This window comes from Excalfactoria chinensis, chromosome 11 (genome assembly GCF_039878825.1).
Source record: "Excalfactoria chinensis isolate bCotChi1 chromosome 11, bCotChi1.hap2, whole genome shotgun sequence".
Classification (NCBI taxonomy): Eukaryota; Metazoa; Chordata; class Aves; order Galliformes; family Phasianidae; genus Excalfactoria; species Excalfactoria chinensis.
The window spans coordinates 4,785,866-4,930,044 of NC_092835.1; the positions used below are offsets into that span (position 1 = coordinate 4,785,866).

At 41.9% G+C, this 144,179-nt stretch overlaps 2 long non-coding RNA genes across 2 annotated transcripts in view; both read left to right on the forward strand.

Moving 5' to 3' along the window:
* Positions 1-10,835: 10,835 nt before the first annotated feature.
* Positions 10,836-112,817, forward strand: LOC140257465 (uncharacterized). The gene is made up of 6 exons (XR_011905022.1): positions 10,836-10,932; positions 14,525-14,616; positions 105,549-105,693; positions 107,609-107,695; positions 110,583-110,867; positions 112,543-112,817. It is a non-coding gene; the product is annotated as an uncharacterized lncRNA (long non-coding RNA).
* A 24,482-nt stretch (positions 112,818-137,299) lies between these two features.
* LOC140257466 (uncharacterized) overlaps positions 137,300-144,179 on the forward strand; it is a 9,824-nt gene continuing 2,944 nt past the window's right edge. Inside the window, exons 1-2 of the long non-coding RNA XR_011905023.1 lie at positions 137,300-137,486; positions 138,426-138,554. This is a non-coding gene — a long non-coding RNA (uncharacterized lncRNA). The remainder of the gene's footprint in view (positions 137,487-138,425; positions 138,555-144,179) is intronic.

Genomic DNA, 144,179 nt, shown 5'->3' on the forward strand with positions numbered 1-144,179 from the left:
GGAAGACTCCACCTTTTCTAAATAGTGTTTCCATTGTTGGTTTGTGTCTGCTTTGCACAGGAACACAGAAATTCACACTTCTTTTCCCAACCCTTTAAACACTTGGAGAAATTGAGGCCACAGGAGAGGTGCTCGTCTCCTTTCTGCCCTCAGTCTCTCCCATGATGCTCCCGTGAATCAAATTCACAATGGACATTCACAGCATTGCAACAGGTTGCCCAAGGAGGCTGTGGATGCCCCATCCCTGGAGGCATTCAAGGTCAGGCTGGATGTGGCTCTGGGGTGCCTGGTCTGGTGGTTGGTGACCCTGCACGTAGCAGGGAGTTGAAACCAGATGAATGCTGTGGTCATTTTCAACCCCAGGCCATTCCATGATTCTTTGCCTTGGATGGATAAACTTGAGGCTATGGCAGTTCTTCACATCATGTGCTGAAACACTTGGAGAGGCAGTTGAGAGGTGCATTCAGCCACCGTTTGCATCCAGTTTTGCCCTTCCACGAATCTGCTTTTATTAGCATGGCGATTACAAACTTTAATACTTGATTTGCATGGGATTAAGCTGCATGCTTGTAAAGTGCATTCTGTTGCTAAACAACATAATTCCCGAAAAAGGGTTAGAAGAGCACGAAAATAATGTTTCACACCAATTGAATTATTTGCTGTAATGCAGAAAATTGAAAGGTATTCTGTGCCGTTTGCTTCGCTACCCTGTTCATTATTTTTGGAGGAAACTGTCCTTAAAGATACAAGGCTTTCCACCTTTTATGCCAGAAAACAGAATAAATAGAAGGCACAGATTAATCAGGATGTCTTCACTCAATTTCATAAGGCTTTCAAGTCTTTTGGAGATCTGAATTGTGTTTGAGTCTTTGACCTGCTGCTGTTAATAGCCAATGCTGTTAAGCAACCAGATTTCTCAAAATTAAAAGAAGTCTTTCATTAGCAGGAATGTACTCTGCGGTTGTGCAGTTGAGCACCACGTGCAGTTTGGGGGAAACTAATCTAGGAAAAAGAAACAAACCAACCCACAAGTTCTCATCATTTTTGTAAGCAGCAAAATCAGTGTTAAGTTACTTTAGAATGCACCCCAAGTCACAGCAAGCTGCTGTGTATCAGGGCACACGGCCTCCTCCAGAATCATGCTTATCTTTAAATTTTCCTTTCATAAACAGTTGGCAAATGTGACATCCATTTAAGCTATAATGACCACATTTAATTTTCATTTTAAATTTATTCTGTTGCTATATATTGGTATCCTGGCTGATGCCAAGTCAGCCGGCCACAGGTCTGTTTTTCATTTATGCACTGAACTTCTTTAGGTTAGACATGCTCAAGAGTCCTGGTGTAATGCGTAACCCTAATTATAACTTAGAATTAAGCTACTGCTGACTGCAGCATTTTAGGCAGGGAAATCAAAGAATGTATCTGATGAAAAAAACACAACCCCACCCCTCAATGCTGCCTTATCTTTATGCATTTTTTATGGTTTTTTTTTTTGTTTGTTTGTTTTTTTTTAAAAAAGATTGAGTGCATAATACAGCTATAAAACAGCAGTTTAGATAATCCAGTCAGTCAGTTTATATACGTCTACTCCGAACTTAAAGGTTTTCTCTTTACTTTGAATCGGGCCTCTCTTCTTATTAAATGCTGCAAGCTTTTAAGAGATTGTAGTATCACAGTATCACAGACCAATGATAGCCCAACAGAGTAATCTATCATTACATAGGACCTATAGCTGTGCACTATAAAACTGCATTGCTGTTTACACTGGTTGAAATGTTTTTGAAGAATATTTGGCCCTGGATGAGAAATTCCTTTTCAATCATGTAGAACTTTGATGGGGAAATTCCTAGAATGTTTTGACAAAAATGGCTTTGTTTACTGTAGCAAAACATTAAAAATCCAATTCAGAACACAGCTTACTGTATTTAGGATACAAATCTTGGGCTTCCCCAGCATTCATATAGAAAAGTGTTTTTTAAGGATGAGCTCTTGTGATCATATCAAGTATGTCTGAGTATCATATATTGGGTTGACTTGTGGGTAACTCAGTGGAGAGGAACAGTAGGGTGGTATCGTCTGGGTCATTGCTCCCGGAACAACCCTGTTGCTGTTAATAGAAGCATGTTTTTAGAGAGGGGGATGATTAATTCAGAACTGATGAGCTTCATGGGTCAGAAGGAAATGTGGCCTGGGGAGATGCCACAGCCATGAAAAGAAGACGAAGACGAAGAGTGATGAGCTAGGAGGAGCAATGAGCTCCAGTGGGACTCTAGGACATTGTGCCTAAAGCTTGAGGCAGTAGCAGGGATCAGAGCAGCATCACACCCTGTAGTAATTTGCAGAAAGCCAAAACTTTGTGTGTGAAATAGAGAACAAGTGAAAGTCACTGTGAGATACCTCTGTGCACCTGAGTCTGTGCTCTCCCTTTGCTTACCTTTCCATGCGTTGCCACAAAGAAAAGGGATTGCTGTTCCCCTCTTCTTCAGGAAGACTTGCAGATAGTGCACCTTATGCCCAATCCTTGGTGACATTCAAGGTCAGGCTGGACAAGGCTCCCAGCAGCCTTATCTAGCTGTTGATGTCCCGGATCATTGCAGGGGAGTTGAACCAAATGGCCTTCAAGGGTCCCTTCCAACACAAATGATTCTATGATTTGAATCCTGCTCACAGAAGAGTAACAGCTCAGTTTCCTTAGAATTGGTCCAGACATTTGCTGGGTTGTATGGTTGGGAATGATGATCCCTTGCCACTGAAATACGAGACTGCGTACTTCAGTTTCTATAATGGTTCTTATGCTTGAGTGCCATCCGTAGGAGGCTAGTCAGTAAGAGTTATACTCTGTGTGATAAAATACTTATGTTTTTCTTCTTTGAGAACAAAAACATGAAAGAATTCTGGGCTTGTACTAGCATTCCACTTGTTCTGCGTGGGCATTCAGCAGGACTGCCAGGAGTTGGTGAGATTCACAGCCCTGGTGTAAATGAAAGGAGACAGAAGCAATGGAAAAATGGGGTGCGTGAGCCCAGGGGCTTGTCCACGCAGAACAGCAGCATCAGTTCAGCTGCAAAATCCAGTTAGCTAAACCAGCACGAGTCTCTGATTGGACACACTTAAATTGGTTTATAACCAGCTTACATCAAATTAGTTTAAATCAGGAGGTTACCGTAATAGCTGCATCAACCACTAATTGTCTAATTTTTGGATAAGATAGTTGCAAGCCAATAGCCTTTCCTCCACACATGCTTTTGTGCCACTTTAGATCAGTTTAAAGGTTGTTAAACTTGTGCAACTTTTGTATGCTGGCCAGCCCTGAAGCCCAAAGTTTGTGAGCTGGGGTGGGAAATGGGCTCTGGGACAGCTGGGTGCTGCAGCGCGTTTCCTGAAAGCCAGTGGAAAAGAAGACTCCAGACGCAATAAAGCAAGAATGAGACACAAGGCAGTAATTACTTGGAGCATTTATTGCTCCGTATGAGGAAAAATACTAGGTAAAGACGTTCTGAGCTTGGAGCTGCAGCCCAGGAGCTTTAACTAGCTGTGCTCACAGTGTGAACAGGTCACACACAGGCTGCCTGAGCCAGCGTGGCTCATGCTTTGGTGGCCTGAACTGGAGCAGCATTCAGCTTCTTCAAGTTTAATCAAAGGATAAGGACCCCCAGCAGGCGAGGAGGGGGCAGCAGGACTTGTTCCATCCTGTGAACCACTCAGGAATGAGCTGGAACAGGAAATATTGCTGAACTTTTAATATATATTCATGGCGTTTCAGAGCTTTTTGGAAAGGCAGAGAGACGAAAAAGGCAAGCGGCTTGAGAGCATGACTTTGTGGGAATGAAGTCAACAGGAAAGTGACACTGCACGTGGGGTTATCTCAACATTTCTGCAGCTAAAAATGGTCTAAATTGTTTTCTAAAATGTGCTTTTACAGAGCAGAGAGAAAGCCTCTGATTTCAAGGGCTCCTAAAATACTTTTGGAACGAAACTCTCTGAATGTTCTGTGGGTGTTGATCATGGAGTGCTCAGTAGTACTCGAGTTCTGAGTTCACACCATTAAAGCTTTGTCGACAGTATTGAAAGCAGTTCTCTAGCACTGAAGCAAGCTCAAGAGGCTGTATTTATGTTCCCAGGCTGACTTTAGGGCTGTTGCTGGCAAGCTGTCAATAATGAAACTTATTAGGCAGGGAGACAGCTTGGAATCAAGAGTTGTTTGAGCCGTTTGCTTATGAATGGGACACAAAGGTGAACAGAATGAACTTTCAGCTTGTTTAGCAAACGGCAACATGGTGAAGCATTTCTCTCAAGGTTCCTCTGTTCTGAGGGCCTGGCTGTGAATGCACCAGGTAGCTTTGTCATGCGAAATCCTCCTCAAGTCTACAAGTATATTTGCAGAAACTATTTCATAAGAGATAAAAGAGAAAATAAGGTTTCACTTCTTCCCTCTTACATTCCTTGAATGTTGGGGAGAACAGGGAAGTACTGTTTTCCCTGCAATAGGAAAAGTAACGATGCATTTCACATGAATGAGGCTTGTGGACATTTTCATACTTCACAAAAGTGGGTTAAGAGGCTTTGGTGTATTGTACCGGGTAATTACTGTGTTGTGTATTACCAACAGGTAATCCTAGCAGACTAGAGAGCAAGGAATTTTGTTATAATATTTCTGCTGAAGTGTAACTTGCAGAGAAATTAAAATAGCTTTCAGAAATTTGATGTCCAGAGGAAAACGGTCTACTTGTGTGAGAAGTATATTTCTTACAGCATACAAGCCATGCTTAAAGGTTGAAGTGGTCCAAGGGAAGAAAATGTGAAAAAGAAATGAATAGAAAATGAATGGACCCCCAAGGGGTCTGACTAAAAACTAAATCACAGTTTTTTTGGGAACATTTCCTTCTCTCCAGATGGCTGTGTGTTAGGCTAAGGGGAACTTGTTATTAAACAAAGATGAGCAACTGGCTTACCGTGTCTCATATTGTGATTCAAACCTCATATACAGTCACAGCACTTGATGTATAGCTGGTACCCTATTTATTAGAGATGGATTGCTTTCCAAAAGCCCTCTAAATGTAAGTTTTAGTCAGCCCTCAGAAGGGCAGCAGATCTGATTATAGACATACAGTTTCTGGATCACAGTTGTGGTGATTTGTTTTGTTTCAGATTTCACTAACTCCAGCGGGGAGCCTACCCTCCTCAGTTAATGCTAGGAATGGTCTTGGCCCCTTTTGTTTGCAGTGTGAGGGCTGGTTGCCAACGTGCAGTTCTAAAGTCACATTTTCACTTGCATTCTGGGCAATACCTCCCACATTTTGGACTCTGCAGTACTCAGCGTAAATGGTTCCTTAGAGCTACTTTGGCAGCCAAAAAGAGCAATATTGTATTTAATTTCTGGCACTGCCACTTACTGGATTGTCAACACAGCTGTAGCAGACCTCCAGGTCTGGTTATATCTGGCTAAAGCAGAAGATCACTACATTTCAAGATTGGACCCCATGTAATCCATGCCACTCAAGATCTGGTCTGGGGTAGCTGAGCAGAAATGTAGCTCCTTTCTGCCAAAGGTATTTCATCAATGAATTCAACATTGTTCTGGAGGAAAGCAGGAACAAAGCTGAATTCCTGGAGAAGTTAGCCTTTGTGAGGCATTACCTTCTTCCAGTAGGGTCTACCAGAAAGGTCTGCGGTGTACAACTCAAAACTTTATTTTCTTGAGAAAAGAGCAAAACCAACATTTGTTCTTTGGAGTCATTAGTGAATGTATTTGGGTCAGAAAAATCCCTTTCTCTGAAACAGTGTTGGAAAGATGTTTCTAGTGGGTAGTCTAGTGGACAGAGCTGTGATTACTCTAGAAGCATACTCGTGGTCTTCTACATTACCCATCATGATATCCCTGTTGCTTGCCAGCCTCTAGACTGATTAGTGACCAGCTACCCAGTTTGTATAATGACAAGTTTACTTCTTTGTCAAGTAATTTATCAGTGCAATTTATGAGACGGTTTAGATTATTTAAAAGGAGAATTTCCGATGGTAGCTTCAAGCTCAGGTAAGTGTGCTGTGCTCCTGAAGTGGTTCTATATGCCCACCAGCCCTGCTCCCAGCAACACATTTCTGCTTCCTCATTGGTGCAGATGCCGTTGTTCATGTGGCTGTGTAGTGTGATGTATCAGAGCACTGATGTGGTTGGGATCTAATTGCAGATTCTTTTTCTTTACGTTCACTCTGCACAAAGGTAGTGGTGTGAATATGTTGGAGGCCTGGGAACCACTCATTTTACCAGTAGTAACCCTTATTCACCTTGACTTGGATTGTGTCCCTACCACAACATTAATAACCTAGCACACTCAAAGAAAGAAAGTACAGAGCACGTTTGCTACCAAGCTTCCAGTAATGCTTTCCTAGTGGTGCCACCACAGGAGTAGGTCCGATTTATGTCCAAAATGAGCATTTCAGAATTCATTTTCTAGGCAAAAAATGCCACAGCTTTCAAAGATCACTTTCAGCCCCAAGAAGCCATTCAGGGTAATTTATGCTGGTCTTCAGTAAACTCGGAGACATGAGAAATCCCTTGAACACGGGAGTTTCCAGGAATGATGTCTCCCTTGGCTTAGCTTGGCATGGGTGGTGGCAAACTCTGTAATACGCTGATGCTGACACTGTTGAAAGTTCCTTAGGGGTCTGCTTTAAAGTACAATGCAGCACACGCAAGAACTTTGTTTGCTGGTTTAAAAAGTACTGCACTGTTGGCAGTAAGGAAAAATGAGCCCAACCAAGCTGAGCTCCATCATATTGCTGAGTAAAGAAAGAACCTGGGACTCTACTTCTTGCTGAGCTCCACTGCATATTCCTGATTTAGAGGTTGGCAACCCTGCCCATGGCAGGGGCCTTGGAACCAGATGAACCCAAGCCATTCTATGATTCCATGACTTCCAAATGCCTCTGTTTGTACAGTGAGCTGTTTCTCTGTGTACTGTCAGGATAAAATACCATTAAAGATCAAGCCATGCTGTCGTACAGAGATGCCACTGGGGTTGCAAATGCCTATGCACCCCAGCACTGGGGATTTGGGCCAACAGAGCTATCGGAACCGAAGCTTGCTGGATTTTCAGCAGTGATCTACATAGGTCTGCATGTCTGATACCAACCAGGAAAAACTTGCTTACTGTTACCAGAGATTATTTTTAACCTTGGGCCAACCTTTGGTGTATCAGAGTTTCTCTTTCCTGAGTCAAGAAGTGACACAGATGCGGAGTGTAAATTGCACTGCAGAACACTCTCTGCCTCATGAATCATCCGCTGTAATGCTTCAGGAATGGACAAGCCAGAAAAGTACTGCAAGGAACAGGCATTTCTTGTGCTGTTCCCATACTTCCTGGTGTACTCTGCCATGTGAATCTGCCCTCCTGAAATCCATAAAACCCACAAGCAGGCTCGCAAGCATTTAATTTGAAAGATCTCTGTTTAAATCATTTTTGACTTGTGCCAGGACAAGCCTGTCCTCATGTTAATTATGTTCTAAGCACACAAAGAGAGCTAGCGAAAACATCGCTTCATAACCATTTTTCTTTTTGTAAACACAACGCACTTAGATGTGCATCATTTAATCATAACAGAGCCGTATGCATGCAGCTTAGCTCTTGTGGAAACCAAAATTAGCTAGAAGACATTTTGGCCAATTGCTGAAATGTGTGTGTATGGGCAAAAGTGCTCCAAGCACTCCAGATGGGTACGAGCTCCCAGGCCTTGCAAAAGTAGAAGAAAGTTCATGGCAGCAGTGCTCCCTGTGCTGGCTACACTGCATCAGATACATCCTAGATGCAATTTGAAAGTGAAGCTCACTGCCTGGTGGGGTTGTTTGCTGGCTCTAGAAGCTAGTGGGTATAGGTCAAAGATGAATCTCATTTACAGGCAATTTTTGGGGTGTGTATAGCTTGTTCACAAAGAGCTGCTTCAGTTGTTTCAACATGACTCTTGAAATAAAGCAGAGGAGTGTTTCTTTATTAGACATTTTTGTATCTTGCAGATATTAAGAGCAAATATAATAATGAAATTTAAACCAATTCACCCAACCATGCTGTGCTTTAATTTGCATGCTGATCTCAGTATAACACTGGGTGCCTTGAAAGATCTGGATAAGGTACATGCTCAAGTCAGTGTCTTAGTAAGTGTTAGAGAACAGTCACAGCAGCTGTTACATCCAGAGGAGCTTGCTGTAGCATGCTCACCAGGAGCTCTAGGGCTGGATGCTGAGCTTGCAGTCATGTTTTGCCAGCAGGACTTTGCTGCAGTCAGAGGAGCTGTGTTCCAGTGGGAGTAGTGCCTGAACGAGTCCATCCCCTTTTGGTGCTCTTGGATACCCCGCTGCGCTTCTCTGCCAAAATCCAACTGATGGAGCATGGTGAAACCGTCGGGCATTCCAAGAAGTTCCTAAAAAGCTTTGGATAAGTTTAAGAGAACCGTGTGACAATCTCTGGGTAGATATCCTGCCACCATCCCACCTTCCTGTATTAAAGCTGTCAAAACCCGTTGAGAAAACTTTTAAGAAGTTACTGATACAGTTACAGTTTCCAAAATGCTCATTGCTAAAAGGGCAAATACACTCAGTGTTGCTTGGCTGAAACTATTAATTAATGGTCGGTTACAGAACTCTCAGTGGCTATAGAGTTGCAACACAGATTGGCAGAGGAAATAAACATTGAAGGCTGCAGCCCATCTTGCAGCCAGCTGTGGGCCACCAGCTGAATGCTCCCTCACAGGGATAATGCAGAACATACCTTGGTGAGATCAAAAGGTCTGCTTCCACGATCCCTTCCTTTGGGTGGGATTCTGCTGATTTTTACAGTAATTACTTGTCCCACAATCAGTTGGAGAGACTTAATATTTTTTTCCCTCTGGCTACTGTGGGTTTTTGTTATCCAAGCAGGCCTCATCCTGCAGGGCTGGGCGGGTACTGCCAGAAGCAGTGGTTTGTACATGATGCCAGATGCACGCAGCTCCAGCACTCACAGCTGGTAATGCTGAGGCTCCTGTGGACAAAGAACAGCAAAGCAGAGAGGGGAGGAGAGGAGGATGATAAGGAAGAGAAAAATGATGTGAGAGGAAATAGGGAAAAGCAATGAATGAAGCAGAAGAGGAAAATGAGGAAGAAGACATTGGTGAGAGAGAAAAGGAGAGTGCAGCTGGGGAAAGGAAAGCAAATGCTGATATCTTTATCCCTTCCCAGGAAGTTCAGTCTAGGAGCAGCTCCAGAAGGCAGTGCTGGTAACTGATGCTACCTGGCCTAGGTCTAGCTTGATGCTGTGCTGACACATATCAGGAAATTAAGCCTCCTCTCTCTTGCTAGCGTTCCTGAATATTGATTCCTAATCCCACAACCTGGCCATTATTTGAAACTCAAGCTCTACTCAGAGGGGAGTGTTAAAACACAGGTCAAGGACAAGCTTGTCCTCCGTGCCTGCAGCAACTTAGCAAGTGCTTTGTGAAAGCCATTTTGCAATGAATGGATAGAAAAAAAACGCATATATATAAAGCATATTCAGCATGAATAAAACATGACAGTAATGTGCTAGCAAACTGTGATCTATTTTGACTGTGGTAACAGTATAAACCTCAATGGGTGAAGACAAGATCACAGTGCACCGAAACTATGAAGTCAGCTTAACGTGACCATGGTCCAGTCGGACTTCTCTGTCACTCCTGCCAGTTCCCTGCAATCTGCTGTGACTGTGATGTGCGTGCAGTGAGAGCAAAGTGACACATGAGCATGGCGTGACAGCCATGCCAGAAAGGATTTGGTGCTCGCTGCTTGTGGCCAGTTAGCCATGTGAATGCAAAATGCATGGGGCAGTTTGTGAAGGGCTGGTAGTAATCATTTGTGTGAATGGTTCTGACTGAAGAGCGTTTGAATATACGATACAGATTTCTCCTGTAGCAAACCTCCATAAACATTCAGTTATCACAGCTGTTGGCTGGAGGATTCACATTATTTAAAGGGCTTTGTGATATTTGATGCTGTCTGTTTTTGTCTTGGCTCGATACCGTATATAACAGTGGCAGATTATTAACAGAGATACGTTTGAAGATCGATATAATATAAAGATCAACATGTCCTTGAGTTTAGTGCTCGTAATTTCATAGGGAAGTGTTTTTTCCCTTCTCCATTTAGCTTGATTATTCAAGAGTTCTTTAACCATTACAACAGAAGCCTTTTCAGAAGAAGAGCATTTTTCTTTCACCCGAGTTGCTATGAGAACATGAATCATCTCTTTAGCACAATAGCAACAACTGTAGTGCTTAAGTACATCCACTGATTTTTTACTGTTTGTTCTTAGCTCTCAACTAGATAAGCTGTTGTTATTTCTTTCTTCTTGAACAAGCATAACATGATTGCTGAAGTAGAAGGAATAATTGGACCAAATAGTGAGGCGGTTAATGTAAACAGAAAGAATTCATCTCTTTCAAGTACAGTAAATTGTCCTCCAAAAATATGGAAATCTTGTCTATTTCTTGTTGTGCCCTAGAGCAAATTTTGTTGAGTTTGTTGTCACATCATTATTTTCGGACTCTGTGAAATTGCTAATGAGGAACAGGCTGCTTTCACTGGAACAGTTGTATGTGTTTAAGGCTGCAATAAGATGTATATGGACCAGGCTAAACCACTGGCACAGGAAAGGTTAACGTTCTCCTTGCACTAACCATCTACCACAGGTGTTTGTGCTCACTGCATTTGTTACCAGGGAGCCCAGTTGGGTGAGGCTGGAGCCAGCTTCAGCTGCAGTGAATTAGCTCCTGAGCAAGAGATTATAAACCATGTAATCTGGCATGCAAGGCTCTTTTTGGTAGCTGAGGTAGAAACAACTGCTGTACTGGAGGAAGATAATGCCAAGAACTCTTTTGCTTGATCCTTGAGGCTATGAGCTGTTGCTTTAGATGACCTTGGGAATTGTAAGCATGACTTTACATTTCTTAATTGACCAGTAAAATTAGTTATTCAGCCTGTGAGACTGAAGGTAATTGAATGTTATTTATATATTAATTTTGGGGTTTGGTTTGCTTTGAGGTAAGTGGTTTCTCTAGAAAAAGCCCCTTGAAGAGCAAAGGTTGGTGGATATATTTTAGTAGTGTGTTGGGGTTTTCTAGCTATTGCCTTTCCTCCTAAAGCCTACCTGCTCCTGCTCTCTAACTATGGAAGGTGTTTGTTGAAATCAGTGTTTACTGTAGATGAGTGAGTCAGCAGAGATGAAATTTGTTCTAGATAGGAAGAGACAAGTTACTGGGAGATGTCTTTACAGCACTTAAATGATTTGAGGCTAGTGGCCCACACTAGGACTTGTGTGCTTCACTTTAAAGGGAGCTTCTGTTCCATCCTCGTTTGGCACCTGTGGTTTGTTAATCTGCTGCTTCTTTTAAAGACAGGAGTAAATGCTGTGTGAATATATTTAGGCAGGTGTACTGTCTAAAGATCAGCTGAGACAATTTTCCCAGCAGCGCTCTTAGGTGTTAATTACTTATGGATCTATAAGTATGTACATCTTCCTACATACTTCTGTAGCACAGAAGAATTAGAATTAGGAAAAAAAAAAGGCTTATATTCAAGAAGTATTTCTAACAGTGTCAAATTATTATGCCAATAAAACATGTAGAATCTCTTCAAGATCAAACAGGTGTACTCCTGGCTTTGAATGTATGAAAGTAACAGCTCTGACCCTGGCTAAAGTAAATTAATACAACTCCATTGACTCCAGGGAAGAAACATGGATTTATACATTGTGATGTATCTGTTCTTACTACTTGATGATAAAATCTAGAGATTAGGCTCCTTCATCAATTTTTGTCTAAGAATTAAAGAGAGAAAAGATAATAGGGCTATGAGTGGGGATATGATTCAGTATTATTCTGTTCTTAAACTTCTAACCTCAGGGAATAGAGGTCTGAATACTTGCCATGGATCTTCCTTAGGTTTGATGAAGTGCTTTACCATTGTATTTAATTGTTTGCACCTAGTATTATACTGAACAGAGATTATAAGCAATTAAACAACAGAAGAGCACTGCAATGACTTTTGTTTTGGGTGCCTCATTAACTTGTATTATGTTGTTAATGTAGGGTAATCCACTGACATTATTTAAACATAAAAATTTCTAGGTAATCTCATAGAACACACTAAGCTTCTAATCACCATTTTTTTGATACTTCCTGCTCATAACTGTGACCTGATGATGTTATTTTTATAATGAAATCTGATTTTGGAAAGCTTTGAGGGTCCTATTGCTTCAAGAGTAAGAAAGCAGAGGCGGTCAATTACCTTAACGGAAATAAAACCTTAAAAATCTAAGTTAAGAAATAGTGAGTATAGTATCACAGTATCATGCGAGTTGGAAGGGACCTTAGAGGGTAGTTAAGTTTTGGGGAATTAACTAGACTTTGATGGTTTAATCATAACTTGGGCAAGTTGATTTCAAATGCAGAATTACAATGAAATGTACAATGATTTAGTGATAATCTGACATTGCTGCTCTTGAACGATCATACACTGCAGTCAGAATTTTCTTTTGTTCTTTAATTTAGTGAGAACTCAGTTGTGGAAACTCGTTCTATTGCTGTGTGTGTGGGCCTTGTTGCATCTCAACAAAATGCTTGGCAAAGCTTGAGCCAGCTGTTGAGGAACTGGGACTGATCCTGATTGCCCTCTTTAGAAGCAAATTCCTTGGGGCAGGTCACACTTGTTGCAGCCATACATAAATTTGTCCTGGTAGCATATAGGTAAGGATGGTTTCACAAAGCTGTGATAACCTTTCCTTATGGCTCATAAATATCTGACTGCTCTAAGACGTGCTTTAGGAAACCAGTGGAATCCTCTGGTCACTGTTTTATAAATATATAGCATCTTCCATCATTTATGATCTTTTTAAGAAAAAAAATCTGTTTGAAATTAGGTATTAAGAACACTGCTTCAGGCCTGAGCCAGAATTGAATGACTATGAACTGCCAGTGATGACCAGTTTTCTTCAGGGATTATGGCTTTGATTATGGACATGATTTACCTAATGTGTAGTTTATATATACCCATGTATATATGTCATTAGCAAAGCTTGACTTTTGTTTGTGAAATCTGACATGCAATCTAAACTGTTTTGTCCCTCCTTATCAGTGTGTATAAACTCTTTTTATGTGAATGCTAGTAGCAATTATAGTATTCCTGAAGCCTGATAAAGACTTAAAGCAATGCTGAAATCCATAGAATGGCTTCCGTCTCAGTTCACCTTGGACGTAGCAGGGCTGGTGGAGCTTGTGGGATGCAATTTCAGGCTCCAAAACTAGGCTGATGCATGGCTTGAACCAGCTTTTCCCTAGGAGGACTGCCTGTTTTCTAGAAGTATTTTGTACATGAGCAAAAGGTGATGAGTCTCTGCCTCTGTGGTGCCCTCTGGGTGGGTGCAGAGCAGTGCAGCCCAGCCCTGTGATGCACCAGCACTTCTGCCCTCCAGCTGCATGGTGCTGAGCTCATTGCACGTGCTGCTCCTGTGAGATCCCTGCTGAGCTGGAGATACAGAATGTCTTAAAGGCTCCATTACAAAAATAAATCTTGCTGATTCCAATCCACGGAAACAAAAATTAACAAACTCACAAAAATTAACAAACTCATTGCCAGCAGGATCTTAATTTGATTTTTTTATTTTTTATTTTTTTGCTCTTCACGGGTTTAGAGACATGTTCATCTTTAAAATCTCTGCATAATAACAGAACTGTTTTTCCCACCCCTTGTACATAAAATGTTTCTGACCATCTGAGTGTAATAATGAGGCAGCTGTACAGCTCACTTTGTTTATACCTATTTGGGCTCAGACCTGTTGCAGTGTCCTCTGGATGAACCTTTCTCATCCCAGACCCTGCGATTTGATGTCTGCTCCAAGCATTGGTTGAAGACCAAGTTTCAGCAGTTCATTTACTCGATGTGAAATTCAGTGGATCTAAATCATCACCTTTTTGGTGAGACTTGGCAGTTTGGGGCTTGGAGGTCTTGTGGCTTTGTTTTAAGTAACGGCTGGGGCTGGGCTTCAGCCTTTGGCTTTCAGACCTGTCGGTACATTGTATGGACTTGCCAAGTAAATCACTACAATTTATGTTATCACAAACCATTGCACGTTTTTTTTTACAAGAACAAAGTAGGAGAACTATGTAGGTGTGTATTAAGCAGGCAAAAATTGGACAGAGGGTCTCAAATAGTTTGAACTGGTATTGGCTGATTTTAAAAAGCTTTCATGTACACTTCGGCTGGCTTTTGGTTTATTGTAATTGTCAGCAGGGGGTTGTTCTCCTCTAGCTCTTGTGCTCATGTTTGAGTGTGCGTTCTCTGTGGAAACCTTCAGCTGTAATTAGTGTTCGTGTAACAATTATTTTTGCTGTGAAACTGGCCCCACCAAACTATACTGTAATTTAATGAGGCTGTTTTTGTCTTTAAAATGGAAGGGTCAGCTTTAACTGTATGGAATCTGGTCTAGATACTCAGTCTTCTTTCTCTTTTTTTGTTTTTTAGTGTTCAGATGGATCAGCTTTTCCCCCTACTCAGGGTTACTATCAGCCAATGTGGATGACAGTCTAGGACCTCGGCCTGAGAGATGCATAGAGGTATGTGAAATTACAATGAGAATTACTGATGACCATGTTGCTTTGCATGCAGAAAAAGATAACACCCATTGTTCTGCTGAAATGAATGTGAACTTAGAGGTTGTTAGCCTGAGATGACTGTAGCTTTACTGTGGTAGTCTGGCTTGTAAATTTTTATCCTGCATATGAGCCCATGTATACACACATAACACAGCCTTAACCGGGTTATCACAAATACAAGCTAGTACTATAAAAATGAAACTGAATCTGAACTTAAATACGTGGTGTAAGTGTAATGCACTTAGCTTCCATAGCACAGTTGGGCTCCTATGGTAACGATACACTCTTAATTTAGCTTGAGAAATCAGCACACTCATTGTGTTGATGGTATGACCTAAACTAATCTTCTGTCCAGAGTTTAAAAGATGAAAATATTCAGAAAACTAATCTAGAGCAATGCTGATGGCATATGATGGTTGAGAGGCTGGAACGCTATTTAAAAATATTGTAATGTAGCTGATGTAGGATTTTCTGTATTGCAGCATCAGTCATCTGTTATTTGCTTCAGAGTGTATTTACATGAAAGAATAAGGCTTAAAAAAAAAGCAGGTTTGTCAGTAATCATGGTACAGGTTTTCATAAATGCTGGTGATAGTTTTCTGCTCCTGTTTTTTATTTTTTTTTCCTTGCTATTACTGGGTTTATGAAATATATAAGATGTATCTATGTGGAACATAATGAAACCTGGCATTTCCTTTGGTACTGCTTTTCACTTCTCTAAGTCAAGTCGGAGTGCTACGATGTGCCCAGGCCATTTAATATTATTGTGCACAGTAGCTCACATAAAGTGAGTAAAACTTAGAGCAGGCCCTGTGTGCATCTTCCATATACTCCGGTAACAGATTGATGCTCAAAGCACACAGAATACATCCAAATGTGCAAAAAAAATCTGAACAAGAGTTGTTTGCTTTCTTGAGTGTAATTTTTCTTGCTTTGAGATCCTGGGCTACAACTTCCATTTCCAAAAGATTTTACTGGTTGTTTTTTGTTTGTTGTTCAAAGAGCTAATAGACTGTTATGATCTACCCAGTATATCTAGCTAAATACTGTCTACTGTATAGAAAAGTTGCAGTTGTTCCAAACCTGGTGATCTTATGGTATTGATACAAAATGTAATCTACCTAAATTTGGTGGTGGGAAAATGAATGGAGATGGCAACAGCAATGACAGAGAATCCAAGTGTTGTCCCCTGCCTATAGATACCTTGCACAAGTTTCCAGTACTGAAATATCTACTGTCGTGGAAAACTTGGCCACAACTGATTGCTGTAGTTTGCAGAGTAATCCTGTGTGCATCATAGGAAACCAAACTACCAACTGATTTAAAATGATAGCGTAGCATTTGGAAAATTCCTAGTTTTCCCACATAGCATCTTGGGTGAACCACAAGAGATGCATCTTACAGGACCACAGTCTGCTGCAGCAAACCTGAGGAGAAACCCCACTGACTCGATGGAAAATTCAAAGGATCCAGAAACTTTGAATCTTTTCTTTTTTTCCTCTTAGAAAATTGCATTGAAATAGTGTGGGGGGGAATTCCAGCAATGTGCAGATTGGGAATGTTAGGGAAGGCTGAAATTAAATCTCAGTCCAACAGAACAATGAAATCATCTGAAAACATTCCACATCTTTGTGTCGAATCCACCTTTCCCCATGTAATAACAAATGATTATTCATATCTTTACGCACCAAGTTGGTAGCACACTTATACAAACATTGTTCCAAACAGAAAGAAGTTACTTAAATTCCTTGTCATCCAGCTTTAACTTCCATTTTCGTCTGGAAAAAAGCATTGGAGTAACACAGTTTCAAACCTGACAAACAAATGAGATAAGGATATGTCACACATACTACCATGACAGTGGAGTAGAAAAGTAGTGTTTTAAGAAAGCTTGCCCACATTAGGAGAAATTGACTATTTTGTGCTAAATTTCAAGCGTCCTTTTTTCACTTGGATCTTTGTAGTTTTGTTTCCTTCTGAGAAAGGCAGGAATTCAACAGTTTGCTCCCCCATCTTTGTTCTAAGATACTGGCAGCCTGAGAGATCTTTCATACAAAATTGCACTTGGGATGAGTGCAGCTAGGTTTAACTACATATTAGGTCTTACCAAAGTCTCATACGAACCAATTGTCATCTGGTGTACAGTTTTCCTGAGTGTAAAGATGGAGATTCAAAGGTGCTATTCCTGGCTTTCACAGATAAGAAGTTAAACTGCTGTTCTCAACTACAATAATGGGATCCAGGTTTTTTGATGTGGCTGTAAGGAGGTGTCAGGCTATCAACTTGGTGTTCTTTTGGAAAGTTTCTAATGTTTTCTTCCAAAATTGTTAGATGTTAAAGTTTCTAACAATACTCACTAAATATGGCTCCTATGCTGAGCCTAACTGAATCTGGTTATTATTATACAACATAAAATGTATTTATTAGATGGGATGTGTTCATGAATGTCTCCATTTACCATATGTTTTCAAAAGTGCTTTACGCAGTGCAAGTTGAAAAGATAAATCTTCACAGTGAAACCACCAAGGGTCAGGTAGTCAGTCCAGCCTGATTCTTCAGAGCCAACCCCAGCCTAATTCCTCCAAGGTGCCTCAGATGCTGCTTGCATTGGGCTGCCTTCTTCCTTTCTCCAAAACTCCCTTTTGCTGTTCCTGTTTATTTAGTCTCTGTAGTTCATGAAGTTTATCCACCCAGATTTTACTTTTGGTGAGTTTGATAATGTTTGTGGAATCACGGTGAACTTTTTTCAACTGAAGACCAAAATGTTGGTGGCCTGAAGTTTAATCATTTGCGAATTTCCTACTGTAATCTTGAATGGAATAACTGCTCAGTGCAGCTTCAGCTGGGCTGCTGACCTTGTACAGTTGTGTCAGATGAACTTCAGGTTGCAAAATCCATGTTTAATTTGTTTTGTTTCCAAGCTGCACAGCAACATTTCATTGACATAGTGGCTGTTGTTGGCTCACAGCTACTGTGGTATTGAGCAGTGGGGTTTTGGCCTCTGTGTACTGTGGTGAGCCTCTTCAGTTGCTGTTCAGAAAACAATTGTTCATCAAGGCAGAAAGGTCAGTTTTGACTCTATAACCTGAGTGGGAAAGGCATATGGCTTTGTCATGCTGTGCTGCTAAGCAAATACTTAGTCGACTTTGCCATGGGACTTGTGCTGTTGGGAGAATAATGCAGAGAATGTTCACGCATTCAATTTATAGAAAATTTATTGAAAACTTTAAAGTGAGTGCAGTAATATACTTGTTTCAATAAAACCTGTGTTAGATAAAGCCAAAACTGAAATATACTGCTACTTAAACAGAAACAGCAGTCAGTATCCCACACTGGGTTAACTTCAATATTACATTCAGATGTCCTGAAAATGACTAATAGAGCAGATGGGACTATGATGACCAATTCCTAATGAAATATAGAGAGATTACAGTTGTTTATCTTTCATTATTTAGAGCCATCAGGAGTGGCTGAGGAATATAGAGAAAACAATTTTCACTTTTGTTTCATAGAGTTAAGGTTATACACCTTATGCAGCCTCCCTTGGAACTTCTCTGGTTATGGTACTCAGGTACCTGTGTTAATGTTACTCATTGCTAATAAAAGCAATGCTCCTTACTTTTTGACAGGCTTAGGGAGGTAGAATTCCAGCCTACAGTTAAATTCTGTGCTTTTCCAGTTTGTAGAGACTTTTGGCAGTAGGGTGAGATACATGTATATACATGTTGCATCAACTATTAGGAAAGCTTTGTAAATACTCCATTACTTATTGATCAAACGTTTATACAAATAAGTTGTCATTTAAAGTGGCTGTAATTTTTTTTTTTCTTGAAGATAAAATAAGCATTTCCCAGATGCCCCTCATCGTTAATATTAGTCTTCTCTCCCATATAGCCACTAGAAGATAACCAACCATTCTCTTTATGCTTCTCAAGTTTCCCAGACTAATGAAATATCCTGAGGCAGCCACATCTGCAGTTCTACCTAATTGTGGAATTGCAGATGGGAATAACAGAACCAAATGAACAAAGAGCCATCATTAGTAAAGCCACTGGTGGTCAACCATAGTTGATACTGGTTTGTTTCTTAGGCATATGCTGGTGTTTCAGAAGCACTGTATCTGTGGTTTCTTCTCTTGCTGAAGGTTCACTTTTAAATTTACAAACATGGAAACACTTCATAATACCAAATGCAGTAAGGCAGATGGTGACAAAACCAATTTAGTGATGTAAGGAGATGATTAACAGAGGGCAAAACGGCACCCAGCAAAGTTGGATTTCTAGGCAAAACCACTATCTGGATGCAGAGGAAACAAAGTAAAAGCTTTTATCTGTAAAAGTGACAATGGACAATAAAGATCAGAAGGTAAAGATAAATCTGTTTTACTGCCTTTGTGAGGATAGAACGAAAAGCAAGTGAAAACGCTGTTGAAATGAATAATGCTTTGAGTGGTGGAGTAGCTGATAAACATTCAAGTGATGTGAATTTGAACAGAATGCAATTGTAAAGTGTGTTTGTTTACTAACCTGAAGTCAAATTGAAGACTGTGTAGATCTTCATAGCGAAGGGCATTCTTGTGTGGATTCGGAGACTTTAAAGACAGCATTGCCAGAAACCAAAGCACTTTATTAAGTTTTTGGTGGAGAGTTGGTGCTGGTTATGCCGCTTTGTGTCCTCTGTCAGTCAGAGGAATCTGCACATCAAGAAGTGCTGTTACTTGTCTAATTGGCACAGGCTGAAGTACCAGTGAGTGCTGAGCAGTCAGGAAAACTCTTGTTTGCTAATATAACATTATACTGGTTAAGATGTCAGTGTGTTTCTGATAGATGAGCATTTGAAGGAGGCTAGTTCTGGATGTCTCATGTAGTATGTGCATATTATGGTTGTCTTGGCTGTCTGTCAGATGTGCCTCTGCTGTTGAGGCAGAGCTCTACTAAGCACTTAAAATTAGGCAGTACAGATTTGGGACATGGTATTGAGTGTGAACGTGCGAAGAACAAGGTGACCATCTTTAATGATTTTACTCGTCTTTTAATTGGAAAACTCATTTATGCTGAGTATAGATGAGCTGAAGTTGAAAAGAGCCGAGCTGCTCCCTCACTGAGGAACATGTAAAGGCTTCCAACCATGCCATAAGAACTTTTCTGCAGTGCGTGGTTACCTTGAGCTATGACTTCAGTTTTGCCCTTCACCTGTTTCCTACTGTATATTGCACCTGCTTGAAAGTCCCCTTGTACTGGAAGTGGAGCTGCATTGCACTGGTGCCTGTTAATAGGTCTCTTAAAAGGCAGGTCTGTTCGCTGTGGAAGCACAATATTTTTGCCTTGTTCCTGCTATGCATTGAGTTGATAAAACAGTGTTTTAGTGGTTATTTGTAAAGATACAAATGTGTTCTGCTGGAAACAATTCCTAATTTGAAAGTCGTGAAGGTTATATATTTCTCCCTAATCCCAATTTTCTTTAAACAAATAACTTCCCCTTTTTGCCTCCGTCCTCATGTTGCAACTAAATGAAGGAAGTTCAGTCATTAGGACACTCTGGTCTTCAATATTCTTGGTACAAAGTTATAGGGAAAGTAATCAATAAACATTTTTGTTTCTTGTAGCCTCTGGGCTGCTGTGCAGCTGCAATGGAACTGAGAGCAGAGATCCATCTTTAATGCTACTGTTTTCCCCCCACCAGTGGAGCTTATTAGCCAATACACATTGTTTACTCAAGGGGCCACGTGTAGCTAATCTTTATGGAAATAAAAGATGAAAATATTCATATCTAGCAACATCTAGCTAAAACTTGTTTTTTCCCATCTAAGTAGGGCAGGTAAACACATCCCTGATACAGAGTAAATCAGTTGTTTGAAGGATTTCATTATTTTCCCAGTTCTTTTCTGCACGTCTTGAACTAAGAAAAATAAATCCATAAAAAGAATACATTAACCTAATATAGGTGCACTGAATATCTTCTGCTACATTCTTCACAGTGTAATTCTCATCTGATTTACTTCAAAACACTGTGATCCCAGCTGTAGAACAGCAATAAATGTGAACTAAAAATACTTAGTTACTGATTTAAAAAGATGACTCTTTTTAATAGCATGAAATCAGCTGGGACCAGATGGTGTAGTACCACCTCATCCACACCCTTCAGCAGGAGAGCAACTGATGTTCTTCAAATTTGGCTTTTTAAAGAGATCCTTAAAAGCCAAGTAAAGGCAGGAGCCTTAGGTAAAGGATTGTGGAACCAGAAAATCAGTCATCAAATAGAACAGGTAAACAAAGCGTGTCTTTGCCAGCTGTTTGCTTCCCTGTCTGCCCAAAAGAAAAGGTGACTCTATTTGTTGTACTGGGGAACTTCCCTCACGTGAGCTAAAAGCAAATGCTATTTCTGGAAGCAGTGACTCAATGTGTACTGAGTGGAGATGGTGTGACACTTGTGCAGTGTTGATGTCAGTAAAGGGTAAGGATGTTCAGAAGGAGCTACCTTTGGTCCAGACCTTTGGACTGAATGATCACCAAGTGATTTACTTGAATCTAAAAGGAAAGATAAGGCAGGTCTCTAAATAAAATGCTAGATTACCCATAAGCAAGCACTGATAAAGTAACAGCACCATTGAAGTCTGCTGTGTTTGAGCTCATGGGGTTGGAAGTGGAGAAAGCATGAAATTTGTTGCAAATGGACCATGTATCCCCAGAATATGAGGATGGGCTTCAGATCTGCCTGGAGCTATGACTGTTTCTTTATGGAGTTCCCTGCTTATTTCCCTGCTCTTTGCTCTAGGTTAAAGTGCTTTTCCTGGGTAAGACAAATGTTTAGAAAACAAAACCTAGATCAAAACTGCTTGCAAGTCAAATGGCAACGAGGAAAATTGGATTTAGCTGAAGGATGAGAATGGAGAGAATCCTGCCTGTAATGCTGTGGAAGGCAGTCTTGGTTTATTTTTTGTCTTTATCAGATCAATGACTATGAAATGTGTACTAATCTATCAGAAGGGTAGGAAATAGGTAAGTGGTTTTAAGACTTCATTTGGTTAATGAATTAAAATGCAGAAGAAAGGGAATCCATGTGGATATACCCCCTTGGTCATTTATCATTGCAAGCACTCCTAAAAACCATGCCAAATTCAGGCTTCAGTTTATTCACTAATAGCCATAGGCAAATGAAATTAGCATACTGGTGAATAAATTAATCCTAGTCCCAGAGGTAACGTGTGTCCCTATGAAGCACTGAAGTACAGTGTGAAAGTTTTTATTCATTTATTTCACAGGTTGTGGATAATGCATCAGAGGTGAAACTGGCCATGTAGAGTAAGCAGAATGCCATCCAGGTGGCACCAGTATGCTGGTAAAGGATACCCTGAGAGGAGAGTATGGGATTAGGAATGGCAAGGAAGATGCTCAGCAGCATTCCAGCATACAGCAAAGCAATTTTACCATACCTTAACTTAAAAAATAAATATAAGTAAAGGTACTTCACTTCAGAATGAAGGAATTAGGGAAGTAGAGTGGTAGTTTGTGTTACTTATTTCATGTTTGTCCTGTTTATCAGTACTGGGGGCCCACCACACGTGTGGACAAGAAAGGAGAATCGGTAAAGCTGTTTTTTCATTTGTCTTTCAGTGAAACAGTCCTGAAAAGAGCGGGGATTCTTTCCACAGAGAAATAATGCCTGGTATCTGGTCCCCCCAGTAGTTCTCATATAGTGGCATCTAATTGATAAGAGAAAGAGGGAAAGGAGAAGAGAGGGATAAAGCAATTAACTGGCACAGTTAACTCTGGCAAGAAGCCCTTGAAGACAATATTATTCAAAAATTGTAGTAAATGTTTGTGGGCATTAAGCTTTAAAAAAAAAAAAAAAAACAAAAAAAACAAAAAACAAAGAAAAATAACAAAATGGAGCACAATATAAAAAACACCCGACTCCAATTACTGTATCCTTTCTGTTGGGAAATGTTGCCAGCAAGTAGGGTTAGACAAGGTGCAATGTTTGACAGCTGTAATTCTTCAAACAGTCACTGGGGCATTACTCTGCCTACGCCTGGTATTCCCTTGACTTCAGAGGCCCTTCCTGCTCCTCGCTGCTGGCACTGGTCCCTGCTGGAGCCTCTGCTGTGGGGTCATAGGCTACGAAGCATAGATGTAAGGGATAGGCATCCTCCTTTTACTAGCTACTGGTTTGGGAGAACAAAACAAGCATGGTTGGGCTGCTTCTTTCTTCCTTAGTTGTCTGTACTGCATATTTGGTTGGCAATGTGGTTTTTTGTTGTTGTCCTTGGGTTTTCCTCTAGAAGCCAAAGGTTACTCTGGTATGATCCTGTGCATAACAGAATTTGTCTAGTCTGACATCTTTGAAATATCAGGTATCCAGGAAAATATTGCTGCAGTTACTTAGTGTGCCATGAAATATCGTTTTGCTCTTACACTGAAGGGCCCTGCAGGAAAAAAAAAGAGGGGGGAGTAGGGGGGGATGGGACAGGACTGGTGTAGTGCACTCTTCTGGTATGAGAGAGGATTACTGTGCCCTGAGCAAGTTTGATGTCGGGTAGGTATGAGGATTAAAATGATAAGACATTGGAGTTTTATTTATCCTTGCCTCACGGTATTCCCTTACTGGTCTTACCATCCTGTTAATATTGCTTCTAATTGGGGATAACTTGAGTTTTCATTTTGCCGGGCATGCAGTGACAGCTCTGCTGTAAAAGCAAACATTCCATGTTCAGTGCAGTCCATCACTGTAAGCCACTCAGCGCTCTTGTTGCAGTGATATAAATGGATCTCCATGCAATGAGATAGTGATTAATGGCAGGTAGAGCACAGTGTGCAAAGACGTGGTGCTGTATTCCCTCCCCCCCACCCTTAGCAGTTGTCATTTAATGCACTCTATCAGGAACAGTTTTATGTAATAGACATGGGAAGATCCATAAAAGTAACATCTGAGACTGCAGTAGGGCAAGTATTGATTTATTTGTTACAATAAAATTTTTGTCATTACTATGCAATTGCTCCATCTCTGGAAGAATTGATAAATGCTGTTGGAAGCCACAACCCACTGTGCAAAACTTTCTTTTTTTGTCTTCCATAATTTCCTGTAACTCTTCTAAAGAATCATTAGTCCTTATTACATAGGCCTGGCATGCCACCTATTTAGATAAATGCCTGAACAAGTGTGCAGTAAATATTCTCAGCAGCTCATGTTTCAACTATATATGCCACTAATTAGATAATTTAGTGGCTCAAATAAGTAAATACAAAAGTAGAAGCAGACTTGAGAAAACAGTGGAGCAAAATTTTCTGTCATCTTCATGCTGTGGACCAAGATACCAACTTCTATATCGGGTGACTCGTGCTGTAAATGGGAGAAATAAGAAACAATGAGATAAGGAAAAACACACTAATTTGCGCTGTTAAATAGGTAAAACAGCACATGATCAGGGAATATTCTCAGTGTTGCCTCCTTTACATGGCATCAGTTTACCTGGATGGCATTGGCACCGTTTTTTGCCAGGGGCTCAGGGGATGTACTGTGTTGAGGGTATCCAGAACTTCAATATCTGGAGTCCTTTGCAGTTCTCAGAGCTCTTGTCAGAGGGAGAGCACCACCATCCCTCGTTTGGCAGAGGACAAACAGCCCGTGACTCACCCGAGGTCATGGCTGAAAACCCTCATGCAAATAAGCTGCTGCTGTTTGTTTTTGCCACTCTTTGCCTTTTATGGGAGGTAATGCAGTGCTTGAAAGTGCTAGCAGAAGTCGTGACCTCCACGTGCCAGGGAATTCCACATGTGGAATGGATGCAAGAAATACAGCAAATATTTTTCCCTTACTGGAAAGTTCTTGTTTTTGTAGAATTTTCCTGCTGCTCGACAGCTTTCCTTCCATTTTCCTTTGTACTTCACTTAGCAGCTCTGTCGGAGCTTTAGATTGGATTCCCCTTAGATGAAACCCATAGATCCTGAAATGAAGTATTCAGATCCAGCAGGGTGGGGGCAATAAATGGAAGTTGTTTATGGCACCTCAGTACCAGCTGTCGAGATCAGCAGTGGTTGGTAACAGAGTGAAGGCCCCTTAGACCCTTGACACAGTCCAGTCTTGGTTATCATTTGAACATTGATGTAGCAGATCATTATCAGTTTTATATTCACTGTTGTTTTCTGAGCTTTGGAAGGTCAGTTTTTGCTCATGCAAAAACATTTTCACAGTCATCTCTGATAGCTTGTAAAGCTCCAAGCTTCCCTTTTAGGAAACCTGTTTATTCACCTGTTTATTATCTTTTGCACTGCTTATTCGGTGCAAAAGATACTAAGGTCTGTCAGTGACACTGGAAAGGCAGCGCTCACACTGCTCAGTGTAAGCATTGGGTTTAGGATGCTTCACTGAATGAGGGGGGATGAGAGCACTGGAGTTAGACTGGGAGAAGCCCTGATGGTGGGTGCCACAGTGTGGTGAGGGGGTGGTGGGAGCTGGAGAGCTGAGGTGCTGCGATGAGCAGATCTTACTGTGTGCTAATCTGTGGAGGAGCTCTTCCTGAAAGATCCCCAGGCTGAGCTAGTACCAATGGGGTACTTTAAGGACAATGTTCCAGGCTTGACTCTGTCTTTTGTCATCTTAAGGGGTTTAAGGTGGTTTCAACATTGATTTTTCATGTCTGAGTCTTTTCCATGCTGGATTCTCATTATTGCTCAGATAACACAAACTACAAATATTTGTGGTTACCAATTAGCTGATAGAAATATGAGGATTGCGTGACTTGGTAGCTGGTCCCATTTGAGGATATTCAGTATCAGCTAAGGTTAGTATCCAACAACAGCTAAATGAACGCTCGAGAGAGGTCAATGAACTGCAAATAAGATTTCTAGATTCTTTTTTCTAGCATCAAGCTGCTCGAAATGAATTTTTCATTGCATTTTACAAAGGCTCACTAGGACTTTGTTGTCATTTGTAAAGTGATCAAGTCTGAGGCATTTACCAGTCCATAGTGCCCATACCCGTGCTGCTTGATATCAACACAAAAATATGCCATAAATAAAAGACACTGTTTTGACTCTAATTTTCAGTATCCAAGAAACATCCTAGCCAGTAGTGAGATAATTTCTGCTTAGCTCTGAATAGCTGGAAATATCATCTCCCATTGCTAAACATCCGTGGTTTATACAAAAATATAGATTTCCTTTAAGTGCTTTGCTTAAGTTGTATTTACGTTATTATTGTTTATGTTCCGAGAAGTCAGTAGGAGGACAGCATTGTTGCAGTTTATGTGGTTTCATGATTCACACTTGATGAGGTAGCTATCAAATGAGGGGAAAGGAACCGCTGACAAGTCTATAGACATGCTGTGCCATAGGACACAGGGATGGAACAGTGCGGCCAGGTTGATGTGTTTCTTGAATAGGTCATTTTTCTGAACATGTTTTTGTTTTGATCTGGTAAAATCAGCCTGCCTAGGAGGACATAATTTTCACCTAAAATGTGATTTTGCCATGGCTTTAATATACTAATCTGGTTAACTATCATCACCTGACAGTTAATAGTGCTTGGGATTTGCAAGGTTCAGTGTTTTGCAGAAACTCCAGTTGAATCTTCAGCAGAACACAACCAACCCAAACTGAAATGCAAGTGGAAGGATACAGGACTGTAAAGTAATGGCTGTGAATAGAGTAAGCAGCGAGTATTTGCTTCTTATGACAACGTAGTTGGGCAGATATGAATTATGAGTTTTCTCTCTGACCATCCTGATGCGTTTTTTTTCCTTGTGAAGTCATGAGTTGATCATATTGTCAGCTTTGTCCATGTTTTCAGAAAGAGTTTGGTAATCGATAGAGGGACAGACAACACTGGTGTGGTAGATGTGGTCAAAACAGACAAATAACAGCACAATCACCTGTGGTTAATCTCTTTTTTTATCTGAATCTCTTTGTGTTGGGGTTGCTTAGTGTGATCCCCTGATGATGCTCACTACTTTTGATGTCTTGACTGGGCTGTGCTGCTCTACAGAAAAGACTTGTGGCGTGTCCAGCTGCTCTGTTCTATAGAATGTTCACTTGTATATCTCAAACCTGGCCTGTGAGGGTTTTTAAGTGCATGGAAGGGTCTCTATAGCTCCAGTCCTGCACTGTGAAACTCAGTTCATTGTTTGTTGCAGATTCATCTCCATGTGTGAGTGCTATTTTGAGCGTCTCCAGGGAGGATGGATGTGCATAGTTTCTTAAAACTTCTTTCTAAAAGAAAAAGTGTGTAGGTGTATTTGTGGCATTTCATGAGGCTGATACGTCAAAGCAAAAATGCTACAAAATTGATTTTAATCAAATGATCTAAAACTCTCTGAAGTTTGTTTTTACCAACTTCATTGAGTTTAGGTTTGAGCTATGTTAGAGATCTCAAGCAGTTCAGATTAGATCACATAATGCTGGTAGATGGAGCTGGGATTTGTTTCTAGACTGGTGAGCTATTGGGAAAGTGCACTGTAGGGTGAAGATCTTCTGTCCTGTTTCCACGTGAAAGAAAAGATGGCAAGGAGTATGATGATAACTGATAAAGGCAGGACCAGATTCTTCACTGCTTTACCTCCCTGTCCAACTTCAGACTTTTCAGGTAATATACACAGTGACAGGAAAGGCAAAGTAGTTAAATGCTGTCATAGGTCAGACTTAGTGCTGAACTGCAGGAAAGGAAAGAGGAGCGTTTGCTTGTCTATCTTTTGTAGTAGTGTTTGATAGAGGCAGGCAGGGTCATTGAGCCTTTCTTTGCTCAAGCAAAGCTTGAAGGGAAGTGAGAGCAAGCCAGTTCTTGAAAACATCTTCCTTTTGGCTCTTTCCAACAAGCTTCATCAATGTGTTTATTATTGTTTGGATGCTTAGGGATCACTGAGTGGGGAGTTTATATCTCAGAGTGAGTTCACAGGGCTTGGACTCTGCTCTCTGAAGCTGGTGTCAGAAGCACTGCAGAGCTGAAGTGAACCATGATCGTTTCAATATCTTTCAGCTTTCCTATTTGATATCTCTCTCTAAGTCTTTGAGGTTTTTTCCTCTGCTCCGTACAGAGCAAAACTTAAGTACATATTTTTCTAAGAGATTGCTGTCTGAATTTTCCTTAAGTTAAACCATGTGTTTTGTTGGAAACTTTAGATGTTTATCTGTTTTGCTGAATTTTCCCTTTCAAACTTTTTACCCTCTCCTTAGGGAGCAACAAAGCAAAACACTGAAGTCTCATCCAGACAACGTTAGAAGGACAAGAGATAAAGCAGGGTTATACAGAAACGTTTAAGACTCTTGCTCGTAGGGCTCAGCATCTTTGTGAAAAAGAAGGCTGGTAAATGCAGAACTTGTATGTTGGCTCTGTGGGCACCCTATAGCTTCTTCCTCCTGTAAGAAGAATGGACAAAGTGGATGTGGACAACACCAGAAGTAATTGCTTTCTTATATTTTCAAAAGTCTCATAGAATCTCTGCATAGTCCCACAGGGGCTCTGCTTCCCTGGGAAGAAAGTGCCAGGTCTCTGCTAGTGGAGATCCAACCCATCCATAGAAGGGCATTCAGAAGTCAAAAATGAAATCCCCTCTGTGTCTCAGCAGTGGGTGTCAGGAGGATTAAACAACGCTCCTTCCCCACCAGCACACATCATAGTCTTGGCTTTTAAGAAAATTCTTAATTTCAGGAGAACTTGTCTTTCTCCATCGTCTTTAGTCCTTTTGAGCACTGCTGTCTGGGGAAGCAACATGAAGACTGGGTGGAAAAAGAGAAGTATGGCGCCCTAATGGGAGATCAGAGAATCATTTGAGTTTGAAGGGTCCTTTAAAGGCCTAAACTATCAGAGTTGTCTCGAAGCCCTTGCTAGACTGGGCTCTGAGGTCTCTTGTTCAGAAAGCACACCCCCAAATCCTCAGGATTTGGAGGGATCACTGCAAAGGAAGCTCTCAGCCTTCTGGTCTCCTGACACACATGAACATCCCTTACACACAGGACTGGCATTTTGCTGTAGCATTTAAATGTGCTGTAAAACCTGCAGTGAATCTCTCTGGAGCATTGTAGGTGAAAATGTTTGCAAAGTGGGGATGCTGCAGATTTGTGTAACAGTGTGCTTCTTCCAACAGCTGCACAGCTGGTTGCATTGATCAAGGGTAAATGAGTGTCCAGTAACCTCAGTGCAGCTCTGATAAGCAGATATACGTGGATTTCCAGAACAAAACAACCATAAACCAAAGCAGTGCTGTTGCAGCAACAAACCAGCCCTGAGTTTAGACCATGGGTTGAAGGGTATCACTCAATTTGGTGGCATTTCACTGGATTGCATTGCACTGGAATATGAAAAGTCAACACATGAGAAATACATAACTCGCTGGTGGTGTAGTTCTCCTGGGGATTGTTAAGGAGAGTGCTGAATTTAGGAGCTTGGGACTTAAGTCAGGCAGTAGTCAGTCTCGTTTTCATCCTGTAGGATGCGTTTCCTACTCCTGAAAGCAGTATTGCAGTTGTCACTCAGATTATAGCTCTTGTGCAACACATTATCCTGTGGGCTGGGGGGAGCTTTCTTTTGGAAAGCAGAATTGGGAGGGTGAAACTGCGCCACAAGAAAGAAGGGGAGGAGGGCTGAATTAGTTGCACTTCACTGAAGCAAGTCATGCTACAGAGCTTTGTGCTGCCTGAGGAATGGACTTGTGCCGGGCTGAGATGGCTGTGCAAGTATTACCGTTCTGCCTGAAGCTGCTGTAAAAGACTTTTATTGTTGGGAATTTATGATGGTGTATAGGAGTGTTTACGTGAACAAGGGGAAGGAAAAAATGTATTCTGTAATATCCCAACCATGTGTGCTTTTGTCAGGCCTAGCTTAATTTTCCTTTGAATTAATCTTAATTTCATCCTGTTCCCCTCATGCTCCCACCTATAACTGTTTTGTTCTCTCTGGCTCTCACTGCTTGTGACTGTTCAGCATCATGATGTGTTGCAAGAAATGCACTTCTAGCTGGTCTGTCTGTGTAGGACTGAGTCTGAAAGAACAGTGCAAGTGATACACAGAGCATAAGGATGCCATGGAAATGGAAGGTGACGGGGCTGCGTGTATGAACAGAGATGTACATGTAGGAAGAAGGAACAGGGAAGTGCAGCAAAATGGTTTGAACTTCGTCCAGTTATGAGTACTGTCTCTGTAATGCTTTTTGAAGCTTTCTGCATCTGTATCTTCTTTTATTCCTTGTAATGAGTAATGTGCTTCTAATGGATTATTTCATCTCCCAGGGGACAGCCTGACCCTTCTCACCTCTCCTTATCATAGGCGTAAGCAGCCACATGGGAGACAAATGGTGTTTTGCCCTTCCCCAAAGGGTGTGTTGCAAAAGTCCCACCAAATTAGTTTTTATGGCCTTCCTTGCGGCTGTCAGGGATTTCATCTTGCTTATGAGGCTGTGTGTGAATGCTGCACCTTGCATGGAGCCTGGGCTGGGTAGGGAACGTGGCTGGAGGTGGAAAGCCATCCCCTGAAGACTGGAGCAAGGCAGTGTTAGCCATAGCACTTCTCATGTCCTGGAGTCCAGGCCATGAGGTACTTTACTGAAACACAGTCTTGCTACCAGATCCTTATATATACTTTACAGCCTTTCTTCCCTATGGTTTAAGAGTCCTGATAAATGTTTATTTAACCCAATGAAGTTTCAGTAGCTTATTTGGACGTCAGAAACAAAATCACCATTATTTTTGTGATTTTAATGTATCCTTATTTATACACATAGCTTTGGTTATTTTCATGTAGAACTTTTAAAGTGAAGGCAAAGCCTTTGATTGGAACGGTACTTGAATGTGAATGGTTACGTTGCTGATATCTGCCAGGGAATCTATAGAACAGAAATATGGATTTGGGAAAAGACATTTCTAACATTCTGTTGCAATTCTTTCTTCCCCTCACAATGAATTTAAAATACAGAGAGTTGGCATGTGGAAAAAATGCAAGTCCCTGCATCCTATCCAGATCTGTGCAATGAATATCTAAGAAGCAAACAATTTGTCAAGAGTTTTCAGACTTAGGGTGCTATCGCATGTGACTTGTAGGGAGCAGGGATTTACAGTTCCCTCTGAAAGCTTTTCTGGGTTGAAAAGCTAATAGATGATGTTGGCATATAAGTGCAGAGAGAATCCTTTCAACCCTCAAAGGTTAGGATCAAATAAGAAGATGCATCCCCCTGGAACACAGAAGAGAGGTTTTATCCTGAACTGATGTGCCCATGTTATCTGTTCAAATTAATTTAAAAATAAATGTTTTCTCCAATGGGGAAATACTTCATTTAGATACCGGGAGTCATTGAAAACGTACGTCTGGCTTGCAACAAAATTAGCTGTGAAGAAATAGATGCAACTTTGAGGAAGGATAAGAAAAATGATTTTGTAGGGAAGAAAGCCAACATAACGGCAGGACCCAAGGTGGGCTGGGGTATGGTGAGTTGGCTGAAACACCACTTCTGAAAAGCCACGAGACAGCAGAAAAAAATCCTCATCAGCTAATGAGCTGAGCTTCCCATCCAGGGAATTATCCCAAGTGCTGAGAAGCCCTAGAGAAGGAAATAAACAGGAATGATGATGCTTATGTTTATGTGTCTCTCTACTTCATGGTAAGTGACAGGGATTTGCTTTGTGCCTGGGCACACAGGTATGCAAAAGATCCTTGTGTTTAATGTTTGTGACTTCTAATGTTAAGATCTCTGGTTGGAGAGAATCCCTGTGATTTATCACCATCCACAGATGATGTTTTGCTCTTTCCCAGCAGAGAGTTTTTATACTTTCTACAGTGCTCATGTAAAGATATACATATGCTGCTAGTATGTGTCTGACTCTGTTAGCATTGAGGATCTCTGTACCAAGGATAATGGGGCCTGGTTTGGGTTTGCTTTGCTGAAAGTGCCTGTTATTTTAGACAGTGTCATGTCTGATGTGAGCTGTGCCTTTTTGCAACTGAAGGGGATTTGGATGTTGTGTTTCATGTACGCCCATATAGTGCAAATTGTGTAGGTCTGAGCTCGCACATGAAATCAAAATCTCTGCAGTAGGGCAGGCAGGGTGAGAGGATGTGAGGTAGATGCGGTTTGTTCTGCCTTGGGTCCTGTCCCAGTTCTTCTCCATTACTCCACAGTATCCTGTGCAGATATTTGAAATGAAACTACCACTTTCTTGAGGTAAACACTGCACAGACTCTGCTGCCTCCCTCTTTGCTCTCAGATCACACTTTGTTCCTCAGCGTTACAGTCCAGATGGCAATATTCACAGATTTAACTTATATTTTGTTAGGTAATAACACCCTTCCGCCACCCCTTCTCTCCTCCCTGTGTGCTTGTCCACCTGTCTGCCTCCTTTCTGCCTAATGAATAGGAAAAACTGTTGTTCCTCTGCTAATGGGGACTGGGTTGTGTCCATTTGTGCCTGTAAGTCCCCAGCACTGTATGTGCTGGGTGGTGAAGGCACAAACGTGGGCCTGTGGGTTGTTCATAGAGTAGAGGAGCACAGGTCTGTGCTGGGTTGGGAAGTGCCTTCGTTCACAAGTGAGCGTGCTGTTAGCAGGGGTGTGCTGCTCCCCACTCCTTCTCTTTGCAGGTCAGGCTGTGTTAAGCCCCAGCAAGAGAACATGAACTGTGTTTTTGGACTTGAGAAATGACTGAGATCTCCAGCGTGGGGTATACAGTGTAACTCCTGCCATTGGCTTTCTTTTCAGCAGTAGTGCAGTGTAGAGCTGAGCATTCAGCACAGCTCTGCAAGATATCCCATTAAAATGAGGTGAGGTGCATTTACTTGAGGAGTGGGTGCCAGTGGAGGAGGCAGGGGAGATGCTACTTGCTCTCTTATGGAGCTGTTTACTGACCAGCTATTATTTTCATCTTTTGTATTACTGAGAAATTCATACATTGTATTTGCCTTTTGTATAAGGCTCTCAACAAGTATCTCTTTGTCAGCCTTACAAAGGGCAATAAACTGCGCCTTGCAAATAAGCCTCAGTAACTGCTGGACATTATGACTAATTGTAATGCAGCATATATCCTTGAGGACTATAAACCTATATTAAAAGACAATGGTTGAGAGAAAAGCTATTGAATTGAGATAGTACTCATGTAACCCCATGGGGGCTCAACAGACAACAAGGAGACCATTGATAGGAGCTCTAACACAAAAAGCCACATAGACAGAGTCATCCAAACCAGTATGGTGTGTGGATGACCACATAGCTCAGTTTAATGCTGCTTTTGTTTTGTTCTCACTTAGAGGCAGACAACAGCACACTGGAACATCAGAATTAGTTCTGTTTAGGTTGCTGCTGAGAGAACAAAGAGGCAAAGGAGAAAATTAATGGAGCAGTGCCCCCCTCACCTTCTCTTGTTGTGTGCAAGTGCTTCTGAAATCTGTCCCAGGCCCAGGGTAAATTCTGCAATGCAAGTGAAGGAAAGGCTTCTCCCCCCTCCTCCCCCTTTATAAAGATTGAGCAATATTAAAGTTTCTTTTACTATCAGCTTTTAAAAAGTACTGTCACTGAGGGCAGAACTGAATCAGTTGCTGGGATGGATTTCAGGTTTAGGAATCATATTTTGGCTCCTGAGGCTTTTGTGTTTGGGGTGTGGGTGAATTTTGCACCCCAGCTTTGTATTAGCTGCTGAAAGAGTTGTATTAAAAATCAGTTCCATCTCTGGAGCAATATGTTTTTACCTTGGTTTGACTCTAATTGCTTGGATGGCAACTGGTGTCTGTGTGCACAAAGTCAGTTTTACATTGAGACTTTTCTGAGATGCATCTTGATTCTGTTATAATTTTAATCTTGCCTTTATTCCAACCTAAAAGAACAAAGGCATCCCTTTGTGACCAAACCTGTGTTTAGAGCCTATTTGATGAACTAATTAATGACAAACTCTGCCCGGAAGAATGGTTTTGCTAGCTTTTTAAGGAAAGTTTCCTGAACATTTGATCCTTAATCAGGAAAAGAGCAAGGAATGACCTTCCATTCTTCTTTGTGTTGCTTTAATTGCTGGTAATGTCCTCCACGAAGTGTTTGGTTTCTCTTTATTTCCTTTCTCTTAGAAATCCCACTGTGTGCTGCACTGAGAATGAAGGCTCTCAATATCCAGCACTTCTGCTAGCTGACTCTCATCTTCATTCACATCATTTCCTCATGGCCAGGTGCCTTTCTCAGACTTTTCTGCAGGCCATTCTCTTTAATTTTCCCCCCAATTTGATTTTATTTCTTCCCTCTTGTGATGCTTTTTTGCCTGGTCCTGATTTCTCGTTGATGCCTGTTTCCCAGCTCCATCAGACTTTGTTTTGTGAAGGAATTGGCTCCAAAGAAACACCCCAAGTGGGAGCTATACTCTTACTGGTGCCAATATCTTACCCAGTATCATCTTGTATCGAGAGGTTAAGTTTTGTAAGAGTTGAACCTAAAAACCGAAGCACCATATTTTCACATGAATCTCACTGCCATTTTTTTTTCTTTTAAATAATTTTGTTTCTTTTTTATCCAAGAAAAAAAATATCCTCCTATTTGTTAAATTAAAGCAAATACACCAAACTTCCTGATGGAGTCCACTGTAATTCATTATTCTGGTGCAGTATTCTTTTTTTTTTTCCTCCTTTCCATTGCCTGAATAATGTTCTTTGAAGACTGCATCATCAATAAACCTCTCTGGTGAGGTTTAGAGGGCCTAGAATAATGAATAACAATTAGGGGCATTTAAAAGGTAATATTTTTTTCCTGCAATTTGGGAATTGATTTATGAAGTTGGGGATCCTCCAATTTCATCAAATAAATGGTTTCTTAAACCAGTTCTTCTTACCGTCATGGTCACACCTTCAGATCTGGTGCGGTTAGTGGGCTTTCTTGCCAACTTGTTGTTTTTGATGTCAGTGCAACATCTCTCCACTTTTAATGTTTCTAGAGAAGAATCCTGTTTGTTGCATGAACTTGATATTTTTCAACCCAGTTTAACTAGTGCAATCTCAGCTTTATGGTGGGAACCATGCTGAGCTCCATTGGTGTGCGGTGGTGTATTTATTGATAAAATCAAAGCCAAGGACTTGTTTCCTTGTGGCATTTCTTCACAAAACATTGAGATTCAAAGACTTTATGATCACTCCTCACGAATGGAGCCATGTTGTTAGCTTAGATAAGCAAATAAAAGGTCAGAGTCCTGCTCAGCTTGGGTGAGGTGATCATATGTGGAAAAAGAGTGAAATCATTAAGTGGATGTGTGAAACTCATACTACAAACCAGAAAATTGGGTGTAGGATTTTCACAATGACTCAATTGACAAAAGTGCTGTTATCCTTAAAAATAGCTTCTGAAAGGCCTGACCTATATGGTCACTGCATGGCACGGTGCCTAACTGGCCCTCATCTCCAGCTCAGTCCCAGCTTTCTGATTCACTTAAACAACCAGCCCCTGGGACATCTCCAGTATCTTGCTGGTGGGTCTCCTAATGGAATTAAACTGCAATACCTTGCTCTCTGCTGGGGATGAACGCAGGGATAAAAAGGTGCTGAGGCAATAGTCTTTTTTCACAGATCCTTAACCCTCTTGAAAGGTACCAGCCAGAGTAATAACTTTCTGGGGGCTGTAGGTGTCAGAACTCTGTCAGTGCATCTTGGAGAAGAGCTTGGAGGAGCCCAGTAGGAGGGAGATGCAGACTTGTTAAACCAGCCTTTGCGATGTGGCACTAGATAGGTGGTCTGGACTTGGTGTCTCACACTGTTTTCACACATTCAAGCATGTGTTTTCAGAAAGATGAAAGAAAAATAGCTTAAAAACTAGTTTTTTTAATTTAGGAGGTTTAAATGCTGTCACATAAAGAAATGACTTAGCTGTAACTGTGTTTATGAATTAACTTTTTGTGGGACTTATATGAAAAACAGTTTATTTTTGCAGCTTGTAAGTTATACAGTTTGAAAACTGAAAGGTTTATGCTTTTCCCCATTGCAATTCTATAGTCTGAGTATCGCTCCTTTTCAGGAGATCAGCCTGGAGCTGCTAAGCCCTAATTCCCTCCACAGACAGCAGCCATGGTGTCAGTTAGGGATTGCCTGTGTTGGAGATTCCAGAAACACGAATCACCCCAGCGCTGTGCAGCGTTTTGTGCTTCGCTCCTGCAATTGCAACAGGAAAATAAAACTAATTAGGAAGCTCCATTTGGCACCAATGCTGCCACTTTGAAAGCGACCTACTAAGCTGCAAACCATTTCCCCCCGTCACCCCCCTCCCTCCTTTCTTCTCCAGCCTGCTCACAATCTACATCTACAATCTGGTCATCGCTAACATGATGCTGTTTGGAATTGAGCTGCTGCATTCCTGTTATGTTTAGAAACTGTTGATAAAGGATGTTGAAATATTTATGTTGGACATCTCTATGTATGTCAATACTGCCATGTCCTCCCTGTTGCCAAATTCTGTCTCTTTTTATTATTTTGATATATGGTGGGTTATTGTAGAGCACTTGCTTCTGTACTCCTTCAAATGCTTGAGTTATTCCATAGTTCCTCTCTGAGAGTCATTTACTGCAGCTGTGACATTACTCATGGTTATCCCTTAACCTAATTAGTTCAGTTTATTTACTCTGTGAGAAGGGAAGTGCAGGATAAAGAGAGTATTGTGATACGGCCCATCCTGCAAATTCAGCAGAGGTGAACCAGAAGAGTTTTTGTGAATCTGATATTAGAGGTCTTTGCTGTTGGAAGGGGAGGGAAGGGAAGGGATGCTTTGCTTTCTGCTCTTTAAAGGATTGTCAAACCATCCAGTTGATATATCGAGAGACACTAGGAGAGACAGAAGAGATGAACTAGCTGACTCAATGTTTGACTGATTGGACAACATAATGAAAGTTTTGCAATCCTTTGTAAGCAGGAGTAATGTCATCGCGAAGGAACACCATTAGATTTGCATACTAATAATCCATCCCAGTGATTAAATTAATTCAGTTGCATCTTATTGCATATTCCATATGATGCAGTAGTGCTAAAACTCATCTAAAATATGGATTCCTCAACATTTCAATGAAATTCTATTTAGTAGGTATGCAAAGCAGTTGGATATAGAGGTGATGCTTAAAGCACAACAAAACGAGGAATGGCATATTTCCTACAGAGAAGTAATTGTTTGATTTAAGACTGTCTGTTCAGCACAACAGTTCTTAAATGTAAAGACTGCGAGCTGTCTAAATATCCATTTTTAGGACCTAAATATTGATTTAGATGTCCAAGTATACCCACCTCCCCCAGTCAGGCTTCGGTGGGTTAGAATGGCATAAATTTTTTTCTAGCTATAATTACAGTATTTGTTTATTTTGAGGTAGATTTAATGTGCCATATAATTAACTGCTGCATGAAATTAAGCTATAAAGCATACTATTATCTCTCAGTTTTTTTTTTTTCAGGGCTGTATGAGATTGTCACATATGGCACTGGTTGTTGATAACCAACCTAATGAAATGATACCATCACGCAGAGACTGTTTCTCAGTACCCCTTCTAACTGATAAGGAGTTATCTGTCTTGATATTGATTTGACATCTATCTGCTCCGTGTGTGACTTTGGAAACTAATGACTGAGGTTGTACTGAATATTCAGAGATAAATTTTCAGATGAGCAGAGGGCCAGCCTTCCTATTTCTCAGAAGCTTTTTTTTTTCCTGCCTGCTAATGAACCGTGGGTACGAGCATTAGCTCCTAGACAGCTTTTTATGATTGAGGATCAGATCATCTAAGGGCTAATATTTGTGCTTGCAATGCATTGTATAGGAGGAAACCAGGAGTGTAAATATTGTTGTCATTCTGACAAAACGAAGGGTAGTTTTCTTGAAGTACCACTCGAAATACAGCTTCTATCCTCAAATTATGGTTTGATTTCAGCTGAGCAACTCACCAAGCTGAAAGTTAGGAGGGAAGCGCATTGCTGTCATTGACCGCACCTCTGGGGACCAGGAGGTTTTGGACAGGAAAGAACTATTTGGTTGCTGCAGGCCTATGGGCCGCTGCTGTAGAGATTTGGTTGTGTTGCCCAGATTAGTTTTGGAAACCATCAGAAGACTTGAAGGAATAAACATGAGGGTGACAGCTGATCTTTTCACTCCTCATAAGCAGTCATATCTTGAAGCTGATAAACCATCCAGGACATCTTTGATTCTGGCTCAGCATGTGTCAGGAGGGTGGGAGCTCCCACGAGGCAAAGCTTGAGAAGAAAACACCACGAACATCAAACCCCTGAGGTCAGTCAGTGGGATTTTATCCCATGTATTTGTGCTGCCTAACAGCTGGTGCTGACAGGGGAGTGGGAAAAGCCCAACTGAAAGCAGTATAGACTGCACAGCATCCCTGCTTGGGTGAGTTATCCTCCATAGTGACCTCTGTAACAGATCTTGAGGAGCAGCCTCCAACCTCAAGTACTTGAGGAGGATACATCCATGAAGCGAGGCGCACAATGCAGGAGCAGAGCACTTGCTGCCGAGTACCCAATGTCCACAGCACTCATTTAAAGGGGGGTTTAGTTTGGATTGCCCCAACTCGGTCTTTTTTGCCCAAGCACTGTGTGCTTCAGGTGTGTGTCTGCAGCATGTGCTGTGCTTCCATTTAACACAAAGGGGTTTCTGTGCTCCAAGGCTACCTGTGCTGTGAGCAAAGCATGCAATGTGAGGATGACTGGGAGACAGGCTTCCAAGTGCTCCTGGTGCAACCCAAACTGCTAATGAGGACGTGGTCAGCGTTGGGCAGAGGGATAGGAATGCTTTCCTTTGGGTTGCTATGTGGTGTCAATGAAATCCTGAGGGGTGAATGGGCAGTGAATGTTTGCATATGTCCATGGAGCTGATGCCACATTAGAAAGCTCTGTTCTTCAGTGCTCTCGTTAGCTCCTTAACCTTTGTTGAGTGAGTTGCCTTTGCACAGGCTGCTACACACTGCATTCTTTTCTCAGTCCATTGCATTTTGTTTCTGTATTACACCATTTTTTAGTGTTTCCATATTTATGAATTCATCCATCTACAATAACAATTACAGTTGGAATGTTTACTTTGCCTGATAACATTTACAGTTCATCTACTGGGCAAATACTTGCTATTCTTTGCTTATTTTTTAAAATATATATATTATTAGAAGAGCTTTTGTAAAAAAAAAAAAAATAAAAAATTAATTCATTCCTCAAATATGTTCCATTTCACACAATTGGCAGGAACAAAAAAAAAAAAAAAAAAAAAAAAAAAAAAAAACACAACAAAACCAAATCAGAACAAAACAAAGCAGCCCCATCTTCCCCACAGAAAAACTACATAAGGGAGTTGAGAAAGATAACGCATCGCCAAGGGTAAAGCTACAATGATAAGATTGTTTGAGTTGGAAGGGAATCTAAAGGGTCCTCTGGTCCAACTCTGCCGCACTGAGCAGGGACACCTACAGCTCTTTCAGGTGCTCAGAGCCCAGTCCAGCCTTTCCTTGAGTGTCTCCAGGATGGGGCTCTAACATTTTGTTTCAGATTGTGGTTTTTTTTTTCCTGGAAGTTTTATAACATTGGATGCAATTGTGGGTGACTGACAACCGTGTTTTGTTTTATGGGACACAGCACAGGGCTGACATTCCCCCCGTGTGCTGGACCGTGTGTTTGATACCTATGAGTAGCTCAGCAAAATGCTCATTATGGGGAGCTCCTGCCCCGGTGTGAGTTGCAGCAGCCCAAGAAGCTGCCCACCCTGCTGCATTACAGCACTTAATGCTCTGTGCAGTGCATGGGAGTTAATTCAGTGCAGATCACTGAGAGGCTTGATTTTATGTGCACTGGAAGGAAGCTGGCACTCATTTTTGGACTGCACAGTGCTTTCTGCCTTGATGAACTAAGCAGATACTATACCATGAAAGGGAAGAGGAAGCTGGAACTTGGAATAATGTGCCTGTTTGTCTCACAGCGTGCTGCTGCTCATGATGTTGAGTTGGCCGCAGTCCTGCTCCGCTTGGAGAAAGCAGCCATAGGCTCTGGTTGCAGGAGGATGAGCCCGTTGTTATCTGGCAGGGCTGGTGAGAAAGGAAAGAAGGCTGATTCTGGCCAGATGGGAGGTACGTCCTCAGTGTGAGAAAAGTGTGCGTGGAAGCAGATTGTGTTCTGACAAAAGGAACAAGGGAGAGCCCTATGGTGGATGTCAGAGCCAGGAGCAGCCAGGCAGGCAAGACAATAGGTATTGTCAGGAAACACCTGGCCCCAAAAGGAAGCTAATGCGACCTTTCAGAGAATGAAGGGGTTCATCATAAAGTGTGTGTATTGACAGGTTCTGCAAATGCATCTAGCACAGAGAATCCAATGCACTGTGTGGAGGCAGGGAAGTCCTTCAGCCAGAGCATGGTTCAGTTTCAGACAGTTTCACATATTTATTCTCTGGGATTAGATCTATCAGGATATTCTCCATGTGTTAATACTGAGGATCTGGGTGAACAGGCTCGCAGGGAGCAGCACAGGGCTGTGTATATGGAAGGAGTCTGCTCAGCACCTCAAGTGGGATTTGATTAATGGGAGAGGACAAGACCTGAATGTTCATTCTCCCTGAAATGTGACCAGATAGGTGGTAATGGATGAGTAACCTAATTAACACAGGCTCACAAGTGCTGCATTAAACTTGTACGGAATAGTAATAGTAGTGAAGAAAACCCCTTTAAAAGAAAAGATGTGAAAGAATGCAGATAAGAGAGTGTTAAAATAAGATAAAGAAAGTAAAGGTGCCAAGCAAAAGGAAGAGCTGCCCAAGAGGTTAAAATAATAGAAAAGCCTTCCAAGTACAGGCAGAACTGAAGTGTCCATTGAGAAGCCATCAGCTCTGAGAGCTACCAAGTGAACACAGCTTATAGAGAGGGAGGTGGGGGTCAGCGGGTGCTGTGGGGTGCAGCCCCTCAGCAGTGTGTTTAGCAGTGCAGGCCATCTTTTGGATTTCTTGAAGTTCTGTTTCTATTTAGTCTGAAGAAGAGACTCAGGGGAGACCTTATCACTCTTTACATTTACCTAAAAGGAGGTTGTGGCAAGATGGGAGTTGGCCTCTTCTCCTGCATAACTAGCGATAGGACATGAGGGAATGGACTCAAATTGTGCAGGGGGAGGTTCAGGTTGAACACTAGGAAAAATTTCTTCTCCGAAAGAGTGGTTGGGAACTGGAAAGGGCTGCCCAGGGTGGTGGAGGAGTCACTGTCCCTGGAGGTGCTCAAGAATGGGTTAGGTGTACTGAGTGAGGAACATGGTTTAGTGGGGAAGCACTGGTGGAAGGTTGGACTGGGTGGTCTTGAAAGTTTTCCAACCTTGGTGATTCTGTGATTTTGCTGAAAACAGCACTAACTCAGTGCTGGAGTTTGCCAGTCTGAGCTCCCATCTTTGCTGTCCATCACTGTGTTCATGGTGACGTGTCCTGAAGAGAACAGTCTTAGGCCACCAAGAGTCAGCTTAGCCCCATTATTATTGTTTTCTTCGGGTTTTTAAAAGGAAGAAATATTCCTCTACATTGTTCTTATAGCTACTGGTGGTTTATGTCCTGCTTTTAGGTGTAAATAAGCAAGGACATAATATGAGAAGCAGTTTTTGTGTTCCGTTGCATTTTGACAGAGCTATAGAAGGTTGCCTTGCTGTCTGTCTCATGGTTTTTCCTTTCAAACTGTAATAACTTTTCTCTGGTTAGGAGTATAATACCGATTTAATCCATGTGAAGACTGTAGGCAATGCAAATCCTATCCATCCCATCCAGGATAAATAAAGCCAGCTGTTCTGTACTGGATCTTCATTGGTGGGCACAAGCACAGCCCACACAGTTTTCATCACTGCTAAGGTGGATCTACCACATCTTTGCTGCGTCAAATAGTAAGAAATGCTTGAAGCGTGCACCTGTGAAAGCTATTTTTATGAGGCAAAAAGGCTTCCTGGTCCCTTGTTAGATCATTTATGTGATGGAAATAAGAAACACAGTATTGTTTTGCTGGGGGGGGAATAATTCCTTAATTACCTTAGGCATGTCTGGGTTATATTGGAAGGTTGTCATGAGCAGCACAGTATCAGGTCAGCAACTGTAAAGAACAAGAACCAATAATGTAACAACCCAATTTGTTCTAGCAAATAACAACCCAGGTCAGAGGGGTAGGGTGGAAGAAAATTGAAAACTTTGCCCAATGGCAAAGTGCTCAGACTTTCATTCTGATAATAGTTTCAGCAGCGCTTATGCTGAAGTGCTAGGGGTAATAAACAGGAGGAAGAAGCCATGGGGCTGGGGGCAGGAGCTGTGCAGAGGGTGGTGGCCCCAGCTGCAGGGAAGGCTCATTTTGGGCATTAGGAAACATTTCTTCTCATAAGGAGCAGTGATGCAGTGGCACAGCTGTGCAGGGAGGTGAGTGGGGAGGGATGGGAGTCACCATCCATGGAGGTGTTCAGGAACCATGAGGATGTGGCACTGAGGGATGTGGGCAGGTAGGGGTGGGTTGATGATAACTAGATGATCTTAGTGGTCTTTTCCAACCTTAATGTTCCGTGATTCTAATCAGTTGGATTTTTCTTCTGACCTGTGCACATTGTGCACCTTCTGCACTTGTTGCTTGTTGAGCTCTAGACAAAGGTGGGTTAAGGAGAGCTTGGCTGTGTCTCTTCAGCCTTTCTGGTGCTCGAGTAACAGGCATTCTGGTTTTGCCAAACAACTTTCTCCTCCCTATCTCTCATTACTTTTTCTACCTGTATTTCTTACTATATTTGTAATTCCAGTGTTATTTGTCCATTCAGGTGTTAGTTCACCATCAGCACAGAAAAACAGTGAAAAATAAAATCACCTTTGGATAATAAGTAAATAAAAGATTGTTTTCTCATGGGATGGTGTTTTGAAATTGCAGTAGAAGATAGTGGACAAAAGAGTTTGTTTCAAGTGTTTTCAGTGATATTATAACTGAAGATATATGCTTTTTTTTTTTTTTTTTTGAATTACAAAAATATGAATCTGTGATGAAAGGCTTGATGGCTTTATGAATAAGTGCTAGTTGATGCTATTTAAGTAGGATTCAATTAAATCTTCATAAAATGAACAGAGTGAAAAGGCTTGACGTGAACTGAGGCCCAGGAAGGCAAATTGCCATGTATGAACTATTCCATGGAAATCAGATTACTTTTCATAGCTGCAAAAATGTGCTTAGCTTAAACGTACTGGGCCAAATTCTGTTCTCATTTATGCATGTGTAATATGGAACTAAGCACAATATTTGGGTAAATCTATTTCAAATAATTAGTTGATAGTCTTGGAGGGAAAAGAAACCATTGCTAATTTAAATATTGGCATATTCTATTTTTCAAACAGATGTTCAGACTCTTATATTTTGGCATCCCAAGATGAAAAGATAGTGGAATTGTTCTAGAGGATTTTTATGGAGGCTGTCAAAGGAAATGAGAAAACTCTTGGGCCAAAATTCAAACAAGTTCTATACATAGTTTCCCACAATTTTCTGATCCTGAGAGTTGTGGGGAATCCCACTGACTTTAGAAATTCCCTTCTCCATTGTACCATTTGCAGAATTGGGGCCCTGTGGAACACAACAGAGTTGTCATGGCTCTGTGGAAGTAGATGGCAAAATGCCTTTGGCACAAACAAAGTCAGGCTTTCACTGTTATCTTTTTCAGATATGTAACTAAAGCTGCCTGCCCTTCTTTTTCTTCCCATGCTGGTGCAATTCCTTGCTATTTTACCGAAGTTTTAATTCAAAATCTGAAGTGTTGTGTTTTGTTTTTGTTTTGGTTTTTTACCTTGACATGCTTCTGTAGCTTTCAAATTTATAATAAAGTGGATGGGTACCTAAAACCCCTTACTTTTAATGCTACAGTGTTTGACTTCTCAGGTAGAGTGAGGATAAAAACTAAAGCATGCTTTACCAGGTCATCTTAATGTCTCAGTTTCCAGAGTTCTTAATGCATTTTCCCAGGCATTGCATTCATACACAGTGAAGTGTAGTTCACCTTCAGTCAAGGCAGCTGAGATTAAATCAAGACCCGTAACTCTGAGATTTTCATTTTCTCTTCTCTTTAGAGAATGTAGACCTTTTTGTTCTAGATTTCCAGCATTTCAGACTTCTCTATTTGTGTTCAGTGTTGTCTTGTTGTTGCTTATTTTTTTTTCATTGCCCACACAGTAAGTCATGCACATGTCTTCATTGTAAGATCTCAGCAAGACTAAAACAAAACAATAAATAATGCTCCAAACCCTCAGCTACTTTTGCATCTTCATGGCTCTTTGATTGCTAAGCCTTGTGATGCTGACCCTCCAGCAATTAGAGGAGGTCAGGCTCTCAGTGCCAGCCGCAAAGAAGTGTAGCAGCTCTCTCTGGTATGTCTGATGTCCTGCTGTGATGGAAGTGTAAGAATAGATTGCAGTGACCTAAAGCAGTTGAAGACTCCCCCATAGTGGGGGAATTCTCAGATACAGTTGTGGCCATCTTCCATCCCTTCACATGACTCAGGCAGCATACAAGGGCAGCTAGCTGCGGAAAGAAATCTGGCTCAAGATTGGTTTGGAGAAGAACCCTTGAGATGAGATGCTCATACAAAGTTAATCTGAACCATCCTCATTTCTTGGACCTATAAATCTGGGCAGTAAATTGTTCAAGAACAGGTTTCTTTATAGGATCTCCAGGGCTTATTACATCTCAGTGGGATGGAAATTGCATGAAAAACTGCTTTGTTTAGGTATCCTGGCACTCTTCCATCTTGTTTTAGAAAATATACTGGATAGAATTTAATGGAATTTTACTGATCTATAGTGTTCTGAGTTCCTTTTATGTTTTGGGCAGTGGCTTGGAGAAGTAGTGTTTGCTCCTGAAAACAATTTTCATGCCCCATGCTGCTTTCCTTTGTAGAGAGGTTGTGAGCATGGGGCACATATTCATAGGTGGGCATTCGAGAGGCACAACAACTACAGTTCTATAACTTTCAAAATGCTCCTGTTGTCCAGCAAGAGAGAAGTCTCTCCTGATTAGGATCAGGCTGCTCCATGACGAAGTTCATGAGTGGCCTCTCAGAGGGAAACTCTCAGTATAATGATAAAGCCCTCAGCATGGATAGTGGAGAAACTGTATTGTAGCAAATAGAAGTATTAAAAATTTTCCACGCTTTTGTAGACTGGATCATATTCCACCAATTTTCTATAGTCTACTTGGCTACTGCAGTCCTTCTAGTTCTGTGCCTTCCCTGCATCTCTGCTTCCCTATCTGCAGTGAGTGACAGGACAGTGATTTGCTGTCTCTGCAGTTTTAGGACCTCACGAATTCTTGGGTGAGTGCTGCTTAATACTCAGAACTAAGTAACTTGTTGGCACAATGGCATCTCTTGTGTTGTTACTCCACCTGCCAACTTTTTCCTAGCGCAGGCAAATTCTCACTCTCCTTCCATTATGTACCAAAAAAGACTTACAGAAGCTGCCAGAAGTCTCCTGTAGGACTGAAGGACTTGGATGTCACACATCATCCTCTCCAGCTGCCTGTGATCAACAGTAACCTTACTGTATTTCCCCACCTTGATGAGAGGCAGCTCACAAGATAGAAATAACAGGCTTCAGAAGCAACTGTGGTGTTATACCACATTAATCCTCTGACACAGAATTCATCTGAATGCCACAATGGCTGCGATACTCCTGTACAGGCATGTGATTCATTTACCAGCTTTTGCCATAATTATCCTGCTCAGAATTAGAAAGGATTAAATGCAACTTGGTGGTCCACGCACTGAAGAGAAGCGATGGGAATTTATTTATTTATTTTTAATAAGTGGTCCTAATCACCTTTGTGAAGTATTTTCCCATAATCACTGTTTTTTAACAACTTAGCGCAGTAAATGTTTGTTAGTAGCCATTTGTCATCAAGTATTTAAATATGCCTTTGATTTTCTCGTGATTTATCTTCACGTTTTGAAAGAATGGCCATGTGGTGAGTTGTGTACTAGAAATTATGATGGTTATAAAAACTGTAAATTACCTCCCTCTGTGATGTAAGCTACTGTTCAATAGAACTAATGGAGCCTGTTTATAATGAAGATGTTTGGACCAGATTCTGATCGCCATTAGTTTTGATGTAATCATATTGAACTAAAGAATTTAAGCTAGCCTTCTTCTGGTCCAGCTCATACACAAATGTGCACTGCTAATCAGAACTTGCACTTTTTCTTCTCTCTTCCACATTTCAGTGCTATTTTTTTTTTCTAAATAGTGTTTGGAAAACAATGGCAGCTGGGATGGATACAGTACATTTTGCTCATGAACTGGAGAGAGCAGAGGATTTGATTAATTTCCTGTGTCTTGATAACACCGTGGTAATAGTAAAAAGTGGAATAACTGTTCAAATGTGGAGATTAAAATATGGAGGTTTGAAGGCTACATTTAAATCTGTATTCTAGCGATAATATCCTTTTTGAGCCTATTTTTACGTCTAACACACAGTATGCAGTCTGCAAGGGAAGGGAAATGAATGGCAAATGGAAAGGAAAATGCTCTTGGTCACTGACAGGTCATTGCTAACACTAGGAAGGCTACCTAAGCAGTCTCACCTTTACTACTGAAATGCAGTACTATTTCCATTAGAATTCTGTGTTTGTTTTGTCTTTCTCTTTCATTATAGAAGGAAAAACACAAACAACCCTCATATTCTCTGAGATAACAGATATAATTTCCCTCCCCCCAAAAGTGCAGCATTTGCTAAGGGTAAATTAAATCAATGCAGTTTTTCAGTGGGGTTCTGTTGTCCCAGCTTGTGACATCTTTATAAAATGTTTTATGTGTTTGTGATCAAGGAGTCACCAGCATCATTAAGTTTTAAGTTATGTCTTGTAGTGACCTTAATAAAAGACAGTTAAGCTCACGAAACATCATAGTTATTCATGCTTCCACATGGCAACACCTCAGTTCTAGGAATAAGTTTATGACATCGTAGGAAGAGGTGTAAGGATGTCCTTTTCACAGCCCATTAACAAGTGGCTTCGTCATGACTTTTGTAGAGCACCAAATGCAGGGCTGATGATCAAATATTTGCCCCTCGTGGCTGGTGTTATATGCACACATGACATTGGAAAAAACAAAACCCACATCAATCAGCTGAACTGGAACAAGCACTGCAAAGCTGCACTGCACGCAATTGAAAGCACTCGCCTCAGATTTGGTGATGTAGTTTATGAACATACCTTAATTTACAGTGATCTGACCTCAAATTAGTTATATGAAGGAGTTTGGTATGATTGTGCTGCCTGCTCAAGGGGAATAAGTAAAGCTGAGCTCAGAAAATGATTGGGATCCCCCTGGTGAATAAATGCTTTGGCAACGTGCATATCTTTTGTTCGTATCATAGTGAATGTTTGCTTTTTATTTCTCAGCTCTGTTTTATGAATCAGACCATATTGATTAAGAAAGGGAAGCCTTAGTAGAGCAGCAAAGAAGCACTGTGAAGTCGGAAGCTAGGCATAATTAGTTTGCACAGGTTTTGTTGTTTCAGGTATCAAATCAATAGAGTAACATTAATTATTAAGGACTTGGATAAATATACCAAGTCCTAGATTAGAGCTTTGAGCTTGAAAATGGTCGCATAAAAGGTTTTTCTTAGGCTCTAAATGTTTTGAAGTGCTATAATGTGAGTTCTCAGCTACAGATACTGTTAAGAAATGCCAGGCTACTGTAGCAGGGAGAGATCTGGGTATCTCCAAGACTGAGGAGTACCTGCTGTATGTGCAAGGCAGAGTTGGCATCACTTCTGCATGGTTTGTCTTTCCTTGGCTGCAATTGAGAGGGAATAAAAATGGAAATAGATCGCATAATAACAGAGAACAGCGATGTTAGGAGTGTTCATAGGGCTAAGTGGAGAATGTTGCTCTATTTGTACTTTTTCCTCTGTGAGAATACTTTCAATGTGGCAGGACATGAGAGAGACACATGAAGGATCCTAAGAACAAACATTCCCTGCCACCTTGGCTTCCCAGCAGCCCGGTCCCTGTGCTGCTGCCATCCTGCAGCTGGCTCTAACAGGGCACAAAGTGCTCCTCCTTTGTCCTAACACAGCAACTTGTTGCTTTGCTGAGTTTCCTCTCTCTCTCTCTGTATCGTACGAAGATGGAAATATAATTAAAAAACGTAGGTATTATTTTTCTGCCATGACAGTCTGTAAGTCAAGAATAATGTTGATATTTCCTCTCCAAGTGGTTCGCTTTTCACCATGCTATTTTGTAGCAGATAATGTAAACCAGATGTTTCAGTTTTGGTGTAATTAAGTGGCTTTTGGGGTAATCTGGCTCACTTCAGATTATCCAAACATGTATCTTTTACTCCTTTTGAATCCCTTCTTTTCCAACTTCCATTTGGAAGCACATCCAAACCACTTTTGAGTAACTAACTCTAATTATTATTTAATTTAAGCTGTGCAGTAGAGCAGCTGATAATACCCTGACTGCCATCACTGGACCATTTTCCATTGGCATCACTTGTACAGAACACAGAGAATTTTCTGTAGGACTTGCCCAGGAGGAATATAGTGTTTCCAATTGCCTTAATGGTAGCTTTTTCTCTGTTAATGCAAATAGATAGGAAGATGATGACTGAGGGGACAAAGTATGTGTGATATACTATGACCTGCACAGCTATAATGACATAGCTCTCTGTGTGGGTAAGATAGAAAACAGTCTATTTTAGAAGACGTTGAACTAGGCTAGACTGTGGAAAGATTCATATGGTTGCTGCCCTGTCTATATCTGTACAAAGTGCAATTAGCTCAAATTGAGACCTTCAGTAATTTTTGCTGAGCTATTTGACTGCATCAGAGCAGCCAATGACAACCTGTGCCATTCCCCATGCTGGCTGGGGTAGATCTTCCACCTCAAGCATCTGGATCTGGATAAGACCATTGGTTGTACTTGGGCTGGTGTGTGTGCTGCTTCTAGGAGAAGCATAGTCTAAGCTACAGCAAGACCTGAAAGTGCGATTTATTCTGCTGAGTACCTGAAAACTGACTTACACTTATGCTGAGACTAACGTAGCAAGGCATTTAAACAGCTTGACGAAGGTGCCTGGAAATATGTCTAATGCGGAAGTAAAAAGCTGGTGTACCTTTCTGTGTGGAGGTATGGGGTGATTTTTCTTTAGCATCCCATTTAATATTTTGCAATATTTAGGATGCAGTTTCTCATTTCCCAGCAGAAATGGTCTTTAATTTGTACAAAATGATTTTGCTTTCTTTGAAAGAATAAGAGAGGCCAACTACCAAAGTCATTATTCTGGAGTGATTCACTCTGGTTTTGTTTATTATGAAAATTACAAGGAATTTATTTCTTTTGCTGTGTGTACTTGTTTGAAAGTTATCCATTGCAGGCATGGAGTTTGGCAGACATCTATCCCTCCCAGTAGCCCTTACTTCTCATTGCTGTGTGGGCAGAAGCACTGGCTCCTCAATAACATGACCTGGGTTGTGGAGAGCTGTGAAAGCACAACAGAGCTGTGCATTGCCCTGAACATGGCCCAGATACTGGCAGAAGTTCCCAGCTCAAGGTCTGGGAAAGACGTTTCAGAAGCTGGTTTCCTTTGGGCCGTGGCCCTCTGAGTGGTAGAAATGGACTAATTAGCTGTGTTGGTTTCACCAAATTCCTGAGGAGGCTTTACTAATTACTTGGGTTGTGATTACAGATGGAAAATATATTTCAGTAGAATTCTGTGTGACTGCAATCTGTTTGAAAAGATGGTCAGAAACCGAGAGCTATGTCTGCAGGACAGCCTCCTTAGTATCCAAATTGTGTAACTGCACAGAGTTAGGACGTGAGTAAGAGTGTGAGGGCTCAACTGGTAGCAGCTTTAATTCTGTGATCACAGAAACACCTTACAACCCCAAAATGAAGCTAGGATTCCCACCACCTATGCTGGCGAGCAAATATTCCTTGATCTCAGTGGCTCGTGGCCATCAGCTATATGAAAAATAGTAGGAAGCACGCCTTCGGCTATAGGAGTAGATCAAAATTAGAGGGATCAAAAACTGGGGCTCCTGGTAGGGTTTCAGCTTTGTGGGCTTGTGTGAGTAAGGCACACTTTTGCTTTTTCATTGTTATGTGGAGATATTTCACCACATTCTGCATGTAGAGTATGTGGAAAGCCAGATAGAAGTGACAGTTCCTACTGTTTCTCATGGGAATATCCCCTATAAGTGCAGCACCAAGTCAGAACATCAGAGGCTGTGAGGAAGGTAGGCATTGCCCCATCCTGTTTTCTCTGTATTTCCAGTAGGGTGTTGTAAACAAAAGTTCTTCGTGCAAGAAAAATATTTTCTTCATTGTCATAGTTACAAAACCTGAAAATCCTTCACCACGGCCACCCAGGCTCTGAGGGTTTTGAGCAAAGGAAAGAAAAAAGTGCTTAGAAAAGGCTCTGCACAAACTGCAAATGGATCACAAAAATCCCTGTCAGACTTCCAGGGTGCATGACAAGTCTGGCAAAACAGTGGCCGTTATCTGCAGAGTTAGGGCAGCACCGGGTAGTAGCTGTGAACGCTTGTGCAGGAGTAGATTTCTTCATGTCAGAGTCTGGGTTTTCCATGCATCTTTATTTCTCATCTGTCTGTGGTCAAGTTAGAAGTAATAAAACGTAATGGCCAGTTTAATTAAAACAATTTAGTGGAGACTCCTAGATGCCTTCTGATATAAAAGACAGTTTAAACAGCACAGAAGAAGCTGGTCATTACTATCTCAGCTTAAACGTAGGAGTCCTTGGTTATTCAGTGGGTCTAGGCTCAGCCAGTATACACTAGAAGTTTCCATTCGAAGCCTTTATTAATTATGTTTATGCAATTTACTTCCATTATCCATTTTTGACATCAGATTCTTTCACTTATTTGTACTGTGTATTTTTATTGTGGATTGTTGGCACAGCAATTCCATATATTATCCGAGTCTATAATTTTGGCCTGAATTAGTGTTTTATATACTGTATTTTAATGGCAAAACTTAATCATGAATCCACAGTGGACAGAGCTGGCACACTCAGCCTGCTTCTATCTTCAGCTCTATACTTTACATTAAGGACAGCAGGCCAAATGCTTAGTGGCACACAGTCGTGGTCTGTGTATGCATCTGCAATGGGGTGATGAGAGCTGGTTATTTGCCCCTGGTGCCGGGCTGTGGGACTGGGACCTGCCAAACCACTGCGGAGCTGAGCAGCATGCAATGCCAGCAATGAGGCAGAGATGGTGTGCTGCCTCCCGTGTGACAAAGATGGGAGAGAAGAAAGAAGTGGGCCCTTTATGAATAGCTGTTCAATCTCGTACAAAAATGACTTTCTTCCCATCTGGTTTAATTCTTTGAAGCTGTGGATGCCCCATCCCTGTCAGTGCCCAAGGCCAGGCTGGATGGAGCCTGGACAGCCTGGTCTGGTGAGTGGTAGCCAGTACAATACAGAAGGGTCGGAACTGGACGATCTTGCAGATCCCTTCCAACCCAAGACGTTCTATGATAATGCTTTCATGGAGTCACTTGTGATTCATGTTGGTATAAAGGAAGGATTAGACTATGATATGTTAAACTTGAAGGTCAGAAGCAGCCATAAGTCACACTTTTGGTGCCTCCTGTTTGTCCTGCAGGTGGCCTGGCCTAGCCCTATCTCACCCATTGATTTGACCTGGAGAAAAGACTGCGATACACACTCACGCTTTGACCTCTCATCTAAGCACTAATTCCTTTCTTCTTGCACCAGCTGAGTTCTTTCACATGTGTTTGACCAAGTCCTCTTTTACAAACGTAACTTTTGGTAAAACCACTCAGACTTTGCATATGGCATTGAGTGAACGGAATTTAGTGCAACTGTTTGAGTAAGGAGTTCTGTGAGCTTTGTACACCCTGAAGTATACGGATAAGCTGTGTGCTCTGGATGAAATACTTTGCAGCAGCTTGCTTAAGACAGTGTATTTGCAATTAACCCTTAGCTGATAGCTCCTGGTGCAAAATAGCCTGGTGGCAAAAGCCTGTTTTGTTGAAAAAGGCGTAACTGTTTGAGCACTGTCAATGAACTGCTCATCCATAACTGCCCACCTCTCAGAGTCTTACCAGATTGGTCAAAAATAACTTTGTCCAGATAATGACTTTGGCTGTGTTTGGTATCCTCCCTGGAGCTCGTTGTTGCAGTATCAGTGTATCAGATGAGTCGATGCTGTCGGTGCAATAATTTTAGGCAGAAGACAAAACCACTTCAAAGAGTATAATGACTTGAGAGTTTGTCAATAAGATGTCTTAATGTTTTTGACAACACCCATTTTGTTGACACAGTGGGTGAGGAAGCCTGACATCATTTATTGTGTCAAGTGAACAGATTTAGCTGCTGGTGAACCACATGGTAAATTACACTTTTCCCCCTTCCTGTTTGTTTGAGCTATCAATCCTGTTTTCCTTTTGGAAGCTGATGATTACTTCCCCCCCCCCCCCCCCCTCCATCAACTAAAAGACAATTTCATTATTTCTCAGGAAAGAAAAGGAGCATCATTTCTGAATCCCTCTGGAAAGCTTCTCCGAAGTGCCATTAATTCATGTTTGGCAAACTAGTTGAATGAGATATCCCATCCCATTGCGAAATGAAAAACCAAGCTAGGTTTATTAATAAATGTGGATCTTTTATAAGCTAAACTGTTTTACCATGCGTGGCAAGTTCCCAACTAATCTAAAACATTTAGAGAGATGCAGAACCACTTAGAGAGCTGAAAAATGTGTGAAGAGATATAAAGGCACTAAGTATCTTGTTTGCTGCTATAATAGCAGAAAAATCAAAACCATGTTTTGACTTGGGATTTTATCATTAGAGCTCTTTGCAGAGAGTTTTGTTGGTACCTGTGTGTGTGGGTTTAGATTCTTCAAATGTTTTCCCTTCTTGCCTACTTAATCCTTGTAAACTTTGATAGTCTTTCATAACGATTAATATTATTCATATAGGGAAGTTCATAAAGATTGTTGTTCATCAGTATTTGCCTTGGCGCTTTGAAGTCTCCTAATTGCACAAAGATAGACACATTAAACAATTACCTAAATGCTCAAAAGAGAAAGAACAAAGGAAACGAGGAGTGACGCAATCCCCGAGGGATGGAGGGTTCTCTCTGCAAGAGGAAGCTGCTCTCATGAAGTTGGCACAACTATTGTGATGCTCCGCTGTCACTTTCTTCTCGCATTTATTCTGAATGAACACAATCCATCCATCAGCGCTTAAAGAGTTTTCTAACAGTACATTGACCTTGAATGCGGCACATTGATTTTCAGTAACGCATCGCAAATAGGGTCGTTACTGAGTCATCCAGCAGTGGATGTGATTGGGAGCAGATTTCTGAAATTCCGATACTGTGCCACCTGCCTCTGATGATGGATCGTTCTGCTGTTCCCCATCAATCCTCACCTCCCGCTACAAAAAAAAAATGAGACACCTGTATGAAATTTATCCTTATATACAACACAGGGTGAAAACAAACCGTGGGAGTGGGGGCTTTTCAGCAGCCTCCTGTTCCTCTTGCAAGGATGTGTTGCAGTGGCATTTATTTGCAGAGGTGCTTTCTCTAAAAGGGCTGGCTGGTGATGGTGACAGAGATGTAAGCACTATAGGGAATTAATGCTTCAACTGGGACAGCAATAGATAAAAACAGTCTGGGTCTTAAGCTGTTAGAGGTTAACACTGGATCAATTAGGGTGATTGTTCTGTAGATTGTAATGGACAAATATGCGTATACAGAAAGGGCATTAGTGAAATTGTGGAGGAAGAACAAACAGAAATTAACTGATGTTAAAGTAAAAATCAAACCAGGAAAGATTTTGTGTTATTCTAAAACACCTGATAGTCTCACCGAGGCAGGGAAAAGAATCTTTCCAAGTGGTTCTCCTAAAATCCAGCTGAAAGAAAGCAGCTTGTGTGGTTCCTGGCCTTTGTAAGGGTCAAGTAAGTGAATGGCTGTCCCCCCATTATGCATAAAGTGAAAGGGTGAGGATGAAGGCCTGGATCCTCAAAAGTTTTTAGGTTCCTGACTTCCACTGAGACCACAAAGGATTTTGCCACTCTTTAGATTTCAAGTTTATGACTTCTGAAGCAGCAAAGGAGCAAATAATCTTTCCTTTTCCTGAAGTTGGCATTTGTTTTGGGTTCTGTAACCAAACTGATGCATCACTCTTTCGTTATTCATTTAAAATGGTTAAGAATTAACTATGGCAGTGAGCAGGCTGGGAGGGTTAATAGCATAGTAGCTTGTATAGTGGCAAATGTTTTATTCCTGTTTATCTCACTCAATTGCAACTGAAGCAAAGAATTTTGAAAATAGACTATAAATTTATTCTCTCCCCACCTGTGGCGATACCTTCCAGGTTCCATATCAACAGGCTTTTCTTGACATTACTGCCAGTTTGCTGGTGTCAAAACCCTTGTAAGATCTTCTCTTTATTTCTTCCAGCCTACTAATGTTGCCTTTATCCCCCAGCTTTTATTTGTTGTTAATGTGATTGTTGCAGACAGCTGTGTGCTTTAGCTAAGTACCAGGCAGGCCTTCAAAGGTCTTGAGGTATCATGGGGCACATAGCTCCAAGGTACACATCTTCTTGAAGCACAGCAGCCCCCGGGTAAACAGGTAAGCTGACCTGAGCTCCTTGCGAAATCTCTCGATAAGCCACAACTATTTTAAGCATGAGAAGACAAAGAGAAAATAGAGTCCTCTTGGTAGACAGAGAAGAGGGGAGCCTGCAGTTCTGCTCCCAGCTCTGCTATAAATGTCATGTATAACCCTGGACATTTTACTTAGTCTCACTGTATCTCGGATTTCTCTTCAGTAGAACTAGTATCATAAAATGTGCTATTGTCAAGTAAGTCAATTGAGGTTTAACGCAGAGTAGTGAATCAAAGATAAAGCACAGCAAGGAAAGTAGACATCATCTAAGCAGAGCGCAAGCCGCAGAAATCTGATCTGCTTGAGGAAGAAGGAGGAGGAAAGTGGGGCTTCAGTTTGGGGGTTTGGACCAACCCAAGCTGTCCTGCAACCGGCTATTTTCTGTGGGGTTGCTGCTGAAGCCTGAACTCAGGTAGGCTGAGGCTGCAAAGAAGAGGGCATCAGCAAGGTTCAGAGTTGCATCTTGAGTTTTGCCAAAGTGTGAGGATGGCTCTGGGTGCTTGATTCTGGGTTTGTGCCCGCTGCCAGGTCGGTATGTTAGCATATGTACTTCTCACTGCAACCATTACCTTTGAATTCTACTGAAGATGTAATTACCTCAGCCTAGTTATAAGTTAATAGCCTGGGAGAACTCTCTTAGTCTGATCTGCATATTAAAACTTATGGTGTATTGAAATGAAGAAAACAAAGTATGTGCTGATGTCAGGCTTGACCGTCTGTAGATTGTGCTAGGGGCTGATATCTTGGTGAGCATTAAAGAACCACCTATGCTGTATTTTAGGTCTGCTCTAATTAGAAAGACCACCTGAAGCAAGTTCCTTTCAGCTCCAAAGTCATCTCAGATGTTCTTTTATCATTAGCAAAGTAAACTCCCATGTTAGAAGAGGAACGAACATTTCTGAGGTAGCAAGTAGTGATGCCTATTGCTGTGTTTAATCTGGGCTCATGCAGGCTGTGTAAAAAGGGTCTCATCTCACTGGCTTTTAAGGAATAAAAAATCAGGGAATATTTATTTGGAGCTAATGCTGCTCATTACAGCCTCCTGATGGTCTCTAACACCAAGGGCAGAACGAGGAAGGCCCTTTGGCAGATTTCTGCCTTCTCTACTATGGGAACTAAAAGAAAGGCTTCTCCCAGGAGCTGGCTTAATGTTAAAAGGAGAGGGACACCTCTCCTACAGGGACAGGCTCTGTAGTGAAAGGACAAGGGGAAATGGTTTCACACCAAAAGGGGAGAGATTTAGATTGGATATGAAGTAGTTTTCTACAGTAAGGGTGGTGAGGTGCTGGCACAGGTTGCCCAGAGAGGTGGTGGTGTCCCATCCCTGGAGACATTCAAGGTCAGGCTGGACGGGCTCTGAGCACCTGATGGAGCTGTAGGTGTTCCTGTTCATCGCAGGGGAGTTGGACCAGATGACCCTTAAGGGCCCCTTCCAACTCTATGATTTTTTCAGGGCTGTGTAAATCAAGCAGCTTAATTCCCTCAAGCCTAAAAAACAAACCAACAAACAAAAACCCCCCCAAAATCAACACATAAAAGTGCAAAAATTATTTAAAAGTTACATTTTATTTGTCTCTTCTGCTTGCCCATTCCTCTGTGTGCGTGCCAATGAAATGGCAGCTTCTTGTTTGTAGCACGAGAAAGCTTTTCATTTGAAGTGAATTCATAGATGGAAACACCAATTGAAAGATTGCTGTTTTCGTGTTAGTGCTCACTGCTGAGCAGCCTGAGATCTCCGGGTATGCCTCACCTCAGCCTTGTTGGCAATTAGGCCATCAATCCACAGAATTAACTTCAGCAAGACATCAGTCATTCTTAGAAATTACAGTGCTCATTTCTCTCTCTTTTGCTCTCTTTTGTATTTAAATGGTAGGGTTTTGAGTATATTTTTATGGACCTAATTAATGCATGTGACAAGCTTCTAATGGAAGGTGGAAGAAATGACAATTAGGCATCTTGGGATAAGCACATTCCAGAGGGTGCACAAGCAAAGGCTTTATGCAGGGCACTGTGGGAGAAAGTGCTCAGCAACAAAGCAGTGATGTGTTTTCATTTGAAACAGCGGTATTGGAGTGGGGGAAAAGAAAAAAGAAGAAGAAAACTATTCATTAGAATTTGTGAGGGAAGTTTGCAATAGCCTGGGTTGTTTTGTAACCCTGTGGTTTTGTAGTCCTCTACATGGTGACCGTTGTGCTATTAAAAACCCAAAGTTCCCACTTTGGACCCTGGAGATGAGGATAAGGTTAATCTTAGTGATGTGGGTTAGCCACCAGATTTTGTGTTGTGTCTGAGGATGTGCTGCATTGCTGATGTATCGATTTCAAGGTGGACTTGACTCTTTTTTACCATGTAAGATTAAGCTTAATTTCCATCTGCTTCTGATGTACCTTACTACGTGGCCATATTCTCTTCAGATCTCGTGGTGTAACCAGTTTATCATATAACCAGTTCACCATGCTGTGCAGGGCTCTGTTCAAAAAGGAAAATGGAAATGAAACCAGAGTTAACTTCAATGGAAGTATTTGTATTTCCGGACTCATTTCTGCAGACTAGCACTGGAGGAAAAAAAATGATAACACAGTACATAAGACTATGATAGATTATACCTTCTCCATCACAGATTTTTCTCCAAGCTGAGAAAAATAAATGGGAACAAAGTGTGATGTTTTAATAAAACAACCGCCTGCATTACAGAGCTCTGGTATGGTATGGCGTGACATAAAGAAGTACCAGGTGTTCTTTTATGTATTTTCCTGCCAGATAGCCTATCAGTTCAGGGCCTCTGCTTTTTGAGACATGAATCAGAGAATTGCTGGATACCACGGGATTGCTGTGAGGCTCCTATGAAAAAGGCAACAATTTTATCTTTGTGGTGTCTGATAGGATAAGAATTGCATCACCTAAGAGGTGATATACTTGCCCTCTTGAAGGCAGAGGGAGCATCAGCAGAGCACATATTATGTCCTCAGCTTAGTCCAGCTGAGGTGAACATCATCCCAGGCTGCCGTGGGCTGATAGGGGCCATAGCCAGGAAATGTTTGTCATCTGCCCATCTCGCTCGGGTATTTCTGCAACCCTCCTCATATCAGCTCAGCAATGAAGTTAGAACAGCCAGTGGTTAAACTGCATTATCTCCCCATGAGCCAGCAACCGCAGTACTCTAAAACTGTTTACACTGTGAGATAATTAATGGATTTAAGCAGAGGGAGCTGTGTGATACACGTGCTCTCTGGCCAGGGCCCAGCAGCAGGTTGGCTGTACCCTGAGCTCAGGGTACCCACCTTGCCTGGCCTTCCCCAAGGCATGGGGTGCTTGGGAGGGGCTGGGGCCATGCATGAGCCCAGCTTACCCCCTTGCTGGCTACACTGTGGTCAGGGAAGGAAGAGCTGCTCTTCTTGCAAGGGGTTTTACATGCTGCCAAGGTACATCTGATACCTGCAGATAATGAGCTCCATCTAGGATGAGGCCCCTAGAGCTCTGGGTAAGTGATATTTTAGGTTATTGTATTTGAAGGTTACATCAACAAGCAAAGTATGTACACAGAAAATGAAAGTAGCTCTTCATGGGGCTGTAAGATAAGTCTGCATACTGTTTAATGTCTGCACAGAGATGCAAGTGACGGTCTTTAACTTCTAGTATATGTATATACACACCAAGTTGTCACTTTCTTGGGATAAGATTGTGTCCATAAAATGATTAGTGTTCCACTGATTGTTTTAAAATAACTCAAGCAGCATCTGAATTTATTTACATACATGATACTGCCTTTCATAAACACAGCTGTATGCAGAATGCCAATTCAAGGATATTTTTGGAAGTTCATCCAACAGTTTAGCTGGGATAAAGGCAGCTCACTAACCCGATCTCTTCTCTTTCACAAAGGCTATGGAACTTGTAAGTAGCCACCTCCTCCTTTGTGGTTCTGCACCCTGAGCAGCTAGCAGAGATGTGGAGGAGCTGTGGGTTGCTGTCTGAGCCGATCGGCTTGTTGCTGCTGCTTCTGCTGCTGGAGGAACTGATTGCTCCTTCTGGGAGAGGTTAACATGTGCTGGACTATAATCACCATCCAGTACACCTCATCCCTTTCCTAAATGGCAGCCGCAGCCAGCCTGGGTGCCCAGGGCTGAAGGTAGAGGAGTAGGCAGTGGGAGGATCACACCTCCGTGCCCCCCAGGAGACCTGCAGCTGGAGGCAGCTCCCTGCTCCTCTGCCGTCTTCATGCTCTGAGAGCTGTGCTGAGTGACAGCAGAATTATGGATATGGGTCAAATTCCATTAAGACCACACCTTTAGCCGAACACATTCACCCTCTGGAATTTAATATTGCTCTTCGTTTAGCGATTTCCTTCTCCCCAGTTGTTTGCTTTTGAATTTAGGATAATATAAGTCATTATTTGAAGTAGGCTATTTAGAAAGCCCTGCACTGTTATTATTTAGTAAGCCAGAGTTACATTATCACTGGCTTCAATCTATGTTTGATGAAAAGATTTTTCCTATTTAAGAGGCAGAAAAAATAAGTAGAAGTCTTTAATGGTTTTTGTACCTATTCCAAGATCATCAGCATGCATTATAATTAGAAAGTTCTTGTCTCGTTTAAAATCTTTTCTTCTCTTATGGGACTTCAGCATTAAAAATGCACAATTTATGTATATCATATAATTATTTATTTGTAGTACAGCAGCACTTAGAGGTATCATACAATCTTGGGGTCCCCATTTATGTGAAACTCTGTGTTAGTAGTAGCTCTATGGAGTCAGACTAAGAAATCCCAAGCTGAACTTGTGCTTAGTATTGTACAAATATATTGCAGTGATCGCTGGCTGGAAGAATTGAAGCATATCGTGATCCAAGGCCAGACTTAAGAAGTTAGGAAGTTAAGTTAGAGGCCTGTTGATGCAGTAGGGTTGAAGCAGAGGAACTATGTGGCCTGACTCCTGCTGGAGTGCGGTTTGGTACCAGTTTGTATGGTTTTGATAATCCCAATAAGTGAGGGTTTTGGACACCTGAAAAGTTCCCATTTGACAGTTGATGTGCCTGATGTGCATGTGTAGAGTTGCTCAGTATCTTGGGAACTGAACCAAAGAGTCTCGGGGTCTTCTGCACTGCTTCCAACCAGAAAACCAGAGATAGAATTTTGTCGCCTGCTTTTGTTTACTGTGAATTTAGTAGATCTGTGGTCTGGCTGTCTAGAAAAAGATGATGAATTCCTGGCTAATCAAACCTGTACTAAACCTAGAAGGAATCCATGTCAGCAGGCAACCTTCCAGACCATTTTGAAAACTAAATACTAACAAGATTTATGATGCCCCTGTGCTTCATTCTCATTCTTGAGTACTGAGTGTAGCATGTGACTTTCTTTGATTATTCGGGCTATTTGCTCTTGGTATTTTACATTTCTGAGCTACGGTAATTCTTGGAAGACGGAAAAACCCAAAACATTTTCTTAAGGACTGCTATGCAAAAGGCAGCGCTTTGAACCACTGCTAAGAATGTGAAGGAATTAGCAAGTAGGAGAGGTTAATTTTCTGGCTAAATGACAAAATTGGAAGTAGACACTCGAGGACAAATAGTCCCCAGATATCTGTTCAAGATCTTCCCAAACAGCCAGTAACTGACCAAGAGTCAACAGACAGCTGCCTTCAGTTAAATGCGGGGTTTGGCCTGGTGGGTTCATGCACATGACAGAATGAGTTTAACTAGTCAGATGGGAAAGGGAAATGTTAACCGTTTTTGCTGGAAGTCTCTGGAGCTGAATAAAATCTGTATCCATGTGAAAGTAAGTTGTTCTTCACAAGAAAGCAGCTCCAAAACGTGGGCTGTGGGTTGGAAGAGTCTAACCGAATGTCCTTTTGCATTTTACAAACCTCCTTTTAAAGGTTTTAGGTCGGGTTTGACTCTTGAATGCTTGATTTTAGAAAGTTAAGTCCAAAAAGTTGGAGGAGTGAAAAGCAGATTGGGTCACTTTCCTTCTGATTCACATGGGGCTGGTGGAATGTAAAAGCAGACGTCTAAATTAATATACATATGTGTTCTTTGTATTAACAATCCCATTAAACTGTGCTGGCCTTCCCACCGCCCCCCTTTTCAGAAATATATCCTATCATTAGCTGCTATCTAGAATCGACAGTAGAGTAATTTGAACTCTGGCTCCCAAGGGCCTCCTCCTTTACTTCCTGCTCTAGGAATAAGGTGTGTATTGATTAGATATCAGGCTGTAATTGGGCTCCAATCTCTCTGCCTCAAGATATATGATGGAGATGACAGGAAACAGATACCCTGTTGCTACTTGTAAATAGTCTGGTTGAACAAAATGGTTTGTAACCACTTCAGTGCCATAGTCTTTTATTACCAGAATAGAGTTGCTTTATCGCTTGGTTTGACGGCTTTTCTAAGGGAAAATAATATCTTTCTTTCCAAAGGAGCTAAAATAATTTTAAACAAATGGAATTCCTCTTTTGAGGACCAAAAATAATTATCTAATGGTGCACAGCTTGGTATAATTATACAGTGAGCATGTCACAGACATAAAATTAATTAAGTCCATAACCCCAATCTGGCATCCATTGACTAATTTAAAAAAAGATGGTGTTCAGAATGAAGATGTGTAAAGAAGGTGCTTGTGGTAGTTGAGGATCTGGAATTATTCATGGCGTAGCTGTTCCAAGATGTTCTCTCTCATACATCAACTCTACCAGCCTGAATGCAGTCCTCTTGAGAACACAAGAGCAGAGCAGATACTTGGTGTTAGTAGGTCACGAAAGCAGCTTTGAAAATACTGGTTTGAGGACAGAGATACGGTCTGTCTGCGCCTCAAGTGTGTCTCAGACTTGTGACATTAGAAGCATGTTCTGACTGTGGGGTGATTTTCTCGCAGCTTCAGAGAAATGCAGCTTTTACTATTCACACAAAAGACTTGGGGGGGGGGGGGGGGGTTGGAAGTGTCTCTAAAATCATAGAGGGTGGAAGCCCAGGACCTTTTGAGAAGTAACAGCCTTGAGGTTGAACTTATCTTAACTTTTTTTTTTTTTTTTGTCTTTTTAATCTAACAAAAGCGAATCCGGAGCTGACAATCAGTTTATTCTGATCAGTGATTTATCTGTGAGATTTGCATAGAGCCCAGAGTGGAGGTTTGTGGACTGAAGTAACTAATGTGTTGCAATGACATATTTAGCACATGATAAGGCAAACCACAGCAAAAATAGAAGGGAAAAAGCACATTCCCTGGCTGAGAAGTTTTTGAATGTTTAAAGCTTGGTAACAGAGAGTTTAGGAAGAAATACATTTCAGTGACTTCCACTCTGTAGATAAGTTGTGAAATCTAATGCTCTGGTACTTCGTTTCTCTCTTCCAAGTGCATTTTGGATTGTATGTGTGTCACATTTATACCCCCAAAATAGTTTGATTTTGCATACAAGACCTTTATATTCTGCTGCTCTTCAGAGTGACCTTAATGTGTTTTATTGACAAAGGGAGCTAGAGCTATTCTATTTCTTTAGCAATGGCAGAAGGGTGAAGAAGAAACTACTTGTAGTTTTTAATAAGATCTACCATGTATACATATATTGCCAATGCTGCATATTGCACGCATTTCTATTGCTATAAGAGGCAGATTTTATATAATTTCTTTGTTTTGTTTTGTTTTTTGTAATGCTTAGTTTTCTTTGTACTTGGCCTAGTATTGCACTTCACTTGCTTTGTCTGACTCTCTTTCTTACTGGCTTCGTCGGGGAAGAGGTGTGGTCCTGTTGTCTCTTTCTTCAGTCCCATGTGCCTCAACTTCACTGCTGACACATTACATTCAAACCACACAGCCAACTTTTAATATTCCCCTTCTTTGTCTCATATGGATTCTTAAGCTGAAATGTAGTGAAGGTACATAAAGCAGCCTGTGCTTTTAAGTGAATTTGGGGTCCCAAGTCACACTTGCAAGTGAGCTGGTTGAGAGCCTGAAGTTGTTCCTGCCCCACATTGTCGCTGTCAACCCTATTAGCTCCAATCTCTTTATTTCTGCTCTATTGAGGTCTCATTTGTGCATCTCAGCCTGCACTCTCTGCCCTAGTCTCCCCCTTTCCCCTTAGAAATATGCACAGAAGTCTATCAGAGGAGAGTTTTACTTTTGTTTTTTGTTTTTTTTTCTCTATACTATGATATGTTTATAGCATCATCAAACAAAAATGAAGCAAGACAGCATCCACCTCATCACATTGCTACCCATAAAAGGCTGATGCTTCATACACACTCATGCTGTACTTAAGTGTGTGAAACAGAGACTTGGATGTGAAACATCTTATGGGCTTGTGTAGACCTGGTACCTTCTGCTTGTCAGGGTATGGATTGCTTTGTGAGAATCTCTCTTTTTCCTTTTTGTTTTAAGGACCAAGTGGAAGGGTCAATACTGTCATGTTAAACACACTCATGCGTGCAAACACACACACATGCATTTTTCAGAGACAGCAGGAAACAGTCACTGTGCTTTATCAGAGTGCTGCTATCAGCACAGTATCCTCAGAAATCCCATTTGGACCGCAGAAAGGGTGGGGCAGAAGATCTGTCAGGAGGATATATTAGGAAACTTGGAACATGGCAATTTATGGATGTCAAGGTTAATTTTCGGGATAATAAATTGCGGAAATCATGGCAAATAGTGAATTTGGTTTTAAAAAGAGCAAGTCCTTAATTTCTGGTCTGAGTTGTGGAATTTGAGATTCTCGCTCGCTCTCCTGTCTGACGCTAACAGTATTTCTAGATGGCAGACAAAACCGCATTACGTTTTGTTAATATAATTACTCTTAAAGTAATTTGTCCCATTTCATTTCTTTGTCTCCAGGCAATTTCATACAGTCAGCAGGCCAGTCAATTAGAGACCAGTAGAATACACATTTTATGATGAAGGATCAGCTAAATGCTGTCAGTATGGGATGTACTTAGCATATAGAACGCGTCTCCGCAGTCTGGTGCTGTCACCAACCAGTTCCCAGCTACTGGGGCACGAGCCAGCTTTGCTCAGGAAGTCATTTAGACACATTAGAGCGTGAATATATCTGCAGTATAAAGTTCTGCCTCCCAGGTGGATTTATCAGCATCCTCCCCAGCCTTGTGTTAATGTGGCCGTGTACCTTCCTGACCAGAGCTGATGATGATGTGTGCCTGTTTGTGCCCACCTGTAGGCACAACTGTTCTTCTCTTCCAAGCTCTATTCAGTGAGAGTAGGTCCCTTGGCTTCATTTCCTCTTGTCACACAAATCAAACTGAAATCAGCAGAATTAGGTAAATGTAGATGAGATGAGTAAACTTGCACTCTTCATCCATTAGGGCTGCTTAGTAAAGTTAGGGTGATAGGTGTTGTGAGCAAGGATTTGCAAGATAGTGCCTTTAATCACAAAAAGAAACCTACATGGAAAATCTGCTTCATTGGGAAGTCTCACAGGGACCTGGCTGAAAAGGCAATGATTTCTAAATAGCTTTGATTGATTCTTAGTGGGGACAATAATTCTGTTTAATGTGAATATCTTCAGATAATTTAATGTTGCTTTGGGCATTTAATATATCCTGGTCTTATGCTGGCCTTTTTTGCTTGCTTTTCTATCAAGAGTGTTTGATGGGTTCATTGCTATGACATACATAGAGGGAGCATGTGTACGGGCACCTCAGCAACTCCTGGCTGTTAGCTTGCTCCTTTCATATCAATTCCACGGGTCAGGATGGCCATGCTAAGTGCCACAAAGCTGTTGGTGGCCTTGGAAAGCAGAAGTTGACACTTTTTCATCAGTGCAATAGATACGGTAGCCCAGGGACCAGCCTGGGCAGCATCACAAGAGCATTGTCAGTGGGAATGTGGAGCAGGCAGGAAATCCCTGCCAGAGAGATGTGCTCAGCTCGGTCCTCAGTGTTTTGCTCTGTGAATTGTATGCTTCTTTATTCGTACCAAAAGCTGTTGATAAACCAATGAAAGGAAATTAAAAAGATGTTTTAATAATGTGCGTCCAGACTAAGGAAATGAGACAGCATCACAGAACAGTATCCAAAATTTTGGCCTTATTTTTTGACACATCACATGTATTCCTCATGTGATGAGTACTCTGAGTGTCTGCCAGAATCCAGCTGTGTCAGAGTAGACAGAAGGAAATAAACTGGTGCAAAGAGGTGTAAGCAGTCCAGGTAGATATGAAACTGAGCAGACTTAGCGTAAGAGAAGAAAGTCAATGTTCAGTGCATGTCCCTAGGACTCTGGAGATGTGCTTTCTGTCTGAAATTTGGCTGTGAGTTTTGCAGCTGCCCCAACCATTCTGAAGTACTGGCTAACGCAGAAGTCCAGAGAGGCTCTGATTTTGCAAATGCTTGGATCTGATCTGAAGCACAAAGCTAAACTTCCCTCCACAGTCACTGAGTTTCCTTAGTTTATCTTCTTATGGTACAAATGCTATGAAGAAAGCTGATGAAAGCATACCACCATGAAAGGAAAAGAGGTCCTCACCATTCATCATTCCCCTGCTGTCATTTTCTTAATTTAAGAGCTAGTCTTCATGTCCATTATTGCACTGTATTTCTTCAGGATGTAATGGCGAGAGGGAGGAGCCCAAGGAATAGGACACATTGATGAAGTTCTTCTGTCAGATGCCAGGTTTTGGCTGGATTGCTGGAAAATTTTGTTCTTTCTATTAACTGATGTGTAACTCCGAGTAGGGAGATATTGTGTGCTGGTTTCTGACCTTTGAAAACACTAAATCATGAAAATATCTAATTTATTGGATTTCTCCTCCCTCCCCATAATCTTGCCAAAGTGGTCATGACCACAATAAGTGAACTGAAGTGACTTTGGTATTTGTATCATATATAAAATGTTTATTTTGGAATGTAGTTTGTGAAAATATTAATGTAAGATAGTTTTGGCCAGAATGAAGCTTATAAAGAAGTAACGTTTAATCATTAGAGAATGAACTGCACTCAAGCTGAACAGTGGTGTTCAAGATGACTTCTTGAATCAATTTATTCTATTTCTGGTATTAAGCTTCAACCTGGCAGGGTCCTAGGGTTGTCCATAACTCTGTAGATAATACTATGTCAGTGTGCTCTTAAGTGCTGTCTGTAGCATTCTGTATTGGATTTATTAGAAAGTCACTGTCCTTAAAAAAAGTTGTTGTGTTTTTTTAAATTTCTTTTTCTTCTTTTTTTCTTTTTTTGTTCTCTTAGCTTGAATAGGCAATAACATTTCTTACAATAGAGACACCACAGACCTTTCTGTTCTGCACCAGACAAATGACGTGTTTTTTCAATACCAGTTACCTTCAAGAAAGTATAATCTGGAATGAAAATAATATGAAGTAACCTCTCTGTCAGATAAAGTCCCATACACACACTGTTTGGTCTTTGGTAACTCTTCTGATCACAACTGAGCCAATATATAAAAAGGGCTTAAACATGTGCATTTCCACTGACTGCTTGCAGGCTTGTTTTGCTAGGATAAGCATCCCAGGGGGGTAGCGAGTATCCTGTTCTTGGAGACATTCAAGGTCAGGCTAGAGTGGGCTGTAAGCACCCTGAATGAGCATTGGGTGTCCCTGTTTAATGCAGGGGAATTGGGTCAGACAAACTTTAGGAGTCCCTTCCAACTCAAACAATTCTGTGATATAGTTTTAATGTAGAAATTTGATTTTCCTCAAAAAGAAAAGATAAGCTGAGGTTGTCACCCCATCTCTTTAAAAACCCCTTAGGTGCATGCATACATATATATGTAAAGCATCTAGAGAGTGTATACAACTCAGAACTCTAGTAAATGAAGTGTGGAGGTATACACTGTTTAATTCCTTTTTGATAGCCAATGAATTCCAAAGGTCAACTTGGGACTTTGTTTTTTGTCTATCTTTTTTTTATGATCTGCTTCTAAAGTTGGTACCTTCTTGCAGTCCCTCTGAGCACGTGCATCTTTGCCATGGTGTACCTGCCTGTCTGCTGGCCTTCAGCAAGTGCTGTATTCTCAGTGCCAGCAGAGACAGGAGGAAATCACAGAATCATTTGAGTTGGAAGGGACTCTTAATGTCATCTAGTTCAACTCCCCAGCAGTGAACAGCTCAGTCAGGTGCCCAGAGCCCTATCCAACCTGACCTCAAAGAATGGGCATGAGAAGGTACTGTGAGAAGCCTGGCATTTCCTTGGGGGTCCAAGGTATAACAGTGGCTGCCTTACGTATTTTAGGGTAATTTTGGATTTGGTAACTAGAAGTTGTGTTGTGTGGGTAATATCTCTTCATAGGTCAGGTGAGGTTATGTGTTGCCTGGAGTGACTTTCTCTTGCACAAGCATTGGATCATCCACATTCTGAGGCTTAGTTCTTCTTCCTTACCCTAAAAAACCTCTCTCTGAGTCTTTTGGAAAATGATAACGTCAGTGAGCTCATTGTGGAATTAGATGTTGGGCAAACCACTGGATATTTTGTTAAATAAAATGGTCCTTGCCAATATTTTGCAATCAGTCCTTTAAGTTTTAACCACGTCTTAAAGTTAAAATGTGGCTCCGTCTATGAATGCATAGATAAATGGATTGTATGTGTACAGTGAGGCCCAAACCCCCATTACTTATAGTTCTTTTTTCATCACTGAGATCTTTAAAATAGATAAACAGCAGTTTTAACATCTGAGCTGGAGGATGAAAAACTTAATGTGTTTTTAAGATACTAAGAAGGAGTCATGTACAAGGAGATAGCTATTTCTTAGCAAGAAAAATGCCTTTGAAAATCTTTCCATAGTCCAGGTATCTTCTTCAAAACCCCATCTGATAGGGATCTAATCCCTGTGTTCAATAACATCATCATTAAACATTAGCGCATCACAAACATGTTTATCATTTTAACATTAGGATCAGGTTTAAATTATGGTCTGTAAACACAGCGTAGTTCCTGTCCCTTCTGTCTTCTTTTTTTTTGCTATTAAGAGAGATAGACTTGTCTTCTTATAAAGTGAGTATTGAATTCCAAGTGAAAAGATGAATTGCACATGTTCTCTGTTGGCTTTAACACCGCTGTCATCGCTAAGAGAAAAAAAGCTTCATCAGTGAAGGACGGATGTTAAAGATGCACAGAGTTGCCGCAGTTTGAAGTAGAGGTCAGATTAGTTGTTACTTATTGTGGGAAAGGAACAGGCTTTGGTTCACGTACCCTCTGCACAGTGAGACACTGAGTACATTGTCACACAACTTCTCACTGCAGATTTCCTGTGTGCTGTGCTTGCTTTGCTTGAAGCTCAGACTCTGTGGTGACTGTCAGTCAGTGGGGATGAAGGAATCTCAGCGATGCTCAGCTGGAAGCACTGTCCTCCACTAACTGACAGCTACCTGCCCTGTGACCTTCTTTGAATATGTAGTTTTGTTTTGTTTTGTTTTTTAATAATTCCCAGCCTCGAGGTTATTCTGCAGCAAGACTTCTAGACATTTCCCTGGTAATCAAAATGGCAACTGCCTTCCAGATCATGAAACCATGCCTTCTTAGAGGGCCTGCAGAAGGCAGACTGATGCCTTACTGAGGAGCACTGGAATAGTGCCTCCTCTGTCCATAGCTTAGCACAATACCTTTAATGGTTGGCCTAGATGATCTCAGTGATCTTTTACAACCTAAATGATTCCGTGATACAGGAGGACCAAGCAGTTGCACTATCTCAGCTTTCTTCTTAAAATGAGGAGGAAAACATTCGTGTTGTCTCAACTGAGAGGATATGAAACCACCTGAACTTTTCTTGAACTTGTTGTCTGCACTTTGCCTTCTCAGTAACGCATCCTTCTTTGTACCATACCTCATTGTCAAAAAAAAGCTTAAAAATGCATTTCTTTCCTTTTCTGATCACAGTACGCTGTATTAAATCTTGTATTGAAGCAAGCCTGTGCATGTTGGTAGGTGCTTCCCCCCGGCCCAGAGAAGGCACTTTGGGTGCCTTCACCTCCTTCTCAGTCCATATTTTTGTTATGTAATGTTCTGCAAAGGCAAACGCAACACAAAGCTATGCAGCCCTTCTAGGAATGAAGCACTGAGCCAATCTGTAGAAGTCGGTGTAAACAAGCATCCAGCAGTGCAGGGTGCTCCATAGGTAGGTGGGTTTGCAGCCGTTGCACATAGCTGGCCCACGCACATTCCCAAGCAGATCTCTGATTCGAGATGGTTGCAGGGACTTCACAAAACCTAAATATCTCTCTGCGAGAATCAGGCCTTGCAGCGTGTCTCGAATCCTAGTTTCAGAAACAGTGATTCATTTCTGGCAATTCCGGTTCCATATTTCTTCCTTCTTCAGGAAACCTTTCTGAAGAAGGTCTGAGGATCCTCAAGGTCTGGGCAAACGAGCTCTTGTCAAACATTTACAAACAAATGTTCTTACAATCGGATAGATTGTTTAGTGGCAAGAGCCATCATTTCCTTATCTCTGGTTGTTCCTTTCTTTCTTTACTGAGATATTGCTTTCCTGTGTACTATTAAATTCCTCATCCTGTTAGAAAAAAGAGAAAAGAAAAAAAAGAGAGAATTATTATACTAAACTGCATGGACATAATTGTCAGTGTGGTTTCGTATTAACTTTTTGCTGATTCCTGCTTACTTATCATGCACTTTAGTGCTCTGTTGCACTTTCCAGCAGCAGTGTGTCTCTAGTGCTTTATCTCCGAAGCACTGAAACTTATGTTCACTACTTTGCTGTGGTTGTCTCCATCATGTAAAAAAAGCCTCCTTAGGATCATAAGAACAACGGGGCAGTTATTTTAATCAAACAATATTTTTCAGGATCTGGAAAGGTTGCAATATCAGCCTCTGCTGTGACCCCTGAAACAAAATCACTTCCATTCACATTATCTTCAGCGTGTGGGAAACAGCCAAAGTCTGAATATTCTTTTTATCCTCCCCCCATCTTTTTTTTTCTCTTTTTTTTTCTCTTTTTTTCTTATACTTGCTTGGTTCCTGTTGAAAATGCATCTAACCTATAAACGAACAGCCTCCTCTGTGTTCATTCCCCAGCATTCTCCAAATATTCACATTCTTAAAATGCCACCTTCTTCCTTATTTTCTCAATTCTCTATTTGTTTACACTCAAAAGCTCTTTTGTAGCTGCCTACACTGAGCTGGGAAAACATATAGTCTAGTCCTCCTTAATTTAAATGTGCAGTAGATTGTTAGTGCCTTCGTTACCAGATACTAGCGAGCTTTATTGAGGACAAATCCATATGCCAGTGAAATTGTACAACATGAATGTTCCCAAATGTATGCAATGTTCTTCAGATTAATCGGATTCCATCGGGTATATTCTCATCACGATGTGTAGAGATTTTAAAAATATAACTCCCATTAATGTTAATGGGAGTCACATGCTTAAATTCCAGCTATCCTACATAGGAATATGCCTATATGTCATTGCTTTAAATGAAACCAGTGTCCACCTTACTGCAAACCATTGCAAATAATGAGTACAGTTCCTTTGCATGGAACCTCTTCAAAACACTGTATCGCCAACATTGCTAGCCAGAAATCCCAGTCTGAACTGCAAAAATAACTTGTTACTGAAAGTTTTGCTGTGTTCTGTTTCAAAGTGAAATATACCTGTTCAGCAGTCAACCTTAATAATAGCAGAAACAAGCATGAAACAACGTTCTCTTTAGTAGAAGAAAAGACTCAACTTGTTGGTAGTGCATCCAGTTTTCATGGAGTTTGAAACTGTATGTTCACAACCAGAACGCTGTTGGGAATCCTACTAACTTGTCGCTCTTGGCCATTTTTAATGATGCTTTTCCTAAACCAGGATGATAGCCTCAGTTGCAGTTATGTTTCCAGGCATTGCTGGTGGCAGTTAATGGCACTGCTTTTTCAGTGTTGGATGTTTTTAAAGCTGGTATTGCGTGGTGGAACTTAGAGAGAAAAAACAAACAGGAAAAAAGCTTCTTGTGAAATGGACAAAATGATTTACTGCAGATGATAAATAAATAACTATGGTGATTGCACGCTGACATCATTAAGGAAGCTTTGGATTATTTTACATCAGTCTTCTCAGAGTCGTTAATCATCATCTGTATGGCCATCAGTTAACTAGTCACTTGTAGACTAGTCATTAAGGGAATGAGTAACAATTGCTCATTTGCTGTTTGATCGTAGCCAACATAATTATAGCACTATTATGCGTCTGAACTTGAACTACCAGGAATTTAAGGTAGTTTGAGGGTCTCTCTGTCTAAAAAGATGTAACTGAACTGCTCTGTAAACACAGCTTGGTGCTTTCAGTATGCTGTTTTTTGATTGTTGTGACCACCATGTTATAATATAGGCTCTCATTGGTAACTTTGCTTTGAGTTAAGAGTACTGAATTTAGAGTTCTCTGATCAAACAAATAAACCTTCACTTTAAAGTTGTAGCTACATAATTTAAAAAAGGAAGCTGAACTACAGAGAAGAGAGAAAACTGTCACAAACACTTTAGATCTACCAGTGGTACATAAAGTTTGGTATTTGAATTATTGCCATCCCTGGCCACCACTCTAAATGTCAGAGTAAATTCTTGATGGACAACTGTGAACTCACTTGGTTCCCATTTCCTATCACTCAGTAAGGAGTTTCGTATTCTAAAGCCTGCAGGTTTTATGCCTTTTTGATTCCTCAGAGATAAAGAAGGGGTTTGTGTGTTCTTTTCAAATGGGTTATTTTTATGTCGATCTTGCCAAACTTATCATTTATGAGTATGCTGGCTTTTATTTCTTAATTGATTAAATATTTTAATGAACTGACTAAGTAGGACAGCTTAGTGTCCTAAGGCAGGTATTAATGACTTTGGACATGGATTCTTACAGGTAAGATGTTGGAAATATCAAAGGCTAAAGAGATCAATGTGACACTGCTGTCATAATCTCCACGTGCATAGTTTGTCCACCTTGAAGTCACATAGAGTTTGACTCTGATTATTGAATTATTTAACCCAACTCCTTTTGTATTTGGTGTCTGGTATGGCTATGCAAGGAAAGAATAGTAGCAGTGAAATAGTGGAAGTGAGTCTGAGGGCCTTGTCGAAGGATGTTTAAATCAGTGGTGAGCTGAAAGGGGACACTGGGAAAGGAGGATGGAGTCAAGCATAGGCAAACTCTTCGGGGATACAGTTTAAGTAGGTGGACTGTTTTTTAGGTGAAAAAAGTTGTGTCTTCCTGGAGTAAAGCACTGAATATTTCCACTACCTAAAGTTGCCCAGAGAATGGGATGCCTCATCCCTGGAATTGTTCAAGGCCAGCCTGGATGGGGTTTTGGACAGCCTGGTTCTGGTGGTGGGTGTCCCTGCCATGACAAGGATGCTGGAACTGTGTGTGATCTTTAAAGCCCTTTCCAACCTAAACCATTCTGTGATCCTGCTATGGAGTAATCAGAGCAGGTTTTTGACACAACATAGAGAGTCTGATTTTGTAGTTCCAAGAGTAGGATTATGTTTTGCTCACAACAAGATGCAGTGGCCTGGAAAGGAGAAATCACTTGTATAGCAAGAACAGACGTAACTGCTAATGAAAATTACAGCCTGTTTCTATATTCCTCGCTTGCTCCTGTAGGAAAATACTATTGTAATGTTATGTAATCATAGGATAGGGTTTCTGTTCCTAAAAGAACCAAGCCACAAACAGAAGGGACAGAAAAGGGATAATTCCTCGTGACATAACTAAATATGGCAATAGGCCAAACTGCTTGATTCTACTGGAAAGATCCCAAATACTGTGTGTGCACAGAGGATTATTGTAGTAGAGGGAGGCAACATCAGTGCTTGGTTTAAATGATGTACATGCTGAAGAATCTGAGGAACAGAGTACAGAATGCCTCTGGTCTTCAAGGATTGGTCCTCTGATGCCTGTCTCAAAAACCCCACAGGCTCCTAACTCTTTCATCTTTGCTTACAGGTATATGGAAAATGACTTATATAATACAGACAGAGGTTGTGGTTTTTGTGTGGGCAGTCTAAGGGAGGAGTCCTTTAATCTATAAAGATATTTCAGTGAACTGTTAGAATTTTAGCCTTTTCTGGTCAGTGGACTTTCCTCAGCTACTGCATGCCATCCTCCAGTAGCACATCTCTGTGTTCATCTCCTCTGGTGCTGACAGTCTCTTGTTCCTCAGAATGATACCATGAAGACAAGCATTAGATCAGCTGGTTTGTACAATCCTACTTGCAGAGAAGCATTTAGAGGTTGGGAGATGGCTATCACTGATCACATGTCAACATCTTCAAAACTCATCTAGGTATGAGCATACTGTTGCTCAAATAAAGCTCAGTTCCTTCCTGCTTATTCAGGGCTTTGCTTATTATACCAATTTGCAAGGTTTCTGTCTGCAGCATCGTCTTTCATATGCTGGCTTCCCTACAGTCTAGTGATTCATTTATGTCTCAAAACTGACATCTTTGTCATATGAGTTACCTGAGTATCAGAGAAACTAATTTAACCCTAAGCTCAATACTTGTGGAAACTGGAAATTTGATGTAGTCTTTGCCTTTCTTCTCCTACTCCTTCTATATCATCAGGCTTCTTACTCGCTTCTGCTTCTACAAGTTCCATGCTTGGAAGACTGCACATTTTTTCATCTTTTTCTCCCCCGTCTTTTTTCCTTGACACCTCTGCATCTTATCAACGATCAATTTGAGTCATGGCAAAAACCAAATGCCTCATCTTCCAAACCAACCAGCTCCACCTCTGCTTTCTGTCCTTTGTCTGTCCTGCCACGTGAGCATCATACTTGACTCATCTCATCTTCATGTTGCACACAAGTGGCCAGGAGTCCTGTTGACATGCTTATTTTGACTCAGGATTATGTTAGCAGATAAAGGGTTCACTGGTACTTTCCATTAGGTTGAACTGTTCCAAGAACTAGAACAGTTCTTCTTCAGCATCTTTGTCCATCAGATAGCGTATCTAGCTAGCGTTAAACTGGGAAGAGATTAATTGAGGTAGCTTGAATGATTTGCCCTTGGGCCAGAAAGGGCACTGCAAGGACTAGATTGTGCCAGAGCATTGTTTAAGTGGAAGGAAAGACACCAAATGATTTTTCATCCCTTCATTAGTTCGGTACACAGTGACCCTGAATGAGTGTGTCCTTGCAGTCCAGCCAGATACAGACTTTTTTCCCTCTGAGCATCGTTGTGCGGAATGCAAGCAAAGACTTTGGGAAGAGGAAGGATAAGTTTGCAGACAGTTGCCAGGAACCAATGGTGGTACAGTAGGTATAGTTCTCAGCAGTGTGATTTGTGCTTCTGGGTATTTTAAGGGTATTAGTCTAATTTATCAGCTGCATTATAAAGCTAGAGTTAGAAATGAATGGAGATAGATGAACATTAAGAGGTGAGTAAAGCCCAGACAAAAAGGCTGCATTCCTAGCCAAAAGTTAGTTTAAAAAATTATCTTTGTTTAAAAGCTGTTGAAAAATATTCTTCCTACTTAGTGGAAATTAGACCAGTTAGTCTTATTGCCCAAGGGGTCAGAGCAGGGGATGTGCAATGAGAGACTGGAGCGTGGAAGGAGGCAGATCTGCAGGCGATACATAGTGTTTTGTGGGGGAGAAAGAAAAGTACCACAGGGCCATTTCTGATGGTTGGAGATGCACAGAGAGGAGAAAGCAGGTGTAGGTCTTTCTCCTGGATGACTGTTGATGCGTTCTCCTCTCCGTACTAGGCTTGTTCTCATTTGATTCCCCTATTGATACAGATGTTTTAAATGGAAACTTTAACATACGTGTAAAATTACACAGGAAAGTTATGAAACACCTACCTAAGATGTTAATTTCTGAACATCCCTTCGAACACAGCTAAGAGAAATTAACATGAGAGCGGCCCAAGGCTGAGGATTGAGACTCACTGTTTATTTGAAGTGCCTCTTTAACACGGCTTTCAGACTTCCATAACCCCTCAACTGGAAAAGTTACTTGTAAAGAAGCATTGACCATCACAGCAAAGGATGCCTCATCTTTATTCCTTCTAATCTGCCTTTGGCTGGCTGCCTTCCTCTACGTTACAGCTCCCATTGCTAGGCATTGTACTTGGGAAAACTGCTTGCTTGTTTAAAAAAAATAAATGCAGGGAATAAAGAAAGAGAGAAACAGGGGAAAAAAAACCTTTATTTGTGAGCCTATGGTGAGCTTAATTAACATCCCTGGAGGGGCAGCAATAAAGTACTTAACAGGGCTACAGTAAACCGTGCAAGACATGAGCAAGTCAAGATATTATTGACGTATTCAATTATTTGCAGTTGTGGGGGTTTCATTTCTCTGACGACTCCTGAAAGTAACAAAGTGCTCCAGAGTTCCGCTCTCCCTTGGCTGGCCCAGCAGTGGGCTGCCCCAGGAGGAGCCATGTTGCAGGGTCTGAGTGGGGAGCAGCTCTCATTCAGCTCCAGGGGCTCTTCCTGCCTGGCCCATGTTATTCATTTTACTATTAGTAACATTCTTAAGACACCAGTCTCTATGGTAACTGGGTGCCCATAATAAGTGCTTCTATGGGATTCTTTTTGCCGATGGATTCTTCACTGTTCCTAATTACTTTAGCTCTCACACGTGGCCTGTTGCTTCCTCTAGGTTATTGGATCTGAGACTTTTAACAGATGGGAAGGCTGAGAGGTTGATGGGTGAGGCATCACAACTCTTGTGCCTGGACCTGCCTCCGCTCAGTAAACCTGCATTCAGCTTCCTAGAGGCATACTGCAGGAAAGACTAAAACCACCAGTGCCCCATAGGCTTCATAGAATCATAGAATGGACCAGGTTGGAGGGGACCTCCATGATCACTGAGTTCCAGCCCCTTGCCATGGGCTGGCTGCCACCCACCAGATCAGGCTGCCCAGGACCCCATACAGCCAGCCTGGCCTCAAATGCCTTGACTGAATAAACTCAATGCAAGCACTGAGGGACATGGTTAGTGGGTGTGAAGGGTGGGTTGACAGCTGGTCTAGATGATCTTAGAGGTCTTTTCTGGCCTTAATGATTCTATGATCGCAGGGAAGTCTTCTTCCTGCTTTCCCCCCCAGTTTTTAGCAGCAGGCAGAACTCAGTGATCGCAATCAACCTTTGCCTCGACAGCGTTGTTTTTAATCCTTTTGATCCATTTCTTTTTAAGATGCTCTCAGTGTGGGGGCCACATGGGAGACTGGCTAGCAGGGAGCCTGCAAGCTCTGGTGCTGTTCTGGGGGATGGCATGGCTTGCAGCAGTGCCACCATGCACATCACAGGAAGAATTATGGTGGATTTTCACATATATCCATAACATCTGTGTGGCTAATAAAATTGACAGAGTTTGTCATAATCAGCCTGTACTCTCCAGTAGGAGAATTATGTCTGAGCATTTGGAAATCTCATGCCCAGGCAGTTACTGAGGGAATACGCTGTGAAGATTGAGCTGTTTCTGCTCAGCTGTGGGTACTGCATCAGAGCACAGTGTTTCTGCTGCTGCAGAGCTCTTGGAGTCAGAGTGCTCTTAAATGGGACATGAGTATTAGTTAAAACTCCATAGATATATGTGTGGATGCCTACTGACAAACATACACTTGCATGCATGCAATTAATTGCATTAAGGTAAAATATTCTTTAGGTTTCAAACAGGGAAAAGGGCTTGAGGAAGCTGGAGGAGGACAAAGTGAACAGGGCAAAGCAGCATCAGACCTCTTAGTTCCGGAATGACAGGGAAGTGAGAAGTCAGCACATTTGGTAAAGTTGCTGCTTTGTAGGAAGTCATACAGCAGCACTGTGTTATTATTTGTTGTGGCACTTGGTGATTTCAGGTTTTTTTCTGCTCTGTTGAAAAGTTGGTAAAATCCACGCTGTGTTGCTGGATCTTATATAATCAGCTGATAGCTGTCAGATTCTCTGGGGGAAAAAAGCGGACAAGTAAAGCCGCAAAGACAAATCCTGATCACATTCATTTTATAAGCAGAGATAGATGAGGTTTTACTTGTGACAGGTTGAAAAACAGTGCTCAAGAGGGGTTCGTGCATTCTGTGTTTGTTTACTGCATTTTGTTGGTCATGGGTTAAACCAAGATAAGTCTCGTGTGTGTCCACAATGAAGTCTGAGTTCTGTGAGCACAAGAAGGCAGATAAGTGTGAAATGTGGGCTTCCATTTCCTCCCCATGGGCACATGGACGCTTTTTGAAATAGCAAGGCAGGCAGCGTTTAGCAGTTCCCATTTAGGCTCAGAAAGAATCTGACAAAGTTCTTCTCTCCTGTAAATGCCCTGTCTCTCTGGATGGCTGTTGTTATTCCTACTATACCTTTCGGGACACTTTGTATTTACACTTGGGGCCAAAGCACCTGATTCTTCCATGTTTCCGATCCAACCTGTGCTGCCTCAAGAAGCAAGCTCTGAGCTGCCGTCAAAAAGAGAGTTCAAGTCCTTTATTGTTTTAGATCCAATGATAATAAAGACAAATGCATTGGATTAATAATGCTCCTACCTTGAAATTTAATTTAAAATCCCTTGTAATGTAATCACATTTGGGTGTGCCATTACCCAGATGGAGAGAAATTTGTTTTGTTGAGAAATTACTTTAGCATAGGAATGACTTGAGTTTATTAACAGGGAAAAAAACATGACTCCCCTCCCCAGCCACTCCCCGTGCATTCCAAAAATAAGAAACTCATTTCAACATGGACATTACTGGTTAAAAAATAATTACACATAATGAAATGTCATATTTCACACATACTCCCTGCAAACCACGCTTCTTAGTCTTCCCCAAAACACTGCAGGGTGTAACCAGCTCTTTCTTCCTCCTTCATGAAAAGAATATTTCACAATGGAATTGTGTGATGACAAAAAAAAAAGCACAACAGTGTTGGAAAAGCATCGCTACCCAGAGAGACATAAGGAATTGCCACAGGCCACTGCGTATGATCCCACACAGTATTAAGTAGTCATTGTATCTCCTTCCAAGGCTTCATTCTTCTTTTGTGACCTACAGCCTCAATGAGAGTTTGTACAGAAATAGAGAGCCACGGAACAACAAATTTGGGAACCGTGTCATTTGACATAAAATGTATGGCTTAGAATGTTATTATTTTTTTCTTAATGTATCTTTCAGCCGCTGTCATTAAAATTGTTGAACAACATTAGGAACGTGTTTTGTCAATTACCTTGGGGACAAGAATGAAATATCGGGCTGTTAAATGCGTGCCACAAAAAATAAAGCAGCACGGAGCAAATGCTGCACGAGGAATTTTCTTGGGTTGGTGCTGCAGTGCTGCTCGTGCGTCAGCACACCTCAGCATGGAGCTTCCACCCGGGGACAGCCCCGATTAGCTGTGAGCAGATCATTGCAAATCAGAGAGATGCTTTCTATAAAAGTTTGCTTGTGCTTGAAAGCAGATTTTTGCAAGGATTCTGGTGCTGACAGTTTTTCTGCAGGACCTCCTGCAAAGTGCAGATGCTCCATCCACAAATGCGCTACGTGTGCAATCTGTGGTGTGCAGCGAGGCCCCTCCACCAGCTCAGATGTGCATTATTTCTTCAAGCAGGGCTTTGGTGGGCTCACTCATACCTAGTTTGTAAGATTTATTCAGCATATGAAGAAATGTGTACGTCGTTCCATTTGGAACTGAATCTCACATTAATTTTGTCCCTAAGAACAAGAATTTGACACCTGTACATTAACTGGATTCTAGCAGTGTATTTCATAAATGGGAAATGCTGCATATCTGTGCAGCTGGGTGTTGTGCTTTTATGAGCTTAGGTTTGGATGGACAAAGCAATTTTACTCAGGCAATATTCCTTGTAAAATGAATACGTAGAGATGAGGTGAGCCTGTGGCATGACTAAGAAAATAGACTACTGAAGATAATCTAAAGATTATCACTGCTGCAGTGGAGTGAGGTAATGGTGCTGAGTTGAAGTTTCTGTGTTGCTGGAGGTGTTTGGGAGTTACGGAGAGGTGGTGCTGAGGGACGTGGTTTGGTGGGTAGGTGGATGGTCGGACTAGATGATCTTAGAGGTCTTTTCCAACCACAATGATTCTGTTGCAAAAATTTTTGCCACTTCCAGGGATTTCCAAGGGGGAAACCAAAGATGTTTCAGTTTTCTTTGCTCCTTAAAACTCCACCCAAATAGGTGGAAGTGTTGGAAGGAATGGAAGGACTGAGTAGGCAAGTGAGGAACTGATTGGAAGCCACAGGAACAAAAAGGGGTTTTTTTAAGCAGGGAAGAAGATCTGATGAAATGTTTTCAACTTATCTCCTCAAACTGTGGGGAAAAAGAAATGCTGATTTGAATACTGAAGTTCCAAAAACACTGAAGGGATAAAATCCTCTTAGTTTAATGCCCACCCAAATCCTGCCTGTAATTAACAGTACCCAATGGCTGCTGCACTTATCAACCCTGGTCAACACTGCATTTAGGGAATTGTTCTGTAAAATTGCAGTCTGTATTTTTATTGCAGTGCTTTGTCTGGGGGAGGTTGTACAGCCACCCATAACACACTCCATCTTCGAATCCAGGCATGCTTCAGATTCAGAGGTTTGGCAAACAGCTAAATTTACACCCTGCTCACTCTGGAAATAAATCTGTTCATTTAGATGAGGTCTCGTTTGAAATGGCTTAGCCCAATAATTAATCATCTCATTCCCTTTATATATTTGTGGGTGTTTGAAAGAAGTTTGATTAGTTACCAGTGATTACACTTCCCAATACCCTGCAAAGGAAATAATAAAGTGAAACCCATCAGGCCTTTGGAAAGGATTGCTAGGGCTGAATTTGGGCTGAATTTAATAGAGACTTGCTAAGTGGCAATTATTTGTCTGCACTTAACAGGAATTCCAGAAAGAAATGGTTATTGTCCAGGAGTTGTACTGAGTTTTTAAACCCTGTGATGGGAAGATGCTTTATTGGTCTGGATGGGTACTGTACATGTGATACTGTGCATCCTTTCTTATTCATATTGTGGATACAGTGGTGGAATGCCAGAGTTCACCATAACCATGCTGTTTAACCTGGCCCTATTATCACAGTGACCTTAACCAGCTAGGTAGTTCACAGAGTAGGTACTAAACAGAGCATGAGATGAATTTAATGGATTACTAGGGAGTATGTTATTGCAAGGAAAAGCACCTGTGGAGCAACATATTTACCTCAGTTCCACTGAATGAGCATGTTGAAAGTGAATTGGCACAGCCTTCTGCTTTATGAAAGGAAGTATTTTGTCATTCTTCATGCTTTCATTAAGAGAATTTAAGGCAGAGGATGCTGAAATGGTTCGGTGTGGGCACAAAAAAAAAATATTACAGATTAATAGTGAAGCTTGAAAACGGTAAAGCATCTCATTTTTGCTTTTCCATCAACAAGCCTAATAAACCAGGATGAAACTATTAACATACAAATAGACAACCTTCTGATTAAAACAGCAGCAGCCAACGCAGCCTGAAAAAGACCTCTTCACGCAGAAAGCAATTACGATAGTGAACGTTGTCCAATTCACTTCCACCTGCAACAAAACTAGAAAATCAAAATTTAACCAATCATATATAATATTGCATGAAACTTTGGTGCTGTTTAAAAAATCAGATGCTTTAGGTTTTTGTGATTCTGACGGGTGTTCTAGAAGCCCCCACATCTACAATATGGTTTGCTCCTTTGAATTCCTGCATTATAAATAAGGAAAAGTTAGCTCACTGGAGCAAGTTGCATGATAAACCTCCCCAGAATAAAGGCAGGAATTATCCTGTATAATACTATACTTGCTTTCCTTCCTCCATCTCCTCTACAGTGCTGTTCAGCTCATCATCAGGAAGGGCTTATCCATAGTAGCCAGGATGTAGAATTCTGGGTTTTTACATTGATAACTTTGTAATGGTTATGTTTAGCTCTATAAAGGTGTTGTTTCCATTAGTGACACTTTACTTTGAAGAGGACATTTTGGAAGCACTCATTCTGTCATACTTAATAACCAAGTTTAATTTGACATTCTGCTCCCTGATGATGATCTGCTGGAAAGAAGTGTTCTCATTTTAGAGTCCATCCATGACAACTTATACCACTGGGCTATTTCAGCTTTTGCATAGAAGAAATTTGGTTTTGTCGTGAAACAAATCTCTGGCACAGGAGAATTTTCTCTTGTGGCAAAGCAAATCCTGTTTCCTGTTTGCATGGACAATGCATTCCTTGCACAAATGATCGTGAAAGCCTGTACAGAGGTTTGGTCACTTCCTTGAGCTGGGAGGCTTTCCAGCAATGCTGTGCTGCCTAATTCCACCTTAAGCAAGTGGAGTATGAATGGTTACCAAGCCCTTCTGAATTTCCTCTTGCCCGCATTCAGAGAGGGTGTAAATACGTGCCTAAATTCCTTCTCTCTCAGTGAAGCGCAGAGGCTCATCTGTTGTTTTAAGCATGTGTTTAAGTCTGCTTGATTTCCAAGGTGTACATATGCATATGGTGAGATATATTTTTTCCATGTCTTGAACCTTAATACATCCTGTTGCTGCTGGGGTCAAGCTGTGCTTTCTTCCAGCTGGAGGTAGGAGTGCTTGTAGAGTATCTGAAGGAATTGTTTCTCTCGAGAGAAGCAGTGCTCTTGGTTGTTTTAAAATGAAGTCTTGGTATGGTAACTCCAAAATGTGGAGACCTTTTGTTATCCACTCTAAATTTGATATTGAAACAAGTATGTATTTGACAGGAATTGTTGAGCTTCCAGTTTTCTCTTGATCTTGTCAAACTTATTTTGTGTACTCTTTTCTATCAGGGCATACAGTTGGTAACTTCTCATGGTCTAAAACTTGATCATCATACATTATGGAACATGGTGTCCTAGCTGGATGGCTAATGTAGCCTCCAAATGAGCAGATGCTCCCTTGTGCTATGAAATTAGTTGCATCAACCATCAATTTACTTGGTGGACAGATGACACAGGCAGGCAGCTGAGAGTTTTCACTTGTGAGTAATATTAATTGTGGGTGTAAAATGAAAGATATCAGCAGTGATGAAGGTATCACTCAGTACTTGTCTGAAATGTTTTCTGAATTAAACTCCAAAATTTCTTAAAGTCATTTGAGTGAGTGGTATAAAACAGTAATGGCAGAAAATGTTTGATAGGTCCCAGATCTGGTGGGTAATTGTGTATCCCATGAGTTCCACGATCAGCTGAGCACACTGGGAAGGAAAAGGAACTGAATCTGTAGCAAAGAGGGGTCTGCAAAGAATATTTCTGAGTAAATGTATTCAGTGGGGAGGTTGTGTGTTGTCTGTAGGTATTGCTTGAAATATTTTGTTTTTCATTTTCTTGCTTTGATTTTAATTACCAACAAGACACTTTTATAAGAAAATGAAATTTCAGCTCTGCGCTGCACACTGTATGTTCTTGAGAAAGAAAACTATGTAGAAGTGCCCACCGGTTACTGTTCTCCTTGATTTTGTTTTTCAAGCTCTGTCTTCTGGTTTGCTGTTCCTAAGTCTGGAGTAAATGGGCTGGGAGAGCTGCATTCAGATCTCAGTTCAATACACAAGGCCAATAAATTATGCAATTATCTGAAACAGTCACAGAGTAGCATCGTATGGAAACTAATGGTGGGTGCCAAATCAACCACATGTTCTTAAGAGGGCTATGAAGTTAAGTGATATGCAGCTAAATGTCATCTATTTGCAAAGAATTGAGGAATTTGAAAGAAATTCCTTAGAAGATTCTAGCAAATGTAGTAATTGCAAAAATACTGCCAGGATTTTTCTGTGGTTCATGTCAGGAAGTCTGAAATTCAAACAGAAAGGACTTCTTCTGAAATTCTTTCTGAATTCCTGATTGCCATTTGCAGGAGTCTGATGGTTTCCCCACGGAAGGCTGGCCTTCTCAATGGGTGATTCCAAGCAGTCTTTGACTCCACAAGTTTTGAGATAAATATCTAGCTTTTTGTTTTACAAATCTTTAAAAATGAGCCATTCTTTGGGATTTCAAATTAAAAATAATAATTAAAAAAAAAGTGTATTTATTGCATTTAATGCCCTGTGTTTGCAGTGCCTCAACAAAAGGCCTTCATTCTTTCTTTATCTAGGTCCTGAACAGATCTGTTCAGCTCATGTCTGTCACTGAGGCCTACATGTGCTTGCTGAGCCTCTGCTATCACATAGAAGGGTGGAGATGGGGTAGCAGTTTTCTCTGAGAGAGAGACAGACGATCATGCCAAGTTGCACAGAAGTATTGGCAATGGCTTTCTTGGGGAGAGATTGAGACAGCTCTTGACAGGAGCCAACACCCATTTTCAGATGAAAAATGTTCGTCCCGCCATCTAACTCCTTAGCCTCTTCCCCAGCAGATATTTCTCTGGGAAAACACCCACTGCTGCGTGTCTGGGGCCAGTGGAGATCCTGTGACTTGCTCTGCGGTTCCTAAATCCACAGTACCCACCCTGTTTCTGCTCAGACTCTCTTTTTATTACATTTTGCCTGCGTATCATACTACAAACAGCCAACTGACTGCGTTTAAATCTTAAGAATACAAGTGAAACAAGCTTCTGCCTCTGCTTGCTGTCTTCTTTCTAGAAATTTTATGAGTGTCATTGTTTCAATACCAGTGTGGTCTTTGCTGTTTGCCATGCCCCATGTTGCTGTTGTGCACTGCTGGTCCAGGCAAAACACAAAAGATGTACTTTGAGCTATATACAGGCCCAGAAGAACCGTGTTTGTCTTATGTTCTTCTCTCAACCATGTATTTAGACTAACTGTAGTTCTAAACTAGCTTGCGTAAGTCTCATCTCTGGTTGGGTTGGGTTTTGGTGCTGGGATGGGGTATATAAACCTATTTATAGAGTTTACTTAGTCAGCTGGCATCACAATTTGGGTAGGTTTCATATAGAGACCTGAAACAGTCATGAGGAGGTAATTCCCAAATTTTATTGACAGATGCAGCATACTTAAACATGAGAACTAGAATTTTGCATAGAGGATGCTAAAGATTTTTACAGCTAAGCCATTAAAACAGCTTTTAAGATTGAAAAAGAATGGGAAAGTATTTTTAAATGCTCGTTCCAAAATAGACATTACAGGATTGCCAGAATTTTCTGGAAACTGAAGAGATAGCAGTATCTCCCATTTAGATAGCATAGTAGAAAACAAATGGTGTAGGCTTTGGGAGGACCATGGAGCACAGGAATGAGGTTCATGAGGCAGAGGTGAGGGAAGGGAAGTTTGTAGGGTTTTTTGTGTCCCAAGACTGCATCCTATTTTCTGTGCTAAGGGAACATGCCGTATTCGTTTTCTGCAATAAGCAGGATATTGTTTAGGTTGTTTTCCAACAAAATATTATCAAAGGTTTTTTTGTTTTGTTTTGTTTTGCTTTTAATTGAGGGCAGCAGAAACAAAGTTCAGAGCTCCATATGCACATGTTACAGGGACATGCAAGTACAAGATAAGGTGCTTCCTACCACAGGAAAGCTATTTTAAATGGTAGTTTTTAAGTTGATATTTACGAAGGAAGGAAAGTCAAAGGCGACAATAATTAATGTCATCATTATGGTTCAGTTTTTGAAGGAACGCAGTGGGATTAGGGCCTCAATTCCTTCAGTTTTTCAGACTTTAGCAAAAGATCAGACAGCATTTGAAAGGCAATAAGTGCCAAAATCTGGGTATTTTGTCAGAATTTTTATTAAAGGATTCTATGTTCTGATCAAGTGTGTGGATTATAAATGAAAAAGAGCGCTAATAAAAAAGAAGGTAAATTCAGAGACCTCACCATCTTCCCTCATTAATGGTTCTCAGCGGAACATGCTGAGCTTTGTGACTTTTTATTTATCATTAAAACAATTTTTGTTATTTGCTGAATGGTTAAAATTTCTTTTCGTGGATAATTTAGGGAGTTTGCCATTCATCATGTGGAATGATTCAAAAAAAAAAAAAGCAGCAGCAAAAGTCTTTTCAAATGGGTTAGTTTGCAGCCCTGTAAGAGCTATGCTTCATGAGTTTATTTGCATCGTCAGTAGAATCTAAACTAATTTAATTCATGGTAGGGAGTGCATGTTAATGACTTCAGTCAGTGGTTAAAGGTAGCGTACACCTCCCTTCTTACTCAGTGGTTCTGGTCTGGAAGCGGGTCAAGGGATCAAAAATACACGCTGTTTCTTGGTTGGTAAAGACCCTATGGTGCCCATGTGATTATCTGTAGATACTTTTATATACATCAGAAAAGCAAATAGTATGTTTGCTACTGTATCAGATGATCCAAACGCTGAACTGGATGCAGGACTTAGCTGTACATCTACCCAGCAGAACAAGCTGCTGCTGGCCAGCAGGACAGGAAGGAAGGGAGATCTGTTGTCAACTGAGCAGCATTTATGCTTTCATAACTTCCTCCTTGTTGGCGTGTTCTGACTCCTAGCCTTCACAGGCATGAAAAACCATATAAAGGAAGCAAAAGAAAAGGTATTTCAAAGAATGAAATTAAGAATTGTAAAGATCTTTGAATAACTAGTGTTTTTGAACTAGGTTAAAGGAGACTTAAAGTAATCTGACATGATGTAATCCTAGTGAAATTGCAGGAAAGCAGAAATTAAGTATTTATTTGGGGTATTACTGTGTCTGGTATAAGATATTAAATACTGTCAGTAACTCATTATATATTTATTTAAAAAAAATAAGAACTTTAAAGAAAAAAAGAAACTTCAGATTAGAATACAGTTGCTGTACATGCATTATACATGCTTCTCCTTCTGTTCCACTAATGGATCCTGACTGCCAGAACAGTGGAACGAACCATTGAAATTAGCGGAACTAAGACCCAGATCTATTAGAAATTTTCATTTGCCTCCAGTGTAGAATTTCAGACAGATCCCTGATTTCTGTGAAGCATTTCCAAATGATCACAGCTATGCTGTAAAATGAGCTTTCTGTCAAAGGGAATGGGTAGAAGTCACCAAATCTTCTGCTTCCTAATGACCAGACACCAAAGATGTGAAAAATGAAGGGTGAAGCATCTCTTGTGGCACATCACTAGTGCTGATGGCAAACTGAGGAAGTACTGGGGAAGGAAACGTCAATAGTGAAGAGTCTGAGGTAAATGAAGCAGTAGTCATCAGCATGAGAATACTACCTTAGTTATATCAAATCTTAAAAAGAACTAAATCAAAGCATATTTATGGCACTGAAAGTTAAATCCAAGAAGCATGAGCCACCCGTCAAAGCTTCTCTACCAAGCAGAACAACATGAAGCGCAGTTCCCAAGTCTTTAAAGTGTGGGCTGTATTGCAGGCTACAGCTGGTAAATAATGCCTCTGGTCTTTCAGCTCTTGATGGTCTTGCCTTGCTGCAAGAATCAGCATTTCACAGATTAGCACGTTCTGAGCTAAGATCAGAGGTGTAATATTACTTCAGTTGGAAACTTCTTTATAGGTCATAGAACAGGCAAGAGAATTTGTTGGCTAAATCAGTTGCCCTCTTAAGGGGAAAAACGTTGGTGAAAATATCATGAAAATACACTGCAGAATGGTCAACAGTCAGATCTTCAGGACAGAGAAGTGTCAGAAAACTCTTCAGTATTAAGTAATGCTGCTTTTATAATGCTGCCCAAGCATGCTCTGCTTTTGCCAAAACAATGGAAGTCAAAGCCTTTACTGGGAATTTCCATACTTCTGTGGCTTTAAGTTATATCCCATCTTTTTATTATTATTATTTTTATTTTTATTTTTTTTGTAATGGGAAGTTTTAGTGCCTGGAAAATTTGAGACACTAAAAGAACCCCCCAAAAATGTATATTTAGGGTAAGGGTTTGGGTTTCTTTTGAATCCCAGTCAGACTCTGGAAGACAGAATCAAACCTCAGAACCAAAAATTCCTTCATGATTTTTCAACATTTCTGCTAATGCCGAGTTCCAGGGTCTGGTTTACATTGGGAAACCTTGACTCTTGGCTCCAAAGGGTTCAATTAGTCAAAATGGTTGGCAGATGGAAAAAATAATTAAGTTCCATCCACTGTTTTGTACAATAAAAATAGACTCAAGACACAATGGCCTTACCTTGACCTTTGTAGGCCTACGTCACACAATGATAAAGAGGGAGTCGTTTTTAAGACCTGGATTATCTACCAGCACGTGTAGAGAGTGCCAAGCTAGGCTGCAATGGGAAGAAGCACCATAAGCTAGCAGGCTGTGCACATGATTATTAATGTAATGATTTTAGCACAGATTGAAGATGTCAAGTTGTTTCTCGTTGCCAGAATTTACATGGACATTATGAGATTACCAAAACCTCACAGTAGTAGTAATAACGATAATCATCTGTTATTTGAAGAGATGCTGAAATCCATGGAAATTTTAAAATATTATTCTTAGAAGTCTTTCTCCTAGAGGTTTTGTCTTTTCTGAAAGAGATGGGAAGAGCAGATAGGTAACACTTTGGAAGGGTAACTTGTTTTTATTTTTCTTTAAGTACAGATTTAGATGCTCAACTTTAAGAACTCAAATTTGACGGTACAGTTACGGAGCAGAAGCATTACATGTGCTATTTATTTTGTATGAAAAAGTATGTGTGATGTTACACAGCTGATAGTTCTGAATAACAAATATGTTTGCAACGAGAGAGGGGTGTGCATAGAAAACTTGTAAATTGGGAAGTGTGACTCTTTATACAAATGATTTATTACAAAAGGAGTGAGAATGTCATGATCAAATCTACGTTCCAGTTAACTATATAACACACAGGATAAAAGTGAGAAGATTGTCCACTGTTGTCAGTCAGAGTACATGGACTGAATCTCTAAGTATAGAATGAAATTCCCAGTTAGGAATTACTAAAGCACAGTTGAGGTTCTAGATAGTATTATCTTCTTCAGGAAGTGGAAGAGCTCCATGTACCCTTGCTTGCACATCTGTAGTTTTACATCCATTCTTGGCTGTTGCTCCACTTCCAATGCCTCTGGATACTTGACATCTAAAGAGATGGAGAAATGAATTGTGTTGCTCTCAGTGCAAGTCTGATCAAGCTCTGAAAGGTGAGGTAATTTCTTCCTGTTGCTCACATCATTCCTTCTATTCCCTACTTCTCTTCCAGACACCCTTTGATTTCCATCTCTTTCCCCATTCCTTTTTCTCTCTGTATGCCTCCCTTGAGGCAGCTCTGTCCCATTGGGGCTCCAGCCCCCATTCCCATTGCAGATGCCTTCTCCATGCAGCACAGCTTTGCCTTATGCTTGAGTAGTGCTGCTGAGCCAGAGTGAGGATAGGCGTTCGTGGGTGGCTCCTGACATGATATCATGAAGTGTTCTGGCACTGCTCCTGTGGTTGAACCATGTGGCCGGTGCCGCAGTGCCAGCATTTTAGAGAAGCGATGTTCACATGTTTGTGATTGCTCTGATGGTTTGGACTCCTCTGAGTGTAGAGCAGATGGCCCCCACCTTTATCTTCAGGGAGTACCTCATCTTTATTCATGGTGATAGTCCAAAAAGCCACTGAATCTGTCCCAAACTGTATGATATTTAGAGGGATAACGATGTTCTGCTAAGCCTGGGAATCATTAGATGGCTGCCTTGAAGCCAAGGGTGTTTGGATAGGGCTCGCTTTCCCAGCTGGCAAAAGAAGGAGAATCTTTTTCTCCTTCAGCTGCTAAGGTTGTCATCAGCAGCCTTGCTGAACAACCTCATAGTTCATGAGGGTCGTGGGATGGTGGAGTGGATGTCCTGTTCTGTGAGCTCTAAAGATGTCTTCTGGGAATGCGAGGGTGTCTTTGTACAAATGTGGAGCCTGCTTTCTAGTGCTTTTTGTGGTTTGGGTCAAGCTTCGGATGTGTCTGACAATCAGCTTAGGGGATCCTAGCAATTAAAGCAGGAGGTGGCAGGAACAGATCAAGAGACAGAATTTTGCCTTTAAATCCTAATATGAATTCCCTCCACCTGAGCCTCCAAGTGAGCCTTCAGAGCCCAGATTGCTCTAACCTCTCAGGATCCAAGCTGCTGGGTTCAGCCTGTCCTCATGCACGTGCTTCTGACTTGACACAGCGGTCCTAGAGGCCAGGAAAAATCAATGTATATGTTGTGTTAACCCGGTGAGGATTAGCAGAAGGGATGTGCTAATAAATTCCATGCGAATACACTGCAGCACACCAGTCCTACAAAGAACATGGATATACAGAGATAATTTGGTAGAAAACCTGCCTGGTTTGCTTCTCACCTTGGCTGAGCAGGCTGTTACTCAGAGGAAGGGCTATTCCCTGAGCTGCTGCTAGCATCACTGTGCTGCCGGGAGGTGTGGTACCCAGCCCTGCACAGATCACAGCACGTCTTGATGTCTGCTCGACTCATCAGGTTGAGCTTTGATGCATGTCCAGGATCTGGCCACCGCAATGCAAGGTACACTGCAAAACCTGCTTTTCAGGCAGCACATCTGTAACCATGGGATCTTTGCAAACAAAATCTGGTGCATCAGGAAGCCTGGAGCAGTGATTGGTCCTTGGGTTTTCCTTAAAAGAAGTTCCTCATCCCAGATTTGAAGCTAGTGTCCTCCACCTTCTGAGAAGCTTGAAAACATCCCATGCTGTTACATGATGAATAATAAAGGCAAAGGCTTTTGGTTTCGTTTAAAAGCAGTTCAGTTCCAGCATCAGTGCTCCCATAGAAAAATCTGAAATGCCTTTTTGTGTGATGTTTTATAATTGAATTTAGTCGTAATGCCCCATTTACAAAACACACTGCACTGAAAGCCTCTAGTTTTTCACTAGCAGAGTAGCTATGCCAGCTGGCTGAGAGAAACTGTTTTGATAATTTTTCTACTTTTCTCACCCACTTCCCTGTAACTCACTATCCTCAGATGTATTTCTTTTCACTAGCTGTCTCCAGCTCTCTCCTTTGGCAGTGCTAGTGGTTGCTCTACCATCCCTATGTGCCTGCACACACACACGCAAGCTCAGGCAGATGCTTGTAACCTGACTTCATGGTTCTCCCTTGCTAATAGTGAGGGAAAAAGAGAAGGAGGAGTGCAAACAAAAGTGTTACATAGCGACGAGTGAGGCAGAAATAGAGATTCAAGGGTATAGAGGTTCAAGGGATGGCCCAAAATTTTCCTTCTGGAATGTGGAGTCTCTTTTTGTATTACTTCATGTTGCTGCTCTCCTTTCAGCTGTTCAGGCCAGGTTGCTTGGTAGACGTTTACTGCCAAAAGCTCTTACAACCAAGCTGCTCTGATCTGCATCCAAATCTTAGGAAAGAAGTGGGTGTGCTGCAGCACTGGTGAGCCACTGAGGGAACTCTTCAGTATGGCTGGCTTGGCCCACATGACTGTACAGATGAGAGCTGTTGTAGTGGGGCTACAGCACTAGCATGGGGAATAATTTCAGCTGCTACAAGCAGGGAAGAACAGCCTTGGGTGTCTGGAACGTATGACTGTGTCACCTACAGCAGCCCTGTTATCAGCACACATCATGGTTCTGCCTCTTTGGGTACCAGAGATGGTTGTTCTGGCTTTGCTGACTGTCCCCAGGCTGTGCTGACTCAGAGCAAATCCCAGGTGAGGCTGTGCTGAAACCTGTGCCCATGTTGCTCTGGGCAGGGATCCTGCAGCAAAGGGAGGGATCCTATCTGGATCTTGGGGCTGTGTCCTTGTCCTGGTGGACTTGATCTGGGCATTGTGGCTGTGCCCAGCCAGCTCTGTTTAAGGGCAGCAGGAAATGTGGGGATGGTGAAGTGAGGAAGGCAGAGGTGGGAGCACGGGGCTTTTCAAGTTACTCCTGCACATAGTGGAAGGCTGAGGAACTATTTAGACATAGCAATCTCTACAAAAGCTTGCTCCATTTTAATTTTTAAAGGCAGTGTCCAAACAGAAGAAAACAACAAGCATGCTGTTCACAGTGGCAGTGAGTTTGCTGGTTCCCAGATCTTACACTGACTCCACAACATACATCTGCAGTGAGAGTGGCTCTGTTTGCTTAGCAGATGCACTGAAGTCATATAGAGTTCAAATGTGCCGTCTCCATTAAGATGCAAATCCTAAATTTCATTTGCATTGTCCTGTTGTAAGGATGTTACATGCAGGTTGGGATTCTCTCTCCCCCCAAGCCCTTTTAAATGTGTTTATTCACGTTGTTTATTTTCATTTCCCAGTTTCCACATGTCGCTCAGTCAGATTTTCTGTTAACAAGACTGAGAGACGAATAACATATGTTACCCCACAACTGACCTTGAAGGGGAACTGAAGAAACCATCTTCCCTAGGGCTGAGATGTAATTCAGACATGAGCATGCTCGATAAAGGTCCTTTCCTGAAAAGATGTTGCCAACTGCACTGTGAGCCCTCAAAGCATTCCTGCCTCTATCAATAGCAAAAGCATGAAGTGCGTACCAGGGGGATGGTGAAGATTCAGCCTTCAGTGCCATCTCTCCCTCAGCTCTCATAAGCAAGACAAGGCAATTCTTTGTGTCTCAGAAGGATTGGAGAATTCAGCCAACTCCTTGCAGCCCTGGTTTTTCACCTGGGGGAGCAGGCGAGCTGATCCTGCCCAGGTTAAAACGACTGAAAATCAGTTCGGTTTGACAGCAGTGAAAAAGCAGGGGAAAAAAAGAAAGGAAAAAAAAAAAGGGAAAAAGGGTTGTACAAATTGTTGAGCAACAAAGGTTCATTGAGATGATACAACACGAGACAGGAAAAAAAACTGTTAGTTTATGATCGTTCTACAGGCTTTTGATTTGTGATGGTCTGGCCAGTTCCAGCCTAATTTGGAGAGCTGCTCTTTGGCTGAACATTCTACCTCTGAGAAAGCAAAATGTGGGTACCCTCATCCATGGAGAATGGCTCTGGAGGGGCTCTGTGAGGAAGTTCTGTTGATGTAGGCAAGCAAATTTTGTAGTTATTACCATAAAGGGCAGGATTTTTATTTGTTTATTTATTTATTAAGTCCAGTAATCTGTTGCAAGGAGCAAAACCACGTGCTGTATGCCAGCATAACCCCAGTCTAAGAATGGGAACAGAACGGAGGAGGTATGAGAGTAATGCCATGGCTGCTGCTTACACTGATGGCACTTACCATCCAGAGCAGTGCTCCAGGTCACGGACACAAGGTCTGGAGAAACAAACCTAGGTTTAACTTGGGGTCAGCTAGCTTGTTGCTTGGCTTCCATAGCTGCATGCTCAGAGGTAACCACATTTGGAGACTGTCCTGGAAGCTCCACCTTTTTTACCTGCCATCTGCCATGGCTGTCAGCCTTCCTGGTCCTGCCACTCTGCATTGACCCCACTTTTTTTTTCCCAATGTCTGCAGCCTGTGGTCACTCTCTATCCATGGTTCACTTTTTTTTTGCCTAGGGAACATGATAGCGCTGTTTCCTACAGTAATTCAGAACTGAATTATTTACTTGCCTCAAGGGATAGGTGGTTGGGAAAGGGGCTGTCTGTGTGAGCAGGTTTCATAGCCGTCCTTATTAGCTTTGTGTCACCAGCTTTGGAAACTTCAAATCAGCACAGAGCTACAACACAGAAAGGAGATAAGAGCCACATTCGATGTGACTTGCCAGTTCTGACGCATGGAAACACCAAACCCAGTACCCAGACGAATCCTAGAGTCATACAAATTGCAGTCCAAAAACCTGCCTCCCTGCTTATCGCTTAGTAACAACTTCATATATATTTTCCTGTATAATTAAAATTTCTTTCTTGAGCCAAAAATGATTTTTTCTTCATAGCAGGCAAGCCTTACTTAAAATTAGTTTTCAGTTTCTGTCAGTTGAATGTAGCTTTTTTTTCTTCTTTATTTGAAGAAACCTATTTGTGGAGGTAGTGGATTTCTTGACCTGGTACTTCATGTTAGTACAGAAGGGGAAAACTAAAATGTGTGCATGGATGGCATTTGGGGTCGGATGCAGTGGGTGTTTCCTTAGGTGTATGAGTACCACCTATTGCTGGCATTGTGTACACAGAGGCAAAACAAAAATTGCTAGGAAGGTCATCTCTCAGCTGTGCCAATGGGCTCACTGGTACTACAAGTCGTGACTTCTGTCAGCACCCCAAAAGTGGCCCTATTGGCACAGGAACAACGCTGAGAGTATAACGTCGTGAACCTGTCAAGTCTGATTTACAGGAAGCCTCCATGATCTAGAAGAGCAAAAAAGCAATGACTGCTTTCTATTCCACCCTAATTTTAATCATAAAATTGCTAGTATAGTCTTCCATTGGACATCCCTGTAACGGAAATCACTGGGTTTGGAGTAAATCTTCCAAATAAACATCTTTCTCAGACATAAACAGGGTAAATCTTTGCTTTTGAGAAAGATATAAAGAATGGTTAACTTAAAATATGCATATAATAACATCACCCACAGCTTCTCATGTTTAAAAAGATTCCATGTGCAGGGAAAACCCATAAAGTACAACCCAAGAAGTGCTGCATCCTCTTTCTATTAATTTGAAACAGTCACTTAATGGGAAAAAGAAAAGAAAAATAAGAAAAAAGATCATTGGTGGAGCAGAATTCTTATTTTCTTCTTTTTTTTCATAGAAAATCCCAAACAAATCAGTAACTCCAACATTCCGATCTCTTCATCCTGTTTTTAGTGGTGTATTAATATGTAAACTCAATACTTGTGTTGAAAAATAGCTTTGGGTAAGGAAAAATGGTAGCAAATTCCAGGGTGGCCTTGCTAGCATTTTTGATTGGAAATAAAAAAAAACAACTTGGAAAAATGTTGTTTTAGGATGATGAGAAGTGCTGCCATCTTTTGTGGTTTACCCAGGATTGTCCCAACTTTGACTGTTGTCTCTGGTTTGGTTTAAAACCTAATCAGGGGCCAGCAGCTGTGGCTCCCTGCTTCCCCAGCTCCTCCCCAGCTCTCTCCCCATGTTCATATGTGAGATTTACTTTGAAATAAGCTCATGGAAGCTCTGCTGGAGTGCCATGCATAATGCAGTATGCTTTTCTTTTTAGAGGAGTTTGTGCCTCCTAAAAGGTCTGGTCTGCGTGGCTGCAGACTGGGGTGTCCCAAGGCTGGACACTGGGCTGCTTTTGCTTTTGATTTGGTTTATGAATTGCAGCAAATCTGCCCCCTTGCTTTCCCTTCTGACCCCCCATGCTCCCTGATGGTATGTGCTATGTGCAGATGTTGATGGACACCCAAAGCCACTCCTCTGAGCAGTGAGCAGAGCTCAGGGCACACACCCTATACACAGTGCCCAATGGCAGTCAGGTGGGTGCATCCCCAGTCTGAACACCCCAGTTCCTCTTCGAGCTGCAATGCTGGGCAGGGGTTAAAGTGGGCTGAGCCGCAGGCTCCCAGCTGCGTGCACTGGCTGCCTGCACTGCCAGGGGAGCTGGGCTGGGCCAGCTGCGCTGAATTAAGTAATTCCCCCCAGTCAGCGAGAAAAGGGCTGTGTCTCTTGCACTGGGATTAGCACTGAGGGGAGATGGTATTTATGGTTGGGAAGGGGGTGGAAAAAAGTCCTGCCTTTGCTGTGCCTAGGGAGGGTTTGGGGTGTGCAAAGCTGTGCAGAGCACTCTCTTGGCAGCAGGGTGAGGAGAAGCTCAGCCCGCTGACTTCTCCGTTCCGCATCCAGGCTGGGAGATGCTCGCTGCGCCCAAACGTTTGGGTGAGGCAGTCAGCTGGAGTTCAAGATCCAGGGACTTAATGTCCCATGACTGAGCGTAGCTTGTTTGACCTGTAGTGCAGATCTCAAGCGTAAGGAGCAGAAGTATTCTTATGGTATGTGCTGAGCCTGCTCTCCCTGACTGAAACACCTCCTGGAGAATGAATAATTGAATATACATGTGACTATGTATAGCTCATTCTTCAAACGTGACCTGAAATGGGGCAGAATATACTCCAAGATCCTAGGCTTTTGCTCCTGCTAACTGCATGGGATTGGCTATAAAATCTGTAGGGACAACACTTCATAGCAAGGAGCAGTCGTTTCAGCCCACGCTCCTGAGCAGTGGCCTTCCATGGTGAACTGCTTAAGCTAAGTGATTTGCTGCATTTCTCCCTTCTAACTGAGTTGGAGTAGGAGGAAGAAAGAAATCAGTTCTGATTTTTCCCATTTACCAATCCATGCTGCTCCCTGCTCAAATCAAGAGATGTTAGGATTGGCGCAGCAGGCGTAAACTCACTACTGGGCTTTGCATCTTTTAATAAAGGGAGAAAGTGAATGAGATTGCCTATTGGTTACATTGGATCAGCAGTTCCTTCTTCGTAGTGATGCAACAGATTGTTTGATGGGTAATGGAATAAGAATAGGCTCAGCATGCGAAGCTCTGTAAACTGCCTGAGAAAAAGCTGTGGCCTTTTTTTTCCCACTTGCTTCCAAGCCAGTAGCTGCTTCTGATATTCCTGCATCCAAAACAAGCACAGTACTGTGCTTGGCACGCATCTAGTGCTTGTGAAGGGCTTTGATGGGTTGTTAGGAGAAAGAGTGGTTGGGAGACCAGAGTGGAAACAACACAGGAGGAGGGCTGGTCTTATGAGAACTCCATAGGCTGCATTTTGGGGCAGTTTGGTTAGTTTCCTGGTTCTACCATGTCCTTCCCATGTGGCATCTGAGAAGTCTGACCTGCAGTCTCAGTGTCTTGTGGCACCGTCTTGTCTCTTGTATGTAGTGTGTGTTAAGCAATACCTATAAGCTGTAGTAATACATACACATAGAGTAGGAAGTTGATAAAGCAAGAACAAGTTTTGTACACATGCGTGATGTGCAGGGCACGGGGTCCTTTTTTTCACAGCACATCAGTTGCAATATAGAACCAAAGTAAATTATGTCCGTCGAATTCTTGACAATTCATTAACTGAACACTGTCTGTTGGTAGGTGCTTATTTTTAGCTTGTGTGAGAGAATGAAAGGGGAAGATCTCCTGCACCAAGCATTTTGTTGTCTGCATGAGTGCCTATTGCAAAATACTACAGACGAGTGAAGGCTTCTTACTGCTCATCAGGTGCTATGGTAATCCTTTCCGGAGTCCTTTTAATGAATAAACCGGGGATGCTTCGTAAGTCGTTTATTAAGGGTTAATGATGTATCTTCTCTCTTTGGCATCATTCCCAGCCTAAATCAAGCCTGCTTCATCTCATATGGATATGAAAGACAAACTGTACAGATTGAAAACATCTGTATACTGAGTGAATGAACCACATGGCAGCAGTGTCATGCAGAGATTTACTTAAAACTGTCCCCTTTTGTTTGACTTTAGAGGAACAGCACAAATAAATACAGTAGGTTCTGTTTAAACAAAGAGGACTCTGATCAATAGAGGTTTGTATAGCTTACGACCTTCAACCATAAACAAAAAATCGGGGTAAACCCCACATGTCTCAGGTCAATTGCCATCTTATTTACTTTATTACACCACTAATGTTCTAATCTGTCTTGCATATGAAATGCTTTTCACAGGCAGCCTTCCTTTGCTTCACCATTTTTTTTTCCAGAAGGAAAAGGGAAGGCTGTGTAATTCAGCACAACCTGTGTGCGTGGCTGCAAGGCTGCTCTGAATGTTGAGTGTTGGTGCAAATGGAGTTCCAACAAATTAGTTCTGGCATATTTCAAACTCGGGTAGATTTTGGTTGAGATCTCCCATAGCTTCCTGTGCTTTGGGAGGGGGGCCCAAGCATCCACAAAGAAAATCAGAACAGTTTGTGGCTCACCATAACCAAAGCAGTGCACAAGAAACAGTGCCGGATAGAAAGTGGTAACACTCTCTGTCTGCAAGCTGAGGTTATCCCTTCTGCACGGACACTTGAAAACATTTAGACTGACCTTAACTGTGAGTCTATGATTATTTTTGTTACTGTCTCCCAGCAAGATTAAGTAATTCCAAATACTGAGGGGATGACACTCCTGCATGTGTTTTGTCCTCCTGTCTCCAAATAACTATCATAATTTGTAATCATTTTGCTTCCTGGCACATCTTCTAGTTTTCTAGAGAGGGGAGACTATCACCGTATCCTATTTCTGTCCATCTTTATCCTCCCTGCCTGACTTCTAATCCTTTTGTTCAACGTCACTAGAAGATACAAAAGCTGGGGAAGTATCCTGGGGAAGATGTGCCCGTACAATTTATGAAAACAGGCTGCAAGGTAGAAAAGGGCTCCAGTTATGCCTTTCCCAATGGTTAACACCCCAATGGCTGACAGAGGGGTCAGCAGAGGTATATAAGGCTATGAGAGGCCAGGTTTATTAGCACTGCTGCCCAGATGTTTTTCTTTGCTGGGGCTGTCCCCACTCTTGTTGTTTCCATCAGTTTCAACTCCAGTGTTATCTGCTGTGATCTAAGAAATGCTCCACTTCTGCTTCAAGTGCATTTTCTTGTAGAATTCACACACTTTGTTGGGTAACAGACAGGTGAGTCCCATTGGACACGTGTCTTTCTTCAGATCTTTGGGAGATCTGGGGAGAGATTTCTAGAGATTGCTTGGATTTGAGTTTTCTTTTATTTATTTACTTATTTATTTTAAGTTGAAAAGAGCACCCAGGCTGTTTGCCTATCTGAGATCTTGTTCCACTCGCCGGGTGGCTTTTGATCCATGAAGCAGTGTCTCAGCTGCATACCTCACTGGAAGAAAATCTTACAGACACTGAAGTTTTGCAATGGAACAGTTATGCACTTGTCTTACTTCCAGCATTTCCTCACAGCCCTTGGTTAGGCCCAGAAACTAGAGCAGCAACTTCTCAGCATTAGCGTCTGCCCCGTCATTAACTAATTGAGTTAGTCCTGCAATCTCCAACCCCAAAGTCAGAGACACTACCTCATAGCTGGTGGGTCGCTGGCAGCAAGGTTGACAAAACCCTTTGGGGATGGTGTGGAGGCTCTTTCCTGGCAGGTTCACACTTGGTTGGTTGGGTCAGTGGAGAGACAGACGGGGCGAACCGCGCTGTGCTCAAGCCAAGCCACGCTGGCCGGGGTTGGTTATGGTTTGGCTGTACCTCTCAGCACAGCCTTACAGACACAGGGGAAGAGCCCGTGGACCTTCGCTGAGTAACAGAAGCAAATTTAAGTTTTGGAGTTCTCTGGAGTTGCTGTTTTACTGCCCTCTAGGCAAAGATTAAAGCTTAAAATCTGGAAATGAAAGAAAATGCTTTCTGGAGCACACCGAAGCAAGGGGTTGAGAAGACTTTTTGTGGGACTTCATTAAGGTGTGTGTAAAATCTCTGGAAGATCTCTGGGCTCAGATAAGCAAGATCCAGTGGTGTACAACAAAGAATTATCAGGGAAGGCATCATAATTACAAAGTACTTTTATATTAAAATGATGTCATGTAATGGGTTGAAGAACAAGGAATATATAAGCCGTTCAGATCTTCTTTATCTAAATAATTGTTTTCTTATGCGTTATGCAGCAAACTTCTCATATAATTCCTATCCTTTAATGGTAGAAACTTATTAAATAAAGACTTTGAAACTATTTTAACATTTCAGTAGTATGTTTCATCTCGAGGCTGCATTACTGCAATGCTACAGGGAAGCATGGAAATACAGAACAGGTTATAGAATTAAGGCTTAATGGGGAACGTGCCATTACAGGACTTTATAGAAAATGCATAACCCCTTTTAAAACTTTATGAACTGTTGTACAGAGGATTAGATGTTAAAAAAAGAAAGAAAGAAAGAAGTATGTAATGGTATGATATTGAACTTTGAGAATTCTCTTGTAGGTCTTTGTTTTCCTGAGATCTGCTCCTTGAGGAGAGAAAAATCTGTATTTCTCTCATGTGTTGAATGGTACTGAGACTCACATTCTGTGAGCAGGAATCACAAAGAACCCTTGATTTTAGATTTTCCTTTAAGAAGTCGGTAACATAATAAGCAAAATGGAATGAGGTGTATCAACTTTTGGAAGATGAAGGGGATCGGGATTGAACCGGTGCTGGCAGTGGTTAGACCACAGGCTCTTATCAGAGCTTTATGATCAGTCTGTGAATCTCAGTAGTTCCTTGGAAGAAATGTTCGCAGGTCGTATGTTATGAAAACAAACAAACAAGAAAAGATCCAACTGGATTAAAACTGTAGTTGATCCAAAAGACTTCAGGTCTCATCTCCTAAACCAAAAGAGGTTCGTTGACTTTAGAAACAAGGGGCTCTTGTCTGCTGCCCACAGTCTGGAAAGCACCACGGAAGTGAAAAATGAGTTCCTCTTATTTGTGTACTAACACGCATCCCTGTATTGTGGATGAATGATCCTCTTTTGCCAAATCATCCTCTTGGTGTGTGAGAATGGGAGATGATTTGGAGAATACCACCAGATGGTGACTCGATGTTTTCAGCAGGGCTCCACTGTGTTCCTTGCTAGTCCGTGACACTGCCACAGCTGTGGAAGAGCTGAGAGTTGTGTGACCTTGCTCTGTTTACTCTATGGCAGCATGTCTCTATACTGTCGTTGGATCTTTTTATCTGCTTGTGCCATGGGTGACCATGACCTTTTCTTTGTCGTCTGGGCTTGAGACTGACCTGCCTGACTCCTGAGCTGGATTAGATCTCATTTGACTTGTATTTCTTTCACTGCCAGGATGAGGAATCCTTTTTATTCAGCCCTTCTTACCTTAGGCAACTGCCACTGAGCTTCTGTCTTTTCTCTGGAGATGTTATTTGCCCAGAAGAGCCATCTACATCAATTTCAGTATTTGCAAGATTTTCAGAGCTTTCCGTTTGTGCATAATCTCGAAATGCACTTCTCATTCCCTGCAGATTTCTGAAAATGGAAAATTAGAAACTGCTTTTTATAGATATCTGCTATGTTACGAGTGGATTCAAATGTACTTATGTTTAGTTTGTCCTGTGGTTTGGTCACTTTGTTCCAATGGGCAGTATAGATGTGTGAGTGTGGCCTGATGAACAAGAAGTGCATTTCCAGGGCAGGAATGGGTTTATTATATACTCTGTTTTTCACTGGAGAGAAGGTGTGTATTTACTGAATGCAAAGTTGTAAATGCATTTGTAGAGCAACCTTCTCTTTTCTAGCATCTGTTAGGATGTAGATGGCTTCTGGGGAGGGAATACAGGACCGGCCTCTAGGATGCTGGAATGAAATACAATTTCACAAAAGGTTTTCAGCCTAAATTTTCTTCTAAGCTGAGGTTTGAAGCCGTGAGTTACTTCCCAAGAGAAGAGTGGAAATAAACAAGGAAAGAAAAGTGTGTAGAGATTGCTGCTGGAAATGCAGCATAGTAAATAGCCACTCATTGCTCTCAGGCCTGTACTTTCCATTGAGAACGCATTTCCTCAAGCAATAAAGTCTCTTTGTTTTAATGGATCTGCTATACAGCCACAGTTTATATCAGGAGCATTTCCTCAAGGCACAAGGGTAGAGAGTTTGCCCTTGGAGGCTGAATTCTCTTCACCTGCACAGGTGTCAGTCCCTGTATGCATAGGAGCAGCTCTTTGGCTTCTTGAGATTCCTTAGATTTTCCCTCCAAGCTTTGCCTTACTGTGGTCTAGATCAGCATTTAGGGTGTTTCCATTGGTACCAGACTTAAGGTGTGCAAGAACTTTCTCCTGTATCCTTACACCAAACTCTCATGGGCTGATTTCATGGCTAACGATCCTAGTGAGATTAGACTTCGAATCCAGGGAAGGCCGAGTTTAAAAAAAAAAGCCACGAAAAAACAAAACAGTCAAGAAACTTACAGAAGTGGAACAGAAAGAGACAAGAATTAAGTGATTAGCCAGTTCAGTCCAAATGACAAAGAGCTGTTTGGAAGAGGACTCATCCATACTGCAAAGATTCCGTATGGCTGCTCTCAGGGTCTCCTTCCCCTCAACTGCTGGAACACGGAACTTTCCAGCTGCCTCTTACTGCACTTTGCTCAGAGCAGAGAAGATATTACAAATGAACGTTTCTAAATCCCTCATTCAGTGTACTGAGGGCCAGAGCCTGAAGTAAGACTCCTGATAAACATGGGGATCCAAATCTGGCCCTGGGAGAGCTATCATCTATTACACTCCAGCAAAAGAGTGAGCTGATGTTAAGATCTTACTGCTCATTGCAAAGCTTATTTTGTTACATCAGCAGGCCACAAGGTTCAATAAGTTATGTGGCCTTTATCTGTTCCATATGTACTGGCTGCCTCCTGTAGTTCGTATGCATTTACGCTGTATATGTGCTTTAATGAGGGACTCCAATGCCTTTAGACAGTAGAAAATGCAAATTGATGCTCCGGTCTGTAAAACTCTGTTTAAATTTGACTCTGCATCAAAAAATAATGCCAGTAATTGCAGATTTTGTTTTCTAGATACAGGCTTCCAGCAGCACTCATTCCTTGGGGGATTTTATAGGCATTGAAATTTGATAGATTAATTGTTAATAAAGGTTAGATTGAGTAAGTGCATACAAACAGCATAGCGAGTTTTGTGTTTACATTGGCTCCCAAACATTTTTAAAGGGCAGTTTTGGACTGAGATGCCAGACAGAATTTTTCAGTTTTGTGCCTAGAAAATTATTTAACTGTGGAACAATCCGTGCCATAAAGCCGGTTTTCTTTCTTTCCTTCTTTCTTTCTTTCTTTAGTTTGTTTTTTTTTCATCATGTTATCACTGTCTCCTATCAGGATCTTACTGTGCAATAGTGACCTCTGATGTAAAGGAATCAGGAGTGCCACTCGCAGGTCCTCCTGCACAGCCTTGCAGAGCAATTATAAGCCTATTCATCACCAGCCAAACAGCTTGCAAAGGGAGGGACGTGTGTGCATGTGCATACACACACACGTACATGAACAGACAACTGAAAAACTGGCAATAAAGAGAAATTGAGGAGCACAACACTGAAGGATCTGGAGCTGTTAATTTTTATAGCGGATACAGATCCTAATATTTTATGAGGTTTAGAACTATCAAGATAAAAAAAAAGTAATATCTGGCATTACCCTTTTTGTTTTAATACAGAGATAAAACTATCACTTGAATAAAGCAGCATTATGGTTAATAGACCTCTTCTTTATGGACAAACCTATCTTCCTGTTTCCTTTTGTCAATATTTATAAAAACAGATGGAAGTTTTTTGCTCAATCCTATGCAAAATCCACAAACTGTTTTTTAGAGGCACTTCCCCTGCTCACTTATCTCAAGGTGTATTTCAGTTTAATACTGGGGCTGGGCTGATACCAACCTGCTACCGTGTGTCATAGCTGGGGACCCAGCTCCCTTTAAATGCAGGCTGAGCTCACACCAGGGATTTGGATGAGTCTTAGAATGGTTTAGATTGGAAGAGACCTTAAAAATCACCTATTCCAACTTCTATGGGCTGGTTGCCACCCACCAGATGAGGCTGCTCGGGGCCCCATCCAGCCTGGCCTTGAATGCCTCCAGAGATGGGGCACCCACAGCTTTGGGCATCATGCCACAGCCTCACCGCCCTCTGAGTAAAGAATTTCTTCCTAACGTTGAACCCCAGTCTCCCTTCTTTTAGTTTCAAGCCATTTTCCCTTCTCCTATCACTGTCAGGCTATGTAAAAAGTCAGTCCCACTCCTGTTTATACGCTCCCTTCAATTACTGCTAGGCTAAAGTGAGGTTTCCCTGGATCCTTATCTTCTCCAGACTGAACAAGCTCAGCTCCCTCAAAATTTATTCACACGAGAGGTGCTCCAGCCCTCTGATCATCCTCATGACCCTCCTCTGGACCCACTCCAACAGCTCCGCATCCTTCCTGTACTGGGAGCCCCAGTCCTGGATGCAGTACTCCAGATGGAGCTTCTGCAGGGCAGAACATAGTGGGACAATCTCCAGAAGAACAGTAGGCTGAGAGGCTTCCCATTGCAGAACTAACGTGTGGGCAAATGATTGGGCCATGCACAGGTGCTGTCTGTGAGCAGTGTCACCCCTAAGTGCTCTCCCTTTGCTCAGCAGGTTATAGCTGCACTGGGGCTCTTAGGTGGGCCAGGCGGTGGCTTTGCAGAGGCCACGAGGTAATCCTTGAGGTCAGAGAAATAGATTGCAGTAGGGTGGAACAGAAACTGGGGAGAATGCTGGCTCCAGGCTGTGGGAGAAGTCTGTGTTCATGACCCTTTACAGTAAATAATACTACACCTTTAGGAATAATAACAGAAACATTTATTTCTAGCTTACTCAACAGAAGATGCCAAAGACATACTTTGAAGAAGCAGGGTATTTGGAGAAATGTGATATTATATTGGATGCAGCTTTGAGAAATATGTTAATGTAATGAGGCTGAGTAAGATGGGGGTTTGCTGTGCATGCAGAGTAAGGGCGATCTCAGAGGCAAGGCATGAAACGAGTGTTCAGGTGATCTGCTTTCCACTCTTATCAAACACAGGCTTCCTCTCTGCCTTTATTTACCTTTGTGATAGTTTGACAGCCCTGAAAGTACAAAAAAAACACACTTTTTTTTGTGCTCTACAAGAAAGCTGCGTGAAGAAACACAAGAATTTGCAAAGTTGTCAAGTCTTCAAGCAACAGAGGTCATATGAACCTACAGATAGATCAGATTCCTGGAAAATGCTAGTAGTTATGATCGTGTAGCAATACACCAGTGATTGCCTCAAACTGTAGTGAGCAGGAGGATGCGATACAGCCTAAGCACTAAACTGTCCTTTGGGTGTGAGCTTATTTTTTCTGTTTTCATTTGAGCTTTTATCAAAACTGTCAAAAGATTCCCTCCTCCCTTCCTCCCAAAATTATATATATATATACACACAAACACATATATATATACACACACGTATTATGGAACTGTTATGTCTTTAAAACAAACCTCAGTAGAGTAATTGCTGTTTTGTAGCTTCTGGGAAAGGAAGGCTGGATTTTTCCAGAGTCATTGCAATCCCAACGTAAACATTTTGGAGAACCACATGTGTTTAGGAAGTACTTTGATGATATGTAACATTCAGTGGATTCTTCAATATATTGAAAAAAAAAAAAGCTGTGTATGCTTTGTAATCTGAGCCCTGGCTGGGCATCAAGCTTCCCATAAGGCATTCTGTCCTAGCTGCAGCCAAGAGACCTGATACCAATAGTGGTCCAAGAATTCAAGGTGTTCGTTAATATTCAGCTATAATGAATGCAGCATGTGTTTTTGAATAAGCTGCACGCTTGAATGAGAACCTCTCATTCAAGAAGCTCAAGTGTATAGTATAGTGATTAGACTTGGCAAAAAGCAGTTGTTTTGTACAGGTGACACCAGCCTGTTAATAGCGATTGCGGGCAGTGCATGTCCTGTAGTGTCACTCACAGAAGCAAGACTCTGAGCTGCTGGGCTGTCATGGTGCAAATCCCAGGGGAGTGCCACGATGGCAGAGTCCCTTCAGGTTGGCACAAATGTGCTTTGCATTAGAACCCAGTTGTTTCAAGCTTGATATATGTTCGGCTGAATGCTCAGTCCCTTTCACTCTGGTTGATTTGTTATAAGTTTGCTCGCTTCCAGTAAACTAAAAATGGGCCTGCTTTCTAGAAACCATTTGTTTGAGCATCTATGGAGAATCAGTCCCACTTACACTGGGTCAGCCCAGTAACCCACACCAGCAGTGCAAGATTTTGAGTTTGTTATGGAAGGGTCGAAAAATAGAACTTGAGCGTTTATCTTTGTGATACCTAAAATTTCACCAATCTCAGAGCAGTCTTCAGTCTTCAAAGCAATCGTAACCTGTCTTTCAACAGTCACTTAGGTCCAGTGTATGGTATGTTATCACTAGTGGTGAACATGCTGGGGGGGTATTTTCATCCTAATATGTGCAGGATTGGGGCCAAAACATCTATTCAGTTGCATAATGGGGTATTAGGGTGGAGGCCCTCATTTCCATGCTGTTCAGATGATCTTTATACAGGGAAGCAAGATGTTCTAATACCCTTATCTTACCTTACATAACTACAGATGTTAATCATCAAAAAAATAAAATGATCCAGCCCTTTTTAATATTAGGGAATGAAATGATAAGGCCTGACTTAATTTTTCAGTGTTCACTTGATAAACTTGAGAGCTGGATTCAGTAGACTTCTCAGTAGCCTTCGGATGTAATTATATCAGCCTAGGTGTATATATTCATCTTTTCTCCTTATAAGAGGTATTTACATGAACTTTAGAGTGGAAATTCTTAAAGGGTTAACTGAAAGGAGGTATTTGGATTTCTTTCTAGGGAGAGGAAGGTAATATTTTTAAGAAATAGCAATCTGAAAAAATAATCAAAAGATATTTATAGCACATAGCAATTGTTTAATGAGTTTTCAGCATTTCCATTTCTAGGCAACAAAATTTGTCAGCCACCAGTATACTAAAAAGTGGTTTGAAGTGATTATTCGCTTTGGTGCTATTCCTCATTAAAGCAAAGCTTCTGAAACCAGCATGGAGAGGAGTTTCAAAGTGAAACCATTTTTTTTAAAGTATGACTGCATATCTCTCTAGAGTTGCTTATGGTTCCACTTTCCACACCCTATAAATAATAATAATGATTGAAAATAACAAAAGCTTCCCACTCAGACCAATTTACTGCAATTTTCCTTTCACCATCTTATTCAGTTTATTTAATCTTTAAGCTATCTCTGAATTGCCTCTGGATTTCAGACACATACATGCAGATAATTAGCATAGGTGCAGATATTACGCAAGATCAGCAGGCTTATCAGATACAGGCATTTCTAATGTGTCGGTCCTTTGCAGATCCTTTTTAGATTGCTACTTTCTAATAACCATGGACATTTTTGGGAGAATGAACCCCTGGTCTTCCTTCTCCAACTGAAGCAGACTCCTATGGATGGGACTTGAATGCAGAACCAGCTCTCAAAGGAAGGCTGCAATCTGCATGCCACACCTCTGCCCTCTCTTGTATACAACGGAAAGCCCATCAATGTTACTGTAAATTGTGGTGGCTCAGTCCAGGGAAACCATATTTTGCACCTCATCTGGTCTAAATATTGAGTTTATGAGTGAATGTTGCTTTGCATTATGTGTTATAGATGCTTTATGTTTATTTAAGAACTCAGTTTGCAGGAATGTTTTCCAGACATGCGGTTTACCGCAATAGACAGTTGTTGATATTCTGATCCCAAGAGCGTTAGAATATGTTTAGAAATTGCGACACTTTTAAAACCAGATGTTCTACATAAGCTACACAAAAAAAAAGGGGGGTGGGGGAACAAATAGAACTGTCATTTGGCATGAAAACAAGCCTGTGTTAAAGCAAAGGCAAACACATACCAAGTGAAATAAACGCGGTGAACTGCCCTCAACCCTTTCCTCCTTTTGTAAGTAACTGTTTTAACAAAAGATGGAAAATCCTAGCTCCCAGATGGTGTGGGAAGGGAGAAGGAAGGCTTTCAGGTCCAGGTTCCCATTGGAAGGAAGTTGTTGGATCTTACTCCTGCGATGGATCAAAACAGAGTGACAGAGCTGGGCAACTTCATGCAGGGAAAGAATGTAAATCTGGATTCAAAGCCCAGCATGGAAATGCATTTTCTTTTTCTTTCTAAAGGCAAATGGTCGCCACTGAGGAGGCAAAGAACATTGTGCCCGGCATGGTGAATCACCACAAAGAGGTTCCTCCCAGCAGCTACTGGATGGTGGCACGTACTACTCTGGTGTCCAGGATGATTTGATGGAGAAATGTCTGCAAACAGGTGGGGGATCCTGCACCAGGAACAGCCTGAGATGCTGAATTATCTCAAAATATCTCACCTAGAGGTATCTGAAATAAGAGCACAGTTGGGCAGCAGAAGAATGGGGACTCATCTGCTGATGACAGACCATCTCTTTCCATTTAATCTGTTGCTGTTTTTAAGTCTGACTTTAAATTCTTTGCCTTGTTCATATAAACAAAAGGTGAAAAAGCTTCACATAGACCAACCTCCAGCCTGTTAGGGTAATCAGTGACAGCAATCCAGGTCCTGACAGAAGAAAATAAGACCATGTGGCAGCCAAAAGAAAAAGAAACCAAGTCACTTTTGCTTTCCCTTACAACTGCATCCCACAGGGACAGAAACATATTACCAGCATGTCTGGGGACGTTTTCATGAAACTCTTAGTTTAAGCAACTACAACAATGCATGTATTTGCCCAAAGATTGAAAACCTTGCATTTGTGGTATAGAAGTGATGTAATGTCTGCCATGCAGCCTGGCTTGTAAACAGTTAAATCGGAACTGCAAAGAAAAGTGTTGTGCAAACATGACTTTGCCAGCAGGTCTCCTGAGCACGGAGTGTTGGCTCTGCTTGCACCCTCCAGTATCCCTTCAGAGCTGCAGCAAGCTTTCTCTGCACACTGCTGCTGCCTTTTTGCATTTTGGTAGGCTGCAAAGGAACAGGATCGCTTATAAGCTAGTGGTTTCACAGGAGGCAATTTACTGATGTTAGTAAAAGGAAAAAACTGCCCTACCAGCTTAGTCACTCTGCCTCCGCTGAGCAGAAGACTCCTCCTAGCATTGGACCAGTTTGTTCGTCCAGCTTCAAAGAATTAACGCAGTAGTAGAATCTGCCCACTGACTCATTCTGCTACTCATGAGTACCTGAAAAGCCAGCTCTGAAACTCTTACTAGGTCTGCCTCACTAAAGACAATTTATGACGGAAGTTCATGTACATATTTATTTTGTTGCTAAAGAGTTTGCTGGCATACTTCAAAGTGTGGGCTATTGCCTGTTCAGGTTTATTGCCTGCTTGAGTGAATTATTGCCTACCTGAACAGGCCTGCTGAGCAATAGTTCAAATTAAAACATGTCATTTATCATGTTCACACCAATCCAAAATGACCGCAAAACCCAAGGTGTAATTATTGCCAGCCTCTGACTGCAGAGCTATCACAGCAAGCTCTCAGCCAATGGGGAATACTGGTTCCTCTCTTCAAAGCAAATGTTCTGCTTTCTTCGTAATCAACAAATATGACCCTAGCATTAACAGTAATGCTGTCTCACATGCTGATATTCACCTCTGAAACCAACTTTTAAATATAGTGGAAGAGTGTGGCATGGATCTCATCCAAGGTGACTTTTTCTTCAAAATACAGTTTTAGACCAGAATTTTTTCATTCAAATTTCTTCTTTGAAAAACAAGTCTTGCAGTTTTCACCAATATCTGCAAAGTAGGTTGTCACATGTCCTGGAATGGTGGTGTTATTTTTATTGCTGATATTTTTTGTTGCTGCTACCAAAAGAAATCTCTGCATAAGCATCAGCTGTTGGACTCCTGTGTGCCTACAGCTGTAGTAAGTGAAGCCTGTACACCCATGTTCTGCTCCATCCTTTTCTATCCCTGTTGTTTATTGTGTCATCCTTCCATATTCCTTGATATATCCCAGGGCTGGTGTCATATTTTAACCTAAAACTTGTAGGGCTGCAGCTGCCTATGGTATGTATATGAAAGCAAGGAAAAGCAGCAATATATATAGCGTGCTGTTCCCTCACATCCCTCCCTAACCCTTCCTGGCTCATCCAGGGCTTTTGAGCTTTTTCTGGATAACATAAATCTTTTGAAGTAGGAGAGAAATGAACCTTTTTCTCTATGTCTTCACTGGGACACTTTTCTTTCTTTTATTGTTGTAAGGCCTGAAAGGAGAGAAGTATTCGAACAAGAACTGAAATATCAGACAACAAAAATCAGAAGTATCTGCTTTAATGGAAGAATTTTATGGTAGGTACAAAAGGTTAATGTTTTCTGTTTCCACACATAAGTGTAAATAGAGAGGGAAATTAAAAGTGGCTTGAATCTGTTCAGAAAAGTGTGTGGTGCAATTTACCTGCACTGGGGCTGAAGGTGGGCCAGGACTGCAGCACATGGTCAGGTTGGCTGCAGTTCATGCACAGCCCTGGTTCTGAGCATCTTTATTCCTGCCTCACTTCTCCACAAACCATATCAGGTCTCTGCAACTAAATACTTCTCAAATTATGGAGTTTGCATTCTGATCTGAATTTTGCAACTCGAGCCTACCTGTGGTTATGCAGTCAGACAGAAAAGCCAACAAGCCAAGAGCAACGCCTAGTCACCGACTTTGATCTAGAAATAGTTATTATCCTGCTATCTACATTACAAAACATCCAGTTTGCTAAACCTGGGTTATCTCCTGATTTGGCTTCATTTGATAGACAAGAGCACGTCCAGCAGGGAGAGCTTCAACGTCCTGAAATGATGCATCTTTCAAAAAACTGATAAGTGATAAACCTTGCAAAACCTGAGAGTGGAAAATGATATTTCCATCCACCTCCCAACTCCCTCTCTGCAGTTCCTCCTAAGCAGCACCGCTGGCAGCCTTTGCAGATGAAATGGAGACGTGTCTGAATGCTTCACCTTACTTGGGTAATGCAGCCAGGTCAGAGCTGAGATCCACCAGCAGGCAGCAAGAAGAAAATACACTTCTAATGAGAAGCGTATCAGTATGGAGAGAATTTGTTGGAAATGATTTATTTTCAAACAATCTCTTCAAATTGCTTTCTTCTTGGAAGCATAGTGGGAAGTTACTTGAAAAGGAAGTCGCTCTGAATTCTCTCCTGTTCATTCTGAATGGGAAGAAGCTCTTCTCTCTCTGAAGAGTGAATTTGGGTCACGGTGCGGTAGCGTTCAGTCCTCGCGCTGAATTACTTGCTGAACATGTGGTAGTGTTTTGCGACATGATCTGTGAACTGGGAAGTAAGCTGAGCTCACCCAACCCGTTTCACTTATAGCTTTACACAAGTAAATAAGTATGTTTTCAGCCACTCAACACAAGAATGGCTTGCAAATTGCAACCGCCATTGCCCAGGAGGTTAAAGGTTAAGCTTTTCAACAGGTCAGACTGCAGTGCTAATTCACCTCAGTAGTGAGTCCCAGGCAGCCTGTAACACATATTTGTGGTGGTTGTGTTTGTATAGCATACACGTAAAATGAAAACCGTATGACAGAGGTTAGTCCTCTTAAATGGCTGTCACATTGGCTTGGGTAACTTTCATACAGTTATCCATATGTTCGCCAAGATTCTGGTGGGATTTTTGTATAAATTTTATTGACGTGGTGAACTAAATTGGGTAATTTCATAGCTATTATAATCAGCCAGTGGCCCAAGCAATGCACTGCTCTGTTTATCGTGAGAATGTTACTAACTGGTCTGGCCAGGTTCAGCTTCCAATGGTGGCCTTCTTCCAAGTACAGAAAACCCATATTTCTGACACAGAGGGCTCAGACAGGCGGTCCCTGTGTGCGTATCCACAGAAGCACTGATGCTGCAGGCTGAGGGCTCAGCTCCTGTCTCCAGATGTCTTTCCTGAACGTTACACAAATAAGGAGCTTGCGAGAGCTTCCTGATTTCAGTTTGCAACTGCTAAAGCTTGGACTGAGATCTGGCTCAATGGAGTTGCCTGAGTTAAGAGGCTGAATCAGTCAGATAGGCACCCGTATGCATTCAGTTGAGAGATAGGTGCTCTCATAGATACCTTGGGGAAGTGCATTTGTCCTCTGTGTGTGCCTGATCTATCGGCTTCGTGTAGGGCTCCAGTTAACTAGTGGCTGAGCGCCTGTGTCTCAGTTGGACACCTGCAGTGCTATGCATGTAGGCCTAGATAGCTACAACACATCCAAAAGTCACCATCTCAGGTGGTTTCTCCAAGGGCTTGTTTTATTCTGTGACCTTGTGTACTACTTGGTGAACAGCCACAGCATGCAAGCGTGATCCTGAGGACAGTGAGGGTGTGTGTGTAGGTGACCAAAGGAAGCCATTTACTGCTTTTTGTTGGCAGAGAAGTATTAAAATTTCCTCCTCTGCAAGGCAGGAAGAGCAGACACAGCCCTGGACTTCCTCCCTGAGATCCTTCCTGACCAGGATGCCCTTCTGCAAGGGAGGAGCTGTGACCCTTGAAGGCCATGTCTTAGCTCATCAGGACATACTCGTGCGCAGCACATACTCATTGCCCCATTGCAAAGCAGGTGAACTTCAAAACTGAATATGCAGGCCATTTCGGAGAGGTTTCTGCTGAAAGGAGAAATATGTAGCAAATAAAAAGAGCAACCTGTGAGTGCACATGGCAGGAGAAAAGCAAGATGCTTTGAGAAACTCTGATTTCCAGCTCCCAGAGTCCCTCTGCATCCCTTGGAGAAGACGAGTGGTCCCCATCTTCAGTGAAATGCCTGATGGAGCCAACAACATCACTCTGGCTTAACACTGACTATAAACGATGCTTACATTTCAAAAGCATTTTTAATAATATTTTTCATAAGTGTAAGCTAAAGTGGTTACTTTCCACCAGGGTCACGGAGAGTTCACTAAATGCTGATAGACTGTATTCTGTATTAATGGCGTTAAGCTAACTGCCTCACAGAACTGCCAGAGCCCTTTATTTAAAGAAATAGCACTGTATTTCACAAGAAAATATTTCTAAGGCTTTCCTTACTGATAATTTGTCTAAAGAGAGACAGGTCTAATTATTTATATTGAATCTGGGAAACCCAGAATTGGATGTGTTCAATAAGGTACGTGCTTTATTTGAGTATACATTTAGAGCAGCGTGCAACTTGGATCATTAAAGCATTTTGTTTTCTTTTTATTTAACAGAATATCAGCAATTAGCTTCCTTAGCTAATTATTGGATTTTTCAGCTGATTCTTTGGCTACAAGGTTAGGTCGTGCCTTTATACATAGTTTTCTGCAGCAAGAGGAGAATCACAGCGCGGATTGCATTTCTTCTCTTCAGCAAGGGGAAGGGGTCTGCAGCTCATCTGCATCAGTTCATCTATAATACTGAGCCAGGTGACGGGGCTGGGACGTATCCCTGCACACAGGACCTGGTTCATCCATCCAGAAGCATATCAGGAGTGGAGGACTTGTTTCTGGCTGTAGGTAAGATTCTTACTCCCTTGCCTGAGAAATGAAAACCATAAACGAGTTCTTGCTGGTACTTATGTAAATTCCCTATTAGGGGTGGTTTGAAAAGTGTATTAGTTAGAAACCAGTTATTATAGTTGTGTATATGAAGCGACTTTACAGCACAATTAACTAGAAAAAATGTTGTAGATTGAATAGATTCTTTCCTTGGAGGCAGTGCAACCCATTGAAATCCATGTGACTGCACTGGGAATCCTCTGCATGGAGGGCTTGGTAATACAGCCCGTATCCTGCCAGCACTGAGACAAAGTCCAGAAACTGTGATATCTTGAGAAGGGCAGGTTCAGCTTCTTGAGTGATAAACTGTCCATAAATGTAGTGAGAGAAGTTGAAGGTCATATTTCGTGGGAAAACAGATCCTGAGGCACCCATTAGAGTCTCGGTGCATGCAAACGGGTTTCAGCCTATTGTTTTAGAGAAGCTGTACTCTTGCTTATCTGTGTAAGATGGCACTGAATGACCCCAAGCAAGCCTGAGTTAAAGTACATAGAGAGAGAATTAATTAGTCAGGCATTTAACCATGAGCTTAATGTTAGGCATTCAAATTGAGGGGAGATAGATAATTTTGTTAAAATTACGTCAGTGGCATTGTTTGTATGTTTAAAGTTAATCACTGAACTTATCTATTGCATTATGTCAGGGTCTAATAGCTTGTGCACTTATTAACGGATCTAAGATGTTTAATGCATTTATCATGAACTCTTGCTGCACGTGAAGAATTGATTGTTGCCCACTGATAAGTGGGGTAAGACCAGTGTAGCCCTGATCTTACAAATTGAGGGCTAACAGGGAGCTGAACATGAATAGGGAAGGTGCCCAAGGCAGGTAGGTCTTCAGCAGTTCACCATCAGCAGATAAGGTTTTCCAGAGCCCTCAAGGCTGAGCAAACATCTCTGGTTTTGGCATTATCCCCAGGGGGAACAGCATTAGGCCACTGCTGAGTGCTTTTGAAAACTTTTGCTCAGTGGGCTGGAGGTTGTAAGAGAAGAACGTTGTGGTCTCCATGCATGAAGATGAGTTCTGGTCTTTGTCACTCATGGATGTGCTGCCTATACTTGGGATGTCCTCTCACCTCATCATCAGTTGGACACAGTTGCCTTTTGCTCTCAGAGCTGAGTGTGGGTAAAGGTGACAGACCTCAAAACCCAGACAAATGGATCTTCTTTGCAAGAGAGACCTGTGATCTGGGCTACCCCATCTGGTTCCATCTTCACATATGTGGGAAGGGAGGTCTGGGGAGGTCTAGGCAAGAAACCAGTATTCCCACTCACTAGTAATCAAAAAAGATGTTCCTGAGCGATGTACTCAGCGCCTTCAGTTCTCACTGGGGTAGAGTTCCTTTGGGACTACTTTCCTGTGTCTTTAGGGGATGTAACCAAATTATACCACATGAGAGCTTGTAATTTTAATGCTATGCTGTAAGGGAAAACTATAAACATAACAGGAAAGACTGGATGTTTTCCATTCATATTTTTAGAAAGGTTGCTTCTCATCTGTACACATTAGTTTTCCAGCATCTTTGGCAAGATTTAAATGAATTATTTAACTGGAATTGAAAAGCAAGTCTTACTTCTAAATTAAGCCAATAAAAGCTCTTCTTTTTTCTTCTTTTTCCTCCTCCAATTCTTAGAATGTTACCACAGAAGATAAAGATCAAATCCAGATACAAGAGGCGATAAGGCTAACAAAATACCAAACCTCTGAGCTGATGGGCTGGAGGCTGTGCTTGGAGAGAAATGACTGGCTATGGTCAGAAGCATGGTCAGTACTGCTGAAGTGATAAGGCTTTAACCAGAAGTATTTCCATCTTGCGGCAGTCCTTTGTGACGGGTACCACTGCTCCAAGAACTCTTCTATCTGTGGTGTCAAAAGCGGGGAAACCAGGAATGGACCCTGGCTTGAAAGGTCAGTCTCTTGTCCTCTATTAATGGGAAATCTGCAGAAGCAATGTGTCAGAACCCAGCAGGAGGACTTGTTTCAGAAACTAGAACCTGTTGGAAAGAAGCACTTGGTAGGAGGGGTGAACTCTGCTGCCAAGGCTGTGCTGCGATCACTGCTTGGTCTGGCCAGGCTGAAACTGGGGATGTTTTACAAGCTGAACCCACACCCTGGGGGTCAGAAACCCCATTCTGCTTTGTGTGAGAGGTAGTAGCCCTTGATCCTCACTCTGCGGAGCTTAAAATGCCCGTTTCCTTGTGTTACGTGTGGATGGGAAAAGCCAATCATCTGAGTTGTAGAGCAGGAGATCTTTAATGCCCACACCAACCCTCTCAAAAAAAGTTTCTCTAGTAATTCATGCTTCCCCTTTTGCTATTAAGACAAGATGTTTTCCTGCAGCTGAGCAGTAAATGTTTCATAAACAGTCCCTCCGTCTGCAAGTGGACCTTGAAAATTGATTATTTTGTGTTTGTTTCTTTTAGTCTCCAAATGTTTCTACCGTTATGAGGCAGGCAGTTATTTAGCTAGGAAGGAATGCAAAGAATTACAGAAGTTGAAAGTGATTAGGACTCTGTCTTTTAAGACAGAGCCAGTGACAAAGCCTGGCATTCAGCCTGCAGGGAGTGAGCATCATAAGACACCCTGAAGCCTTGAAATCCCTGGATATTAAACCCCATGGGGTGGCTTTTGCATTATCAGGGAAGAGACGATATTGTGGAGACAGCTTTCTTCATATTTTAAAGGTCTCTGAGTTAATATTTATTCTAAGTAGTTATTTATTTTGGGGTACTTATATTGTTTCTAGGAAGGCCACAAAGAGTTCAATGTTATGGAGAAATGGTTACTTTGTGTTTATGGTTAAAGCAAAAACAAGAAGAAAAAAAAGAAAGTGCCAAACAATCCTGCCCCAGTTCTTTATTTAAGGAGACAATGTACTTTCCACCCATGCACAGGCAGTGCTTTACAGGCTGTATAATAAAACGCTGTTCCAGATATTGTCTAAATAGAAACAGATTTAACCCTGCTGTTGTGACTTGCATCGCTGGGTAATGAAAGTTTTCAGACTGGTTTTACTTTGTTTTATGCTCACTGTGAACTGCGCATCCACAAAGCCTTGTGCACATAGACCTGTTGTGCCACTGCCATCTGTTTGTGTAGAAAAGGTGGATGCCCCCTGAAACATAAGGCAACAGCAAGGGTTTGACCTTCTCTGTTAGGATGAATTCATCCCTCAAAGTGATATTTCTTGCAAAGACCACTGATCATAAAACAGAGCCCTGTGGTTTCCAATGGGAGTTTCAGATGCTCATGATAACGAGGCGGTGGTTCCTATTTGTGAGATAGGTCTGAAACCCAAGTGTTTCTAAGCCTAAAGCTCTTCGAAGGTGAGTTAAATCATTTACCTCTGCAGTTGTCTACTGATGGCATACTCAGAACTGCTGAAAAGATTCTTTAATTTAAGTTGGCTTTGACAGTTACCCACTGCTGTGTTACCTAAAGCAATCTCCAAGCATTTCTCCGTAGGGGGAAAGACCTATGATAAGAGATAGTCCCTGAAGATCTGAGAACAAAAGATGGGCTGCAGCATATGCATGTCAGGAAACGGTCCATTACTCATGAATTGCTCCATTTCCGTACACCAACGGGGGTCACCCTGTCACTGAGGACCAGAAAGATTATAACAATAAAATAAATACTGCTTTATTTACAATTTTACAAGCAAACAACTTTCCATAGCCATTACAGAATGACTGTGTGGGTTTTTTTTTAAGTTTCCACAAATAAAACACTCTTGGAGGACAGTAGGAAGTTTGCAATTTGAAGTATTTTGCAGTGGGACTAAAGGCACACATCCATGTGTCACTGAGCTGGGGCCAGCTGTTGGGGCATGAACTAGGAAGAACCAGATTCTCCTCTTTGTTCCCCTCCAGATTTCCTGTGTGACCTTGAACAAGTCACTGAGTTTCTCTGCCTGTGTGTACTGGCAGTAGTTTTCCCTTTGACACCCCACGATGCTCCAGTGCTCCCTTTAATCTGCTCTGTTACATGGAATACAGCAGTGAGATGCCAGCACAGGCACTGGCAGCATTACCATTGCTGTGATCAGGATCCTGTGCTGTAGGACTTCTCCATACCCAGAAATTTAACATCTGGTTGGTATAGAATCATAGAACCACTTGAGCTGGAAGAGACCTTTAAAGTCCATCCAGTCCAACTCTTCTGAACTGAGCAGGGACACCCACAGCTCCATCAGGTGCTCAGAGCCCATCCAGCCTGACCTTCAGTGTCTCCAGGGATGGGGCTCCCACCAGCTCCCTGGGCAACCTGTACCATGACGGTGCCTTTATTTTACTTTACCTTTATTTTAAAAAACAGCTTCCTTGTATTTGGTCTAAATCTTCTCTCTTTTAGTTTGAAACCATTTCCCCTTGTCACAACAGGTCCTGCTAAAGAGTCTGTCCCCTTTATCCTGACAGCCATCTTTAAGTACCGAAAGGGCCGCTCTCAGTTCTCCCCAGAGCCTGTTGTTCTCCATGCTGAACAGCCCCAGCTCTCTCAGCCTGTCCCTGTTGGAGAGGCGTCCCATCCCATGGAGCATTTTTTGGCCCTCCTCTGGATGCACTCGAACACTACAAGCACTTTACATTCTGCCCACAGCAGGGGCTTGGAGCTAGATGACCTTTAAGGTCCCTTATAACCCATGCCATTCTGTGATTCACACTCCCATAGCCCTGTGCCAGCCCCTTGCAGCCTACCTGTGTGATTTCCAGCTCAAAAGTGGTCTGATCTCAGCCGTGGAAAGGCTGGAGGAGGGATGCTGGGACTGGGCCATGGTGCATTTCCCACCTGTGGGTCAGAGGTAACAGGATTTGCCTGCTGTGTGAGAAACCATGTGAATGAGTACAAGGGACAGCAAGGGCAGGCATCATTACCATAATGCCTGTCTCACAGGTGTTGGAGGTAGTCACTGGAACAACATCGCCCGAAATTTGTGTCCACTTGAAATGCTCCGTGTTTGTAATCACCGAGCAAGAATGAGCAGGTATGACTCTGATTCTTATCATCTAGCATTAAAACACAGCAGTCACCCCAGCCCGCCTCTTTAGTATTCATTTTACTTATTAAAGCTTCCCAACAAGTCTCTGCAGTGATGTTATCTGCTAAATTGTGTGAGGTTTCTGATCATTAAGTGGATCGGTCTTCAAAGAGCTAAATGAAAATATCAGTGTTACTTAGGTCGTATAGTGCAAAATGACAAGGAGGCTGAAAGACCTTCTGGCAACTGTTAGAACAAACAAGTGTGGAATATTTTCACTAATGCTTCTTGTGGGTTTTTAGAAAGATTATTTTTAATTATTTGGTAAAGCAAGTTAACATGGAGAAGCAGACTTGATCTTAAGCTGGAAGAGGTAGGAACTCCCGACAAGCCTTTTTGTTCCACTGCTGTGACCTGGAGTTATGTGCTCTACTCCTGTACTAACTTTCCTCTCTGCAGAAGGAGCATTGTAATATTCATGTATGCGCTGGAGATATTATTATGGCAATTTCTCCAGTGCTTTGCACATAAACAGATACATTTAAGAAGGTGAGCCTCCCGCTGGTGGGTGTAAACATGAGCTTCGAGTTTTGCACCTGCAATTGCATTTCCTGTATATAACTGAGCACTTGTACCAGTAGAAACCTGACTGCAGAGGTAAATGAGGCGGCAGTGGTTGCCGTAACTTCTACTTGTAGCTGTGTTTTCATTCACTTGGAAAAATAAGCAGCCACAATGGTTGTTGGGGCAAATTGCATCCCCAACCAGGGAGTATGAAAATCGCCCACACAGGCACTGTAAGGAATATTAAACCGCTGCGTGATTGCTTTGGTGTATTCCAAGGACTGGTTTTTACATAGGAAAAAAAAGATGAAAAATAATTGTAAAATGCTGCAGCTTCTTGTGTCATACTTCCATACCATCTCCTGTTTGGCATAGGCAGATCCCCAGCCCCCCACAGTCCCACTCACCCTGCCCTTGGAAGGCTGGAATTTTGCTCTGGACAAGACAAGGGGGTTCTCCTTACTCCTCACCAGCTTTCCTCCTTATGGGGAAGCAGTGTTTGAGAGGGATCACAGTAGAGAACTTCTTTGGTAATAAAATTACCAAATTGTGCCTGTACTCCTTTTGTCCTTTTGTCTCTTTCAGGGTCTTGGTTGCTGGCATCTCTTTCACGCTAACTGAGGCATGCTGAGTGAGAAGCATACCCGAAAGCAAAGAGGGAGTTCAAAGAGAGCTGGAAGATGGAGGCAAACAGAAAAAAAAAAAATAAAAGAAAAATGGAAGTGTTGAGTTTTTAAACAGAAAACAAAGAAGCCTATAACCTAAAAACCCACAAACCTAAAGGTAACAGCCATTTCCTATTTCTGTGAAAACTGTTGGGGTTTCTCTAAAGGAAGTGAGGGGGGGGGGGCGGGGAGAGGACAGTTCCTGGTATTTTCCTGAGATTAGAAAGCAAATAAAGGTTAGCAGGTTTCCTATGTGACTGAAATAAGTGCTTTGAAAAGTGTGAATTCCACCATAGTGCAATCCTGTGCTATATGGTAAAGGATGAGCTACTACAGTGCTGGCTGGGAAGGAGACAAGGAATCTTCAGTCACAGTTGACCCCACAGTGTTGTTCCTTATGTATAAGGGAAAAAAATTCTGGCTCGAAGACAGAATAGTTGGGTACTGGAACGGGCTGTCTGGGGAGGTGGTGGAGTCACCAACCCTGGAGCTGTTTAAGAACCAAAGAGATGTGATACTTGGAGACTTGCTTTAGTGGGCATTATTGATGGTAGGCGGATGGTTGGAATAGATGATCTCAGAGGTCTTTTCCGACCTTAATGTTTCTGTGATTCTATGACTGCATCCTTCTTGGCATTCAGTAACACGTGAGTCATTTACACCTAAGGGGTGTGCAGCCCTATGCAGTGAGACACCTTCCAAGCTTATATGGGTAATATGACATATTTGCCACACGGTGACTTAACCAGATGACCAAAAGATAACCAAAAGCTTTCTTTGGTGAAAAATGTATTCACAAAAAGCACCAGGATTGAAAGAGTCAATGTGAAATCTCTGGAGGAAGTCAATTAATTGGTTTCAGAATAACTTTAAACAAGACTGAAACAGATCAAGGCAGTGTAAAGTAATGGTAAAATTTATGGCTCAAAATCAAGTTATTCGGTACTTCTTAAACACAGTATTTTAAACTTCTGTGGGAGCATCATAAGGCTCTTAGATTGTACTCATGATCCTGCGTGATGAGCAGTACTTCAGCTCGCCTTCTGCAGATAAGGAAGTTGGGCATAACATGGGGAGATGAATGTGCTTGTTAGGTACAGGCAGCAGGGCGTAGGGACACGCATCACCTGCATTCACATGTGGTTGAGCTCTGTGCCCACCCCCCTTCCTCTGCTGCATACAGGTATTATCCAGCTGCACAGAAGGGAAGAGCTTCACTGTAGAGTGTTTGCTGGCTTTTACAGGGTTCTGTCTCCTGTGTCTTGAGCAAGGGCATGGAACTGAGCAGCTCTGTTGGGTGAATGCCAGTGGGGTTTGCTCCCATTTTCTGATTAATAGCTATTTGGCTGGGGAGGGCAGTTCTTATACAGGGAAAAGAAGTTTATATAAGTATTTACTGAGGTGAAGCCATCCAGAATGAAGATGAAAAGAAAACCAACAAAAGGATAGTTGTGGTCTCAGGTCTCTGCTCCTGAAATAGGGGAATCTAAAGCTGAAATGGTTTGGCTTGCTCTAAAGCCTGGCGTGCAAGGCCCATGTTTTTAAAGACGTCATTTTGCATTTGTTGCATCAGTTAGGATTTACATACACTTCTGTGAAATCTGAGCCATAAGTGTTGATTTTAAACAAAGACATTTCCATAGGATCTTTATTGTCTGTGTAGTGGTGAAGGGCTATGAATAATTTTTCCCAGGTGCTTAAACAGGTGGTGTCTTCAAGGGAAGCAGGGCTTCTTTCATGTTCCCTATAATTTGTGCTGTCTTAAGCCTTCATTGTCAATGTCTTGGGTGAACGTTTATGGCTGTTTGAATAGTGCCTTCCCCACAAAGATGCTTGGTACCCAGCTCCTCAATTGGAATATAAGTGCTACAGTTATTTACTTACAGGGAAGGAAATAACACAGTGGCTCTATTTGCTACTCCTAAATTTATTTTCTCTTCTTTTGTGCAGTGTAAAAATGTTAGTCATCACCAATGGCCCTTGGAAATAAGCTTTCCAAATATATTCTCATACTCAATATAGATGCACTGATTACACTCCAGCAGGTCGGCAAGGGGGAATCTGAAATAGTGGCACTAAATGACAAGGAAAAAATCACTGGGGAGAAAACTCTCCATAAAAATCTGAGGATGATTATGGAGCATAGGCAAATGTTGCCAGCGTTGGACTGCATTCTCGTTGAGCCCTCATTTCTCAGACGCCATTGATTAAAGGCGGATGGAAAAGTGCCATACAAAAGAGCAGACTCATGGGCTTCAGCTCCTGTTTCCATCTGCTCATTGGGCTGCAAGTTCAAACCTGCATGGCAAAATTGGGATTTTTAATCTTTTGCTCAGAATCCAAGCAAAAATAGCTGGACTGAGAAGGAGCTAGATGGTTGTTGTTAACATACAGAACTTGTGAGACTGCCTCTTTGTTAGGATCTCACGTTCAGAAGTGGGAAGCAAGCTATGGCAGCCAGGTTTGGAAACGTGGACTGATACGGCTGTGAGTTTCCATTTCTTCATTCAGGTTTTTGAAAAGCCATAATAGACAATAGTTGCTTTCCGAAGTAGCATGTGTCATGGACTTGGATTTCTCAGCATTTCTAAAAATAATGGACATGTATGCTTGCTGAGATCCATCAATTATGAGGGCACGTTTAAGCTGTATAAACATTTCCATGTGGTTTCAGGGTCTCCCTCAGCGATGTCCTCCGTCCATCCTGTCCACGCTCATTTATTCTGACACGCAGAGAATCCTCCATAACTTACAACACTGCAAAAGTGAGGGATTGATCTTTCCCTGGTGTATATACGTGTGGAAATCATCTGTCTGCACAGAAGAGGGAGGGGGAGGCTGCACGTGGGTTTCAGTGGGGACTCTTGGAGGAGGTGGTACTCTTACAAGCCAAGATAGTGCTTGCTCAGCCAAGGAGCTCAATGCAGTAAGACACAGAGGTATGGTGCTGTAGGACAGTATCACCTTTGCTTCTTCAGCCACATGTAGATCATCTCTAGGGTAACAGCAATAGCTGACATGCACATTTATATAAATATATATACCTCAGTGTTCGTGTGTGTTTGCATACATAATCCTTTTTTCATTTGTTTCATAAAAGCTGCCATTAGGGCATGTAAACTGAAGCAAACTACCAAGTGCCTACTTTGTTCAGAAACAATCTGAAATACTTTTTTCTTCTTCCTCCTCCTTGTTTTCCCAGCCATATGGATTTGCCAGTTCGCTGCATCGTTGCATGTTTATAACACAGCATTTCTTCAGCAGCTGTCACTATCTCGCATTGCTATAGTACATCTTGCGTATTGAGTTCCAAACCATGATACAATAGAAAACAGCTTACACTTAAAGAATAGAAGTCCCTCCCTTGACATTCATTTGGACAGTGTTTGTGGACCTCAGAGAAGGCAGAAAGTACTAGCAGCACTCTCAAATATGTCCAGTGTTCCGTCTGTATGTCAGGGCAATTAATTCACCACCGGTGCTTGACGTTTAGCAAGATGCAGTTTAGGGTACATTTGGCAGAGAGATGTTTTTCTCTCTGTGCTAACTGGTAGCACACAAATTGGCTGCTGGGATGTAGCGTGGGATGCTGACTTGCTGATGGTTGTTTTCAGTCTAGGAAAAAGATGGGTGAAAATAAAATAGGAGCGCCCTTAAACATAGGTTGTGTGCAAAACTGGGAGATTTCAATGGGCCGGATTACAGTTGCCCTCGGTCTCATCAGAACAATGTATGGATCACAGCTGAGCTTAAGAAAAAATTAATTTGTGATGCTGTTCCTTGTCCAAAAAGATAAAGGATCTCTGAGAACTGCCTTAAGATGATGCTGTCTGGAAGGGGCAGGGAAGTATTGAGGTTGTCTGCTATTATTCCTGTTGTCTTCCTTGCCTGAGAAAGGGCCAAGAAGTGGGGAAATTACTCTGTAGTCTCTTTTGTCACGTTGTCACTTGCTGCGTGCCTGTATTGGGCCAAAATGCAGGATTTGCTGAGTGCGTGACTCGGGTTCATCTCATTGTGTGAGAACATGTGTGGGTGTCAAGTCACAGGGAAAAGAACATCTTACCCTTTTTCTCATGTAATCAGAGAGCTTAAATTCGGTCATGCTGAGGCAACCCCTACCCCTTGGCCACCTAGCCTGTATTTGGTGCAGATGTTCAGGCTGTGGTACTTTTTCAGAAGCTTGGTCGGTCTGACTTTCTGCTCATGCTTTTACCCTTTGACCGTCACCAGAGTGGGAGGAAAGAAGGTTATTTTTTCCCCCCCCTAATGAATATTATGACACGATAGCTTGAGTTATCAACATGTCTTATAACATGTTGCAGATGGTGGTTTAATGATGTAACGTCGCTTCATAGAAAAGAAAATACATACCTGGTAGTTAGCTGAAACTTGATCAGATAGCAGTAGATTGCAAATTGGTGTTGCTGTTTCCTCTCACGTGATCCTGTTTGATGATATTTTACAGAAAGCAACCAGGAGATCTTTCTTCTTACAGTCAGTAATTAGCAGAGAAAGAGCAACTGTGCAGTACTAAGATTATCCAGCAGCAGAAAGAACATCCTAATCCCAGACATGAGAGACAGGATGTCCATTAGGAATGGTAGCCACTGATCAATAGTCTAATTTAGCATAGAGGGGTTTTATTGCTTTGGGAACTGGAGGAAGAGAGGGAGGTATTGCAGTGTCTTTAGTTCCAGTCCTGTCTCTGTTGCTGATTCACCCCAAAGAGACACTGGCTGACTCCACCGCTTTTCCACAGCCATAGGATCAAGCAATAATTTTAAAATAGCAGAGCATTATGTGTTTTGAATATGCATTTGATTATGTTTGGGGCTGCACAAAGGAAGAAAATCCATTTCTGATGATATTGAGAGTAAGCTGACATTTGTCTACAGTTCATTTGGGATCAAATCTGCCAAATCTGTGGGTCCTTTTCAGACATTTGGTGCCTTTTTCAGTTTTTGTGAGTTTGTTTTTTTTTTTTCTTTTCTTTTAGAAAAGAAAAATAAAAATAGAGATAGAATTCCAAAGCAGAACTTTGAAAACTTCATTTTTAACAATTATGCAAGTATCTCCTGCAGAGCACGAATGTTTCCAGAGTACCTTTGTCTCCCCATCACCTCCTGTGCTTATTTCTCAGAAATAAGATGGTAACTGTGAGCTGGTGAAGTGCATCACCTTCAGTGGAACCACCTTCAGTGGCTGCCAAAGGTTTTTCTAACCAGGTGAAGGGGTAGAAGTTGCTATTACTGCACAAAGTGGGTAATTAAGAGTAAGCGTTACCTGTAAAACCTTTATGTGCTGGAATTTACATCAAGGTCATGTAATCACATGGGTAGGAGGCAGCTCTCATCCTTGCTCTGTTCCTCGGAGGAATTGCTGCTGGTCTAAAACCCGGGGAGGACAAGTCTAGCATAATGCAGGAAAAGTGATAAAATGGTGGCACCAGTCTAATAGATTTTCAAGGAGATTGAGCAGGAGCCACTGAAAGTAGCAGTGAGGCATAGAAAGCAAAAGTACACCAGGCCTTGTTTAATTATCTTTTTCACACTGCATTAATCATCGCAAAAACAGGATTATGCCTATTTTTACATCAGGGTTGAAGGGTAATACAAATGTCATTTTGAGCACTGTCTGTCATTAGCAACTGTTAAATTAAAGGTTTGAAGAGCAAAATAATGAAGGGAGGCTGCTCCCTTGACCTATTTTTCACCAACTTCTTCCTCTTTGACCTCTGAATCTGAATTTCCCCTATCAAATCATCGTCTGATTTCCTATGAGTGTTCTTGCTTTCCCCAGCCCCCACAGCCATGCTGCTTGTTCCCATGACCTCGCTCTTCAGCTGTCTTATTTTATGTGCTGGTTTGACAGTCAGTCATTTTTTTTCCTCCTAAAGCATCCATAACTCTTCATTCTCTAGTAATCTTTCCCCATCTCCAGTTGCTCTTTCAGCAGCTCCACTGGTGCCATGGTTGACCTCAGGCTCCTTCACCATCTGTTTAAATCTTCACCACCAGTTACCATGGCCCAAGTCTCAGTCCCAGCCGCTGTTATAACTTCTCCTCATTAGGAATCCAGAGTTTCCTTCTGGATTCCTGTTTTTCTCTCTGAGTTCCTTGCTCTTCCATCTCCTGCATGGTTCCCAGTTACTCCTTTTTGACTCCACCTTTGAAATCATTTAAAGAACTCCTATTTTTTCTATGGTCTCAATCCAGATGTGATCATAATCTGGTGTTTCAAAAAGAGGCACACAGAAAAGTTTGGCTGTTTATATGCTTAGAGTGTGGTTTAACGATGCGGGATCTTTTCCCACCCCCACAAGGGCAATAAGTGAGTCATAAAGTTAAATATACCTGTTCCTATGCTTGCATAGTTACTTGTCCTACACTCGAGGAGGTACAGGTTCTGTACTGAGTTTGTCTGTGGCAGTCGTCTCAGTGATGGCTCATGGTGACTGCTGCAGAAAACCATCCAGTTTTTAATGTCCTTAAAAGTCTCATATTGCATTCGACCAGCAATTCCCATTGAATGCGTAGGAGAATTTATAGGTCTGAATTTATGGGGAGGGGCTTTAAAAAAAGAAATGCGTGTTGTCTTATGGGGTGAAATTTATTCTAATCTTTTCAGCTCCTTCCACTCATGTGTCAGTATAAACTCTGACATATAGCTCAACATTTCCCTTTGCAGACTCTGATTGCTCTGTATTCTCTTTGGCTTGGGCGCATGGAGGAGAGAGCGTTGCCAAGTTAGTCAGAGTTCCAGTTGGTGTATGAGATGCTGTGTTTCTCAGTGGGGTGAAATAGCAGGACCCAAGTCTGAAAACCAGACTAGAACAATTTGTAGTGATTTAAGGATGTGAAATGAATTGAATCAGTCACAGCTCTGATTTTGGTGGAATGTGCAGGAATATATCTTCTCTCACTAGCTTCCATTGGCCATGATCAGTCTTTATCACCCATACCTCTACCTGAGCCATGGACAATCAACTGCATCTGTTTCTACTTTACTAATTTGATCTACCTAGGAAAACTACTCTTGCAGGAACTTTAAAGATGAAAAATAGCACAATTTATAATCTCTAATACAACTGAGCTCTAAGCACCCTTGTGCAGGTTTCTGATTCAGTACAGTTCTACTGCTGACCCAGTAAGAAGGAGTTTTATGGTGATCTGAAAGCCTTCTTTCCAAGGACTGTACAGAAACACAGAGCAAAGGCATGTTTATAAACTGTTGGTTAGAATAAGTGAGATTAAATATATGCAGGTACAAAAATTTGCCCATTTGTGTATCAGTGGGTGAATAAATGTAGTAAAAACATTTTTTGGTTCTCTTTTTTTCTTTTTTTCTTTTCATACCAGCATAGTTACATGGGTTTGTATTATAATAGTAAAGTTTATGGCTCAGGTTTTAACAAGGACAGTTTTATTCGGGAAGCTGGAGTGTGGTTCAGTCCTGAAGACTGCCTGTGTGAGTAGGTTATTCCATCAACTCAGTGCAGCAGGTATTTTTCACCTTGTTCCAGAGAAGGTGGGAGGATATAGCAACTGATGAAGACAGGATACCAGACAAGATGGAGCACTGGCTTGATTCCATATGATAATTTCAGCTTAATTGTTTTGCCTTTAGGCTGCTGTATCTGATTAGACCAGTCTCTAGCTGATCCAAGGTTAGGAGAATGCAAAACCACCGTAGGGTTGTGCTACACACAATGCAGCCAGACCAAACAATCTGGGTCAGTTATGCATGCAGATCTACAGATACAAGCACACATGCAGTTTTGCATGGGAACATAACATACAGTAGCCCCAAATTTGGGAGGGGAATTAGTAATTTGCTGAGATAAAAGTTGTGGCCTCTGTAGTGGGCTGTGTAATCGTATAAATAAATACAAAAGTCCACTTTGGAGCAGCGTTTTTTTAATACTAATTGGATGCAAAAAATCTTATCACATTAGTAACCTTCATACCTTTATAATAACTCTTTTATTGTACTAGCCAGCTTGGTTTTCACTAATATGATACGAAGGACTTGCTAATATATTAGGAAAGTCACTAACACTATTAATTTACTAGATAAATTACTTCTCTATCTTGGAACTTTAAATGAAATGGAATTCACTAATCCTAATTGGTTTGCCTTCTACCAGAATTATTTCCCATTAGTTCAGCATGTTTTCTTTTTTCATACTTGAACAGAAGAGATTTCTTAAACTCAAAGCCTTGGGGTACAGTATATGGGTTTATTAATTATCAGGTATTCATTCAAGGGGGTTAATTAAGCAATAACTTTCCATTGACTGGAATATACAAAGGAATAAAAGGCTTGACTTGTCCTGCTGATTAAAGCACTGAGGCCATTGTGTCATCATTTTGTTCCATTTGGTTGTGGGAGAATAAAGATTTTTCCACTGTTTAACATAATTGGCTGAGAGCTCGGAGACCCCATTCCTTGTGTATAGGAACTCTGTTGTTTTGTTGATTTTTGCCCTTTTTTTCACCCTGCCTCTGCATGGCGGCAAGTGCCATGACCTTTCCTCGTGGCTATAGACCTCAGTGCTGTGACCACATTTTGTCACCTGGGTTTGAGAACTGCAATGCAGCAAAGGAAGCTGAACCCATGGGGAAATGAGGAGACGGTGCCGAATGCGAGCTGCCTGCTGAGTAAGCAGGGTATCGTGCTGTAAGCACATGACACCAGTGCTGAGGAATCGGCACTTGGCTGTGTATTGGCTTCCAGACAGAGTTTATGGTGTTGGCTTTGACGTTTGGGTTTAATTCAAACCTCTTTGGAATCAGTGGAAAGTCTTGCCATGTACTTCAATTGATTTTGGACCAGGCCCAGAAATCTCTGAATAGCTTGTCTATGAGAGAGACACCCTCTCTTCTCGTGGATATTGCCTCATCTTTAGAGAGGAGCAGCATGTCAGCTAGAACATCTTTTCTGTGAAGGAGAGCGCGCTTCTCTCAAGTGAGTTCTTGAGCCTCTTGTAAGAGATGCTGCAGTCTGCAGCTCATCCTGCAGGGACTTGGCTCTACTGAATTTTCAGGTGTCCCTTTGAAAAGTGGATCCTCCAAGGGCATAAATTAATGTATTAGAATAGGTGGAAGAGAAGGGGGTTTTTCCTAGAGCTTTCCTAGGTCCAACTGAACTCCATTTACTGTAACAGCTTCCCCGGGGCTGTGGCAATCTGCTTTCATTAGAACAGCCTCCGAGCATCTCTCGATTATGCTGAGGAATGGGGCTTCACTGCAAATTTAGCTGACCCAGGCTGTGGGAGCACAAAGGCCGTCGCTGCTCAGGCCTCCCACGTACCTTCATTTGCACTTTGCAAGTCTTTAGCCTGAACCAACTCTCTGCTGTCCAGGCTCTGAAATCCATTTATAAAAGAAGCCTGTGGTTGTGTCTGTTTGTTGGTGAACGCATATTATACGCAGGCTAGAGCTGGCTGGCTGGCTGGCTGAAACTGCTACTTGCAATCAGCTCTGCATCACTGAGTCAGCGCATCCCGAAGCCTTAGCACATCTCTGCCCAGGGGAAGCAGGGCTCCGTGCTCACCGCACCCAGGAAGGTGGGGCTCCAGGTACCAGCGGTGGAGCCCACTCATCCCAGCCAGAGGAGGAGAAGGAGGTGGAGCTGCCGGCTGAAAAAGTGTGTGATGTTAGAGTGACTGCTGAGTTTATTCTCCAACAAGCGTTAGCATGCTTTTCTCATTTGATTGTTTTGGTGATTGTGGTAAAGTGCAGATGTTACGCAATGGTAGGACTGGTAACACTGGCCACTGCCAACTGTAGTGCCAGGAATCATTTATAAGCTTCCCAGCAACAAGCTTTGTCAGCACACGCTTCACCTCCTGTAACCATTGTAGGCACAAGACTCTGTCGTGGGTGAGACATCCCTTCCATCAGGGAAGACCACATCACTCCTCTGGAAGAAGGGCTTCTTGCTTGAGCCACCCTTTTCTCTTTCAGATCTTGCAGGGTATCTCTGCAGGTCAACTGGAGAAACTGAGATGCCAACATCACCCAACTGAGCAGAACAGTTGGTAAAATGAAGGGATTTTGAAATCTCAACAAGAAAGGCTGTAAGATTGCCTTGAGTGTTTGAAATAATGTATGTGTGCATATATCTAGGTATACCTGTATAACAACATGAGCCAAGTGACTTGCTTTGGCTTGCTTATCATTCTAAGACATAAAACAGGTAATCTAGCTTTATTTGACACCTACGATAATCATCCAAGAAAATGAGAGGCTCTGTAATGGAGGTCTATAAACAGGTCTTGCAGGTCATTCGCACAAGTTGGCTGTGCATGCCAGAGCTCTATGGAAACGTGGCTATAAACACTGGTTTGGATCAAGAGCTTCTCCACTGACAGAAAAGACAAAAACTGAAGCTTTGCAAAACTGAGTAAGTCTCAGAAAATGATTCACCCTCTTAATTAGTTTTCCATTTTGGTTCACGGAATGCCCTTAGGTGGCTGCATTGGGTTTGAATTTCTTCTTTCTGGGCAGAGTTCACCTTTGCACAAGGGCTGGGAAGCACTCCTCTCCCACCCTCCACGCACATAGGAGCCTAGGCAGAATCCTTTAAGGGAATATTTTCCTTTACCCAAATTATTCTGAATCACACTAATTTCCTAAGGCGCAATCACATGTGGCTAAGAGGCTTATTTAATTGCCACCACAATGGGACACTGGGAAGCTTGTCCCCTTGCCTTGTTAAGCAATGCTCTGTTCACATCTCAGAGAAATAGCCCTAAGTGCACCACTGCAATTTTCTGTCACGACAGCCACCAGTAAAAGCAACTTCATGTGTGAGCAGACCTTGCAGAGTGCAGTGTTCTCGGGGTTTGTTTCCCAGTCGTCTTCATGCTAGGAATCTTCATTCTCTGGGTGAATCGAGAACTCATTAAAAGAGGCAAAGCCAGCGAGCAGAGTGAGGCATGCGCTCTCTGAACGTGCAGAATGCAAATGCCTCTGCTCTGCCATCTCGTACCAGCACAGCTTGAGCAAACTCATGCTGCAACGTGAACGATCGCACACTGGCTTTATGTAAAGTTTGTGTGGTCACTGAAGCTCAGTAGGGATGGTTTGCTCTCTTTCTTTTGAGTAGTAATAAATGGAGAGCTTTGCCCCAGCCACCTCCATCCGTGATTTACAACTACATCCTTAGGTATGGCTTTCCCACTGAATTAGTTCACTCTGATCAGGACAAAAGGAGTGGAAAGAGTCCCCATGTCATGCCTAGGGCCATCCTAGGGAGGGGACAGGCAATTCAGTGCCTTGTCTCTCCCAGCTCTCCCCCTACAATAAGCTTGGAGAGATGACTAAGCTGGGGAGAGGAGCTGGAGCTGTATGAGGTAGGTGTGTAGGAGGTTGCCGGTGGGGTTGTTCCAGCTTATGTTGGGAGTCACCTTGACCCAGCGTTGCAAAGGAAATGTAAAACTAAATTTCTTCTTTCCATTCCTGCCCCACCAACTGCGTTGCATAAAATGTATCACTTTCTTACTTTCAAATAGCATTTCTATATGCATTATTAATGTAACTAAAACCCAAGCCTTCAATTTATCACTCCCTGGACACTTGCACATAGAAACGTGTGTTATATCATTGTCTGTTTAGTGACGGTGTTAAGTTCTAGCTGGAAAAGAGAGGCACGGTGTTAGGAACTGTATCTTTCCCAAAGGGAATACCAAAATCTTATTTTGTTTTCAGGACAGCAGTGTGTAAGGGTCGCCCCAGCTCTGACTGTAGGGGGACAGCTGTGCAATGAGAGGCCGTGGCCTGTTGCACCCTATCCCACCAGGCAGGAGCTCGAATTTGGCTGCCTCCACCATTGTACCTTCATTAATCAGTGATTTGACTGTTTTCCCCCTTCCAGGGTTTTCCTGATAAACATCAGTTTAAAACCCAAACCTGTAGCCCACTAATAAATCATGGTTATTTTGCTCTATCAAGCTTGCATCTGGCTCAACTTTAACTTCCCCGTGCCCTGAGGAAGACTTAGATTTGGGTGCTCTGTAAGGTGCCAGAAACAGAGGAAAGTTTATGTAGCTGGGGGATTTTAGCAACCATCAGAAACCCTAGAGCTCCCCATAGAAGCTGCCAGCAAAGAATGTATTCTCCTACTCAGATTGGCAGAAGAGGTACAGACACCTCCAAGAAGCTCAGCAGGGGCTGCGGTTTTGGCCCAGTGAGATTTTAAAGTTGAGTTTCCCATCAAAGCTACATGAAGTCAATGAAGGTATTTCCATTGATTTGAAAGGGCTTTGAGGTGTATCCTGAATCCCAAAGCCTGAGCTGCACAATGGTGTGAGAGGGAAGGGAGACATCTGCTCCCTTGATCCTTGAGGAGACAGGTGAGTTGGAGCTGCAGGAAGTGCTCCTGAAGCACCCTGCTGGAGTGTAGGGTTTGGTTCCTAATGCCCAGCACCTGCACTCAACTGCACCTGGGAGAAACCAGCTGCTCAGCTCTGGGTACTGTCAGTGAAGACCAGGATTTTGACTTCCGTAATTAGCAGCTAACGTCAGGAGTCAGCGTGCCAGGCAGCAAAGGGGTCCCTTCCCTCAACATCTGCCCCCGGCACCCCGCTAGGAGGAGAAAAATATGAACAGAGGGAATTAAAGTGACAGCCCCCATGATCTGGCATATGTCACTGCCTTCGAGGCTGATTTAACTGGGCAGCAGGTAGGAGAGACAAATATTCGCTAGAGAAGCTGAAGAAAATGGAGGCGAGGCAGAATGAGATAAAACCTATTAGAGAGAGTGTTTTACAGTGCAATTCCTCAGGGGCTGGGGAGGAAGGAGAAAGCTCACCATAAATGGAAAAAGGCTTGAACTATAATTAATTCACCTTCTCCCAGCTTTGCACCGTATTTATACTGTATTTCCATGCAAGATTTACAAAAAGCACAAAAACTCAACGTATTCAGTAATTTTTATGTTCACAGCAGATAACTGTCTTGCAGCAGATTAGTGTACTGGTATAGCTGCTATATGTATGTAAGGGCTTTGGATGGTCTGGGACTTAAGCTTCAGATGAAATAATCAACCCTGACTGAAAGGACATTTATTGGAAAGGCAGTATGAGAAGAGATGGTGCTGCTGTCTGAACTGCCTGACTCCTGCAAATTAACAGCGTAAAGGAGAGGTTTTCTTGGAAATCTGTAGGCGAGAGGCTAAGTTCCTCGCCTTGCATTCAGCCAAGTGGGGTCAGAAGCGCCGCAGGCAGCTCCCATCCCAGAGCTGCTGGTCACTCACTGTCAGTGTGGGATGTGTCAGGTGGCTCATTCCTTGCCTACAACAGGCTGGGAAATCAGGCTGCACGGAATACTTGTAGCACAAGCTGTAGTAGATTCCAGCTTACCTGTGCAGCAAAGGTAAGCCTGTACCGCATATCATTTTTGCTTCTCACGTGATGTTAGGAACGGAAGAGAGACCTAAAGACTTGATAGGTCTCGAGCCGGAATTCACATAATCACTTTTGCTATTTAGAATGAAAGCAGATAATATTGCTGAGATTCCAGGGAAGGTTTTGGCTGTCCCCAGGTTCAAGGACGCTTGGGTCAGGGGCTGGAATCTGACAGGAAATCAAGGCTAACCTTTGTACTTCCCCCTCTGTTACTGTTGAATATACAGAAAAAAAAGAAATATCTGGAAAGAAGCAAAGTACATATACCTCTGCAGCCTAAGAGCTGCTTTCAGTACGGCAAGCTTTTATGTAGAACTCAATAAAATGCATTTGCAAACATAATTACAGATCCAGCAATGTTCTCTAATAATGGATTATATAAAGCCATGTTATGAAATGCATTCATATCGGGTTCTTGGCAAAATGTACTACCTACTGTAACCAAGTGCTATAAAACCAACTACAAGTATATAGAAATTACTGACACAGGGCAAGCACCCCTGAAAGAAAGTGCAGTTTCAGAGGATTGCAAAACGTACTGTAGAGGGTGGTGGAGGTGTTTTGAACGTGCTGGAGCCAGCAGCACAGCAGAGGAAGCCGTTCTTGGGGAAAGCATGGTGATAAATGGCTCCTCAGTGCATATCGGCTGTTGGCTCTGGGCCTGCAGGTTGATCCAGGTGTCCTTACGTGCCACAGGATTTGCTCCTGTTTTTGCATGTTGTAAATTCCCACCAAAGTATGTAGGGCTCTGGCTGGGCATCGAGTAATTAAATAATAATAATAATAATAATAATAATAATAATAAATTAAGACTTTGGTTCTGAATTCACATCAAGATTTTCTGATGTTTCTTCAGTGTGCTGGACTCCCACATGAAGGTTTTATTCAAAACCCTTTCAATTGAGTGGAAATTTACTACCGATTTGGACAATCTCTGGATAAAGTCTTGCTTTAATTTTGTCAGATTACTTCTTCAGGGCAGAAGGGATGTTATTCTGAGTTATTAGGTTATGAATGTTGCTGTGTCATGAGGAAAACAAATGGATTTCTTGTTCTACTTCCTCATCACTCAAAACAACCTCTAGTAAAAGATAAGCAGAACCAGAACGGATAAAAAGGAAGCCCCTTTCCTTTTCTCACTGCAATGAACCTTTACCCAAACTCTTTTTTTGTATGGTTCCTGTTGTTCATATATTTCCTATTTCTGCCTTAGTTGGGAGCATTGTCAGAATCACAAAAGTTCCTATCATTTGTTTCATTACTAGTCAGAAAAATCTTCCCCAGAGCAGGTTTTCTAGCACTGAACCTTTGAGCAGTTAGTGAAAGCAAATAGCAAAGAAACAATGGCTACAGCTTCTAGGAGCTGCGAGTTCAGCTTCAGCCTGCAGCTTCAGGAATGGGTCTCTCAGTATGCTGGATAAAACTTTGTAGGGAATGATTGCAAGCAGCTCTAGATCAAGGGATCTGGGTGCAGTTGAGTGAGATGCCCTTTCAAGCTGTTTCCCTGCATATTTTCCTTATAAAAGCCAAGTAGTGGGGTCTGGTGCGTAGCCACTCTGTAGACGTGAGATTGGCATGCAACTGGGATACATGTTTAAATACAGAAACTCAGCCTTATTTCCTTAAAAGCAGCTATACTGATCATTTGCAAGTACATCTTGCCTCCACGGACTGGGAAGCACTTTGCAAATATTGTTGGAGGCTCGCAATGTTCTTGCACTTGGGTAAACTTGATCCTAGCGAGGTTAAGTGATTTACTCGAGGTTGCCCAGTAAATCACAGGTAGAGGTAGGAAGTGAAACGGCAGCATGACTGCAAATGACATCCTTTAGCCTTCAGAGGTGCTACTGTGTGTAAATAAAGGCCTGACCCTGTTGGCTGTACTCATGTGAGCAGTCTCTGAAATACATGGAAGGACTTGCATGAGAAAAGGGCCATGGTATTGGCCTCTTTAGGCCTTCCTAAAATGCACAAAGCATTTAATATTTCCCAGGAGGTGCTGCTGACTTCACTTCGTACCAAAGTATCTTACAGCAACAATGACAACGGTACAGAAATCTGTTTGATTTTACCCCCTGGCGCACAAAATCCAAGATCCAACGTGAGAGCTCTTGGCAGGCACCAATCTACCAGCACCTGAGAACAGTGGCATGTATTGGAAATGAGCTGTGGCATCCACACTCCCCTCCTTCAGAGGGAAAGAAGAGGTTTTGTGTCACAGTATGGACCAAGAGATTCCTCAGCTGGTAAAAAACACGAGATCTGTATTTCTTCCCAGCAAAAGCTTGGCTCTCCCCCAGCTGCAGCAACCTAAAGGGCTAGTATGTAAGAAAGACCGCATTAAAAATATGACGTAGAAATATGTCTTTAATAAAAGGAAAAGAAAATTCCCAAATTCGTTCCTCGCTCTCTGCAGAAAAAGGATTCCTAGCTACAGTGCACTTTACACCTATTCAAGTCTCTGCTCTTCTTATTCCCCTTCTTTAGCAGATTTGAAATGAATGAAGAGGTAAGAGATGACACCGGTAGTAAACTGTGCGAGTTGCATAGATGCAGAGTGGATTTTAGTGCCTAATGCACTCAGCAGAGATTTCCACCGTGAAGACGGAGTGAGGGAGCCTGCAGCATCGGAGGGGAAATCAGCTGACGGCACCGCTCCGGCGTGCAGAGATGTGAAACTGCCACATACAGGGAAAGTGGAAGCGACTACTGAAACCTGCAATGGCACCAACTCCCCAGAGCTTGAACTTCTGCGATAAAGGGAAAGAGATCATTAACTGCGCGTGGGGATCGCTCGTGGAGGAGGGAAAAAAACACCCTTTAACTCTGGAGTTTTTAAAAGTGCCCTTGTTTGTTTTCTTGGCAGAGGATCGGAGCATTTGGCACCCATCCTTGGAAGGTGGCCCGGCTGTAAAAATGCTGGGGTTGGCCCTTTACATGCTGTTGCTAAGCGGACGGCCCAATAGCCGGCTGGGGCCCTCCAAACCCCACCCCACGCTCCGGCCGGATCCAGCCTGTATTAAAAGCCTCACTTCTCCCACTTGCTAATAATAATTTTTTTAATATTTTTTTTTTAAGCCAAAGAAATGCCAAATTTATATAAGCAAAACCACCCCAGCTGTGCCAAGAGGTGCGGGGCGTGCAGCCCGTGCCCCACAGAGCCCCATGGCTTTGGCCCTGCGGCGCCGCTCCCGTCAGACCCGTTCCCCTTCTTGCTCCCCGCTCCCACAGCCGCAAGGTATAGCACAGAACTAAGGGTGATTTTTTTTTCCTTCCCCCCCCCACCACGCTCCCTCCCTTTTTCTTTTTTAATAACTTTATCAACTCTGAACCCCGGGATGATTTGTGCGTTTCATATTCTCCCTGCGCTTTTACTCTCGGTTAGAATTTGGATACTTTCCATTTCTCTTCTCCCCCCCCTCCCTCCTTTTCTCTTTTTTTTTTCTTCCTTTCCCCCTGCTTGTTTGCGGTTTTGCATGAAAAGGCATTGTTAACTCTTTCACGATCCGCTTGGAAGAGGACTTTCTTGGCTCGGCTGCTGGAGGCGTTGCTGGAAGAGCAAAATAGAAGTGCACGGTTTCAAAACCATGGGCTGAAAAGAAGAACAGCAATGGAAAAGATTTACATTGAAACTGCTACTGTAGGAAAAGCAGAGCTTGAAGAGCCAAGCGCTGGTATTTGTTTCCCAGAGCGCTGCACGAGGTCTCCCCTAGCAGATGCTGGAAGGCAGCAACACAGGGGGTCACAGGCACAGACGGAACCGTAAGGATGGGCACCCGTCCCCATTTCAGTGTGCACAGAGCATTGCTTTTGCATGCAGAATGGGAGATAGTGTGCTTTGCTGCTGCCTGTGTGCAAAAGAAGCAAAAGGCATTCTTCCCCACTGCACCTGGATAAAACGTGGGGAAACAGGAGGTCCTCGGCGTAGCAGAAATGCACAAAAGGACGTGGGGAATTTTTTTCCCCATGAGCTGTGAAAAGTGGAGGATTCATTTTCCCTTTTGTCCCTTGAGATGTGAGGCTGGGAAGTTGGCATCTGTCACTCCAAGCCTTTTTTCCTCTTCCTCAACACTTGCAGCTGCAGAAAGTGGGTCCAACCCCGCTGCCGGCCGAGCCGTGCACAAGAACTGCCCAGCTGAGCTCCTTGAACTGCTGTGAGCAGAGACGGCTCAAATAGTTGGCAGCAGTGAGGATCAGTTATCTTTTTCTTTTAAAAATAACACGTTACGCAAGCAGGTTTTATTGTAGTTGTGGGCATTTATTCTTCCTTGCTGGAGATGGTAGAATAATCTCGTTGGAACCAAACAGGAATGTAAATTTAATAACGTGACGCTCTGGGTGCATTAAATGGCACAACATTTCTCCTAAAAGTTCTAAAAGCACATACATTAAAAAAAAAAAAAAACAACACAAAAAACCCTTCGTATATTTGCACATCCTGTGGTAATTAGCACATGAATATTTTCCATTTGTAGCCTTTGAAAAAAATACTTTTCGAGTGGTTAAAATCCAATTTCTTTCCAGCATCCTCCACAGCCTTTTCGTGTGATTCCTGCTCTTAAATATTTGTATGCACGTTTGTGCGTGTGTTTGCTGTGCCTGTTAGTTCCGTTTTGTAGAACAAATGGAGAAAACTAAAATATAGATTTTTAACAACTCCAGGATTCCCTGCAGACAGGGTTTTGTACTGCAGTGGCTCAGAGAAAGAACACAGCGTGTAATTCTACATACATCACAGCCCTTTTCCATTGCTCTTACCTCGTCAGCTGAATGGAGAATTATAAAGACTATGTCCCTGATTCTGTAAAGATTTGAAAAAGAGGCTTAACTTTAGGCACACAGGTAACTTCAAAGGGAATTAAGGGAAAATACGAGATGTGAGTAGTTCATGACAGGCAGATGCATTAGAGAGAACGGTCTGCGCAGAACTTGATCCAGAAGCTCAGGAATTACATTAATTGACCTTTGTGAGCTAAACAAAAGCTGATTGGAAAATACATTTGGAAGCTAAGGAGAAATATTACAACAAAATAAACCTCAGTGCAATGGATGTTCTTATTACAGAGCATCCTTTGACTCATCTATAGGCAAGGGGACTGGCGCTGCAGAAGGGAGTGGGAGTATTGCCATTGATTTTAGTGAGGCCAGAATTTTGCCCAAAACATTTACTTTCTCCTGGCTCTGAGGTATTTTTTTTATTAACTCTGACATTGTTTCAAGCATCTTTGCTGTCACATTGCATGGGGTGCACAAGCATTCTAAAATTAACAACGGACCTGAACTGCAGAGCACGGCTCATTGATCAAACCTCTGAATCCACCTCGACAAAGTTTGATTAGATGTTTGATTCAAGCCTACTGTATAGACACATCTCTCTGTATGTTCACAATTTTGTTGGCACACCTGTTGTGGCCTGGTTGGGAAATTTTGTGCATGTAGCAAATCCTGGTCTAGTGGGGCAAGCTAAGCATCGATTTTGTTTCACCACGTCAGAGCAAGCTATGTCAACTGCTGCACATCACTTTGTGATCATGGTTAAAGCCAGCCCGACAAACAGCCACCTCAGCAAGCTGTCATTTTAATGTTTTATCCATTTTCTTTTTGTGTACGTGTGCTCCACATTTCAGTGAAGCTCCGTCTCTCCTGCCCACCGCCATAGGCTAAAAGTCTGCTGTAAGACTCAAGTCTCAAACGTGTCACATATAATGAAACAGGAAAATTCCACCCAAAACATTCGTTTCTGATGCTCACAGTTAAATCCTCTCCTGGTCAGGAAGAGGAGAGAACAATGAGACGTGGGTAGTGACACCTGCACAGGGGCCATGCAGGAGTCTTGCAGCCCTCCTTCTTGCTCCCCTTTCTTCATCGTCTTGCAAATTCAAGGCCTTCTGTCGTGTCATTTTGAAGTACTTTAGCTTCTTTTATCACTAGCTCTTTGTTCATCTACCTACTTAGAACTTTTAAAACTTAATCTCTTGCCCGTTAAAACACAAAAATTACTCTTGCTTTGAAGCGTTACATCTTGAGAAGTCAAAACCTTCAGTGTCTGCCTGAGACATTGATATTTTACCAACTTTAACAACTCAGCCCATGGATTTTTCTCTCTGAGTGGGGAAGTTTTGCTCTTATCCCCATTTTACGGGATGAAATCTCTTATTCAGTGAAGTATGTGAGCATGTGCCAGTTTCAACAGAGCTGGTGGAATCTTTCCAGGATAGACTTGGTTTGCCAGAAGTGCAATTTGAAGTGGAAAACTATTCACAAATTCAGGTTAAATGCAGTGAAGAGTTTTGTCAGAAAGAAAAACCAGGGGAATTTCTTTTCTCAGGAAGGTTTAAGTGTTTCATTTCTGTGTTTTCAAAATAAACCATATAATTCTGAACTTTTTAAAGCCAGTTATATTTCAAAATTAACCTCTTTTGTTCGTGACTATTTTGAAAGTAATGTGATGAAAAGAGCATTAGGCTTCTTGTTATGAGAGCAAATTGACACTGCCTTAAGCTTCATTTTGACATTATGAAGGAGAGGGATTTTTTTCAGATAGAGCTATTCAGTGTTCAGGTTTTTTGTTTAAAAATGAAAACAATGTGCATGTTTCCATCCTAGGTGAATCAAAGCAATCTCAGTTGACCCAAAATGAAACCGTGGGGAGGTGTTATGTTTGTTGCACCAAAATATTAGGTATTTTGGAGTCAACCCCACCTTATTCTTTTCTTTTTTATTTCCAGTTTGCCATTCAGCCACCAGACCAAAGGGAACACGTTCATACAGCTCCAGCTCATGCAGCATACGGTCCTATTGTTCTTGGTTGACTTCTGTAGAGCTTCCTGTGCTTGGAGTCAGCCTTGTAGATTCACTGAGCCCACGCCTACACAAACTAGAGCAAGTTCGACAGGGAGATGGGCACGGCTCTGCTCCCAGCTCTGGCCTCCAGGCTCAAGACTCTTTTCCTTCTCCAGGTTAGTCCAGCCGAGCTCTCTCCAGTGCATCAGGCTTACAAAGAAAGGGTGGGTGCTGAAAGGGGAATGATTTTCTTTGCAGTGTTTTGACACTTTGACACACTCAGGGGAGTATGTAAGATGAGCAGCAAAGGAAAGGAATGGTACGTGTCTGGGAGGACCTGGAACATAGAGCTGGGTGAAAATTTTTGGTTCTTTTGGGCAAAAAATATGAATGTAAGGTATTCTAAATGAAGCCCAAGTTGCTTCAGTTACTTATCAGGAGCTTGGCCATCTTCTCCTAACCCAGAATAGCTCTTCCTAATAATGCAAACTGATAAAAGTGAGTTGGAATAATTTTGCCTGAGTAACTGTTACGGGAACAACAAAGATGCACATTTAAACATATACCTCTAAATAACATAATAAGCTTTGAAGTTTTAAGAGTGCACATTTAAAAAACGGAGTCCAACCAGCTATCTAAATCTATCTATCCCATCTAAAGGATTTCCAATCCAATCCAATCCAGTCCAAAGGATGTTTACGACACCAATGTATTTTCCATTCAACTAAGTTTTGTTAACTTCTCAGTGTCATATGATGTGCATCTGCAGCTCACTCGTACTGCCTTAATTTGTTGCTGTGTGTGACAAGTTGTAGGCTGATCTAGCCTGACACATCGTGGTATGCAGAGCGCACATATATCATAAGGCAGTTGAAAACCGAAGACAAACAGTCCCAAAGAGAGAGTTGAACAGCGTGGTTCAGCTGGGGCCTGTGTCCATCAGAGAGAGTATTTGAAACATCACACCTTCCACTTTCAAGTAAATAAATGTGGATTTTGTGCTATTGCTGTGGGTGATCAAGGTATTACAGTCCAGCATTCCCATGGATGTCTTCCTTTTTTTCCTTTGTACTAGTTGATGTTCTTTGTAACGGCATCTTTTTTGTCAAAACTAGGAAAAAATAGGGTGTCTGCTGGAGAAAACATTGGACTGCTGTGCTACTATGATGCTCCATGAGTGAGGATCTTTTGGTCCCTGAAGTCAGTAAAGCACCCATGGGCAGCACCGGGATGATGCAGTGAAGGTATGTTACATTGATTCTGCAGCCACCCATCTTGCACAGCTTCATTTCTGGTCAGCTTTGGGCCCCCTTTCTAGAGACCCAGAATATTTCCTTCTAGAGACCCAGAATATTTCTGGGCTACAGATAAAGAGGTTCTATTGTCAAGGGCAAGCTCTTCATTGTTTTCAGGCTCAGGGAAAAGCTATTGCCCAGGTTAAGCAATGCTTGCTGCAGTCATCTTACTAAAAAGCTTAGGAGGAAAAAGGTAAAATTTTGTCATATGATGAACAAAAACTTGAGTAATTATGACTATGAGCTAACATTGATTCTGCTCCTACAGTATTTAGTGTTGGTATGGCCTTACCTTGAATACTGTATGCAGCTCAGGGCTCTGTAATCTAGGAAGGTTATTAAGGTACTTGGAAGCACACTGAGAGTGGGGGGACATCAGAACTGTAGCACAGCTGGAAGGCATGTCCTGTGAGAAGAAGCTGAGGCCACTGAGATTGTCCAGTGTGAAGGAGGCCAAGAGGTGACCTCACTGTTCTCTGTAGCTCCCTGAGGAGAGAAAGCAGAGAGAGGTGCCAGGCTCTGCTCCTGGGAGCTGATGACAGGATGGGAATGGCACAAAGCTGTGCCAAGAAAGGCCCTATCCTATCCTATCCTATCCTATCCTATCCTATCCTATCCTATCCTATCCTATCCTATCCTATCCTATCCTATCCTATCTTACCCTATCCATCACATCCAAAGTATCTCTGGGGTCCTGGGCACCAGATTTTTGAGGCAAACTAACATAATGAAGGACTGTGTATTTGGGCTACAAAGGATGGTAAAACTTTAAATAAATATTGCAATAACTTGTATTAAACTCTTCAGAGCTTCGGTTCATGAAGGCTGATTGTTTGATCAAGTGAAAGCAGCCATCATTTTAGCCTCTTTGTCCTCAGCGGTGTGAGATCCAAGTTTATCTGATTCTTAAAGCTGTATGTATATTATTGCAGTGCCTTTCTCTGAGTAATAGAAAGACAAACTGGGCAAGTGCTGTGTCTGGTTAGTGTTTCTACAGACTGTGCAGAATGATCACTCATCTAGAAAGAAACACTTTCCACTCTATGTGAGCATCAGTGGAAATGCTGAGCATGTTCAGCACAGTTCTCTTTTTATCATAGAAAAGTGACATTCTCTGTGGACCTGCTCCAAAGCCCAATCGTGTCAGTGAAAGGACTCCTATTGACTCCAGTGTGACTTGGAGTGCCTCCTAAAAATGGGAACAAAGCAGTAGACTTCATAAATCTTCTGATGTGGTCCTTAAAGCAAGAATTCAGACCCCATGGGGCAAAGGTTTGTGATTAGAAAGATATTTGGCCTCTCTTTCTTCCTGAACTGAACTATTCAGATCTTACTGGAGTTTTGTTCTTTGAGAAAAATCATATGCCAGTCAGCACGGGGGATAGTTAGTCTGTTAAATGCTACACTTTTACGTTTTCATTATTGTGTGAGATTTGATTAAGGCAGTCAGTGACCCTTTGCTTAGGAACAGAAGAAAAAAAAAGCGACGAAAAGCAAATGGAGCCATAGGGCTAAAATATGTTACTGAGAAATAGAACAATTGAAGGTGTGGGAGACAGAAGAATTATCACAGCACTGTTGGCACTGAAGTAGCTTTGAGAGGCTTTAAACTTTCATAAAGCGTGTGCTGGCAGAATTTCATTCTATACCTTTACCATAATGCAGACCTTTTTTAATAGACGAGCTTGGCATGAGAGAAGAGGTGCACATCAATGACCAGATTCCCTATCACAAGCAGCGCTCATCAGTGATTGCTTCTTTCTGCTATCCTTTGCCTAGACCTTTCCTAGGGAGATTTTTTAAAGGATAATCAGAAAATGAACAGGAGTTGAACCTCTGTGTTCCTTTGTGCCATTGACAGAAAGCTTATTTTATTTCCTTTCCCCGTTGAAATGACCTTTTCTTCTCTCCCTTTAGACCTGCTGCTTGTTCTCCATAAGTTAGTGTTGTGCCTGACCGCATTAAACACTTGGGAAGGAAAGTCTGCTCACTGTACGACTTCCTCTTACGACTCTCAGCCTTTGACTCACATGATTTGGCTTTATCACTGCAGAGTGCACTGTAGATGCCTGGTTTGCAAGGCAAATAATGTGAACCATCACGTTATCGTGTGCAACCTCTTTTCCACATTGCTCTATATATGTCAGTCAACCTTTTAATTTGATTAGGAGGTTAATTTGCATGGTACTGTGTGTATGCTTTTACTGGAATATATATGCTATGAAATGTATGGTGTAAGTTAATCCAAAGCTAAGTAGGCCAATAAAGGCTAGTTCCTTAAGGAGGAAGAAAAAAGAATACAGCTCAATGGAAGAAAAGCTTGGTAAGAGTCCAAAGTCCTGACTCATTGTTAGCCTCAAGAGCGTCCTGACTAGCATCAACGTGTTCTGGAAGCAGTGTGATTTTCCTACCGTATTAACAAAAAATAATAAAATGTAATGCTAAAACAATAGGACATACCAGAAAATTTCCACTGAGACACGGTATCTCAGGAACATGCCTGTGGCAGAACGATTTCCATCCTGCTCACATAATCGGAGTATATGGCGCTTACTTACATGACTTTGCACCCACCACGGAAAAGTGAGCAGCTCTTTTAGGTGCTTGGACTGTTCCTTCAATACCAAGTGCTTCAGAAAGCTAGTAAATAGAATACAAATTATAACCGTATTCATGGGAGACACCCAGTCAAGAGGGAGCACCAGGAATGTACAGTACAGCCTTCATGGAAATGTGAAAAATGCCTCCAAGGCTCCCTACCCACATCTCTCCATAATTCTAATCTCAAAAATATATACAATTTGGAAGCGATATAGTTCTGGAAGCTTGGCTAGTGTGAGCTCACAGTTATCTTTTACTTGATCCTGCGAAATAAATTATATGCAGCAAATCCTCACTGCAGATAAATTCTTCTCCATCTGTTTTCCTATAAGAAAAAAAAAGAAAAAAAGTAAAATTACTTTCATGCAACAATTGCACAAGCGAGTTGTAAGCTTAAAGACAAAGGAGAAGAAAGTTAGAACGTTTTCTGGTTTGATGCCAAAGATTTTTAAGATAAAAATTCTCTGAAAGTAACTGCAATAAACCAATGACTGTTGAGCTTGAACAGTCCTCAAGTTAAATTAAGTTCAATTTTGTTTAAATATTTATTAGAAGCAAAAGAAAACATAAATGCAGGGGGGAAAAAAATCTTTATATTTTGTCATCTTTTTTTCCCACAATGTCTCCTAGTCTGAAATGAGGTCATTGGATTTTAGTGAGTAGTCCAAGTACAATGCAAAATATATTTCAAGGCAGAGCTAAAGTTCACATCTCGAAAGCAAAAGGGTTAACAGAAATATAAAATTATGTGAGAGAGAAAGCACTCAATGCCTGGGGAAGTATAGTTTTACCTGTCAGGAACATGAAAGTTGGTCTGCATCCATTGCAGAGACATAAACTAATCTCAGCAAGGGCTGCATGTGAATGAACAGCTAGAACCTGATCAAATACAAGGTAAACTTAACAGAAAAAATCCCAAATCACAGGGATATTTTATTTTTATTTGTTTATATTTAAAAATGAAACAGGTCCAGTCTTGTAGTTATGTGAATCAATAATGTTTATAGCAAAAGCGACAGAAGGTGTTTATGGAGATGATATAATTATAGTTTGCAGGTCACTTAAAAACCTTGCATGGACGGTCCATAAAGAGAATATGACCAAGTGCTATGGATAATAGCCTGAGTAAACAGGGAAACTGTAGTAGTGTGGCTTGTGAAAAATAAGCATTCTTAAGGGGAAATGGAGAATGGCAGTAAGAATTACAGTGATCCAGTGTTTCAGGTGTAACAGGAGAACAAGCACTGCAGACATTTCATATGCTTTCCTGAATATCTGGGAAATCTGGAAGGGGTATAACAAACAAATCAAGTGTTTGATGCTTACTTCAGCCCCTCCTGGATCACAGCACTTTCATTTAGGAGTTTGTAGGCAGTGAATATTTCTACTTTTCTACTATTTTCTACTTTTGCATTCGTTGTTGTTCTACTAAATGTCTATTCAAAGCACTCCAAACTCCACTCAAAATCCAAAACCCCAAAGTGCATAAAGGGAGATAACCCAAATGCCAAATGTAACCATGAGCAATCAGTCAATCCATCAGAGCAAAAGCAATCAAGCCACATCCTTCTCTTTCCTCTCTGGGGACTTGTACATCTAATAATAACCCCACAAGAGCACTTTAACGAAGGGAGGAGGAGCTGAGAGTTTTGACCCCATTCTAGAAAACAATCTCCAGGAATTTCAATACAAGTGCATCAGCCAGTGACATCTCAGAGTAAAAGTTTAAGTGATGAATCTGAGTTACACCCAGAGATCAGTGGGAGCACATTGCACCACTTGCAGCATGTGTGGACGCCTCCAAAGGCTCTAACAGCCCCGCTGCAACTCGCCAAGTGTTCCTGCCGCCCTTAGATGCATCTTCTGAATGGCTTCACATTCAAGGCAGTGTTGGAAAAGCCATGAAAGAATTGGATGAGGTTTTCTTCTAATCTTACAGGCAAGACCATCTCGAGCAGTTGGCAACACATGGGTATGGGGTCTTCACTGTATTTCCCAATACCACCATCCCCAGCAAAAGGGAATAGTCCTGGCATTTAATTTAATATAACTGCAGCCCTAGCTAAAGTGCAAAATTATGTTTCTGCAGGAAATGTTTAGGTGACAGCTTTAGGAAAAACACTTGGTTTTCTGTTGACTTCCCCCAGGAGCACTGCCATAAAGATTTCATTTGCGTTGAGGCCACAGAATGTGTAGCTGGGTGCAGGCTTGGGACCTCACCATTTAGAGGGGAGTATTCCCAACAAGCTGACATTGTGAAGTAAATATTTATGTCCCCTTGCAGGACAAGGGGCTTTATGTATTTATACCTTGTGGCCTTGAAAACTCAACTTTCACATATAAGTATTTTATTAATGACATATTCTGTTTCTATGTGCGCTTTGCTGTCTTTGAGTGTATTTGTTAGGAATCTACCTGGAGTTTTCTTCTGCAAATGCGTTGGCTTTGGTTGGTAAGAAAGTTGTCCTGAATGTACTGCTGGGCCCTTCTTTTGTTCATTTTCTTTTGTCAGAGGCTGACAGTACTCTAGCTGCAGTTTTCTTGTGATCATTCTTGAAATTGCTTCGTGCTCAGAGAAATGTGTAGGCGTTCTTTCAGTGTATTTTCTTTAAATAGTAAGTGAAAACAGTATTACAGGAATAAAAAATTACACCACAGGATTCTGTGCCTTTTCTCCATTTTCATTCATTTAATGAGCTTATTTTTACTCCCTGTCTTTCGGTCCCCACTCTATATTAACAAGCTCTCCCTTGATTTCATTGATTCTCCTTGCCCACGGTGGCCTTTTTTAATAATTTATTCAATATGTTTATTCTTCTGAAAGTACAGACTGCCAAGAGAGGTTGTGGAATTGTCATCATTGGCTCAAACTAGACACCCATCTATTAGGGATTATTTGAGGATAAGGAAATCAATCCCTCTGTGATTCAAAGGGAGGAGGGGGTGGATTAAATGACCTGGTAGAATAGTCCC